The sequence below is a fragment of the Pangasianodon hypophthalmus genome, chromosome 5, assembly GCF_027358585.1.
Source record: "Pangasianodon hypophthalmus isolate fPanHyp1 chromosome 5, fPanHyp1.pri, whole genome shotgun sequence".
In the NCBI taxonomy this organism is placed as follows: Eukaryota; Metazoa; Chordata; class Actinopteri; order Siluriformes; family Pangasiidae; genus Pangasianodon; species Pangasianodon hypophthalmus.
The window spans coordinates 29,274,141-29,412,990 of NC_069714.1; the positions used below are offsets into that span (position 1 = coordinate 29,274,141).

A 138,850-nucleotide genomic window follows, 5' to 3' on the forward strand; every position below is an offset into this window, starting at 1 on the left:
CTTCGTATCAGGGTGACCCAGGCCTGCGGTGCAGCTCTGGCCCCCTGGAAAGACCCCCAATGGTTCAAACAGGGCATAACCATGGGCATTGTTCACAGGAGGAAGGTTGTCTCGATGGACGCTGCCAACACGGGTTGGGGAGCTCTGTGAGAGGGCAAACCGGCCTTCGGCTCATGGTCGGTCGCGGAAGGTCGGCTACACATCAACTGCCGCGAGATGACGGCAGCATGTCGAGCTCTTCAGACCTTTTTGCCTGACCTGAAGGGGCACCACGTGTTAGTCCGCTCGGACAGCATGACAGTGGTTGCTTATATAAATCGTCAAGGTGGGCTCTCCTCGAAATGCCTTTTCGATAAGGTAAAGCTCCTCTTGGAGTGGGCACATCTCAATCTGCGGTCGTTGAGGGCAGCACATGTCCCTGGTGTGCTGAACCAGGGAGCAGACATGCTATCTCAGAGCAACGTCCCCTCAGAGGAGTGGATGCTCCACCTGCAGACGGTCCAGAAAATTTGGGAGGTCTTTGGCAGGGCAGAGGTCGACCTCTTCGCCTCAAAAGACAACTCTCATTGCCCAATATATTTTTCAAAGAGCAAGGATGCGTTGGCCCACGATTGGCCCAATCTTCTCCTGTATGCTTTCCCCCCGATCGCTCTGATCCCTCAGGTAATCAGACGAATCAGGGACCACAAACACAACTTTGGTTCTCAGAGCTATCTCAGCTGCTTCCAGCGTGGCCCATTCCTCTGCGGCAGGACCTTCTCTCTCAGGCGAACAGGACAATTTGGCACCCCCAACCCGAGTTGTGGGCATTACATCTTTGGGCTCTCGACGGGAATCAGTAGACCTCCCTGAAAGTGTACAAAATACTATATCACAGGCTAGAGCCCCATCCACGAGACGCCTCTATGCCCTTAAATGGTTGGTCTTCTCTGCCTGGTGCACAACCCACAGCGAAGATTCTATTTCCTGCAACATATCAGTGATATTGTCTTTCCTACAAGGGCCATTCCCCTTCCACGCTCAAGGTCTATGTGGCAGCTATAGCAGCTTCTCATGCTCCTATAGCAGGACAGTCTTTGGGTCGGAACAACTTAGTTGTTTGTTTCCTGAGGGGTTCTAGGAGGCTTAATCCGCCCGGCCCCCTACCGCCCCGTGTGGGACCTACCCACAGTACTGATTGCCCTCAAGGGGTCCCCTTTCGAGCCACTACAGTCTTTAGACCTAAAAGCCTTATCGTTAAAGACCGCCCTGTTACTGGCGTTAACATCGGTCAAACGAGTAGGTGACTTACAGGCTCTCTCGGTGAGTCCTGCCTGCCTCGAGTTTGGGCCTAACGACTCCAAGGTTGTCCTGAAGCCGAGGCATGGTTATGTTCCTAAGGTGCTCTACACCCCGTTTAGAGCACAGGTTACCACTCTCTCAGCACTTCTTCCATCAGAAGAAGACCCGGAGTTGAGCCTCGTCTGCCCTGTCAGGGCACTGAGAATTTACATCGAGCGTTCCGCTCCATTCAGGCAGTCAGAACAACTCTTTGTGTGCTTTGCCGGCCGCACCAAAGGGTCTCCGGTCACAAAGCAGAGAATTTCTCGGTGGCTAGTTGATGCTATTGCGCTGGCATACTCCTCCCTGGGCCTCCATAGCCCCATAGGAGTTAGAGCCCACTCCACTCAGGGCGTAGCCTCGTCTTGGGCATGGTCTAGCTGGGTGTCCATGGCAGACATCTGTGCGGCATTATGACAGGCGTATTCCTAGTGCGTTCTTGGCCCTTTCTGGAAGGTACTGAGACGACATGGGATTAATTGGGAACGATTGTCCTAGGCTGGGCTGACCTCAGTGAGTTTAGCTCTCCTGTCTCCTGCGGGTCTCACCCGTCTTAACTGGTCCCTCTGAGTCTTATTGCTTAAGGCCGGTTCATACCTATCGTTCCATGTTCATGGCACAGCGTGATTGTATTGGTTCCCCATAGCATCTAGTGATGCAGTACGAGTGTAGTATTGAAAGGGAACATATTCAGTTACTAACGTAACCTCGGTTCCCTGAGATACAGTAACGAGTACTGCGTTGCAGGCCGTGCCATGACGTTACACTCTCAGAGTCATCGCTTCAGCACAATGCCCGCTTATATAGCCAGATGGCTCCTTCCATTCTGGTGGGCTTCCTTGCCTAGGCACGTGCAGTTCGCTTTATTGCACTGCATGAACCAATGGCCGTGCAGTTTCACTTCAGTCATCGGAGAAAAAGGAGTTTTCCCCATAGCGTCTAGCGACGCAGTACTCGTTCCCATATCTCAGGGAACCGAGGTTACGTTAGTAACCGAGTACGACATGAGATCTCAGTGACTCACTGCCAGTAATGTTGTCTGACAACATTGTGAACCGCGTGACCATGACTAAACACATTTCTGCTCTCTGTAAAAGGAAAAAATAAACAGCATGGCCTCACCTGTTGTGTAACATTATCGAGGTTGTCAATATTTAGTTCTGCTGCTGTGCTGGCCCACAAACTCGAGTTTCCTGAGTGAAATGAATGTAAGATTTGTGATAAGGATTAAATCATACCGAGAGTCAAATAACATACAGAGCATATTCAAACAGGATGTTGAATTTAAAAAACAAAACAAATAATCAAATAAATGATAAATAATAATAATATTTCCAAGAGGTTCAAAGTGAATTGTGGGTGTATTCTGTAAAATGACAGCGACCCAAAATATAAAAATTAACAATAAATAATTTGCAACGAACTTGATTCAAACGTCAAATTCATTTATCTGTTTGTTTTGTTTGTTTATTATTTAAATTTTATTTTATTTTCATTTCTATTTGTATAAAAACCCAAAAGCTTCTCAGAGGACATGAACGAGGTTAGAGGCCGTTATAAAGAAAAATGTTGAACATACAATTTATTAGAGAATTTATTTATCTATTTGAGGGTAGAATTTTTTTAACATATATGTTTTACTATCAAGATCTTAATATACCATTTCACCATTTTGATATTTGCGATAATAAATAAATAAATAAATACATCTGATTGAAACCTAATGTCTAAATTTTAATAATGTGGTTGTATTCTTCAACATGAGAACAAAAGGCAAAATCAACTAAATTATTTTGGAAGAAAAATGCAGTGTAAATACAGTATTTATCTATCTATTTGCTTGCTTATTTATTTATTTGTTTGTTTGTTTGTTTGTTTGTTACTACTTGGGACCATTTTGGTATTTGCGATAATAAAGGAACATCTGCAATGAAACCTAACACACTCCATTTTCACTGCACTATTCATATTGTCCTCTGCACTCTGCTGTATTTTATTATGAGTAACAGAACTGAGCATTTACAGGTTTATAGTGAAAGAACATGCCTTGCGTGAGGTTTAGAATATAGTTTGTGATGTTCAGTATCGAGGATATGTAGGTGTTGTCTGTGATGTTGGAAGGCAGAGAATTCTGGATTTCCTCTGTCATCGCCACAATGCTGAAACAGAAATATATTTCATTAAATTATAAAATTAAACATAAATTTAATTAAACTTAAATGTAGTAATGTTGCATTCACATCTTGCTAAATATATTGTACACAAATTCTGCTGTCATTATTAGAAAACGTTTTAAAACATTTTTCTAATTTTTGTCAAATAATAACACGTAACTTTAACCTTGCATCATAAGACTGACATAACCATGTCATAAACATGTCATTAAACATGTCATGAGCTTGTAATGACAGCTAATGCCCAGCGATATACTCTATGTCGAATAGATCACTGTCCAAATTAGCATAATGGTCATTTGGACAGTGATATATTTTATATATGTCATTGGACATAAGACTGACATAACCATGTTATAAAAAATGGCAAGGGTTTGTCATGACAGCTTATGTCCACTGATATACTATATGTCCAGGAAGACATATTAAATTAACACTAATTTTGACAATAGCTATCATGTTTCATGCCATGACAGCTTATAACACATTCATTGATTTATGACAAATATTATAATATGTACTTCATGACAACTGTCATAGCAATTAACAACATCTTATGTCACATGGTAAAATTTGTAAATGGTGCTGTAAATAACATGTATTATGGCAAATATTATGATTGTTCCTTCATGATGCTGTCAGAGACTTGTCATAAACATGTCATAAACATAGAATAGAGTTTATAGCCATCTATTCCAACCACAACTATCATGTATAATAAGAAACTATAAACAATGCACACTGCATAAGTCTCACTCGTGACAGCTACAATGGCAGTTGATTATTTCATAAGATGTTTTGAACATTCCAGGCGTTATAAAGGAGCTGTCATAAAGTCAGGCACAGAATAAGCTAACTAAAGCGCAATTAGTCATAATTACAATGTGACAGGCTGTCATGGCAACAAATAATATGGCAGTTAACACTGCAGTTACTAATAATAGTAACATGATTCTGTTATGTGAACAAACATTAATTAAAATAACAAATCATGACAGTTTATGTTTATGACCCAATTATTTTTATGACCCAATTATTTTTATGACCCAATTATGTCAGTCTTATGATTCAGGGTTCGGTAAAGTCTAACTGCTGGCTGTTCCAATGAAATGAAAGTCAATAACTTTTAGCAAGTTATGGGGTCAAAAGAAGGAAATGCCTCCATGACAGCATACTGTATGACAATTGCTATAATATGTTTATGACATGGTTATGTCAGTCTTATGATGCACAGTTCAAGTAAATTCTTACAACTAGCCATTACTTATGAAATGAAAGTCAACAACTTTTAGCAAATACCTGGGGTCTAACTAAGATATAGCCACCATTTGTAAGTCTTAAATCTTTAAACACTTTTCAGGTAAATGAAGTATCAGGAAATATTTCCTTGGTCAAAACATTTCATTAAAACTAAAATTAGCTTGTAATGTTTTTTCAAGCAGACTAATCAATTTACTTACATTTCATTCCACTGAGTAGGTCCACCTGGCTTTGAGATAGTGTTTATATATGATATGAGGCTCTGGATGCCAGGAGTCAACACTTCAGCAGAGTCTGGAGCAATGGCACTGATAAAGCTTTCTGTCTCGTGTGCAATTTCTATCATGAGCTGCTGAGCTTGAGCATAGGTGATATTAGGGGTCAGCAGCAGTTCAAGTGAGTTGTAGAGAAGTTCAACGATATCATCATCTGTGTATGTCGTATCAGTGTAATTGAACATATTCTCCAAGGTCACTCTTACAGAATCCATGATGGCTTCAGTGAAGTTTTTACTCTGGAGACCAGTGTCTGTTTGGCCTAGCTGCAAGGCGTAGTTCAGAGATTGTAAGATTTGCTCAGATTTGTTGATAAAGACCTGCTCCTCTGGAGAAAGCAGTGGAGCCAAGGCCTGAATCAGGTCTTCAAGGTCCATAGCTGGGGTGGTGAAATCAGTCATATTATTGTTCCACTGGAGTATTTTGCTAAAGGCAAGTGTCAGATGTGGGTTTGTGATCCAGTTTTTCGTCAAGTTGAGGTAGTTTTGGATCTCAGCCTCAATATCAGCAGGCAAACTTATGTTAGTTTGTAAACCCAAGGAATCATAAAAGGTCTGTTGAAGATCAAGGTTCATCTTTATCAACTCTAGTTGACCCTGCATTAGAAATACTATTACATTACTGATTTGATTCAGGTCTTTGCCATTTAAGTCCTGGATCTGATTAGACACCAGTGTTGAGAAATTTGATTGAGCAGCACTGATTGTGGCCATCATTTCTGTCATGTTGATGAATGGGTAAAGAATCTCTCTGAACATGCTGTCACTTGTGGCATTCTCCAGGTTATGTAGGTACCACAAGGTGATTTCTGCATACATTTTCTGAGCATAGGAGTGCTGTGTCATCAGTGTAGAATTGATCATGTAGTAAGGATAGTGGTATTCATCATCAAATACCATCTCTAAAAGTCCCTCCAGTGTCTCAAGCTCCATTTTAATCAAGGTCACATTTTCCACATTGAGATTTTCAAGGTTCAGTGTGATGCTTTCTAGAATTACTTCTAAGACTTCTTCTGTCACTCCAAGCGGATCGGACTCTAGGCTAGAAATGTTCTGAAACTCCATTGCTTCATCCAACACCATATTTAAAGTGGATGTAAGATTTGTCTGGAAGCCATGGAACATGGGTATGGCCTCGAGGAAACCAATTAGCCCCTCAATAATCTTCTCGGTGCATTCTGGCACTGTGGAGCCTGTATGTGATGTAGGGTCCTGAGAAAGAGCGTTCAGGCAATGTGAGATGTTAACAAAGTCCATGAGTTTTGAAAGTAGCAGAGAGATGGAAGAAGCTTCTGATAGTTGAGTGAAGTGTTCTAAATCAAAAATAGTGAGATTCAAGGCTTGGAGCTCTTCTTGAATGATGGTGATGCTGAGATTTGGTGAACCAGACAACTGTTCAAGGAGATGGAAGATCCCACTGACATTGTCCATTGTATATGCAGAAGATTCTGACATGTTCCATGGTAAGAGAAGGGAAATAATATGACCAGCAACAGAGAAAGTCATATTTCTGTCAACGGGCATCATGGTGAAATTGTCACCTTCTCCCACTGCCATCATTTCTTCAAGTAAAGATAGCATCTGGAAAATCTGTGACACTCCAGACAGACAGTCCTGACCACTATCTGCACACAATGCCAAATCTTCAAACAGAGCATGTGTCTGATTGAAAAAACATTCTAAATTGATCTGTTGCTCATGAGCCGAGAGTTCTCCAAGTTCACGCAAAATGGCATCCAACACTGCAAACTGTCCTTCACTGTGAAGCATCTGAATGGACTCTGGGCTCAACAGATGGAGGATGTTCATAATCACAGTTGAGTTGACTGTAGAGTTGGGTTGACTGTAGTTCAAGCCCCCTGACCAGAGATCCCCTAATTGTCCCAAGCCAAAGGCTTCCAAAGTGTCATTCAACATGGCAAGCAAGGTGTCTTCATCTAGCTCGTCAGTGTGTGAGATATTCAAGAGAAGCTGTAGGTTCTGGTTGACCAAATCAATGAGGCTCAATGAGAGGTTCTGTGGTGACCCACCAGCAAGAATATGTCCAGTGCTGTTGAGGAACTCCTGTAGATGATTCATGTAGGTGTGTGTCATGATGTCTTTCAGCAGGGACTCTGCTCCCTGGATAGGTCTAAATGCAAAAATATATTTTTTAAAAATGTCTTAATTTTGACACATCTGCGTGGCATATATACGTTACAAATTCCAATGTTGTTTAGTTATTACAACCGTAAATGTGATGATGATGCTGTTGCTGAAATACCAGAAGAAATGCTCAGAAATAAATGAAATACCAGTGCAGTATAGAAAGGCTTTAAAGTTCTCCTACCTCAGAATAGCAGCTGGATTCTCACTGATTTCGTGGAGTAGAGATCCAACCACTGGAATAAACCCCTCCCATGTAAATCCAATATTACAGACAGTATCATTTGGAGTAAAAGTGCCTGGGTAAAGGGGTAAAGGAATCATTTTTTTTTCAGCTAAATGCATAACTCACCAACCTGGCCTTAAGAAACTGAAAGCTCTTCTCACACCCTTTGGTTCACTAGATTTATCTATAAGTTTTTTTTTTCTGGTTTTTGAATAAACTGGCATTTTTATAAGATTAACAGAAGTTCATAGTGTACCTGTGTTGTGCTAAGTATACTATCAGGATGTCTCAAATACTTTGTTGTGTTACAATTCTTCTAGGTTTTGTAGCCAAGCTACAGTCAGTTCCCTCTTGTGCTTGGCATACACCACAAGGTTTTTAGCCCCAATTTTATCCCTGATCTGCCATTTCAAAATTAGGATGGGAGCTCAATCAGAACCCTATGTTCGCTAAAGAAAAATAGGTGGTGTTGGAGAGTTAAAGAGTCAACCTTAAGCTTTCCAATCTTGCTCTGGATCAGTCTCATGCCTCCCAAGATTTAAAAACATTTGATCTGTAGTGTGAGCTGCTCAACTAGGTTAGTCATTAAACTAAAGAGACAGTAACAAATTAAAAGTCTGTGCACAGTTGATGGCAGGGATGGAAGACAGGCTTGTAGAGCTCTGGTAAATGCATGAGTGCCTTTATAACAATCATGTAAAATTGACTATAACCAGTCTGGCAAAGAGAAGATTGTGGTTCTTGTCTGTGTACATGGAATATATACACAGTGTATATTAAAGTAATTAAAGTACACATCAAAGAACAGCAAGATGAAATATGTCTAGCTTCAGGCTTGTTTATGTAGGTAACGTGATCACAGGATTGTGTCACGATTTTTTTTTTGTGCTGTTGCATTGCCTTGCTGTGAGAAAACTTGTTATGTGCATGATACTCTGCTTTTGCCTTGATGTCTTTGCCGTCTGATCCAGGATAGCTGGACAGTATGGTGAATTTTCCTCACTACCACATCTGCAAAACCTGGAAATTAACTGCAGTGTGGAAACAGGTGTCTGTGAGCTGGGAAAATTACCAAACTGTGTCAGACTCCATCCAGCCAAACTGGGGGACATGATATTTATTTGGAGCTGCTGTCTGTTTTTAAAATATGTTAATATTTTATAAGAAGTGTTGTGTATGCTCAGCTTTGGTAAGACCAGCTACAAATAAGTAAAAAGGTGTGATGTTGAATAGTGGCTATACATACTGCTGAAATTGTTAGTGCCTTAAACTCTCAGGAGCCATCAGCTGGTCTAGATTTACATTCTGCTCTCTCAAATCTATAATACTTTTAGTTACTGAATAATGCTTTAGGATGAATCTTTGTAATTGAAGGGATTAAAAGTACAATGTGTGAGTTCGTTCCAAAGGATCACTCACAGTTTGGTGGTGCGGTGATATTAGGTTGGAAGGTCATGATCCAATATGCCAGCTGGAAGTACGGCTCCATGATTGACCACTGACTGCTGTTCTGAAGTACTGGCCCCACCATCGCAAACTCCTCCAAACCGCTGGAAGGCAAACAGCAGAATGGCATATAGTGCTGATAAATGACACATATTGCAACAAAATTGAAAGAGTCTTAACAGCAAAATTGTCCAGTACTTCACCACAGCGGTCTTTCTGACCTGTTTAGAAGAATCTCAGACCAGTCGACAGTTGAGTTGTGTGGGATTTGACTGAAAAATTTGTCTTGGATGAGCTCAACAACCTCCTTGAGGGAGTCACTGAACTGTAGTGCAGTGCTGTATAACCTGTGCCATTCAGTCAGGATCATAGCAGGTGTGACATTGTACACCAAAGTGCCTTCAAACACACTGGATATTTGATTCAGCTGCAAGTTAAATAAATAAGAAAAGTAAAACTCAGACAGCAGTAAATATACAGGCCAGATCATGCACATTACAATGAAACTAGTCTTCGAAAAAGGAATTTTGTGTTTATTCAGTTAATGGAAGATTTAATAATATAAACACAGGTTTAAAGAAGGTGTAAGGTTACAGAAATGATGTTCCTGAAATGTTCTGCAAGCATGATGTGATAATTCTTTGCATTTAAAATAGTCTTAGTTGTTTACACACCAATCCAACTAAACTAACATTGTGGAAACACAGGTGTGGAAAAAAATGATGGAAAAATGTTGTAAGCAAGGTTGTAGGAATGTTTATAAATGCTGTAAACCTAAAACCTCCAAGAAAACTTGACAGATTCAACATTGTAAGAACCTGAAGTTCCTAGATACATAAGTTCTAGGAATGAAGAGTTCACATAAAATCAAGATTAAATGTTCTAGGAACTTAAAATCCAAGAACCATGATGTTCAAAAATGTTCTGCTAGACTAGTCTTTCCCAAATCCTTCACTTAGAAGCCTCGGTAGTGAGTTCCACTTTTCCCCCACAATACAATCACTGAATCATTGTGCATGGTCAAAATTCAGCTCAGGAAACCTACCTTTTGTGGACGTTTTTGTGGGACAATTAAGTTAAAGTCTTGATGCTTTGCTACAGTTTAGAAAGTTAAGTTTAAATCCAAGCAATTTGCCACTTTAAGGCCTTTGAGTACAGCCCTAACCCTCAGCTGTACATCTCATTAGATAAAAGTGTCAGCCAAATGAAGAAACAAAAACAAAAGTTTGTATATTATTCACTGTATGTACCTTCTGCCCCACATCCAACCAGAGTGTCTTGTTATCCACTGCTGTTTCATTCTGAATGAGAGACACGATGGACACCTGGAGAGTCTCTGGATTGTGCAGCAGTGGTTGGACATAGGCTGCAAAACAGACAGTATAATCATACACACTATCTGAACATAGAAATGATATTTATTTTATTCTATGAAGGTTAAGTATTTAAGTACCCAGCTGTGTCTCCATTACTGCTGTGGCAAACTGCATGGTGGAATGAGTTCCCATCAAGAGGGTTTGAATGTAATCCCACATTGGTGTTCCACTCAGCATGCCCATCACTGTATTACCAATGCCTAGGAAACTATACAGAGACCAGAAATGTAGAAATGATGGAAATGAGTGTACATTTAAATTGTTTTTTCTGTTGTTACATTTATATTATGACTAAATGAAATGTAACTCAAGACAAACAACACCCTAAAACAAACAATTGAGCAATTATAGATCATGGTTAACACCCAAGGTTCTCAACACCAGTCCAGGGGGGTCCTTTGCAAGTTCTACATTTTCTGAGGACACTATATCTAACATGAGAACATCTAATATGTGATGCTAACACCTATGCAGAGAAAATGCCTACAGAAGCAACTGTGTCACCTAGAAGAGGATGGGTTTGTCTGGTTCCCTTTCAAACTTTCTTCCTCATGTTGTCTCAGGGAGTTTTCCCTTGCCACTGTTGCTTCTGGATTGTTCATTATGGATCTCAATCGACATTCAGATTCCTGTTAAGCTCTTTTATAACATTGTCTATTTTTAAACAAGCTATACAAATGAAACTGAACTGAACTCAATTATTCGTGGGGTCATTTAAAACCGAAGTGATGAAAATATCTTTAAAAAAAGACCTTCTAATTAGTCAACATTAAAGGAACCAATTGATGGGCACTTTGCTCCCATGATTCCATGGGTTTTTTTTTTTAACTTTGAACTGAAAAATGGTCACGGTAAGCACTTCATCCTGGTCAAGGTCTCCATAGATCCAGAACGTTGGGTGTGAGGCAGGAATACACCTTGTATGGGACGCCAGTCCATCGTAGGGCACCATGAGCACATTTTCACACCTAGAGGCAATTTTAGAGTCACCAATCCACCTACTGGCATGTTTTTGGGAGGTGGAAGGAAACTGGAGAACCCAGAGGAAACCCACATGGACACAGAGAGAACATGCAAAACTCCGCACAGACCAGAGATGCTGGAGATGTGAGGCAGCAATGCTACCCGCTATATCATCATGCCACCACATTAAACTGTAACTAATAGGAATAAAATATTAGCACGTACATTCTGTAACATAGGCTCCGTGTTACCTCAGGTGACGATTTATATGTGAAACTAGTAAATAGACAGGTAGAAGCATGAGAATGTTTCCCTCCACACTCTGTCTGGTTGCTATATAATTGTAATACTTGTTCTTGAATACAAAGCAGATAGGAATTGTGCAACAGTAGAACAGCCTACGCTTTGAAAAATCACTTTGAATCACTGTTACATTTGACCTGTAAAGGGTGTAGCCTTTGTAAGGATTAGTGCATAGTCATGATCGCATCAGCATAAAGCATAGCTTTATAAAAACAATGATGAGAAGGTGGATCAGGTCAAGAATCAGAGTCAAGAAGCTCTGATCTAAACGTAATAAATATAAAAATAAATATAATTTGGGAGCGTACAGCTGTTCCTGCAGTGTCTCTGGCTGGCTGTCTCTGTTCTCGGCGGCTGGATTTGGTCCCTCCAGGAAAAAGTTCCCAAACAATTTACCCAGAATGTTTTTAGCAAAGGCAAGATCTGCAGGAGAAGTTGTAGATCGACTCCAGGCCAACAGCACCTGTTAATAAACACATCACATCGCTAAGACAGATTTCAAATAAATTCAAAAAATTATCTTAACATGTGTGTGACCTGGCATTTCTGTTCAGCTATCAACTCTTAAACAGACAGTCCATGTACATCATATAATTGTACATTATAAAGCCATGCTTGAAGATTTACACCAGACTTCAAATGGCGAAACTCATGAGTTCACACTCTTTGAAGGAAAGCTATTTCGTACCTTCATAACACATTTATTAACATTGCATAAATCCTATATGAAGCTCTGCAGGAAGATCTATGACAGCCTATGTCTAGCACGTCATTAGGGATTTTATGTACTGTGTGACTTTGTCTTTATAAGAAATAGATATTATTAATTATCCTTATGAGCTTGATGTTCAAGATTCGTTACTGCAATTTTTTTGCAAGTTGAGAGTTTGTTTTTAGTAATAGTGCATCTATGAAGCTTCATTGAACTTCATTCAGATAACATATGGGCTTCTTAGTTAAGTAACATTGTAGAATGTGTTCATAGTGCTTCATAACCAGCATTATTAATGCGCATTCATGTAAAAGTTTAAAACGTGAACTTAATTCACCTGAAATTCTTAAACAAGTGAATTTGTAGAAAGTGTGCACAGTGCTTTAGAAGAGCATTATTCATGTCAATTCACCAGAAATTCTTAAAGAAGTAAATTTGTAGAAGAAGTGCATAGTGCTTTATAACAGCATTATTCAGCTGAAATTCCTGAATATTAGAAGTTGTATAAGGTGTGCATAGTGATTCATAATGACGTTATTAATGGAAATTCACCTGAAATTTTGAAACGATCTATAACATACTGTATGCGTATTCCTTTCACAACAACATTATTAATGAAAATTCACCTGAAATTCTTAAACGAGTGAATTTGTATAAGGTATGCATGGCGCTTCATAGCAGTGCTATTAATGCTAATTCTACTACATGAACACTCTAAATTCATATCACTGTTTTAACACAAACAGTTCCCAAATCCTTTTGATTTACTTTATATGATATTCATGCAACGCTTCTGGATGTGGCACAAAAGCTCTGTGCATGTATCCTTTCAAAGAAAGTGTCTTCTACACAGATTTCTAGATTTTAACCATTTCACCTTTAACAAACTGCACAGATCCATAAACATAAGCATCCATATAACCATACAGTTATTTATTTCAAGGTAAAACATCAGCCTGATACAGTAACAGTAACAATCTATAATATGATGAATAACATTAATGATTAAAAACGCACACGTCATCAGTGGCACGTTGCCTGAAGCTCAAATGCTCAACGTGTGAAAAACACTAACGCACCAGGGAACAGATGTAAATCAGGTGTAAATACAGAGGAATGTCACACTGTTCTCCCTGAGCTGAGAGAGTGTTAACTGCAGCTCTCCAGAGGATTATAAGACGTGTGGATGTGTTTTATTTCATATTAGCTCTGAAACTTGCTTACTTCTGTACACATTCAGGTCATGATTTACTAAAAATCCCAAACAAGAGAACCTGATCTGAAAAGATAACAAGTGTGTTTCTAACAAGCATTAAACAATATTCAAATATTTAAGTGTTTTGCTTTGTTTTGTTTTGTTTTGTAGAAGGACATTTCTGCAATTAAAGGGAAAAATACAAATAATTGCTATGTCTTAGCATCAAGAATGCTTCTCATGATTGCTTAGTCTCGCGAAAGAGTAAAAGTGCATCTCAAATTGATTTTTAGTATCTCAGAATAATAAGAACATTTCTCAAAATTATTATCGTGAAATAATGAAATGATCTTGAAATGATTACTCAGTGTCCGGAAATAATAAGACCATTTCTCAAATAAAAACTTAAAAATGATTTTTAGTTTCTAAACATAATGTCTGAAAGAATTACTACTTCATATCTCATAATAACAACATCTAAATATCTAAATTATTACTTACTATCTCAAAATAATACAAGCAAGTTTTGAAATTACTATTCCGTAATTACTATAACTGTATCTTACATAGTAATAAGAACGATTCTTGAAATGATTACTTGGTATTTTAAATAAAAAGAAATGTAGGATTGTGCGATGGAGGAGAACTAGCTATTTGGCAGATATGGACATAAATATAATTTTAAAATACTGATTCAAGAATTGAATTAGTTGCAATAAGTTGTTTAAGGTAGTTCATTTAAAAAGATGGGGGGAAAAAAGACAGATCCAGATGTACAATTTGATTGGATCTGAACCAGATTACACACTAAACTAGTGTTTTAGTAAGAATAATAATAACATTAATTAAATCGAAGAGGTAAAGGAGAGAAATCTTTCATCCTGGTGCGTAAACACACTCTCTGTCTTCTGTAGCCAGCCAATAGCTTGCTTAACAAAAATTGGAATCGAGTTTTAGAGTATGTACCTGCAGAGCAACTTTCTCTTGGTCTATCCGTCCGTACATCATGTCGACTTGCTGGCTGTCGCAGAAAGACCTGCTGGTACACACAAACTCAAAGAAGGTCTCTCTGTTGAACAATACAAGCACCTGAGGAAGACAAAATGGTCAGAAAGTAAGTACATTTTCAGTAGATGGTTAGGTGGGTTGCCAGATCTGTGGTTTTCCTACTGAATTAGGCTACTTCTGGGGTTTACGTGTAGGGCATTTTTTTATACATTAGATTAATAATATCTGTGTATTGCAAGCCAAATACAGAAGCTGGTATCTTTTTATGCAAAAAGTAAATATTTGGAAATAGTAATATCTATCTATCTATCTATCTAACTATCTATCTATCTATCTATCTATTTTTCTTTCAAAAAAAAAGCTGTATTTTTTACAGTAGCTTACTTTCACCTAGGTACTATAAACTGCTATAAAGATATTATTATAAAGATACAACAATTATAAAAATGTTACTGTAAAGTTAGTAAAAATAAAAGTACCATTGTCACTGTAAAGTTAAATTTGTACTACTTAAATTAAAAAAATATATTAGTTTATTAATAGTAAATGTCATTGCAATAAAGGTAATAAAATTGTACGATAAAGTTATAACTGTAAAGCTAATTGTACTATGATGTTATTACTGTAACATTGCAAAAACAATTGTATAAAATTGTTACCGTAAAGTTACTAAAGCAGTCACATAAAATGATTACTGTGAAGTTACTAAAATATTACTATAACATTATTACTGTAAAGTTACTAACACTGTACTATAACATTATTCCCGTAACCTTTCTAAAACCATAAATCTATAAAGCTATTCATGTAAAGTTATTACAACAGTACTATAATGTTTACTGTAAAGTTTAATACAGTAAGATACAGTGCATTTATAATAATAACTGAACTGATACTACTGTTAAGTAACAGTACTGTATATTTACAGATCTCCTGTAGTAAAGTTTGCAGTAAGTACAGTACAAGTACAATTTTTACAGTAGACATTTTTATAGAGTAAACATGTCACTGCAGTGTTACTGATATTTATCATGACAATTTGTTCTACCTTATCCAGAGGGATCTGGAGGCCTTGGATCAATGTGGCCATTTCAGAGCCATTTAGAGACACGTTGGACGGCACCAGTACATCAGCCAGGGAGATGTTAACATCTGTATGGGGTTGAAAAAGGAAACAAGCATGAATTTTATAATCTATTGCTACCTGTCAGAGCTGACTTTCTGAAAGAAAGTATGTAGAGATTGTTAACTATAAAGTTATCAAAGGTTAAAAGTTACTTAACCAGTACTACAAATTTTACTATAAAGTTAATAAAAAGGTAACATAAAGTTATTAGTGAAAAGGTACTAAAACGCTACTATAAGATTGTTACTGTAAAGTTTGTAAAAGGCTACTATAAAGTTATTAATATAGTTACTTAACCAGTATGAAGAAGTTATTATGGTAAAGTTACTAGAATTGTACTATAAAGTTATTACTGTAATGGTACTGACAGAGTACTATAAAGTTATTACTATTATTACTAAAACAGAACAATTACGAATTTCTATAAAGTTACTAATTAAAAGTAAAAAAAAGTTACTAATAAAACTAATAAAATTACTGTAAAGTTAGTAAAGTGCTACTATAAAGCTATTATTATTATAATTGTTGAAACAGTCATTTCAAGTTATTACTATTATTACTAAAATAGAACAATTAAGTTTTACTATAAAGTACTATAAAGTTAGTAAAACGCTACTGTAAATTTATCACTGTACTTATTAAAACTGTACTATAAAGTTATTGGTATAATTACTAAAACCTGTGAATACTGACTTTCTGAAAAAAAAAAATACATTAGGCTTTGTTTACTATGTCCATATCTCTTCTAACAAGCTTATATCACATATCACATTTTGGAGGAATGATGAGGGTTACTACGGAAACAAGATAAAGATTTTCAGACTTTAGACAAGAATGATTACACCCACAAGCTCATGTTACAGTTTTTAAAGCCACACAATAAATCAACACATCTCTCCAGCTTTTCTCTTTCCATTATATTTCCTTTTCACGCAATTACGAAGCCCCTGCAGGCTCTGCATTATTTTCTTTTATGGCAGTGGTCCAGTTTCAGCAAACAGAGACTATCTCACAGATGGAACAGCACGTACCTCTGCCCTCCCAGGTGTGGAGGTAGTTGAGGAGCTCAATGCCTTCATCGATGACGGGGTTCAGCATGTCCGTAGATGTATTAGCCTGCTGGAAGCTGCTCTGAATTGAGTTCAGGGCCCTACAGATAAGCAAGAGAGAAAACACAGTGATTTATTATGTCCAGAAGATGAATTTGATCCCTATTCCAACCTGATTTCTCAAGGAATTAGTACGAACAATTGTGGTTGGATTTAATTCAATTTCCTATAAATGAAGCCCTAAGGACATGTATGATCACACAAACAACACCCAAACAACCTTACCTTAACCTTTATAACTTTTCATACTTGTTACAAATTTTCAAATCTGAGACCATCCTGCACAGGAAAAAAATAACCACAGATAAATGCAATTTGCGGGAATTTTTGGATTTGGTCTCTCTTTTTCAAAACTCGCTCAGAATTATGATGCACATTGTTGTTTGTCTTTGACACCTTAATTACACACTCTTGTTGGTTTCACCATGTAGGTGATCACTTAGCGAATAAAAAAGCATCTTTTTCCAGACACAGTGTGTGTCCTAATCATCAGTCATGTTAATCTAACCCCTTAGAAACAAATAATATCTGCTCAGTGGTGCTTAAGTGGTGATCTGTTTCCATTCATGAGTGGGGTAGATGGGTGCCAATACTTTTTACAGGGAGAGAGATGGGCTACAGTAAGCAATTCTACACTGCATGGCAGGTGTAAATGAGTTACTCACTGCTTCATCCCCGTCAGTCTCTCAGCTATAGCCATGATCCTGTCCTGATCTGTGGATTTCAGGAAGATATCTGGCAACCCCAACAGGAAGTCCCACAGCGGCGATTGTGTCTGAAGCTTATCCATCGTTTCCACCGACATCTCAACTGTCTCAATGACTTTCACTGGATCTTGGAGCACCAACTGTGCTAGTAACTGCCAACACACACACACACACACACACACACACACATTTGTCTTTCCATCCTTGTAAGGACCTTCAATTGACATAATTATGAATACAATTAATTCATTCTGAGTCCACTCTAAAATCTAACACTGACTTTAACTTTAGTAACCAAAAGGAAATGTGTATTTCCTTCCTTAACATTTGGCCCCAACAAAACATAAGCAACTCTCAGCGCACAATATAAAAATTAAAATGTAATAATAATGTAGATTATAAAATAGCACTTGATCCAGCACATCCAAAATTGCTTAAAATATTGGATGTGCTGGATCAAGTTCTATTTTATAATCTGCTGTGTAGAAGCCATATTGTTAAATGAAACTATATATATATATATATATATATATATATATAAATGTGTGTATGTATAAATCTGAAAATTTAGAATGTTGAAATATTTAAAACAAACACAATAAACATTCAATATCTTGAATATTTAATATTCAAGATTCTGCACTATTTCCCTATTTAAATGTAAGCATATTGACCATGTTAACTGCTTTGTCAGGTCAAGGTCAGAAGTTCCTCATGTCTAATCTCTTCTATTGAAGCACGCGTTCAGAAAACACGCCAATGGATTTGATCTAAAATGGATCATAAGATTTTTCACAAACTAGTGGAGTCTATGTTAGCTCGAGTTTACGCTGTCATTGAAGCAAAAAGAGGACGTACCAAATATTAAGAAACTCTGAAATTCATGTAAAAATTTCAAAGATTCTACTTTTCACTAGCGCTCTCAGACTTTTGGACCTCACCCTATATGTATGTACTAGACTCCTATTACATTTATTTCGATGCTCGCCATCGTCCCATTTCTATATCATCATATTAGTCTATTTTTTCATGCTGTTATGTTATATTGTATTACATTTGACTGCAAACGTGAAAAAATGCTATTTCCTTTTTAGGTCCACGTTTTCTATAAACCAATTTTTCTGGTTTAAAGTTGCTATTGAAAACATTGAGATAACTTTTGAACTTGAATTGCTCACTCTGAATACAGCCCATGATCCACATATTTAATAAAATTCAAAGCGACTGACGTGTGAGAGTATTTTTTTCTGTATAAATGTTATGTGACCCCCTTTGCAAACTTTCATTGAATGTTAAATGTTGAAATACATTGTCTGCAACTACACTGAAGTCTATTGTCCATTCTATATGGTTTAAAGAGAAGATAAAACCACAGATTAGTTGGAGCTTTGAGTGAGTGGGAGTTTCGTTGACTGTTCCTGACTGTTCAAATGCAAACCACAATAAAGCAAATAAATGTACATTAGACAAGATGCTATGTTGGATAAGCTTCGAGTGGAACATAATGAATCATATTTTACTAATTTAATAAATTTACTATACTTAAAAAACCCTATTATTTTAATAGATTTGTACTTTACATTTGAATTTTAAATTAATGCATGTGCCCTTTCTCAGTTACTTTTCCATATAAAAAAAAACACATAGCAAAGATTGGGACACTTTTTTCTTGCCTTTTCTTGCATTTGAACATTATTTATTGATTATATTTGAATCATCCAATCAATCCTTAGCCAATTTATTCGGACAAGTGCCTTTGTTGAAAGAAAATGTGCCTATGAGTTTTATTTAGTTTTAGTCTTTATAAATAAGTTATAAAATGTTAGAAAATTATTATAATCTGAGGCTTTCAAGGATTGCTCTCAAGGACCAAATTTTTAATGGATAAAATTATGAGTGAACTTAAAGTGTGATAAAATGGGTGGGAATTGGCTGTGACTAAAATTAGGGAGAAAAGGTAAGATACAAAATAATAGAATGTACTGCATCAAGTGCTATTTTATACTGGAAGCCATATTGTTAAATTAAACCATTTGCACTGGTTACTGTGATAATTACACCTAGGACTATTCATGCCACAAGATATTGAAAATATATTTCAATGCTTCTTATTGTTTTAGTCTTTTTTTATATTTTTATATTTAAATTGTCTCTTGCTTTTATGTTACATAATATTATATTTGACAGCAAACAACAAAAAGTCTGTATTTTCTATCCCTGATTATTTTTCAGGCTTAAAGGTGAGTTTGTGTTTAAAGCGGAGGTCTAAGCGCTACTGAAATACCATGTCTCAGAGGCTTTTACGTAAGAAACAGCTGGAACTGCAACTGGATCATGTAGTACACACCTATAGAGGGAATTATTTCTAATCGCACTATCCGGTGTCACCCAGATGAGGCTGGGTTTCCTATTGAGTCTGGTTCCTCTCAAGGTTTCTTCCTCATGTAGTCTCAGGGAGTTTTTCCTCACCACTGTCACCTCTGGCTCACTCATTAGGGATTAGTTTATAAATTTATAAGTTTAGAATTTATATATTTCTCTAAAGCTGCTTTGTGATAATGGCCATTGTTAAAAGTGCTATACAAATATAAGTGAATTGAATTACATTTTTATTTTAGCTAAAAAAAGTTGGTCTAGATTAGCCATGACTGGAATTATTGTATATTTAAAACATAAATGGTAATATTTATACTTATATTTACAATATAAATATACTGCATTTATAGTGTATTATTCATTAAATACACCAGTGATTTCTAGCAAAATGGGAATATTTTAGAAATTTCTAAAATCTAATCTTTTTTACGTTCCTGTGCTTTATGTCAGCAGTTCGTAGATTACAGTGTATTTTTAGTTTGCTAGAGCGACTTCTTCCTTGGCCCAACTTTGAGGAAATTTATTGTTACTTAATTAAGAAATTTAAACTGAAATAAATAGCGAACTGCTGATGAAGAGTCCAGTGTGTGAGGATGTGTGTATTAGTGATGGAGGTCCACCTGGTTCAGCGTCGAGAGGGAAACTTCCAGTGCTGTATCATTGGACATGCAGAAATGCTCCAACGCTGAGGTGAGGTGATCATAGTCAGACAGCGCAGACATGGAGATATTGCAGAATATCGTTTTCAGAGTGTCTGTCGAGTCCAGGATGGAGCTCAAGACGTCCTGGAGGTGACACAGGAAGTGTTTGAGTGGTTATGTCATCAAAACTACAATCGAATAAACACACCCAGGTAAAACAATACAACATTTGAACAGACAAGAATGCGACTGTTCTTATCAGTTCGCTGAACAGCTTTCTTTGTTTCGTCCACTCTGTGTCCCGCTTTGTTCAGAAGCAGGTGTTTCATTATAAAGAGTTTTGTTGTGTTTCAGTTTCAGACCACAAAACAAGTCCCTGTATCATACACACTCACAGTTGCACAATGACATACTGGCTAGAGAAACCTGACAAAGCTATTTATAGGCTATTTAATGTACCACATAATGCCTACTGTACTATAAAGCTAAAATGAGAATTTAAGGTCAGTAAATTCAGTAAATGCGGTTTCTTTTATTGCTGCAAAATCTTTGATAATATATTATAAAAACATCGGTAAATACAGTAATTAAAGGAGAATTATGCAAGTCAGTTTTTCAAAATTTGGCAAGATTAGGTCCATAACAGTTAAATACCTGAAGCTGAATAAGATTTTAATAACTTTTTCACTCCTTGAATCCCGCCCATGTGCACAAAGCTCCGCCTCCAGAACCTACAGCGGTTTGACTATAATTATAAAACTATTAAACTATAATTCAGCATTAACAAGGACGGTCATGACATCACTTTCAAGCATCACTTTGTGTCTCTAAGACTGGGGTTGAAGTCTAAAAGAAGTTTAAAATGTCATTTATTAATAAATTAAAAATGAAATCATTACTACATGAGGAAAAGTTTTAATGTTTACACCTAAACATCTCTGACAGGTTTATATTAATGTACTTAATGTGCTCCACAGTAACAGCTAATAAAATGACTTGTATGTTAATCATCTAAACAAATAAAAAACATGTTATTTAAAAGGAAATATGGTTTTCTGTAAGGAGATGTTTATTTAACATTTATGGAAGGAGTCTCCAGTGTCAGTGCTTGTAACACACAGTAAGTTGGGATGGATGATGAATTCATTGTTTAACTTTTAAGAAATTTAAATAGTTGGTAAACTGCTGTGGTGTAAGAGGAATAAAACACTTCAGGACATGTTGTTATAGGAAAATAATCAACTTCAGGGAGGTAACAGTGACTCCGCTTCATTACAGTGCTCTGTCAGTTATTATTTTCCTATAACAGCATGACACAGGGTGATTTATTCCTTACTCAACCAATATATTTTATCATTCAATCCTTCAATTATTAGCAACATGAGTAACATTTACATTGACTTTTATTGTTAAAATGTAGCACTTCAAGTCTAATATTCAGTAATTACGAAATGATTATTCTGAGATGCTACTAGACGATGTTCGTCTCCTTGGATTCAGAAATTAGCCGTTTCTATGACAACCATATCAATTGCTAAATGCTCACTACATGGGCTATAACCAGGAAAAGCCATAATGGTGATAGAAACCCTACATAGTGCATTAAATGTCTGTTAGAATTTGAGTTTTAGCCACAGAAAAAAAGCATGACTCCAATAACTGTGGGTTTACATTTAGTTAAAAGAAATCAGAATAAAATCTCCTTTACTGTATATGACATTAATTTATACCATTCACAACTCTTTTTCTACATTTTGCCAAAAAGTTTAATAGGTGTGTGCTTCAATAGACTTAATTTTAAGAGTGAAAAAAATAATGAAATACCTTTATTGTACAATGACTATAAAGATATTCATATTTGTATTGATTAAAGTAACACATGGGGCCCACTGTGAGATTTATTACATTTCTGACAAAGAAATTCGCAATCACTGGAAGCTAGCAAATCAGAAGTTTTTTCACTAATGTAGACACAACCAATTTTTATGCTTGTACACTTTTTGCTCACTAACCTGGTCGGCCATTATGGTGCTGTTGATGGCATCCAAGATAGACCCGGTGAGGTTTGATGAGGCCTGAATGCTGGAATCTTCCAAATAAAAAGAGTTTACGTTAGTAGTGTGTAAAACAAAGAGCTGGAGTATAAAACTAGCGTAACCGCTACACAAGTGTGTACATCTACTTTAGTAAATTGCAGCTTTGCCTCAGGTAGGGGTTCATAAGCAATATTCTTTATTGATCTATTAGCAGGATATTGATCCTTCTTGTTATTTAAGTGTTTTTGTAAAAAGCTTTTTCTGATGTGTGAACTGGAAATCATGACTCATGTGGCCTGGCTGCACAAACAGGATTTACACCAGGCTGTAAAAACTCAGTCAGTCATAAATTTTTTGGTGTAAATTTAAGACTGTAACATCAACTGCTCATAAAGAGAATTATTCTGAGGCCAGCTGTAACTTTTACTGCTAACCGGGAGCAGGCGTAAGGTCAGAATCAGCACCATTTTCCAAAATATTCAAATGTTTGCTTTTGAATGTGTAAAATTTTAGGTAACTGACCTATTTTGCCCAATTCCACACAATTGATAACAACTGACTTAGCAGTTAGCTAAGCGTTTTAAGATACAAAGCTAAATTCTCTGAGCTGAAAGGCAAAACTACAGTCCTAATTAATTGAGGTCCTTAGCAGAATGTAATACAGAATGAGTTAAATTTAGCTCATTACTAGTTAATGATAATTTGCTGGTTCAATATAAGCTATGGTGGATCCATTCTATCATAATTACACTGTGACGAGAGAAGGATAGAAACCATGTACACCAAACAATTTAAAAAAAATCACTGTATTTTAGAAGAAGCATCCATGCAGGTTAAATGTGTTTTTCAAGGTAATAGAATTAGAAAGTTAATTTGGAAGGTAATTTTGCTTAGTTCTCATAGAGTACTATCATTTCAGGTGTTGATAATGTCTTAGCTATGACTTATTTAGCTGCTAAGACAACATGAGCTAAGACCTGTTGGCTTACAGACAAAACAGCATATATTTACCTAATCATCCATCATCATACTGCCATACACCTTGCATTTCTCCATGTTAGTAAATATGTACATACATTTTCAACTTGTAAAGTGTGCGCCTACTGGTATTACTTGTAAATAGTGCATTGTTACATACTTACTTCTGGCTAATTACTGCCTTAGGGCACCAAGTACTACAGCAGAGGTTACCTGATATCGCCATGGCTGTGATTCGGCTCTAAGCAAGGCAGCTACTGATGCCGTGTTTGCTTTACAGTATTAGATACATTTTTTTCTCAAAATCTACCGATGTGATGTTTGCACATCTGTAAATTTGTGCTGTTGAAACCGGCTTCACTTGTTCTTTTTCATCTTCATCTGACAAGCTTTCAAACTTTAAGTGAAAAGTTATATTCATGAAAAAATGTGTCATGTCCTTAAATCTACTCTAAGAACGGTTTCAAACTATCGATTTGAATTTTATGTGGCGAGCCCCGATTAGCAGAGTGATACAAACAGTGAAACGTCCCAGTACCATTATACCAAATATAAGCACCCATGGAATGCTGATCATCCAATCAGATTAGTGGACTAACTATTGTAAAAAGTTACTTACCACATGTTTATGTGTTATTACTAGCTACTTAGCATACTGTAAAATAAAGTGCTACCAGAAAAACAGGATAGTGCAGGTACACACTTAGCCATGTATCCCATTGCTGTAGGATCTGTGTCTGGTTGGATGTGTCTCTCTTCATGACAGTGTGGACCAAACCAAATTTCTCCAGGTCGGGTAAAGCGGGTAAACCATGAGGAAACAATGGAGAACTGAGGAGGAGAAAGAGTGTGTGTGTGTGTATGTGTGTGAGAGAGAGAGAGAGAAAGAGAGATAGAGACAGAGAGACAGAGAGATTGAGTTTGGATTAGCAGTACATGTTATCTAAACGACAAAAAAGCATATCATCCGTATAAATCAATTATATTCTGAATATAGCTGCAAGCAGTGATCACAGGGGTCCAAGCACTATTTCATGAATAGGCCCAAATTGGCAATTACTGCCACTCTGAATTACTTTCACCATGTTCATTTTTTTGTTTGATTGATTGTTTGTTTAGGAGGTTTGTTTAAGATCAGATACAACTTTCCTGAATTTTTCTAAAAATATAATACTTGTAAATGTACAATACCTGATTACAAAAAAATACATATTCACTACTAATACTATTCACACACAAATACTATTCAGTCTAAGATATTTTTCTTTTTACATCATTGCTAGTTTACTCAAAGCAAGAGATCATCTGCATCTTGTATGTTCTGACAGTCTCAGCAGAGGAAACATTTTTGTGTGTATTGCACTTGACAAATAGATCTCTTCTGCTTTTCTGAACACACAGTAATCAAACTTTGATCTTTTTTTTCAAGCTTCAGTGCACAAGAATGTATTGTATAAGGTGCAGCTAACAGGTTAGTTATTTAAGTAAAATGGCAGGCAGAGCAAAGGCCATGACTATCACCACCTAAAGAACAGTGATAAATGATAAAACCACTTTAAAACCCTCCAGACAATGGCACCGGCTTGTGGGAACATTTTGTCTGTTTTGTAAAATTTTAATGAAACCTGTTTTATCACATTACTTCCAGATTACTCGTGTAATCGAAGAGAATTTTGTTTTCTTCTGTATTACTGAGCTAAACTCATGAAAATCATACACATATGAATGCGTATTGTGGACATTACTACCCCCTTAAGATAAACAGAGCCACGGTGGAGAGAGTGGACAGTTTCCAATACCTTGGTGTTCACATCATGCAGGACTTGTCATGGTCCTGTCACATTAACACCCTGATGAAGAAGGCATCTTTACCACCTTAGATGATTAAGTGACTTTAAACTGCCCTCTAAGGTTCTAAGGAACTTTTACACCTGCACCATCGAGAGCATCCTCACGGCAGGCTCTCTAGAAGGTGGTGCTGAGTGATCAGCTGAGTGTACCAACCACACTGAGCTCCCGGACCTGCAGTCTATCTACAGCAAGAGGTGCTGGACCAAGGCCAGGAAGATAGCGAAGGACCTCAGCCATCTGAACAATGGGCTCTTCTCTCTGTTGTGGTCAGGGAAGCACTTCCGGTCCCTGAAGGCTAACACAGAGAGAATGAAGAAGAACCTCCTCTCCACAGGCCATTCGGGCCCTGAACCAGGACAACACATAGGACTAGAGCTTGGACTTGTTTGCACAACACCCACTACCTCAGCCTGATGCTGCACAGCATATATTGCACAGCATACATTGCACAAACAACTGTACATATCTGCACCATATTCAAAATAGTGTCGTACTGTTTCTGCCACCAATCTTTGTATCACTTACGACCTGTATAGAAGTAAATTCTGGTTTATGTACGTTCTATTTTTATGTCACGGACAGTCAAAAAAAGCACTACTGTGTATGGTTGTGTATGTGAGTAATAAAATTTGAATTCATGAATTTATGCATTTTTATGCATTTACATTAATATAGCGATCACAGGGGTCCAAGCACTACTGAGCAAAGAATTTGAATCACATCAAAATTACATAAAAAACCACAACTCAGCTTTAGGTTGGTAAACAGGAAGAAATCAAAACAATAGAATATGCTGGGTGCCTAAGGTTTCTAAAGGGTAACAGAGTTCATTCAACTTAAAATGAACACAAAGGCACAAGGGCGTGTCTCCTTGTCTTTTGTAGATAAGCCTCTGTCTTCATAGTTCTGGGTTTTTGACTGATAAAGGCAAGACAATGACACAAATAAGTTTAAAAAACACAAGAAACACTAGTTGTCATCAGATCATTCTCTTGACAAAGAGGTGGCATCAGAGTGACATTCCTTTACTTTGGCTCATAGTCTAAAATTGCAAATGTAACATTGGGTCAAACCATTGTCTTTCTTTTACACACGGTGTGAGAGCTAACTGAAACTTCTACCTCCTCCTGAATTACTGCCATCAGCTCAACAGAGGAGGATCACCACAGAGTTTCATGTAAACATACTATGCCATGCTGAATTTTAAGTTTTGGTTGTAAATGCACTCAAAAAAAAAAAAAACCTATGGAAAACCACCCGAGGCCAATATTAAATACATAAAAGTAAAGTGAGTGCTTGCATTTAAAGGCACTTAGTGTTTAGAGGACATTATTGTAAAAATTGTCTTATTCAAGAAAAATCTGGCTACTACATGCTGGTGATTTGCTTAATCATAAAGAACTGACTTAATTATGTATGTAACCCAAATACGAGCAAGATTCCCACTTAAGTATTGAAGTAAGTTTTGGACTTAAGTCACTGACTTTGAATACTATAATTGTAAACGTGCTGGTACAAAAGGCTGCATGGATGGCAATGCTGAACAGAAATAGATGTACGCTAGAATTTTATTTGCACTAGATAATTACACTGTAAATTGAATTAACTTATTTGTTGTTTAATTTGTTATATATTTTGTAAAGCAACTTTGTGTGTTAGAAAGGTGCTATATAAACCAAATAAATAAATAAATAAATAGGTTGGTTGTTGGTTGGATGTCTGGTTGGTTGCTTGCTTGGTTTGTTGGTTGGTTATTTGGTTGGTTGGTTTTTTTAGTTGGTTGATTGCATTGTTGCTTGGTTTGTTGGTTGGTTGATTAGCAGGTTGGTTTGTTGGTTGGTTGGTTGATTGGTTTGTTAGTTGGTTGGTTTGGTTGTTCGCTTGCTTGGATAGTTGGTTTGTTGATTGCTTGGTTGCTTGGTTTGTTGGTTGATTGATTGATTCAATTTATTTATACTCATAATAATAATAATATTACAATTTAATGTCAATTTATTTATACTCATTTTTCCAAAGCTTCATCATTTGCTCCTAACATAAACATGGTCAACAGGTTACAGGAGTAAAACCTCCTCTCCTGAGATGTACTTAGCTCATAATGCATAAACATACTTCTTTTTTTAGTTTTAATTTTTATCACAAATTAATTTCTGGTAGTTGTAGCCATTGTTATAGCCATTGAGGCTACTAGTCTCTAATTTATCTAATATAATATAATCCAGAATGAGCATATATCAATGTTTAGCATGTAGTATAAAACTTTATTTATTGTTGCCTTGAGGAATGAAAGGACAACCGTTGGATGATCTCATACCTGTGTGTGTTTAGATCCCTGCGCTGCCGTAGGCTCTTTGATTTGGAGTCCAGGAGGTAGGACGTGCTGGAGCAGGTGCTGTCAGTATTACACATGAGAGTCTGCAGGAAGGGGAAGAACCCTGCGCTCGGGAGGTTCCTCGGGGCCGCATAGCCTGAAAAAAGACGAGATGAAACATTTGCTAAGGCCAGCTAGTGTGCACTTGTAAATATTTCTGCATCATGCAGGCTCCAATGTCGTAAGATTTTACTATGTGTAGTGTGTTGTTGAGTTAGCCGTGATGCTGGTTGCTTAGCATGCTATGTTACACTGCAATCTGCTGTAATCTGAGCTCAGAAAAAATGAACTTCCAACACAGAAAAGTGCAACAGAGCAGTCATTCACCGGGAGTTCCTGACAAATAGACCTGACAACAAACTGGCAGAGTGCACAGATTTCCCTTTGCATCATTTTCTACTTGACAAAACTCGATTTTACTTGATAAGTAGCTTCTGCTAACTTTTGTAAGATTTTTATAAGTAAGATTTGTCACACAATTCCATTGATTTCATGTAACATGGAAAAAAGATGCATTATTCTTTGGGCACATGATGCTCTTGGTTGATGGGTGAAGAGACTAGCCACAGGAACAGGACCTTGCTCTGGTCCACCCTCAAAGGTGTATCACATGTAGTAGTAAATTTATGATGGTTTGATTTGATTGTTTTTCCTGTTGTACATGCAAGTTTATGAGGTTTCTTGCGTGCTCGACCCACATGGCGTACAAGTGTAACACAAGACTCGTTTTGTTTTCAGTGAAAATGTACAGTAATCTGCTGCTTTCTTTACTGACATACAAACATTTTTTCTTTAACATTAAATTTTGTAAAATGTTTTTGTACTGACTCCATTATGTAGAAGTCATAAAATAAAAATCTATGACAAAGTTTGTACAAAAAAAAAAGGGGGGGTGCCAAGATTTTTGCACCCTATTTTTAGATTTAGCACTGTATATATAATATATATATATATATATATATATATATATATATATGTATATATTCTCTGCTCTAATAAATCATTTCAATAACCCCATTTTCTGTGTGTCTTTCTGCACATAATCACATTTTTAACTAAAAAGTAAAGCCTGATTCTCAAACCCAGAGGAAACACCTGACATAGCATGTTTTGAGAAAAAAAATAGTTTGAATTTCCACTCTTGGAAATGTGGTTTATCAGGTTTATAAAGATATTTTTAGGTTTAATTTTCAATTTTAAGGTTTATATGAAAAAATGATACATAATTTGTTAGAGCAAGAAATAAACTTTTCGTGATGTGATTGTGAAGTGGGCGGAGCTTTGAAGTTGCTAACTTTCAGACTAATAGATCTCGTCTGAAATCTGAAAAAACGAAGTGATGTGACCAAACCTCTAGTGCAGCTGTAGTGTCACACCCTAAATACATATTTCCATGAGGAGAAGGTGCTGAAACCAAACAGGTTCTACTCAAAATGTACAAAATTTCCGTCTGCTGCTTTAACCATGCCACTCCTAAATTCCTCCAGTCCACCAAAAAAAAAAAAACCACGCCTTTATATATCCATTAATACTTTTTCCATTAGTAACCATGCAATTCTAAATATTTCCTCATACTGTACTTTCACACCCACGATGTGTACATTACATTCATATTACACACCTCATTGCTATTGAGATTGGATCTGTCTATCTGTCACAACCTACAAAGTACATCTTATCTGATCCACCGAGGCATAGAGGAGACAGGAACGGTGGGACCGTGACGCTGAAGGGTTCATTGAGTATTTCTGCATCATTCAGTAGGAATCGATTCATTTCTCTAGATATCAAATAAATCCCCAGTTTTCTTATCCTTCCTCTGGACATACAGTAGTCACCACTGTCACTGTCCTCTGTTTATGTGCATTAAAGTGCATTGGGAAATTCCAATTTCGGTATTCACGTTCACGTTACGCCACTGCACATTTGGATATTTGTCCAATCTAGGACTATGTAAAAAACTGGCTTGGGTCTGTTTTAAATTTTTTATTTTTTTTTTTAAGATGTTGTGTCACTTCCAGTATGTGCTTTATCCTGTCAGGGTCACAGTGGATCTGGAGCCTATCCCAGGAACACTGGGTGTGAGGCAGGAATACACCAGTCCATCACAGGGCACACACACATTCACACACTCGTAGGGGAAATTTACTGGAGTCAATCCACCAACTGGAGTGTTTTTTTGAGGTGGGAGGAAACCCACACGGAGAGAACACGTGAAACTCTGCACAGACAGTAATCTGAGCTCAGGATCAAACAGGAGATCCTGGATCTGTGAATGCAACCCAGTGCGCCAGCATGTCTCTCCTGAGAAAAAAAAAGCAGATCTGCTTCACATTAAGGCGGAAAATCAGACTTGTGTCACTTAAATTTGGTAATGTTAATGTAGCAAATAGCAATTTTTTTAAATAAAATTATAATCTGTATACTTGTTGATCCCCTTCCTGATAAAGAACCATCTTCTCTTAATGATCTTTAACCATATTCCCTGGATGTCGTGTATCTACGCAGACAAGAGCTGCACAAAAGGAAGAAAGAGACCACAGAAAGCACGCTGACTCCCAGCGGAGGCCAATCATGAGGCAACAACACTGTGTATAAGAATAATACCCCAGTGGAGTTTGGGTTTGAAGCGGGATCTTGTTGCAGCCAGCTTTTCAAGCAAAACACAACTGAGCTCCCGGCTTTTTCACGCCTCTTACTGTATCACTGTAAACAATACACGGAAAAAACACCACCACGACACCAGGCCAACTAGAGAAACCCACAAACCATCATAACATCAGCATTTTCTATTATTCCAGTTATCATATCCATGAAGGAGCATCACGATATTAGGTGTGGCTAAATTTGTTACCGCATATATGCAGATTAACAAGACACAGAACGTCTAAGGAAGGTTCTCATGATAGTGAAAGAGCCACAGCATCGCATTACACCTCAATCCACCTCCTATTGTGCTCGTTCAATGGAAAAAAAACCCCACAATGCTTTTATTAAGAGTGAGACAGGAAGAAGCCTGTCATGTACCATGATTTCTTTACACTCTTACAGAAATAAACGTTCTAAAAATAAAAGTGTCTAGTCATCTAAAACGTTCTTCTTGTGCTTTAACCCTCTAAGACACAGGTTTTCCTTATCAGAAAGAGTTCCAGGTAGAACACGTAACGATGCAAATAACCTGTGTGGTTAAAAATAAGCATTTGGTATATTCATATTAAAAAAATAAAGGTTAAATGTAAACAATACAACAATAGAGCTTCCTTATCAAACGAGTTCCAGGTAGAACCCTGTTAAGAAGTAAAGAACCCTGAACTATGTAAATAGCTCCTGCAGAACCATTTTATATCTGTAAATGAACTGGTGCCATCAGTTATAGCTCTTAATGTTCCTTTGACTTGTTTCTTATAGACCGGAAGCCTTATAGGTTCTATATAGAACCGTACAAACAAAAGTCTCCTTATGAGAACCCTTTAAAGAAGCAAAGAACCTACTGTGGCTAAAAAATATTGTACATTCTTAGAAGAAATAAAGGTTAAACCTAGAGCTCTTAAGGTTTCTTTGGCTTGTTCCTTACAGGGGGAACATTTACAGCTTTTATGTAGATAACAGAAAGGGTTCTTAAGGAAGCAAAGAACCCATAACTATACAAATAATCCTTATGGAAAACTTTTAAATGAGTGCACGTAAGCTCATTTACAGTACATTCTTAGAAAAAAATAAGCTCCATCTATTTATCCGTAGTGTTTTTCTTGTTTTTATCCTGTAAGGTTCTATGTAGAACCATACAACATGGGTTTCCTTAGAAAGGGTTCCATGTAGAACCCGTAACTATGCAAGTAACCCTTGAGGTTAAAAAAATGAATATTAAAAAAAATGTAGAGCTCTTTGTTAAAAGAGATTTCTTTGACTTGTCCCTCTTTGGACCGCCTTGTAGGTTCTATGTAGAACCGTTGTACAGAGAGTTTTCTTATCAGAAAGGCTTCAATTAGAACCTCTTAAAGAAGCAAAGAACTTTTAACTAATCCTTGTAGAGCCTTGTAGAGTGCACATGAACTGGTTCTCTAATCTGTAAGGTTCTATGTAGAACCATATAAGAGAAACAGTTCCAGGAGGAACCCATAACTTGGAACCATAACCCGTGGGGTTGAAAAAGACATTTTGTAGATTCTTAGGAAAAAAGATTTCAGTTTAATCCAGAGCTCTTAAGGTTGCTTTGACTTGTCCCTCTTTGGAAACTCTTACAGGTTCTATATAGGACCTTATAGCAGAGGAGTTCCTTATCAGAGAGGGTTCTAATAAACCTAAGAATCTGCAACTATGAAAATAAGCTTTGCGGTTAAAAACATTTCATACATTCTTAGAAATGGCAATATGTAAAGGCAAAATGTTGAGTTTTCCTGACGTGTCCTTTACAGGGGGGAACCCTGATGTAGAACCGTACAATGGAGGGTTTCTTTATCAGAGGAAGTTCCAAGTAGAAAAGAACCCTTAATTATGAAAGTTAAGCTTACTGAACCCTTTTCTAAGAGTGTACATGAACTGGTACTCTTCTAATTTATGTGCATTCTTTGGAAAACATTCATAGAGCCGTACAACAGAGGGTTTCCTGATCAGAAAGGGTTCCAGGTAGAACCCATAACTATGCATATAACCCTTTGGGTTGAAAAAAAGTCCATTCCTAAAAAAATATACTTACTTTCCCCTTACAGGCGGGAACCCTGATGTAGAACCGTACAACAGCAGGTTTCTTTATCAGGGAGAGTTCCAAGCAGAACCCATGTAAGAAGGAAAGAACCTGCAACTATGTATTCATGTGGTTAACAAACATTTTGTCCCTTTGGTGGAACCCTTACAGTTTCGATACAGAACCACACAACAGAGGGATTCCTTCCCAGAAAGAGTTCTAGCTGAGCACATTTAGGATGCAAAGAACCACTAAGTATGCTAAAAACCAGCTTTTTTATAGATTGCCTTTGCAAAGCTTTAATAAACTTTATTATAATGAAGATCTGTTGTTGGGTTCTACATAATGATTCTCTTTATTCTCCTTTTTTTTTCCTTTACACAATGTTCACAGTTAGATAAAAACAAACATTGTGGAACTCTCCGTGTCAACATTGCCACGACGGAAACTGTTGCAGGAACGTTGTAGGAATGTTTATAACAACAGAAGATAAAAACATTCTCAGAACATCCATTATTTAAAAAAAAAACTAAGAAATTGAAATAAAAAGGAAGCAAAATTTCAGAGAACTCTAATGTTCAGAAACGGTTCTCAGGAATGAGACTACACTGTTGCTACATCCGCAAATGACAGATCTAAGCTTGGGCACTAGCAGGATCTACACTCTTAGAGGGAAAAAAGGTTCTACCCCATCTTCTGGGGGAACCCGTAAATTTTCTACGTAGAACAGAAGGTTCTACGACAGAGGGTTTTTATTTCTAGAACTAGAAAACCAGAACTGTTAACTTTCAACAATCCTTGATGAACGTTTTTTGTAGACGTAGAAATTCTGAAATCTCTTAGAAAGAAAAGTTTCATTTAAAGCGTTCTTCAGTTCAGAGGAACCATTAAAGGTCCTACAACATTAGAGAACCCTACAACAGAACAGGAAAACCCTTTACAAAGCTAGAACCCATAACCATCCAAGTGTTTCATGATTTATTTCATAAAATGAGAGAGTTCTGAGTGAGTGTGTGTTTCCAAACCAGCGCAAATCCCATACTCATTCAGGAAGTGATGTCAGAGAGTGAAATGAAATGAAATGAGGTCTCGACTTACACGTGTCTTTGAGTATTGGAGGAAATTGCGAGCGAGTGATGGCTAAGATGATGAAGATCACTACAGGCCAGATGAGGAGAACCAGAGACCAGCCCTGAGAACCAAAAATCACACGTTTAATAAAACTCCATTTCTATATTTCAGACCAACAACCACTCATTTAAAATCCCAGCGTGGGGAAATACGCACCTGAGGAACTTCGTTACTTAAATACTATTTTGAAAGATTTGTACTTTACTCAAGCATTAATGTAATTGAGAATACTTTTACTTTTAATTATATTTCCAAAAAAAAAAAACCCTTGATTTTTCATCTCTTTCATGTCGACCGTCAAATTACTTCAAAGTGACGTTTTCTTTTTTCTAAGATTTTTTCAAAGTTTTGTTAATTAGTTTGTTAAATTAGTTAGCTAGTTAGTTTTTGTAAATGTTCTTGATAAATTAGATATATAGTTTTTAAATTAGCTTGTTAACTTATTTAGCTATTTAAGTTTTGCGAGTTTGCTTGTTGGCTTAGGTAGCTAGTTAAGTTTTGTAACTTAGCTTGTTAAATTAGGTAGTTAAGTTTGGTAATTTAGTTTGTCAACTTAGCTAGCTAGATAAGTTTTGTAAATTAGCTTGTTAAATTAAATACCTATTTAATTTTTTTTATTAGCTTGTTAAATTAGCTAGTTAGTTAAGTTTTATAGATTAGTTTGTTAAGTTATCTAGCTATTTATGTTTTGTAATTTATCTTTTTAACTTAGGTAGCTAGTTAAGTTTTGTAAGTTTGCTTGTTAACTTAGATAGCTAGTTAAGTTTTTTTAAGTTAGCTTGTTAATTAGGTAATTAGTTAAATTTTGTAAATTTTCTTGTTAAATTAGGTAGGTAGTTATGTTTTCTAAATTAGTTTGTTAAATTAGTTAGCTAGTTAAGTTTTGTAAATTAGCTTGTTAAATTCGGGATCGAGCATGATGAACTTGTGGCCAGCTTTTTCCATCAGTTAAAATATTTACTTTTTTATTTTGAATACTTGAGAGCGTCTAAATGTAGATACTCTTTGACTTTCACTCAAGTAGATTTTTGGCTCCGTATTTCTACTTTTTTACACTCGCACTTTTACTAAAGTACATTTTCCACTCCTGCTTGAAGCTCTGAAACTATAAACACAGTGTGTCTACTAAAATAAACTATAAACCACAAATATTTTGTTGAATTATAAAATACAAACTCTACTGAACTCACCGGCTGCCTGATGACCCCCAGGGCATTTTTCCAAAGAAGGAGTCGTAACTGCTGGAAGAATCCAGCCATCAGTGAGAGGAAAACTACTGACCCGGACGAGAGGTGGGATATCTTTAGAAACAGAGGAACACAAATTCATGTAATTCAGAGAGAAATAATATCATGCAAAATTATAACTACTCAAAATACTGAAAAAAAAATTCAAAATGAGGGTTGAAGGTAAAAATTATTCATGTTAAGTACCTCAAATTATAAGTAAAAAATTATTCAGGAAAACCAACAATCTGGAAATTGACAATTAAAAGCAAAATCATATTTTGAAAAAAAGAGGTGAATATTCGGAATCATAATCATAAATGTTCAATTGTTGAAAAAATAAATAAATAAAAAACAAAAAGTGAACAACTTTCAACCGCTGGTATCTTATTACCTGGTATCTCACATTTATCACAATAATAATAATAATAATAATAATAATAATAATAAAAATTGTATTTTGAAAATTAAAAATAAAAATAAATAAGTTTAATTAATGTTATTTTTATTAATATGGTTTTTGCCACTAATGGAAGGTTTAAAAGTTAAAACCCTTTCTTTTTTTTTATTTTTTATTATTATTATTTTTTTTTGTAAGAGTGAACATAATTTAGGAACAGCTTGAATAAATACCTTATCTACACTCGCCAAAATAAAGGTACCAAACTGTACTTTTCTCAAATCAAAAGGTGTTGATTAATTTTCTGTAACAGCAGCTCGGACAGAAGCTCCAGCTGTAACATAAATCACAGATTCATTAATATTATTAATGCGCTCTTTTATCGTTTCTATAGTAACAGCTCATTCACAGAGACTTGTACAGACGTTTATTTAACATTTATGGAAGTGAAGAGTCTCCAGTGTCAGTGCTTTGTAACAGTCAGGGGTGAAGCTGTAAGTTCAGGTTTTTCCGACATCTTCAGTCTTATGAACTTTAAGAGAGAGAAAAAAGAGGTTGGAGGGGGAACGACTGTTTATAGCTGCTATAACGTAAGTGAGAAGAGGAACTGTTCTTGTTTCACGGATGTTGCACAACATTAAATGTAACTATAAATGGATAAAAGGCATGACATGTTGTTCATTATTAAATTAAAAATGTAATTGTTGGCAAATTGTTGTGGTATAAGAGGAATAAAACACTTCAGGATGTGCTGTTATAGGAAAATAATCAACTTCGGAATGGTAACAGTAACTCCAGTCGTGGATTATTTTCCTATAAGAGCATGGCCCTTTGTGTGTTATTTCTTACTTGTCACCTTTAACTGGGAAGGTGCATGAAATGTACCTTTAATTAGCTTTTAGAATAATGTTTAACAGGTACATGTACTTTAAATAATGTATTTTAAATTAATTTTAAAGGTACAACATATTCACATTTCCAGGTGAAAGATACAACAAGGAAAACTACAGTTTGGTCCCTTTATTTCGGACAGTGTATAAATGATACTAATACAGGAAATTCTTACATTTCTTTCTTTAAAATGTCTTTATACATTTTTTTTCTAGTCATTTCACTAATTGTGGTAAAATTATCCAGTATATAGCGATTCATAAATTATGTGGCAATGTTAAAAGCGGACCAACCCGGTATTCTCTCCAGTGTCAACAATCAAATATCAAAGGTACAGCTTTGACTCATAATCTGTAATTTCATAAATTAGGGAGATCTGATTAGATTTGTGTATCCGTACCTCAGTTTCTTCAGGACTGCTTACGGGTTATCGGTTGTAGAAGCAGATGTGAGAAATCAGGTAAATCCTAGCAGAGCGTGGTCTCCATGTGAGCAGCAACCAAAACAGCAGCAGAAATGAAGAAAAGCAGACTAGACAGTAGTTCAGTGAAGAGGTTAATCCTGTAGAAGCTTGCGTTGCGGTGAAATCCGTTATAATGAATGAGTACAGATTTCCTTTCCTTTTCTACAGGTGCACACGGGGGGAATGAGCTTACCTGTGGACCTGTCGCTCTGCTCACACAGCCTGCCCAGCCAGTTCCTTTACTCGTCTGATCACCTGTGTGTGTTTGTGTGTGTGTGTGTGTGTGTGTGTGTGGAAGATTGAGTAAGAGAAATGACGCAAGTGTATGTTCAATGATCTGACAAAGTTGCGGTAACAATAATAATAATAACTAACTCTTTACTTGTATAAATATTATTTAATAAAGACTATAATATATATTAAATATTTTATACTTTATGCTTTGCTAATGTAATTTTAGTTATTATTAACGTAGTAACTAATAAGCAGTAGCATTTAATAATCATAATAATCATTTAATAAGCAATAAGTGCAGTAGTAGTATTAATGTTTTATATAAATTATAATATATATACATATATATATACATTATATAATTTGGTATTTTAATATGTAAGTAGTCATTATATCACTTGAATTTTTGTTGTTCATTAATATGTCACATTAAAGGTGAAGAAAGATCTGAAATGTTTTATCTGATTTCGTTTTTTACATCATAAAAGAAAAACTAAAATTTTAACAGGGGCGTGTAAACTTTTTTATATCCACTGTAGTAATAGCAGTATTTGACAGATCAGTGTTGAACCTCATGATCTTTTTTTCTGTTTTTTTTTCTTTAAAATTGATTTAAAATACTCAGGTTTTATATTCGTTTATGCTGAGGTCATCACATACTGTATTTTCATCACAATGTGCACATCATAACCGGGTATGAAGACAAATACAGTGCAGCAAACCCAACACAGCATGTTAACCTTCTTTTCAGTTATAATGAGTGGATGAATCCTGTTTTCATTCCCTCAGAAATCCAGAGATTTGCTTTAAATCATCCATTCAGAGATGTTGCTGCGAGGAAATCGGAAATAATTGCAAAGTCATCAGAACCTTACTTCTAAATAAAACACGACAGGGTGTGGAACGTCCACGAAACAAGTTAGCGCCTGTTCTCATTTACGTTCTAACAGCTACAGTATAAACACTTACCTCCTCACCAGCCTCTCTTTTCTCTCTCTCTCTCTCTCTCTCTCTCTATGAAACTTAGGCAAAAAACTCCTCGGTCCTGGAAAATGTCATAAAACTTAAAGTTACACCTTCGCCTCTGACACTGGAGACTCCTTCCATGTTAAATGTTAAACAAAAGTCCCTTCACTTTAAGAAAAGTTCGTATCGTATCATTTTACGGATTAAAGACTTTTTTCTTTTCAGGTAGTGTATGTGGAGTTTCCACTGAACATGTCTCTGTTTCTATAGAAACAATAAAGTATTAAATCAAACACATTAATAATAATAATAATAAACCTGTGATTTGCAGCTACACTACTGTCTGAGCTTCTGTTATAGAAAATGAATCTATCCAATCAGAATCCAGAATTCAGCAGCACTGTAGAGTGAAACATGAAGCATGTCTAACTTCGCTAGTAAATAAATAAGCTACTGTAAAATAAATAAATAAATAAATAAATAAAAATAAAAAAAAAACAATGTCAGTATGTAAGCAGGTTTGATCAAGACATAAGCATGTAACTGTAGTGTGTGTGTGTGTTTGTGTGTGTGTTTATATTTAGAAATACACAACACATTAAACACATATTCTTATACTGTAACAGATTTTATAACTTTTATAACTAACTCCTAACTTGTCCCCACTCAAAATAAATAAATAAATAAAATAATTTTAAAAAATAATCCGCACTTACACTGGCTCTTACACCTCTACTCTGTGCTCGTCTAGCACGCAATTAAAACCCTTGTATGGTAGCACTACTTGTATTGTTCTCTGCTTGATATATCGCTTTACTAAATGAATAAATATAAATATAAATGTAAATAACTGAGACCACTGAGTGAATGTGTTAGTTGTGCTTGCTTTGCTGTTACTGAGCACAGAGCTGGTGCTCGTACCCGAATCCCAGCCGTCTGTCTCACTCCTAATCACTGCTATTACCATGTGTACACTCAGTGTGGCCCTTAGCGGGTTATTTACAGCATCCAGGATTCAGGATCCAGTCCCTGTAGTGCCATGAGTCTCCTGAGACCTGCATTTCAGCTGTTGGTATTATCACTATGTGAGACGTACTGCTCGACTCTCTCTCTCTCTCTCTCTCTCTCTCTCTCTTGTGAGTTGTTTGTTTTTGTTTTTGTTTTTTTCCCTAAAATATTCCTACAAGCCCTTGCTCTATTTTTATAAACTGATTACTAAACTTCACCAATTCCCCTACGCATTATCACACATTCCTTACAGGCCTTGAGCTGAATTATGAAATTTAAAAAATTACATAAAGCTGCCATCTACCTCTTCCAGCACTCTTGGATTAATCCAGATGTTTTGGACTCCAAATGGACATTACGGATTTTCTGCAACCCCAAAGCCTTGACCACCATCCAGATTTCTAATATAGACCTAATGTTCTATACACTAACAACTCTTCTAACTACTATTTGTACATTTTACTGTATCAATAACATACATATGTGTAACGGAAGTGACTAAAAACCAAAAGCATATTCCTTGCACTGATTTGCCAGTCTAGTAGGAAGTGTTGTGGTGTGTTATAGGAAAATAATCCACCCCGGGGTGGTGTGATACGGTCCGGCGCTACGCAGCCGAGCCTGGTTTAAACTTGGTGCGTGATTACATATGAGTGTGTGTGTTCACACACTCGCTTGCGTATCTATGTACATCCAGAAGATTTAAAAGAGACATTCAGTAGATGACACATGAAAGCCAGAACATCCCTCTCTTTCAGGTTTACACGTCAAACTGTTTATCCTCAGCGATATTCAACACACTGACGAGCTCTGTCTCGCTTTAAAACTTTCCGCTGTCGTCATGATTGTTGTCATGAGCTGCGTCGCAAATCAAAAACCCTCACCTCACGTTCAAAAGTATTTACTAATCTAGAAAATCCAGAAGATGGTTAGTGTTAGTACTCAGTAACGGTCTAGAATAGTTCATAAGTATGTGATTTTATACACAATGCTAGTTTGTTTAGTGGAGGTAGATAGATGGGGAAATCTGTCCATTTTTTATTGCTGAACTACACTAGTGCAGCGTGACGTCAGCATGTGCTCCTGCTCCTGCACATAGTCAAAAAGACTAAAATAACACGTACGTTATTCATTTAAACGTGACTTGTCTGAATGTGACTCTCAGTACACTTCAAAATATTAGCACACAAAATCATCTTCAACATTTTTAATAACGATTTGTAAAATAAACAAATGAAACGAAAGAGAAGATTTATTTTGTGAAGCTTCTCTCACGACCCCATTTATAAAATCAAGCGACCTCCAAGTAGGGTCACGACCCCTAGTTCAGGAAACCTCGGACTAACCGCTTTTTATTCACTCTTCATTTAAAAGCATTTTTTTTATTCAGTAATGACAGTGAAGCTAATATTAAAGGTGTGTAGTTATGAGAAAGCATAACGTCACATAACTTACTAATTTTAATAATTATTTAAATGAATGTGTTAATTGCTCCTGGGAATTCCAGAGGTAAATTCCAGACGCAGGTGGATGTAGGCGTGAGATTAATCTTTATTAACAGACTCGTGGTTAGAACAGGCAGAAGTCAAAGGATTGGGCAAACAGAGTAAAACAGAGAAACTGGATCAAAAACACAGAGAAAACAAAACGATCAGAGCTACAATAGGAGAAGATTTAAAAAAAAAAAAAAAACTGGCATTAAATCAACTGAGTTGTTTGGATGTAAACAGGAAACAGGTGCGTTAGAGCTCAGGGGAGCGTGAGAGTTGTAAAGTCTTTTCATGAACGAGTGAAACTTTTTTTTAACAATGTGATGCTTTACATTTTTGCGTTGGTGCAAGACGCACAGGTTCATAGTGATCCATTTTTTTGAATATACATTTCATTTATTTTAAACAGTAAATGTTTCTTATGTACTGAATGTTAGTCGTGGTTGTGATTAAGATGTAGTAATTTAGCAGGTTTCAGCAAAAATGATGTTTTTGAATGAAATAGCAGACTACATTTACTGATTGAATGTTCTTGTTGTGTTTAATGGTGTACTCGTACTTATACAATGAAAGAATATTGGAGTGACATTTACTGAAGAAAAGCATTGTAACAATTTCCAAAAAAATTAATTTCCAAAAAATCAGTAACACTTTCTATGAAGCTCATGTTCATAATGCATTACATGGGATTTATAAGTATTAAATAGTCAGTCTTACGGTTCCATGAATGTATTTATAAAGATGCAGCATCATAAATACATTCTTGGATCCATAAGACTGACTAATTAATACTTATAAATCGGTGTATAATAAATTATGAACATGGGCATACATTTATTAATACATTTATACATTAATAAACAGTAATACTTGCTTATAAATAATTACACATGGGGCTATAAGTCATTATGAGCATGAGCTTCACAGAAGGTGTTACCAAAAAATCTTACTAAATTTAACTAAGTGTATTTTAAGTAAAGTTGACACGGCATCAAGGATTATTCTCATAAGAAATTTAAGCAAATTTTACTAGCAGTTTTCTTTTTTATAAGTAAATTTTACTCATACTTGGGTTAATCAAACTACTTCAATCTCAACACAGTAAAAAGTACACAATATCATTAGTACTTAACAACCAATAACACCTTTAATGGCTGCAGTAAAAAGCAGTGCGGCAATGCACTTATACTGTAAAGCCTTCATAAAGACTGAACTGGTAGAACCTCACATGACAACACACGCTCACACACACACACACACACACACACACACACCATACACCTGCCTGAGAAACCCAAAGAGGGTAAACCAGAATCAGAATCACTTTTATTGCCAAGTACAGTGGATTTACATGTACAAGGAATTTGTTTTGGTGCACTGGTGCTTAGTAATAACAGTAAACTACTTGAAATGAAAATAATATTAATAAGGTAAATGAATATAAAAATAAAAATATACAAATTTAGGAAAATAAAAATAGAGACATTAACTTACATTAGTGCAGGATGTGCAGAAGTGGGCGAGTGCAAATGCTCACAGTCTGAAGCAGGAAGGTGCAATATAGCAGTCTGAGTTGTGTGTGTTAATGTAACGCATATGAAAAAAAGCAAAGTGTGGTTTTTCCTTAATGTCCGTGGAGGCGGATAAGAGACCACGGTGGGTCCTGGGTATTGTTGATGAGGCCAAACCAAGAATACTCAACCTTTCCAAATATTTCATAACACAGTAGCTTTAGGCCTTAAAGCAAACACAAAATAAGAAATATTGAAAACAACCCATTTATAACACTCAGAATTAAATCCTTTTAAAGTTTTGTGAACTCATATGCAAATCGAGTTCAAAAACCACGCCCCCAATTTACTGTACTATCGGTTCAAGTAAACATTACTTCTTCTTTTCTCTAGTTTTGTGAGCACTTGCAAAATATAATTCAATTTAACCCAGTAAAGTAAGTAAACTGTACATATTTGGTTTTAGACGCATATTTACGTGAATTAATTTAATACGAAACTTAAAGCAATTAAGTAATTCAAATAATTTTTTTGTGTAAAAAATCACAAATTTGTTTTTGTCATATTTACTGAACCACTGAATCTTTTTTTTTTTTTTTTTTAATTTGTGACAATATTTGTAATAATGTGATGTTTACACCAGAAACTACAATTCCCAGAATACGGCGCGTCCTACAAACACGGCCGCCTAGGACTACAACATCCAATCACCACAGACTCTCTCACGTTCACCTGATTACTGATCACACACACACACACTCACACACACACACACACACACACACACCTGGACTAATTACAATCACAATTACACTAACAGTATGAAAGGAGTCACACTCCATGCACTCACTGTGATGTAGAGTACAGTGCAAAAGTCTTGGCACCCCCCCCCCCCCCCCCCCCCTTTTTTTTTTAGCACAAACTCTGTTATAGATGTTTATTTTCTGACTTCTACATTATTGATTCAGTACAAAAACATTTTAGATTCCAAACATTAGTTTTCCAGCACAAACTGAAATGTTACAGAAAAATGTTTGTATGTCAGTAAAGAAAGCAGCAGATTCCATAAGAGACACTTTGCAGATAAAAACATAATGAAGGCTGCTGGGTTTCGCTGCAGAAATAAGAAGCGAGTCGACAGTCAAAGTCTCCAGAAGAACTGTGGCTGCTTCTGCAAGATGCTCAGTAACACTTCCAGCTCATTTCCTTAGAAAACTGCACACACTGCACCTCAGATACTGCTTTTATTTTAAAGCGAAGGATCGTCACACCAAATATTGACTTTGTTTCATTTATTACTGTTTACTGCCCTTTATTGTATACAGTAATATTGTATTTACTTTATAGTACTTTATAATATTTTTTGGTAGGCATCTTTGCTCTACAGCATTTCTTTGCATGTGTCTAAGACTTCTGCACAGTACTGTATACACTCTGTGTCTTTTGTACCAGTCGATACCAAGCCTTCTCTCATTGATTGATTGTCTTTCTGTTTTTCTCGTTTGCTCTTGTTCCTGTTGTTTGTTCATCACCTGAATCTTGACTCTGCCCTGGATTACAGCACATCTCTGTTTCATTTGCTGCTTTTAATAAAACATTGAACACCTGCACTTGCATCCATACCTGCATTGTGATATAATACAAGACATTTAGGACATTAGCTCTAGAAAAAAAAAGCTGTATAGCTTTAATATGTGTCATATGATGTTATTTTGTAAATCTTACAGTATATTTATCAATGGAAGTCAGGATTCTGGTGTTCAATAAAGAGTTTGGAAGCAGCTAACCAGTTAACAACGTCCAGAGTTAATTAGAGATTTATAATGGCTGATTAAATTAAAATTGAAGTATGTGTCTTGTTCATTAGGCTGTTACTGTACATTGCTTTGAATGTTAAAGTTAGTTTAATGTTCTGGATCCTCAAGATGTAAGAAATTTCTTCAAATGTATGTACCAGATGTCCTTGAGATTGATTGTGATATTGCTAAACACCTTCTTTTCTTACGTTATGACTGAACTGTTTTACATATTGAACAGGTTTTTGTGTACTTGCGCAATACAGTGATGTAACATAAATTAAACTTTGTAACAACACTCCCCTGTTAATATACTGTATACTTTATCTTTAACTGCAGTTAAAAACAGTCAGACATGACACCCAGATAAAAAACCCTGTAATACTAACATTCACTATCTCTAAACTGTGTAATTTGAGTGTAATATGAGCGCAATGTTACACAAACACTTAATTTAATAGAGAATGGAAACACTGAGTCTTTTGTTCAGAGAAAAGTCCGGATCGTTCACGTTTAATATCCAGGAAGTAAACAGAGTTAATTACGTTTTAATGAAGTTAATATGAACTTTACAACATACTTCAGATAAACAGCATTTTCAGGAAGTATTTCATTTACGTCTATTTGTTCAAGTCACCTTCTGTTTAAATGCGATTCTTTCAGATAAAAAGATATGATCACACACACACACACACACACACACACACACACACACACAACATCAACAACATCATACTTATTAACAACAACTTTTCAACATTTTATCTTTAATAAAGCTCCACTGTTTGGTAACATCAATTCATCAACATAGTTATTCTTTACATTTCCATAATTATGAGGTGATTTTTTTTAGCTATCAATTAAAATTTCATAGTTATTAAAGAAAGTTTCCATAGTTATCAAGTCCATTTATATTTATATTTATTATATTTATCAAAGAAATGTTGTATAAGTATATTTATAAGTATCAATAATTATCATAGTTATCATGTACATTTCTACAGAGACCAAAGAAACAGAAGTAAATGTTCAGTTTTTTATTTAAATGTTTACGTCATTATCAAGTTTTCATAGTTTATAGTTCACACGAAGCATACGCAGCTTTTAACGTTATTCTTGAGGGGTTTGATTTTAACATCCTCACAGGACTGGAGTGTTCATGTAAACGTTTTATAAATCGTTTTTGTGTTTTCATGTGGAAATATTTTGTAAAATAAAATGCTGTCGAACATCAGACGTCCTCAACCAGCACGTAGTTTGTGTAAAAAAATGTGCCGTCATTTTTTTTTTTTCAATGTTTGAGGACAACGTGTCAGTGTTTTTCTCCATTCAACCCTGAAAAACATCCCAGAGTGCACTGTTTTTCCATAAACTCAATGTAGAGCTGATTATTTTTGATGTATTATCTTTCAATACACACACAATGTAATGACCCACATCACGCACTATTGAAAAAGTTTTTAATAAGTCAGCCAGTGGAATAAAGGCTGAGATGAAACGTAGCAATGAGTCTTTTATATGAGAGTAAAAAGGTGACATTTCCACCCACACGTAACTGTAAACTGATCCGAATCACGACTTGGCCAGGGAAAGCAAACACACCACCCACTTCAGCCTTTTCATCATGAACCTACTGCAAATTTAACAGCTTTTCGCTAAGCAAAAAAGAGAGAAAAAGGACTGTGACGTCAAGGAACATTGTTATCAAAGAATACACACGTTGTCTAAAAAGGTTGAGCAATTTTTTAGGTTTTTTTGGATAAAAATATTGTTTTTCTCAGTAAAGATAAAGAACATAGTCAGCCTGTGTTTATAGAAAAACAACGCTAAGTATCCGGGTGACTGACAGTCAATAATGGCAAACATGAAGAAAAATGAGTTTCTACACACCTACATACACACACACACACACACAGACACACTGTGGATGCCCTCAACATACTTCATGATGGAAAATTTTGTCACACACACACACACACACACACACACACACAATACATGTAGTGATGGGCCGAAGGAGTCACATTACTGATTCTATTCAAACAAACTGAATTGAACTATTTTGATTCGTTTAACTCACCATTCAGGGCGTACAGAAAACAAACACCACACAACACACACACACACAAAAACACACAACACACACACACACACACACACACACACACACGTGTAATAACAGGCCAAAGAAGACACATTATTAATAACTGAATTGAATCTTTTTAATTTGTTTGAATCACAGTTCAGGACAGAGTCCATAAATATTTTATTGGCTACCGAAGCATGTAAACAAACCACACACACACACACACACACACACACACACACACACACACACAAAATACATGTAGTGATTGGACAAATGAGTCACATTACTGATTCTATTCTTTCAAACAAACCGATTTGAACTTTCAGGTTTGAACTGAACAATCTGAGGATGCTAGGAAGTTAATAGTTAACTGTAGGCTAACTGTTATAATGTGTAACCGGAAACCACTAGTCAGGTTTGTTAGCAAGCTAGCAAACATTAGGCTAACTAGTATCGTGTGTAGTATAGCGTGTAGAGCAGTAGGCAGGTTCGCGAGCACTCCCAGATTGGTGATATGGTATGAAATTTGTAGGGAAAATAAAAAGCATGTGGTGCTGAGAAACAGAAATGCTTTCCCTGATCGTCACTGCTGTGAAAGCTAACAGACACACACGGCTGCATTCACACTGAATTGTTAGCATGTTCGTCAGAGATAGAGTGGATTTTAGGTGAAACGGATGTAATTTGTGTTATAATGTGATACACTCAGTGTGTGGTGTTAAGGCTAAAGTGCTAAAGCTTAAAATAAAAACAAACTGTACTGTCAAAAGGTTCGTGAACATTTCCTAATGGATGACGGAGTGTAACGTTACACACACCTTGTTCTCATTGGCTAATTTATACATGTGAAGATTTTCACCAATATGAATGAATTTATTCCTGTAGCAGATTCCTGATTAACTGTTCATAAGTATCCAAAACTGGTACGTCTGTTTATACGCACATTACACGTAATCCGATCCAAATGTCAACGTTAACGTTTCATCTGTGAGCCTGTGAGTCTGATCGGTGCATTCAGTCATTTTTAATTTTGTGTTTTTAAATTATTTCCATCTCAGTAAAACGTCATCCAGCAAGAAGACGAGTTTGTAACTGCAACAAACTCACGCAACATTTCATATCTGCATGACAAAACAACAAAAACCTACACATTATCCATCAGTACAGCAGATATACTCATCTTCTAATGTTAGTAATATTGAAAGTTATTGTTTAGGGATAACGGGATAAGAAATAAAGATTTATTCATCTTCTTTTAACTGAATTTTCTGCATCTTTGCAAACAGTAAACGTTCCTGAGGTCAATTTGTGACTTTGTATCTGCCGCAGAATGTTAATTTGACACCCACCGCATCTTACAATTATGTTAAATCAAATAAAAAAGCGTAACATGAATACAGACACACTCCGATTCCGAGAGCGAATGTAATCCGACACAAAGGTTTACGTGGCTTTTATTCTTCTGTTTAAAAGGTTATTAAAAGGATTGTCCATCTCATTCAATCAGGTTGAAATTTGATTCCATGTAGCCATTGAAATGAAAGATAGTGGTGTGTGTGTGTGTGTGTGTGTGTGATTGTGTTGTGTTTTATTTTTGGTTCCAGAAAAAGTCCTCATGAGCCTCACACATTGCACCACACTGCAGCTCACTAACGTACACTTCAGACATGAAGAGTTCAGATGCAATATCACACTTCACAAAAATACTGTACACATTTTATATTGCAATTTAAAAACACTGTAGTCATCGAGAAGCGACACTGAGGGGAAACTCGTTCTGATCGCTCCATCATGTGGGACAGTTCATAAATAAAGCGCAGCAGCATTTCAAGACTGATTAACACGTGAGAAGTAAAGAACAAGGCCACGGTTTTTTGGGTTCAGTCTGAGTATTATTATACAGGCGACTCCTGAATTACTGGCACGCATCAAGAGAATGGGTAAATATACATACTGTGTGTGTATATATATATATATATATATATATATATATATATATATATATATATATATATATATACACATACATATATATATATATATATATATATATATATATACAGTACTGTGCAAAAGTCTTCAGCACCCTATTTTTTAATTACAAACTTTGTTATAGATGTTTATTTTCTGACTTCTACATTATTGATTCAGTACAAAAACATTTTAGATTCCAAACATTAGTTTTCCAGCACAAAATGAAATGTTACAGAAAAATGTTTGTACGTCAGTAAAGAAAGCAGCAGATTCCATAAGAGACACTTTGCAGATAAAAACATAATGAAGGCTGCTGGGTTTCGCTGCAGAAATAAGAAGCGAGTCGACAGTCAAAGTCTCCAGAAGAACTGTGGCTGCTTCTGCAAGATGCTCAGTAACACTTCCAGCTCATTTCCTTAGAAAACTGCACACACTGAGAATACTATTTTTATTTTTTAAAGCAAAGAGTGGTCACATTAAATATTGACTTTGTTTCATTTATTACTGTTTACTGCTCTTTATAGTGTTTATTTTAATGTAGAAACATTTAATTTCATTATTTTTGAAGGCATCTTTGCTCTACAGCATTTCTTTACATGTGCCTAAGACTTTTGCACAGTACTGTATATATATATATATATATATATATATATATATATATATATATATTACACACAATAATTCAACTTCTCCACTCAGATATTACTTCAGTAACAATAGTAGATGTGGGAGTAAAAGAAATTAGGAGTAATACACAAAGTTTCCAGAGAAACAGGACATTTCCATGTGGATTTCCATGAACTTAATGTATGTTTGCAGTCATTATCTCTATCTATGACGCATTCAGAACCTCCTGGCAGAGGCAACCATGCTTTGGGATGAAATATACAGAGTGTATCTGTGTATTCGCTCTCAGAAACATATATAGCAAAATTAGTAACAAAATGATCATCCTTGTACACCAAAAAAAAAAACGTTTTAAAATTGCGCTCAGTCTCAGAAACTCAAATATCTCAAAAATCAAAAATCTTTCCATCGTGCATCGCTGTGTGAAGAAAATGAAAAAACACGAAATGGACAATCTGTCAAAATCTGATAGAAAATCTGTCAAAAAGTCTGATTTTTTTTTTTGCTCTCAAAAAGGAAGTGATATTTTATGTCTCTTGATGGCATCATGAATTCTGCTACTTTGATTTTTCAGCACAAAACAGCACCTGGTTGCCTCTGCCAGGAGGTTATGATTCGGCCATAGATGGATCTTGTAACAAGATAATAACTGCATCTAAATCAGCACAGAAATTGGAGCAACTGGGTGCCAATAATTTTTGAAAATACTGAAAAACAGGCACTAAAAAGTGAAAAAAAAAAAATCTTGTGTGTAAATAAAAGTATGCACTGTGCGCATGTGTGTGAGCTCGAAATATAACTCATTACAACGTGTTGTTAATTTGTGCTCATTTCTATGAAGGGTGCCAATAATTCCGGATATCATAAAACACTTTCTGGCTAAACACTGTACAGTAGAGAGCCACTGAACACTCAGCGTCTGTAGAGGCAGTCGTGCTTTCGCCTGTCTGTAATCGTGCTCCTGTAATGGCGCGGAGCTCAACGTGGCGCTGTAGAGGGTTTTATCAGCTCAGTAGATTATTTTCCAGTGTGTCGGCTGTTCACACTCTTTCTCCGCATCACCGCAGAAACGGTTGTAGGTGGTTTTAGGGTCAAAGCCCAGAATCTCCCTCTCCTCATGGATGCGGAAGGAGAAGGTTGAAACCGAGGTCCCGATGAAGTACCTGAGGAGCGAGAAAGAAAAGAAAGTTAACAATTAACACTCACTGACTCAGCAGGACACACTACACAATACACACTACACCTACACACTGCAAACAAAAAAACCTTGCATAACCGTTGCGTGAGCATTTTTTTGTGATATCAATCACAAATTGCTTGACGTGTCAGTTCCGGAAAGAAAAAAAAAAAAACATCATTCCAGAGGCACAGGTTTCACAAGCCACCAATTTATTAATCTTGTAAGAGAGTGTAAGGAATAAAACACTCCGTGTTGTGCTGTTTTAGGAAAATAATCAACAACCTGAGTGGTGCGATGAAGAGGAGTTACTGTTATCACACAGAAATGAATTATTTTCCAATAACGGCAATGTATTTTATTCGTTTTATACCACGATTACAATTTTGCATTTATTAAAGAATGATGTCATTTTTTATCCATTTATAGTTACATTTAACAACAATGAAACAAGTTCTCACTTATTTTATAGCAGCTATAAACAGTCGTTCCCTCACTCTTTTTTCTCTCTATTGAAGACAAAAAAAACCCACGCAGCTTGTCATGTGACTAAGAAACCACAAAGAAGCGTGAACTCCTCTGTCCTGAAGATGTCGGAAAACTTAAAGTTAAAGTTTAAAGTTAAAGAAAACTTAAAGCTTTAACTCTGACACTGGAGACTCCTTCCGGAAAATGTTAACTAAACGTGTCCTTACAGAAAACCTCACCGTATCAGTGATTACGCACGTGGATTATTTATCTGTTTATCTGTGAATCAGAAGTGAGAATTCATCAGCACTGTGGTATGAATGGACTGAAACACTTAGGGGTGTGCCGGCAGAGGAAAATAATCAGTGACAGGGTGGAGTGATGAGACCCGATCAGATCCTCAAAGTTCTTTTTACAGCTTTTTCATTTATTAAAGAATAACGACATACTTCTTATCCGTTTATGAACGTCTCTGAAACAAGTTCGTTTCTGTTCTCACTTACGTTATAGCAGCTACAAACAGTCGTTCCCTCATTTCTCTCTTTCGTGAAGTTAATAGTTAAAAAAAAAATAAAAATACGCAGCTTGTCATGGTACCGATCTCCTCTGACATCTAAACTTTCAGGTGATTTCAGGCTGTTTTTAAACAATTCTGCCCCTCTCCACTTTGACAGATGTTCACAGCTGGAACAATTTAATACTGTAAATTATGCTGAAGGTTATTGTGGTGTTGCTGCATCGAAAATCGGTGCAAGAAATTCAGGAAATCCGAGTGCTAAATGTCAGAGGTTGTGTTTGTCTATCTTTCACTAATCCTTGTCTTTATCTTTTTCAATGTCTTTGTCATGATTCATCCGCACTGAAAGTACGACACACAGAGACTCAAACACATCAGAGACCTGACTCTACCCATTCTAAAAAACATTCCATGAAATGAAACTGGTTTGTATAGATGTCTGGGTGTCTATAAAACTCACATCCTTCAGAGATCGCTGTCGATATACGAGCTTTAATGTTGCTAAACGTAAAAGCTCGTTAAACAACATTCATTGCTTGTCTAAATTATTTACAGTTATATTTATATATTTATATAATAAATACACTATATGGCCAAAAGTTTGTGGACACCTGACCATAACACTCATATGTGCTTGTTGAACATCTCGTTCCAGATTTATTCCCCCTGTGTTTGCTGTTATAATAAGCTCCACTCTTCTGGGAAGCTTTCCACTAGATGTTGGAGCGTGGCTGTGGGGATTTGTGTTCATTCAGCTACAAGAGCATTAGTGAGATCAGGCGCTGATGTTGGTGAGGAGGTCTGGGGTTCAGTCGGTGTTCCAGTTCATCCCAAAGGTGTTCAGTGGGGTTGAGGTCAGGGCTCTGTGCAGGACACTCGAGTTCTTCCACTCCAACCTTCACACACCATGTCTTCATGGAGCTCGCTTTGTGCACAGGGGCATTGTCATGCTGGAACAGGTTCGAGTCTCTTAGTTCCAGTGAAGGGAAATTGTAAAGTTTCAGCATACATAGACATTCTATACAATTGTGTGCTTCCAACTTTGTGGCAACAGTTTGGGGAAGAACCACATGTGGGTGTAACAAACAGTGGTGCACAAACTTTTGACCATAAAGTATATGTAATTTTAGTATTAATGTCTTAACATATTAACTCTCTCATCTTCATTTTGCTCTAAGAGTATACAAACTTTTGTACTCAACTACAGAATATACCAAAATATCAAAGGTGATACTTCGTATTGTAATATTTTATAAAATATCTTTGGCCTTACAAATGTCTGATCTTTGTAAATATGAAACCAAACAGGATTTTTGTTCCCGTCATTTTCTGTACACTGTAATTAAATCATTTTTTACCTTTTGCTTTTGTTCATGGAGAATATAAGGTGATTTATTATTGTAAGTCTGACTTATTATTTCTAGAAGGCTATAGAAGGCTGTGTTGAAAGTTTAGACTTTGTTTATTAAGCTTATTCTGCAGGTCTTATTCCAGATCATTCCTAAAGGCTTATAGGTGTGTTTTTTTTTCATGCCTGTAACTGAAACGCGTCCCACGCACCGAGCGACAAAGCAGCCTCACAGAAGAAAGGAATTTTTCTTCTCTAAAGCCTACAGTGGCTGTACAGAGGGACAGGTTTATTCAGTTCAGTCTGAAAAGACGTGACCTTTTCACTTACGCAATATAAAAACAAGCTTTAATAACAAGCTAACGAGTGTGGAGTTCTCACTGCTAACCGTCTGACTGCGACGTTACAGAAAAATCGACACGCAGCACCGCAAACCTCCGAGCTTTCTACCGATTTACGTTAACGCGCTGCGGGTTCTGTGTGAAATCCCAGGAATGTGCTGATCTGCGCCCACGGGGGTTACAGCCGAGGACGAGCAAAACAGCAAGAGAGAAAAAAGAATCAAGAGGGAGGAAAAAGCAGAAAGAAAAAGACAGGAAAAGAGCAAACAACAAAGCAAAATAATAAAGTTTAGAATTAAAGGGAAGAAAGAAAGAGAGAGGAATATATAAAGACAGACAGACAGAAAATGTGAAAGAGAAAAAGAGAGAGAAAATTAGCAGAAACAAAAAATAAATAAAAGATTGAAAAAGGACAGAGAGTTTTCAAGACAGGTAAAAAAGGAGATAGATAGATAGATAGATAGATAGATACTGAAAGAGAAAAAGGATAGAGTGCTTGGGTGAAAAGCAGAAAGAAAAGGGAAGAAGTAAAACTGCAAAAAAATAAATAGAAAGAAAGAAAGAAAGAAAGAAAGGAAGAAAGAAAAGAGAGAGATAGCAAGACAAAGAAAAAGGAGAGAGATAGAAAAGAATATGTAAGGATAGATAGACAGACAGAAGAAAGAAACAAAGAAAAAGAAAGAAAGAAAGAAAGAAAGAGAAAAGGAGAGCAGAAAGAAAGAAAGAGGTGTTAGACCGGGCGTGTGTGCAGATCCACTGGTCTATAATGGCGACTCCTCCGTCCTTCAGCAGCTCCAGCTCCTCTCGGCTCGGCTCGAACCGCAGCATCTCAGGCAGCAGCTTCTTCAGCTTGAGCAGCTCTGAAACACACACACACACACACACACACACACACACACACACACTGCTGTGAATAAGTATTCGCCCGCCTCGCGCTCCTCCACATTGAGTCAACACAAAAATCTACATTTTTTTATTTGCTTTTGTAGATCATAAAAAGTGAAAGAGAATAGTGAAATAAAACAGAGAAATAAAAAAAGGAAATATGACAAAGAATGAAGAGAAGGAGAAGGAGCAAAAAAAGAATAAAAAAGTAACAATGAGGAAAAGAAAGGATGAAAGAAACAAGAAAAAGAAAGTGAAGAGAAGGTGAGAAAAATACACTGAGGCGAAAAGAAAGCAAAGCAAAGAAATTAAATCAAGAAAATAAAACAAAAAGGGAATAAAAAGAATAAACAAGGAGAAAGAAACTGAGCAAGAGAATGTGAAAGAAATGCAATGAGCGGAAAAAAAAGAAAAGCTAGAAAAGGAAAAATTGAGAAAGACTGTGAGGGAAGTGGAAAGAAGAAGAAAAATGAAAACATAAAAGAGCAAAAAGGAAAGAAAGAGAGAAAGAAAGAAAGAAAGAACTGAGAATGAACAATCAATAAAATAAGAAAAGAAGAACATAAGCTGGACGTATAAAACTCTACAGCCCCCTGCTGGACGTATAAAACACTACAGCCCCCTGCTGGACGTATAAAACACTACAGCCCCCTGCTGGACGTATAAAACACCACTACAGCCCCCTGCTGGACGTATAAAACACCACTACAGCCCCCTGCTGGACGTATAAAACACCACTACAGCCCCCTGCTGGACGTATAAAACACCACTACAGCCCCCTGCTGGACATATAAAACACTACAGCCCCCTGCTGGACGTATAAAACACTACAGCCCCCTGCTGGACGTATAAAACACCACTACAGCCCCCTGCTGGACGTATAAAACGCTACAGCCCCCTGCTGGACGTATAAAACACCACTACAGCCCCCTGCTGGACGTATAAAACACCACCAGCCCCCTGCTGGACGTATAAAACACCACCAGCCCCCTGCTGGACATATAAAAAGCTACAGCCCCCTGCTGGACGTATAAAACGCTACAGCCCCCTGCTGGACGTATAAAACACTACAGCCCCCTGCTGGACGTATAAAACACCACTACAGCCCCCTGCTGGACGTATAAAACACCACTACAGCCCCCTGCTGGACGTATAAAACTCTACAGCTCCCTGTTGGATGTATAAAACTCTACAGCCCCCTGCTGGACGTATAAAACGCTACAGCCCCCCTGTTGAACGTATAAAACACCACTACAGCCCCCTGCTGGACGTGTAAAACGCTACAGCCCCCTGCTGGACGTATAAAACGCTACAGCCCCCCTGTTGAATGTATAAAACACCACCAGCCCCCTGCTGGACATATAAAACGCTACAGCCCCCCTGCTGGACGTATAAAACTCTACAGCCCCCTGCTGGACGTATAAAACGCTACAGCCCCCCTGCTGGACGTATAAAACACCACTACAGCCCCCTGCTGGACGTATAAAACACTACAGCCCCCTGCTGGACGTATAAAACACCACTACAGCCCCCCGCTGGACATATAAAACACCACTACAGCCCCCTGCTGGACGTATAAAACACCACCAGCCCCCTGCTGGACGTATAAAACACCACTACAGCCCCCCTGCTGGACGTATAAAACACCACTACAGCCCCCTGCTGGACGTATAAAACACCACTACAGCCCCCCGCTGGACGTATAAAACACCACCAGCCCCCTGCTGGACGTATAAAACACCACCAGCCCCCTGCTGGACATATAAAACACCACTACAGCCCCCCGCTGGATGTATAAAACACCACTACAGCCCCCCGCTGGATGTATAAAACACCACTACAGCCCCCTGCTGGACAGCGACTTTACCTTCATCATCAGCATCAGTAGCTATAAACACTTTCTCCAGCTTGTGTTTCTTCATGAGGCTGCGGATTTTCTTCACGGCCCCCTTCAGACTTGGTACGTCCTCACGATGACCCCAGATAAAGTCTTTCCTGCGCAGGTGCACGCCCAGGTATGGGCCTCCTTTAGCACTGCCCAACTTGGCCTGTCTCTCACATACACACACACACACACACACACACGTCATGGCTTTATTAAACCAGCTGCATTAGCTACAGAAATGTGGAAGTACTTTAGCGTGTAGAAATGCACAAGAAAAACCTTGTTATGAAAAATTGTAGGGTGTGTGCGCGCATGTGTGTGTGTATGTGTGTGTGTGTGTGTGTGTGAGTGTGTGTGTGTGTGATTCACCCTCATGCGTGTCCAGTCCTCGCTGTAGGGTGTGTGGTCCTGCTCATCAGTGGAATTGAGGTATTTTGCTCTAAATTGGTCCCCAAGAACACGCAGGTGTTTGGCGAACACCATACTGCGCCGAGTCTGAGGAACACACACACACACACACACATACACACACACACACAAACACATACACACACATACACACATACACACACACCTCAAAATGTGTTTTCATCCAGATCTTTTTGCAAAACCTACTCAGACTCATCCAGATCTCTGTATATTTGAAATGATGTAAAAGCTTTAATGTACTCACGTTCCAGTAATCTTTTCCTGCGTAATGATCATGGAGGACGGTTTCAGCTCTGTCTAACATCACTGAGCTGAACACACACACACACACACACACACACACACTTACAAATAAATCAATAACACCATCAAAAACAGTCGGAAAATACTGAAAAACAGATTATATACATATGACGTATGTCTATAGACCCCCTTCTGTGATGCACACACAACCTGGCTGCAAAAAGACCCGAGTATCCTAGCAACCTGACGCTACTTGGTTATAATCTGACTGAAGAATTTATTGGGAATTTTATTTTGGAATCAGATTGACGTACGTTAGCTAAAATGTTCTCCACGTATTATTATTATTATTATTATTATTATTATTATTATTATTATAGTGTAGAATATCACTAAAACACAGCGAGTGCTATACGGCTAAACTAACACTTTCCAATGCTGTAACTCTAGAAGATCGTTACGGCTAATTAGCGTCCTGTCAGCGGATAAATGATGCTAAGCGGCGGTCTAGCCTGACGTGATCGGACACACAGCACACACACACACATCTCACGGCAAGTCCGAGTGTTTATACGAGAGAAAAAACTGAAGGCTTACAAGTCTGTTGATGTTTGTTGTTTGAACATTCAAGGGAACAATTAAGACATAAATGTTTTTTACGATTACAGCCTCGAGGACGTCGTCATGGCACTGAAAGCTGATTTGCTGCCCAACCAGATGCCATAAACTCATTTGTTATATATCTAGCGCTAGCTAGCTAGCTTCATGATGTAGGTTTTAGGCGAGCTACGTAGGTTCGTTAAAGTAAATTAGGCATGTTAGCTAAGTAGTGAAGAAACCCTGTTAAATTCTTAATTAGTTCACTGATATGATCGTTAGCTACGTAGCTGAGATGAAGCGGACGCTGCGAAGACGGAGCTCCTCGGACCAGTTATCCCTGCTAACTGATTTGTGTTGCTAGTTTGTATAGTGTGCGGTAAAAATAAGGGATAAATTCATACAATTAATTTGGGTTTAATTTAATTTAAATGTATTTATTTCTGCTGCTTTGTGACAAGGTCCCTTGTTAAAAGTGCTATACAATTAAAATAAAATTGAATTGAATTAAATATGAACACTTTTCTGATTCTGACACACAACAGAACATTTTAGAAAACAAATCCTCACTCGCTGTTAAAAATCACTACAGTCTCCCGCTACGCTTCTGCAAACCAGGAAGTGATGCGTCTCCCTCAGAAGCCTAGACGCGAACTAGAAGCTGGCTTTGTGACGTGACTCACGTGGCCGTGACGTTCTCCAGGAGGTAAGGTGCTAGAACAGAGGCGTGTCCCTGAGCAGACAGACAGCTCACACTGAGAGCACGAGTCTCCTCATAACCCCAGAACCAGCCTCTAAAAGGAACCAGAGAGAACACACACACACACACACACACACACACACACACACATATATGCACACATACACACACACACACATATATGCACACACACACACACACACACACACACACAGAGACACACAGAGACACGCATAGAGACACACACACACATGCACACAGACATGCACACAGACATGCGCACACACACACACACACACACACACACACACACAGATACACACAGAGACACACACACACACGCACACACAGAGACACACAGATACACAAACACAGACATGCACACACACAGACATGCACACACAGACACAGAGACACACACACAGACACACACAGAATGGAGTTTGGTAGTTTGTTCTCAACCGTTTTATTTTTTTATTTTCATTTCATCACTTGTTTTTAATTTACAAACTGCATTTTATTATTTCTTTCTTATCTGATTCTTGTTTTTTACAAAGTTCATTTGTACATTTTCTGTTTTTATTTTATTATAGATTAAAATCTATTTTTTAAGATTTCTTCTGTTTTTATTTACTCTTATTATTATTGCTGGTGCTCATATTATCTCCCTACTCATGTTTTATTATTAAGGCTATTACTTTTATTTTTCATAATAATAATAATAATAATAATAATAATAACATCATGTTACCATTATAGTGCTATTACACTGAAGTTCCCCACACACACACGCACACACACACACACACACACACACACATCAGGAAATCATCACACACACACACACACACACGTGCAGTACCTGTAGTATCCTTGCTTGTCTTTATTGTACATGAGACGATCGATGCAGGGTCGCTCGTCCACCTTCTCCTCCCACGTTCCCTCTTTCCAGCCTTCTGCGTAGTTCTGCAGCACCAGCACCTGATCGATGAAGGGTCCGCCCGACTCTGGAGCCCCACACACACACACACACACACACACACACACACACACATGAACACAGCAGTAGTGATATCTGGGCTGTGAGCAGACGTCCGGAGCTGTTGGTCTTTACCTGCGATGAACTCTTCGTACTCGATGACAGGGATGTTGGCCTGCAGGCTGGAGATGCTGAAGAACTCCGCCCACGGGATCCGCACCTGGTGCACGTCGGGACTCTGCCAGTGGTACAGACGACCCCACGGGGGCAGAACCAGCACCCAGTCGCCCCGCTGCCTCAGCGTCTTCAGCAGGGACGCCATGCGGATGTACACATCCCTCCGCAGGTTAAAGCCCTCGGGAGGGTTCACGTCGTACAGCAGGTAGCTGCTCGTTACATCACAGGACACAAAAACAAACACTTTGATTAACGGTGTCCTACATTACCCACAATGCTGTGCTGGCAGATTTACATCATTTCTACCTATAGAGTGATGCAGCGGCGCTTTAGTCCTTTAGTCTGTCTAGATCTGTACACTCTGCTCAAACAGATCAGCTTCCAAAAGCTTCAACTTTCACGCCATCTCACAGATCGCTAACTGAGCCGAGTCGAGTCTCTGCTGTAACGCAGCTGCATTGCATTCTGGGAATCTGACTCCAGCGTTTGCACCAACGTCTCCGCTCCTTCTGCACTGGATTTCGAGTGAGAAAAGAAGCGCTTTCTCTGTTGCTTTTAGGAACTGTTATGTTCGAGGTTGCTGAAATGTTTCTTTCCTGTTAAACTCCATTGTAACTACAATAACAATAACAATGTCCCCCCAGTGACGTCAGAGAGGGACACAACTCTCAATAACTTCTCACAGGAATAATAAACTACAGCTCCAGCTAACAAATTAGCAGCAGACTCACTAAACTCATCACTAAATCTGGACAGAAACATGTTTACTGTGACACAGGGAGGAGTTTTACTTTAATATCTGTGTGTTTTACTTTAGTTTACATACCGCACGTCTCGCGCCGCCGCCGCCGCCGCTGATAAACCGGAACTTCCGGCTCGAAACGCGTCGCTTTCGGATCCGGAAACATCGAACCCAAGAATGCAAACAGCGGACAACACCAACACAACAACACAACAGTGAAAAGAAGCACAAAAACACGACGCCAGAGCGGATTTCTCCCTGCGGTCCGCCATTGCTTTAAGGCCACGCACTTCCGGGTAGACCGGAACGCGTCTGTGGTTGCCCGGCAACCGCCCTTTCACTTCCTGAAAGAGGGAAGGCGCGTCTGCTTGTTGCCTAGCAACCTCGCTGCTTCATTAACACACGTGGAAACACAGAAAAAACAAAATGTTTATTTTGATCTGAATAAAAGCTCTATGATTCATAAGCAATTTGAATTAAAGCACCAAAAGTATTGTATATAAATAATTAAATAAATAAATAAATAAATAAACTGAGAGCCTACAGGCAAATATATATAAGCTAACTTATTAATTTTTAAATTTAGCAAGCGATTGTGTACAATATATAATATATTTTATACACAGATATTGTCACATTTAAAGTTTAGTTGGTTATTTGGTGGGTTTTACTCTCATCTAATTTATTTATTTATTTTAAATAATCACATTATAAGCAAATTCAAGGGAAAAAAAAGTCAAATATGTTTAATTTAATTAAAGACAATATTTCTACTATACAAATACACTGAACTTTTCTTTTTCTTTTTATTGCATTGTTTTATTTTACAAACACAATTTTTATTTTATTATTTTTTTTATTTTAAATTATTCTTAGGATTTCCTCTGTTTTGATTTTAATCTCATTCTTATTTTTATTTTACAAACTGCATGTTTATCATTTTTTTCTGTTAATTATGCTATTTTTTTCTTTTAAACTATTTTTATTTTTTATGCATTCATAGGCATTTGTGTCTATATTCTTTTTTTAAACTTTATTTTTTGTGTTTTCATTTAAACTTGCTTTTATTTTACAGACACAATTTTAATGATTTTTTTTGTTTTGTTTTTATTTTAATCTGATTCTTGTTTTTATTTTTAGATGATGCATTTTCTTATGATTTCTTTTTTTTTTTTTTTTTTTCTTTTAGATTTCATGTTATTTGTATCATTTCTCCTGTTGTAATTCTTGGTGTAGTTTAAAAAAAATCTCCATTTGTATGAAATATGGCTAAATAAATAACTTAAGAACTTAATAGCTTAATAAACAAACAAACAAATAAATAAATAAACTATTTTTTGTTAAAAAGTCGAAAGCTCTTAAACGTAAAAAAAAACTCTCCTCTTGTCCTCTAGGTGTCGCTGTGGTACAACTTGCTTTCTTCTTCTACGGTGCCACCGCCTACTTGCTATTGGTTGAATCCCAAATACCTTCCTATTTCATAACAAGTGCACTTCGCTTGTTTCCCATTAGATTGTACACTCTATAGGGTGACTATCTAGGGAGTAAGGTTGTTATTTGGAATTTACCCGTTAGCAAAACTCGCTAAGTGAATAACACGGGATTAGCCATTGCTAGCTGTTGCTTAGCAGATAGCAGTAGCTACAGAGAAGGGCAGGAGAAGTTTTTAATCACATTTAGCGATGTTTTTAGCGGTTTTAAAACCTGTACTGGGGTAAGATGATTTATTAATTCATGCAGTAAAGGTGAAATGAGTTTTATTTTCATGTCCAGTGATTGCTAGAGGACTAGTGACGTTGTAAAGTATATAGTGAATAGTGCACGAGCTGTCTAACTTTATGTACATGTATATATACACTATAAAATAATACATTTTTAAACATTATTTAATATATTAAAGGTCCAGTGTGAGGTGTTTGACTTTAAAACTATCTCCTGTGTCAGTCTGATGCACTTTATCATAGTTAACCTTGGAGCTGTTTCCTCATTTCTGTGCTTAAATGTTAACAAGAGGGCTACTTTATTTCATTTATTCATGATTTTTTTTCTTTATTTTCTTTCCTTCCAGCCTGAGATCTGTTTACAGACTGCAGAGGATACGAGCACACATGGTAAGAGAGAACAACACCCCAGAAAAATCAGTTATATCCGAGGTTTTTAGGGGGAACTAAAAGTATTGGCACCCTCCATGACATTGGGTGCTGAATTTATGATATAAATTAAAATATTGTACGCAGTTATTCAAACTTTTTTCATACATACAGCTGGAGAAACTATTTATCTTTCTTGTAAGAAAAGTAATTCACTTAAGGACTGCTTCTGTAAATAGTATTATGTATATCTCTCTCTCTCTCTCACACATATATATATATATATATGAAATGTGGCTCTGTTAAAGAGATTTATAGTCATGTGATCAAATCTGAGGTCAGACAGGGCGTTAGTGCGACTGTTAATCCTCCGGGGCTGAGCCCAGATTCTTCTCCATCAAAAAAACCAACTTCTAAAAACCTGTTTTCATCCATTTATTTCTTGCACGTGAGGACTAACTGCTTAAAAAACTGCTAACTGCTTAAAAAATGTCTAAATTGGAGAAAGAAGGAAGAGTTTGGATTTGATTCACCATAAAATCTGCACAGGAATAATTCAGCCACTCGAACGTCTCAAACCAGCGTCATATCAGATACCGTCGTATCAGTTATTACTAGTCTTACATGATGGAAAATCCAACAAAACTCATAATACACTACTCAGAGTGACTGAGGAAACTTTAAACTTTAATCTGGTTGCAGAATCATCGCTGATGGACCTGCTTGACCTGAACCACAATTCCCACCTCAGTGGTGCAAGTCGTGGTAGAGAAAATATTAACTATAGAATAAAGACAGTGACTGAATTCTGTCTTTTAAAAATGATTTTATTTTATATTTGATGTGGAAACTTAGCTGTGAGTGTATAACATGATCAGACAAAAAGTCGGATTCATAATAAAACTTGCCTCAGGTGTGTTATCGCTGTTTGTAGGAATATCAGACGGATAAAATATCAAACTTTTCAGATCTCTAATACGAGACTAGGCTAGTCTGGTGTCACTAGCGAAGAAGAGGCACAGCTGAGCTCTCACTGTAGCTGTCCTTATGCTCTGCTCACGTAACTTGGAGCTCATATAGACATTTACACGCCTTGTTTTCCTGCTTCAGCGTGAGAAGATGTTTCAGTTTCAACTCCTTCACTGATAAAAAACCGACGTATGTCCATTTTTCCATTTTTCCGAGACGTGTCATCTAATAAGACACGAGTATTTCCACTTATTTTCCTGTAAACGTTGTCTGATTGGTCTCGCCTCCGTTCACTGAAGATAAAATACAACACTGCCGTCTTCTTTTACTGACGTTCAGTTACGTAGTGACGAAGTGGAGAATTATTCAGGGATAAAATAAAAATCATGCCCGGCCCAAGTTACGCCCCTGAGGTCAGATAATATAATACACCGTAAAGACATGTCTGTCTGTTTGATTTATACAGAGATTGTTATACTATCACTGGTCACTTATTCAGAATGTTCTGCATGTTCAATGTGCATTTCATTTTCATTTGTCCTACGTGATCGTTGATTAAAAAATGTGAATAGTAGCGATGTTTGAGGTGAAAATATCATTCGCTGCATACGTTGTTCTGTTTATGGATTCATATTTACGTATTTACATATTTTCCTGAAGGGCACCAATAATTCTGGAGTTGTCTCTAAAGATTGGGTTTGGTTTGGTTTGGTGTGTGTGTGTGTGTGTGTGTGTGTGTGTGTGTGTGTGTGTGAGATCAGATGAGCAGTACGGCGAGCTCTGAGGTTCTGTTGGAGAAAGTGGGGAATGCCGGCGTGATCACGCTGAACAGACCGAAAGCCCTGAACGCGCTCAACCTCTCCATGATCCGAGTGCTCACTCCCCAGCTGAAGGTACGACCCGATATCCATCACACGCACGAAATCCACATCACCACAAATTACAGCAAACGGGTCTAAAGGGATCTCAGGTGACTTTTATATATTTTTAATTTTACTTGGGCGATTGTAACATGGCAAAGCAATTTCCCCCTGGGATTAATAAAGTTCTTTGAATCTTGAATCTTGAATATCACTGACCATCTCTGTTATTACATATTACCAGGTTGTTGTTTTTTTTTTAATGCAACTCAGGAAATGTCCAGGAATGAAAGTCATTTAAATCCATTAAAGGTTCTTCAGTTTCATTTAAAGGTTCTGCGTCGAGGGTTCCTCAGTCAGAAAGCGTTGCGTATCAGAACCCTTATTCTGGAAGCTGAGAATCCTTAATTATGATTTGTAAAAGCCTTTATAAAAGAAAGAAGTATTTTGGAATTAATAATTATGACTGTGTATTAGTGATTTGTGCCTGTGACGGTGTTAACGATCTGTTTCACATGTAAAACATTAGATGCAGTTGCTCTCCTCGGATTGCGTAACGCGTTAATAAGAACCGGACGTTTCAGTTCCGCCTCGTTAGCTGGACGAAGCTTTCGAGCCGATGGAGCGCGCTAGTCTTTCACCGCGTCTTTATTTTGTTTTGTACAATTTTCAATACCTTCAGTTAAAAGTGAAAAAGGACGAACTTGGTTTCAGGAGTCTCTCTGAGTCGAGCGTCAGCTATAGGCTTGGATTCAGAAGCTTAAGTGAGCGTTTGTGAAGGATTAGAAGGAGCCACACTTACACTCATAACGGACGCAAATATCATAATTCATGATTCCTGAAGATATTTCTATGATAGATACACGATATAGGATTGATAACGAGGAAAAGTTGTAAAAATTCTGAATTTTTAAAGCTTCAGTACAAAATTTTAACATCAGCTTGTAATTGTTATTTTAAAAAAACAAAGAAAAAATTGTACATATATCAATATTTACAATATCTTGTGTGGCTTGTGTGATTTTTTTTTTTTTTTTTTTTTTGATTTTTTTTTTCCCTCCCCGCTTGTGATTTTACCATTTAAAAAAAATCGTGATAAACAATTTAATCATCCGGATGAAATTAGTAGCCTATTACTAGGTTAAAGAGTAGTCTAATGCACTGTAAACATTAATAAACAAACAGTTTTTTTTTTATATAATTCTTTACCAAATCAGTCAAACATCCCCATGGTATGACAAAAAAAACAAAAAAAAAACACATTTATTCACTTTCTAACCATCATCATCATTAATGTGTTAGATTTGACACGTCGTTGTTGGACTGTTTAATCTCTTTATATCAAAATTGTACATTTTTTTCCTCTTTTGGTGAAATTGTGTTAGTATATATAGTAAGATAGTTAGCTAGTAGCTAGTAAATGTAGTAAAATGATGTTAAATTCATACTTAAAAACAGAATTCGGACCTTGGGCTCAATAGCGCCCCCTTTTGCGCCAGTAGGTGCCAGATTTGCTCGGCACATGGCGAACGCCCTTCAAACAAATTTCACGCTTACATCCATTAACTCCGCCCAACAGGAAGGCGGCCATTTTGGATTTTGTGCATTTTTTAAGTACTCCGTCTAGGAGATTCATCAGATTGAAACCAGTTTTGTTCGGCACGATGTAAAGATCTCTACGATGCTAAATTGCGAAGAAATGTTCGCTCTCGTAAACGGTGTTGCCATGGCAAGCCACGCGATTAACGTTTCACGTCATGCGATCAGAAAGTATGATGTAATTCCACATCACGTCATCCAACGTGGTTGTAAAGTTCAGATGTATGTTCAGTGATGCGACGTCCGCATTCCAGCACTCGCTCGTCAGACGGGCGTCGCTGCAACCCTTGGTGCTTGGGCCCGTCAGTCGCTGCTTGCAGCTGTATTTATGAACTGTGTCTTTGTTTGTTTTTGTGCAGAAATGGGAGAACGATTCAGAGACAGGTCTTGTACTCATTAAAGGTGCTGGAGGTAAAGCTTTCTGCGCTGGAGGAGACATCAGAGGTATAAAAAAATAAAACTTTACCCTGTTATAGGTTTAAATCTTTATCAGCCTCATTAGCTGCCATAACATGACTTCAACTTCCTGTTACGTGTCTGAGATCCAAATGTGTGTGTGTTCGTTTCTTTGTAGCTGTTACAGAAGCGGGTAAAGCGGGAGATTCGTTAGCACAGGACTTCTTCCGTGAAGAGTACATTTTAAACAACGCTATAGGTAAATTTTAGCATTTATCTGGTCACACGTTTCTGATAACTGACGTGGAATATTAATTATTTAATCCCATTTCTGTTTTTTTAGGGACTTACAGGAAGCCATATGTGGCTCTCATTGATGGAATTACGATGGGAGGAGTAAGTACTCGTCTGATTATTATTTTTTTGTCTTTATTTTATATTGTAGTAAAATGATTAGCGATCATGGAGGACAATAACCGCATGTTCCTTTTCTTCGGTGTGTATAACGCTTAAATTTTTACTTTGTTTAATCAGTACAAAGCATGATTAGCAGAACAGCTTGGCGATATGATGATAAAATGTTGATACCGTGATAATTTGTGTCACAGTACGCTTTAAAAAAATAAATACAATTGAAAGAAGTCGATTTAATGATTAAAAAAATTGTATCTTTAAAACTGCAGCACGTTAAAGGTTTTACAGATGTTTAATTTTTTTTCAGTTGCAGTGCTAAATATAGTTTTAATTTTTTATCAATAGACAAATGAAACATTGTCGGTATGTAAATCATCAAACTTTTTTTTGTTTTTGTTTGTTTTTGGTGACGTGTGTGTCGTAGAAATGCCTTTGAGAACTGTAATATAACATTCTTTGTCATATTTTCTCACTTTTAATTAGCAGTTTTCCCTTTTACAAGTGTTAGCGTGAATTATTATTTTACAGTTGTTCTTAGAAATATTTCTTACAATTATTAAATAATATTTTTTTTATTAGTTACCTTTGTTTGAGCTACAGTGTGCATGTTTGTACTCATTATTTCTTATTTAATTAATGTTATTAATTTTAATTTTAAATTTAATTTGTGGTTTTTATTAGTATATATACGTTATTAGTTCCTACACTTATCTCGTACACTATAATAAAAAAAAAAAAAAAAAAGCTCCATATAGGAAACACATCTAGAAGCTTCTTTTCTCTGAGTGTGTTTAATTGAATTAATTTTTTTAATTTTAATTATATGTCCTAAAATGAATGTACCCCATTATCAGAATTTACTATTTGTGCATTTTTTGCTTATTTCTAAATATAATGCTGTAGTTTTTTGTGAAACCAAGTAGATCGTAGTGGCGATGAGCCCGTTTAGATGGTTACTAGTGATTTTATAAGTAAGTTTTTCTCAACCCCTGATTAATATTCTCATATTTCAAAGACACAGTGCCTTGTGTAAGTTTGCACCAACTTGAACTTGTCCACATTTCGTAGTGTTAGAGCCTGAACTAAAATGGAATTAATTAGGATTTGTACGATTTAATTTACACAGTACGTCTAGCAATACTTCGTAGAACCACATTTGGCTGCGCTTGTAGCTGCAAGTCTTCAGAGATGTGTCTCTCTCAGCTTTGCACATCTGGATCCTGATATTTTTGCAGATACTTCTTGGGGACAATGCTCAAGCGCTGTCAGATTTCACGGAGACTCTTGTTGGTGAACAGGTGTTTTTTGTTTTTGTTTTTTTCACTAAATTTTTCTACAGGCTCTCAATCAGATTGAGTTCTTGATTTTGAACTACACCTGTGTAGCTTTAGCAAATACGCTTAGAGTTGTTGAGAAGGTGAAGCTCCGCCCCAGACTAAAGCCTCCTGCAGACTGGAACAGGCTTTCTTCCAGAAATGCTCTGTGTTTAGCGTCATCCATAAGATTCCCAGTCCCTGCTGATGAAACGCATCCCCACAACATGATGCTGCCGCCACCGTGCTTCACAGTGGGGATGGTGTTCTCAGGGAGATTCTCAGAGAATCTTTTTCTACACGTGTCCCAGGCTGTGGTTGTCCTGTGAACACCTTTTTTTTTTTTTTTTCCATCTGAGTGATGGATCTCCTTCAGTTCCTTTAAAGTTACGCTTGTCCTCTTGGTTGCTTCTCTGACTAATCCCCGCTTTACCCGGTCACGGACTTTTGGTGGATGTCCTTCTCAAGTCCAGGTGTCGTATTCTTTCCATGTTTTAATGATGGATTTAATGTTGCTCTGCAGGATGTGACCAAACATTGATTGATGCGTTCCCAGAACTTCATCCCAGACTTGCTTTGATAGCTCCCTGGTCTTCGTGATGCTGTATGCTTAGGTAACAACCTCGGGGTTCTTCCAGGAACAGGTGTATTTATATCAAGATCACGTCACACTTTAATTGCACACAGTTTGAATCCATTAAACTAATTATGTGACTTTCGATGGCGGCTGGCTGCACCATTGCTAATGTTTGGGTTTCACAGCGAGGGAGAGGGAATACTTATGCAAATATAACTTTTGTTTTTTTTATTTGTAAATAATTTAAACTATACTGACTCTCCCCCACCTACCCACACACCTACCTTACTGTAATTATGGGATAGTTTTTGTAGATTCTTGACTTGAACTTAAAACTTATGCAAGGCAATGCATTAGAGATACTTGATTTTTTTTTTCTGTAGTATTTTTTTCCATAAATCTTAGTTAAACCTTGATGTTGTTATTCAAATCAATCTTGTAATATCTCTCTTATTAATTTGTTGATAACAATTTATCTTAATTTTATCCTTTTATTATAGTCTTTCTATTAGATTAAAAGGTTTTGCGTTCTTGTCATATACTTAATGTTACTTTAATTGCTTAATTTTAGACTTGTACTATCGAGATACTCCAGTAGGTGGCAGCAATGAGTTTTTATCAGCAAAAACACCTCAGCATGTTATGAATTAGACCTCTAGTGGGCTATGATTGGTCAGAATACAGGATGACATCAGCAGAACATGTTGCTGCCTGTTTTTCTTTTTTTTTTTTTTTTTTTTCTTTAAGCCTTCATCCTCCTTGTGGGGAATTTGAATTGAAACACCATCACGCAATCTCACCATTTTCTCACTCAGTTCACAACAGGATACACACTCAACGTGTCAATAAGTGCAAGCCTCATAAGAACAGATAAATCTGCACCTCTGATCACAGTAGTATCACACGGATTGGCTTATTAGAGGCACTTATCTGGTTACATCCTCACTAATGCTGGAACAGGCGCTGAGGACAAACTGGAAAAAGTAGGTGATGCTCGCTGTCTCATCTCAGAGTCCCCTGCTGCTGCTCACAGGTGCATGACTCAGAGAAAAAAAAGCTCACATGCCCAGCAGGGACAAAACCTAATAACAGTGCCATACAAGCAAATACGGTACACGGACACGACAGGGTCGCTGAGTTCACACAGAGCTTAAATGTCATTGTAATCCTTGTTTTTTTTTTTGTGTGTGTGTCTGGTCATATTAAAGGAATACTTGCTGTACCACACAGACAGATTATTACCATCAGCAAGAATTTCAGTGGGGAAAAATGGTTTCCTCGAAAATGATTTATGATAGAAGTTGAAGAGGAATTGTTGAATAATGTCAACGATGTATAACGCGTGTGCCTATAGAACCTACAACAAAGCTGCAAACGTTACTCTCAAACAATAAACTGACAGGAGAGAAAGCCTTTAGCAGCGGATTTTCAACTTGCGAGTTTCTTTATTCTTTAGGGAAAGTGGTGGTTCGGTTAACAGCTGATCTTATACAGCTAGCTAGTTAGTTATTTGTCAGTGATCACAGACGTTATGTTGTTTGACGATTAGAAAAATCTTCTCGCTGTAACAAACCGTAAAAAGACATGACCACAGCTGTACTCTCATATTCAACTGGCCCACATTTCCAAGATTGGTGGATGCAAGGGGTTAAAGATTATCTTAAAGAACCTGCGCTGAAACCAAAAAATCAGAGGAGATGGATGCGAAATTAACTGCTACCGGATGCGAATCTCTTTTGCGCACCATGTTTCTATTCACATTCAATATGACTGCTGCTCTTTTACCAAAAGAGCTGTCTTATTGAGTTTTATCCAACTTTCCAACAGTGAAGCAATTCAGTAAAAATAAAGACACTTCCATGTTTAGGTTGAGCTGTGCTAACTACGCTGGTAACATAATCATACATTCTTCCCTCTGAAAACGTAATCTCGTCTCTGATAGGACAGATGATCAGTGTAGCATAGTGGCGTCAGCATAGCAGTGGAAGATAATACCATGTTTGTGAATGATTGTACGCAGTTGCTGTGTATATATAGGAAAAAACAGCAGCCCTAGGACAGAACCTTGAGGAATACCGCATTATACTTTGATAGCACATTTACAAAAGTTCTGAGCCAGGTAAACAACCAAGTAAATAAAGAAAGAAAGAAGGGAAGAAAGGAACCAGAGAGAATACCAGAGAATATTGTGATCTGTGGTGTCGAAATTTGCACTGAGATGGTTGGAGATCGATAATACTCCATACTGTTATTAGGCTTTAATTTGACTGAAATGTTTAATATTTGTATTTCCTGTGCTAGTAGGAGTTCGACTACTCAGCTTCAACCTTTAAGATCTTGCTGATGAATAGTAGGTTTGAAATTGGCCTAAAATTTGATGCACCAGGTAGCAATTACGATGAAAAAATGTTGGTTTGTTACTCCTGAACTTTAGAAGTTATCATCCTGTCATCATCATGCTTGTACAAATTTTTCAGATGATGCTCATTATTAAACGGCCTTATTACCTTGCATTTCTGTACTCCATTGATCAGATATGTAGAGCAGATAGGAATAAAGCCTAGCCAGAAAAGAATAATAAATAGCATTAAGATGATGGACAACAGACTTGCGTGAATTTCCTGAGTGACTTCTTCTAACATTCACTCACGGAAGAACATCGGGAATGGAAGAAGCACTAAATCACTCCGTAAGGGCGTTGGATCTGGCAGCAGACGATCACAACATCAGCATGGAGGCTCGAGGGGAATCTTAGAGCATGACTTTGATCCATCTTATTCGTGCGTGAAAGGAGGTCATGACTGCTCCATCGCTTCACTCCTCCTGTGCGTGAGCGCGTCTGCATATTTCCTGCATTGCTAACATGCTTTTCTGGAGCGACGGTTAAGGAAAAAGCAAAACTGCGCTACATGTGGAGACTGAATGGACCAAGAGTTATGATCTGAGATTGGAAACACCTTTTAATCCGAAACTTTTGACAGTAGAGCGTGAATTTGATGTAACGTCTTGTCTTATTAGAGATGGATGATGTTCTCAGAGTGTACTTCCAGAGGACATCCTAGGGATTTGATCACATCCATCTGACTGTCAGAATGCTTTGATGGCTAAAATAATCACAGCAATGGAAGAACAGATGTCAGCTCGAGTTCACTTGATGGTTTAGCACTTGAGAAGTTGGCAATGCTGTTGCTGGCACGGGCGGTGGAGTTTTTAGACATTGCATGTGAGACGATGTATTTATGAAGCAGGTGTCTGTATTAAATTTTCATATCACTCAAAGATGCAATAGAACAGCAAAAACACGTCTATCGCATTAGGGAAAAGATTAATTGAAGAGGAAACTAGTCAGGACTTGAGAAAACTGAATGAACATGATTTGTTTTATTAGCTTTTTGCTGAAATAAAAGCGCAACTACTGTACATTTTAGAGCTGATGAGGTTGTGTTACATTAGCTAAAGTCTTAAATGTTGTTCTACCAGGCTAATAGTGCACTATAGAGGTACAACAGCATTATACAAGATGTCTCCATACATAGGGGACTGTGACTGTAGTGCCGTCGTCAGCGGATGTTCGTGGACGTCCACTTTTCGGTTGGTCGTCAACACTTCCAGTCTTTTCGAATTTGTTAAAAAGTTTGTCGTATGTCATGTGCTCGTCGTGTTTCCTGTTAAAGTCCATCGCAATCTTGCGTCAGCCATGAGAATGATTTCAATACGTTCTTCTTTTGCGTTCTTAAAGGCTATCTGAAGGCTATTTATGGAGACGTTTGGGACGCCCTAAAGTATTACACCCTATGCAGTGAGCACATATAGCAAGTAAGAAGTCATTTGGGATTCGGCCTCACTGTGTAAACGATTCCTGATTTCCTTTGTGGATCTCAGGTCACTTAAATGTAAAAATGGAGCTAAATATCAGCAGAAGGAAACTGAACCACGTGTAAATAAATAATGATGAATCTAAAACATTAATGCTAATGATTCAATAAAGTATGAAGGGAATTAAGGAGCATAGCACTACTGCTTATTAAAGAGCAACAGAACAAATTTTGTAAGGGGAAAAAAAGGAGCAAAAACATGATCTTACTTGGCATTATGTGTTGTTGTTTTTGTCAGAACAGCTCTTTACAGGTTGGTTTACCGGCTGAAACTGAGAAAACTGTGGCAAGTTTAAAATCTTGCTTCTGTACTGTGATTGTAAAATAATTACTGAGGCAAGTGATTCAGAAATTTGTTTGAATACATAAATTCTTGCAAGTCTGTTTTTTCTATTTTGCTTTCATATTTGTCTGTAGGTTTACAGAAAACGTACACTTTACAGAACCCAGAAGTAGCATTCTTCAGCACTGAGTGCCAGATAATACTCCTTCAAACATATTGTACACAAATAACCCAGAGTTTGTCGAGGGTGCAAACACAATGCCAGGGAATTAAAGGACCCGAGCATTCTGTGTGTTGAATATTTGAGCGGTGAAAATGTCCAAAACACACATCTTTATCTTCTCCTGGCAGTTCAAGACTCGGCATTTCTTTGGTTGACCTCTGACCCCAAATGATTAATTCAAGACGTGTAGTGGCCGAAGACTCGGATGGCATTCAACCATGGAAGCAGGAGAACAGATAAAAGGAAGCTGGAGATACTCTTATATTCAAATGCATTCAAATATTAAACCCTTAAAGTAGTTTTTGAATGCAGTTTGACAGGTTATTTTATCAGATATATAGTTATATAGTACTGTTCTCATTTTATCAATTTAAAAAAAAAAAGCCATTTTTGCATTTGATGGGGGAAAAAAAAGGAAGAATCACGACGCCCTGAGGAAACAGGATTTTTTATTTATTTATTTATTTATGTGCACTGTTTGGTTTGCCTTCACACTGTACGTACTTACAAACGAACCAAAAAGCAGAAAAGAGGTTATCTGAGAGATATGTGAAAGGCTGAAAACGCCCTCATAAAACTCTTTCTTTCATTGTTCAGATATACGGTGATGGGGAAATGTAAAGAACCTTTACCAAGTGTCTGTAGAAATCACAAAAATCACCTGAGCACAGAGAACACAGGGCCATATAAAATGGTGCTAGAACGATTGAATTAAGTAATTATATAAATGACTAGCTTAAACAGTTCTGTATATCGCATCCAGCATACAGCTCTTTCAATCCAATGTTGCGACTCAAAAACACACGACATGCTCGATTCACGCTTTCCCACTGCAGTGGAACGTCGCTAGAGTTCGCTCAGATGGTCTGGGAGTGTGATTGCTGTGTTCGTACCTGCCGAAAGAACCGCACAGAGCAGGAGAACACACCATGGTTTGATTCAAACTCACTAAGCACTGCATATCTTAAAGCAGCTTTTATTTATTTATTGCGTAGGAGTTCACTTAATGGATTTAGGCATGTTTATAAATTGCTGTTACTTGTGATATAAAGATCTGACTGAACACCAGTCCAGGGTGGAAGGTTAAGTGCCCTGCCGTTTACACACTAGCCGCTAAAAAGGGGTAAAGTGGAGAAGATGAAAACAGCGTTAGCTCTGAAAGGTGGCTGGTGACTCATCTAAGCCGCGGAACGAAGGTTAAGACGAAGCGGAGCTTTGTTCCTTTTCCTGTTCACGTATCGCAGTTACAAAACAAAAAGGATGTTGATGAGAATCAGAGCTCTACGCTTCTCATGCACACCTGACATCACGGCTGTATACACTGCTATTATTGACCTTTTTACACAAGCCCCGTCTCCGTGACAGCGTTCTCACATCTGCAGACAGCTCCCAGATGTGATGTTCTTAAAATAAAATTCACTTTCCACATCAATCTCGTTGATAAGAATCTGTTGCTCTGCTCGGTGGTATTTTCCGTCGGAGATGAAGATGAAGCTGTCCTAGAGGACCCTAGAGTTTTTATTTTGTTTTTGATTTTTTTTTTTTCTTTATAACTCGCCGCCAAATATCTCTGAGAATCAGTAAGAGTTTCCGACGTTCCAAGAATAATGTGCTGGCAGAGCATGAGCGCTTTTCGTCTAACTGGCCTATGTGAATACAAATGTTACTGAGTTGAGATTGTTTATAATGCCACATGCTGAAGAGGTCCACAAGACCTTTAAATTCACCTCACGAAGGGTTTCATAATTAATTCATGGAAAGTTAGTGATGATTTTTTTTGAAGACTGTATTCAAGGTCCACTTGTTTTGGAAATCCTTGAAAAATCTTGGAAAATTAATCAATTTTTCAGACATGCAAATGTTTTATATTATTTTATTATATTATTAGTAAAGTAGACCTTGTATTTTTGGGTTGTTAATTAAAATAAATCAATAAAAAATACATGAGAAACTGAAGGACTAAGGCTACTAGGCTTGTTCTTTATAAAGATAGCGAGTTGATTTTGAATTAATTAGCGACATTATTTAGCTTGGATCGAGTGGAGATTGGCTTTTGTTTCAGCTGTAACCACGTTTTAGTTTTCATTGCATCAAAATCCCTCGTTGTCAATAACCGAGAACGGCTGATCCTCAAGAACATCATACAGGATAAGTCTGTTATTTTTATTCATCTAGCATCAACATTTTTTCTCCCCTACCCCCCATTTGCTCCTAGCGATGATCTTCTGAGTTTTATGAGGTTTTATCTCTTGTACTGTAGGAAAATGCTGTAGTTTCTCCTCTTGATATTTTCACAGCACAGTGTCCATTGTGCATTCTGAAATTGCTTCGATTGCCGTCATTAATCATGAAATACCGCTGTCATTTTGTGAAGTCTGTTTATAAACATCTCATAGTCTCACCTGGTGTCGGATGCTGGTGTAAGACCGCTTTATACAAGTAAACGAGCATGATATTGAACCAATCCTTAGTGTTAAATCATTAAACATCGTAATAAAACTCATTCATAAAAATTAACAAGAGCAGTTTAATGGGGATGCAAACTTTTGAGCTGGTTAATAAAAGGGAATATCAGAGTTGCACTTGGCAGCTGTAATATTTAGGCTGTATTTTGTATCAGGGATTCAAAATGAACATGGAATTCGGTTTTGTAACAAAGGAGGCGCATAGTTTCGCACGCAACTCTACCGTATTGGGGACGTTGCTGTAATCCTGGTTTAAGAGATTACTAATTTGCCGATTTGGTCTTTTTTCCTCCCACGTATTTTATTTTTAATGGCGCATCCCATATCCGCTAACGCCTCTGTCACTCAGTATTCATCAGATTTCCCACTCGACCTCAGGCGAGAGCAGGACCTGTCGTTTCATAGCGGCTGGTCACTCATCGTCCCTCTCTGACGTGCCATATTCAGGCAGCAGTGTTTACGCATTTCACTCGATTCCAATGGATTGGATTTTATCCTACTTCTCAGGAAATGTCCGTCTGCGTCTGGTCGTTGGGGTGCAGATGATACCGTAATGTCTCTGAGAATCCAGTAAAACAGCAAACGCAGAACTGCAGCTGCCTGTCAAACACCAGGTTTGAATAACACCACAAAAAAAAGGCTGTGACAAACTTCAAATGTAGCTATAAATGGATAAAAATTACAACATTGTTCTTTAATGAATGAAAAAAATGGTGTTGCAGAATGCTGTGGTATAAGAGCAATAAAACACTTCAGGACACACTGTTACTGGAAAATAATGGACGACAGGGTGGTGTGGTGTAGCAGCGTTACTGTTTCCACGCCACAGTTGATTAGTTTACTGTAACAGCACATCGCAGAGTGGTTTATTCCTTCTTAAAGCTCTGAGAGGGTCGAGACTGGAACTGCTTGCTGTGTGATGCCTCTTAAATGCACTCGGTACCTCTGCAGGATCACTTCTACTGGATTACTTCTACAGGAACACCACCGCATCTACTTAATTATTTCGACAGGATTTTTTTTACAAGATCTACTGAATTACGTCTTCATGAATTCCACAGAATCTACTGAATTATTTCCAGGTGATTTCTACAGAATCTACTAAATTATTTCCACAGGATCTGATTTTTTTTCTGTGTGATTGCTACAAGATCTATCGAATTATTCCTGCAGGATCTACAGAATTATTTCTACAGCATTTCGACAGGATTTAAATAATTATTTCTACTGGATTTCTGCAAGATCTACATTACTGTATTATTTCTACAGGATCTACAGAATAATTTCCGCAGGATTTCTACAGGATCTACTGAATTTTTCTACTGAAAAAGACCTTCAGGATTATTTTTACTGTGTTTCTAGAGGATGTACTGAATTATTTGTGCAAGCTTGCTACAAGATCTACTGAATTAATTCTACAGGATCGCTACAAGATCTACTGAATTTTCTCTAAAGGATCACTGTAGGATCTACAGAATTATTTATACGGGATTGCTACAAGATCTACTGAATTATTTGTACAGGATCGCTGTTGGATCTATTATTTCTACAGTATTGTTACAGGATCTGAATTATTTCTACAGGATCACTGTGGAATCTACTGAATTATTTCTGTAGTATCGCTACAAGAACTATAGTATTTTTTCTTAAGGACCACTACAAGAACTATGGCATTATTTCTACATTATCGCTACAAGATCTACTGAATTATTTCTACAGGATCACTACAAGATCTACTGAATTATTTCTACAGGATCGCTGCAAGATCTACTGAATTAATTCTATGGGATTGCTACAAGACCTGCTGAATTGTCTCTCAATGATCACTGTGGGATCTACAGGATTATTTATACAGGATTGCTATAAGATCTACTGAATTATTTATACAGGATCACTGTGGGATCTACTGAATTATTTATACAGGATCACTGTGGGATCTACTGAATTATTTCTACAGGATTACTACAAGTTCTTCTGAATTATTTGTACAGGATCACTGTGGGATCTACTGAATTATTTCTGTAGTATCTCTACAAGAGCTATAGTATTATTTCTAAAGGATCACTACAAGAACTATGGCATTTTTTTCTACAAGATCACTACAAGATCTACTGAATTATTTCTACATTATCGCTACAGGATCTGCTGATTTATTTCTACAGGATCACTACAAGATGTACTGAATTAATTCTACAGGATTGCTGAAAGATCTACTGAATTAATTCTACGGGATTGCTACAAGATCTGCTGAATTGTCTCTAAATGATCACTGTGGGATCTACAGGATTATTTATACAGGATTGCTGCAAGATCTATTGAATTAATTCTACAGTATCGCTACAAGAACTATAGAATTATTTCTAAAGGATCACTACAAGATCTACGGCATTATTTCTCCATTATCGTTACAAGATCTACTGAATTATTTCTACAGGATCAGAACAAGATCTACTGAATTATTTTTGCAGTAACGCTACAAAATCTACTGAATTATTTCTACAGGATCGCTACATGATCTACTGAATTATTTCTACAGGATCAGAACAAAATCTACTGAATTATTTCTACAGGATCGCTACACGATCTACTGAATTATTTCTACAGTATCGCTACAAAATCTACTGAATTATTTCTTCAGGGTTTTATAAGAGATTGCTGTATTTGGTACGAGACAGCAGATCATTGTTGTTCAGCAGTCTGCAGTTTTGAGGAATCTGTGTTTTGCTTCCACGAGACACATCATTACTTCATTACTGCGTTTACAGGAAGAGGACTGGTGTCCTAACTCCCTCTCGTACACAGAGCAGCCCATTAGTCCTGCACTTTAATGAGGTGACCCGCTGGGACCGGCTGCTTCTTCAGCCACTGAGTTAAACCGAACGCATGCGCGGGACCGTGTTTGCATGTTTATTCAGTAGTGAACAGAAGTTGCGGTGGTGGTTGCATGCAGCTTGGCCAGGTAGAACTTCTGTCTTAATGATGCCACAGAGCGCTGACGGTACAGGTGTGGCTTTTATCCGTCATCTCACATCTTCAAAGCCCACAATTCCTGGCTTAACACAGTGAAAAATCACAACCCTGGTGTATCTCTGCTGCAGGAGGTTTCTATTTTGGGCTGTTTTATTTATTGCTGTAGCTAAGAGGCTGCTAACAAGACACCCTGACCTTTCTGTCACACATAAAACAGGCCAGTCAGGAGTCTGCTGTAACCCTACACAAACACCTACATACGTCTTCTAACCAAACCCACAGCCTGGCGTTCAGAGTCACGGCTGAAGCTGTACTGAGGCTGTCACAAACACCTCATGACCAGTTCGTCCAACATGGTGTCCACATGCTAGCTTGAGAAGGGGGCGTTAATTCCTTAGCAAGACAAGCTGCTTTGCTCCGCTCCGAGTATCTCTTAACACCTCGTTAAAATTCCCACGTCTTCCAAAGCTCTACTAATCCCTGTATACTTCTTCTAAAATATATATCTTCCTGCCGTCTGTAAGCATTTAAAAACTGCCGGCATCGGAGGTTTTGTGTAGAGCTTGTCCAAAAGTGCAAAATAAAATTAAAAGAGAAGAAGATAAATAAATATGCGATTTATTAATAATTTGTCTTTTCATTTAGGTCAATGAAAAAAAATCTAGAGAAAACTTGAAACTTAAGATGGAATGAAGGCATTTAACAACAATTAATTAATAATAATAATTATAAATAAATAAGTTTGTCTGTAAGTATGTAAATAATAGATAAATAATCATTTAAGGAAATAAGTAAGTAATTAAAGAAAATGTGTAAGTAGGAAATAACTACATAGGTGAGTAAATAAGTAAAAAAAAAAAGTTAAAAATAATTTTAAATAAATGATACGAGAAACAATAGAAAAAATATCATTGTCTCCATTCGCTTGGATGTGTGGGGTTTTATTTTATTATTTTATTATTTTATTTTTGTTGTGCGTCAATGAGCATGTTTGCATATGTTATTTTAATTTATCAATTGATAATAAATAAATAAATTAATTAAATATAATCAAAATCAGAATCAGTTTTATTGCCAAGTACCGTGGGTTTACATGTACAGGGAATTTGTCTTGGTGTATTGGTGCTTAGTAATAACAATAAAATACAAGCAATAAAAATAATATTAATAAGGTAAACAAATATAAAAATAAAAATATAAAAAATTTAGGAAAATGAAAAGAGACTTCTTGTTGTTGTAGCTGCTTTTTTCCCCATTATCCTTCTTAATGCCAGTTTTGCCCTGAGACTAAACCAACATCATCATCATCATCATCATCATGATGTAACATTCAGACAGACATTTTCATTGATTTGGATTTTAATATTTGGATTTTGATTTGGCTTTCAGTCCTGCGCTGTGGCTCCGGTTGTTCTCTCTGTCTCTGTCTGCTCGCTCTGTGTCAGCTCCAGACTCTCTTATTGATTTTCTCTCTCTCTCTCTCTCTCTCTGTCTCTCTCAAGTACTTCATGTCTTAAGAGAATTTCAAGTAAAATAATAGTAATAATAATCTTTCTCTCTCTCTCTCTCTCTCTCTCTCTCTCTCTCTGAAGTACTTCTCTTAAGAGAATTTCAAATAAAATAATAATAATCTCTTTTTATCTCAAGTACTTCTTTTAATACTTTACAACTACTTTTAAGTAAAGTAAAAATAATCTCTCTCTCTCTCTCTCTCTCTCTCTCTCAAGTACTTGTCTTAAGAGAATTTCAAATAAAAATAAAATAATCATCATCAACTACTTTTAAGTAAAATAAAAATAATCTCTCTCTCTCTCTGTCCCTCTCCCTCATTCTCTCTCTCTCTCTCTTTCTCTCAAGTACTTGTCTTGAGAGAATTTGAAGTAAAATAATAATTCTCTCTCTGTCTCTTTCTCTCTCTCTCTCTCTCTCTCTCTCAAGTACTTGTCTTAAGAGAATTTCAAATAAAATAATAATAATCTCTCTCTTTCTATCTCTAATTTAAGTACTTTACAACTACTTCAATCAAAATAATCAACTAAATCAAAATAATCTCTCTCTCTCTCTCTCTCTCTCTCTCTCTCTCTCTCTCTCTCTCTGCAGGGTGTTGGGCTCTCGGTCCACGGGCGCTTTCGTGTGGCCACGGAGAAGACGCTGTTCGCGATGCCAGAGACGGCCATCGGTAAGAGCCACGCTGCTCAGCGTCTGCTTTCCTTCCTGTAAGACCCCGAGGCATTAATAATGCATTCATACAGACAGTGTACACATTTCACTTACAGCAGCGTGTGTGTTGGCTATTAAAAAACACACACACACACTAGACTTTAGGGATGCTAGTACACTCACACTCCGGCTGTTAAAGAACATTGTCCTGCCGTGATGTTGACATGGAAACAAGAAACATCTTCACAACCATGAGACCTCCATTAAACTTACCTTTTTTTTCCCCCCAAACACTGTTCTTTTTCTTCTTCCTGCTAATCTTCTGCCTGTCATTTTCTTGTGCACTGACCTTGAGTATTACAAAGGTAATATTATTATTATTATTATTATTATTATTGTTATTATTATTGTTATTATGTTCCCCTTATACTGTCACGATCACGGCAGTCGAGAATTTGTTACTGTAAATATGAATGCTTAAAAAACCCAAACATTTAAAATAATTGATTAAATAATATATTAAAATATATTAAATCATTTATTTTCCATGATTGTTATTTAGTTTTTTTAAATTTTACTGAAGTCTTTTAAGACAAGACGGACTTGGTACATGGCGTTGTTTCTTTTTCTTGTTCTTCTTCTTTTTTTTTTTGTATCAAAGTAATAGTTTTAGAGGTCACATTTTGAGTGTGTGTGTCTCTTTGGCTAGTGTTTCTCTCTCTCTCTCTCTCTCGCTCTCGCTCTTGCTCTCTCTCTCTCTCTCTTGCTCTCTCTCTAGCACTCTCTCTCTCTCTCTCTCTCTCTCTCTCTCTCGCTCTCTCTCTCTCTCTCTCACACACGCGCTCTCTCTCTCTCTCTCTCTCTCTCGCTCTTGCTCTCTCTCTCTCTCTCTCTCTCTCTCTTGCTCTCTCTCTAGCACTCTCTCTCTCTCTCTCTCTCTCTCTCTCTCGCTCTCTCTAGCACTCTCTCTCGCTCTCTCTCTTGCTCTCTCTCGCTCTCTCTCGCTCTCTCTCTCTCACACGCGCTCTCTCTCTCTCTCTCTCTCGCTCTCTCTCTCTCTCTCCATGAGACACATAATGGCTTTTCTGGATGCAGATCAGACTTCAGCTTTATCTCTGTCCCAAAAATCTGTCTGCTGTGGGTTTTTTGTTATTGTCGTTCTCGTTGTTGATGTTTTTTGTCTGAGTGCTAAAACCTTCAAATTTCGCTCATATCTGAACAAAAGAAGAAAGCTGTTGAAACTGTACATGAATGCAGAATTCGTACACATTAAAATGTGCAAATGATGCAATAACTCATTATATATGCGCATATTTGCGTATCACGTGCCGATTTTACAGCAGATGGGTGTAACTCAGAATGATTTATTTATTTTTTTAAACGCCTGATGGTCAGGCATCAGAATAATGTTTCATTTAATTATTTTTTTAAAAAACACAACAAGTTTTTTGGAAATAATGTCACAAAGTCAAAACCTACCCAGCATGTTTAGTTATAAACCATTGTGCCATTGTGATAAAAGTGAAATATTTATCTTCAGTTATGTGCTTGCATTCTGCTCATTGCTCCAGTCAGATTCTCTATCGTGTGTGTGTGTGTGTGTGTGTGTGTGTGTGTGTTAGGAAAAAAAAAAACCTCTTTGAAAGCTCTTGAAATAAGCTGATGAATATGTAAGGCTGTAAACTCATGCTGGAGCGCTTGTCCATGGTTAGATGTTTAGTCAGAGAGAGAAAGAGTCTGCCTTCCTGAAAGCTCAGAGCGAATTTTATTATAGTCATTTGTGCGGCTTTAGAAAAATACAGACCTGGTGCACGTGATCCGTCCATTTCAGGTGGGAAAAATCCACGCTGAATGCTAATAACAATGCTAATATCAACACCATCCACAATCAGCACCGCCAAGATGTTGATCGCTAGCTAGACGAGGCGATTGGTAACTAAATACAACTTCTCATTAATGTATGAAAAGTAGCTCTTGATTTTTTTAGTAGCTCTTTGGATTATAGGAGCTAAATCTGACCTTATATCTGAGATCATTAGATTTTTCTCTTCTACTAAATGCTAACTAGCAATAACGTTGTCCCCCCCTTTAACTTCTCATGAGGATAACGAAAATACAACCCCAACCAAAAAATCTGCACCAGCATCGCTTATTTTAATATAAACATATTTAAAGTGTTTCAGCTTCTTCAGCATCTCTGAGCTCAGGGATGTGGAAGACGGCACATAGCGCTGTCCTTGAGTGTGACACAGCATTAACAGCGGTTCAGAAAGATGTATTGGCTGGATTCGTGTGTTTCTGAGAAGCATGCGCTAACCATCACCCTCCTGGATGGTGGATGTTGTAGGTTGAGAGGAGAGAGCTAGTGAGTGGGATTTGGGAGAAGGTTAAAAAGTGACGTATAGTACTTTTACCATGTACTATGTCGTACGGTGTAGAATTTATGAGGACCCATTTATCTTGCAGTGGTAGCTCAGTGGTTAAGACGTTGGACTACTGATCAGAAGGTCATGAGTTCAATCCCCAGCACCGCCAAGCTACCACTGCTGGGCCCTTGAGCAAGGCCCTTAACCCTCAACTGCTCAGATGTATAAAAAATGAGATTAAATGTAAGTCGCTCTGGATAAGGGTGTCTGCCAAATGCCATAAATGTAAATGTAAAAATCTTACAGTGCAGCTGGAGGTAAAAATTTGCATTGGACACTTTTAAAATGTCTAAGTGCTTATGTTCCTCTGAAGTTGTGGGATTATATGTAACAAGGGCTGAGATTCGTATAGGATTCCCTCTACGTGAAGCTGATATTTTGCACTTCAGACATCGATTCATTTCATTGTGCTGAACTACAAAACTAAAATAATAGCTACTGAATCCGTGTCTCCGGTACACATGATACGATCCAGCTTCCCACCCAAGATTTGGCTCTCAGCCTGAAGTGAAGACAAGCTCTTTTAGGCCACATTCACGAGAACTTTTTGGTATTTGTCCAAAAAAAAAAAAAAAAAAAAAAAACAATTCATAAGCTTTGTTTGTTTGCTTTGAGTTTCTGGTTTGTCTTCCAGTAAACAGACATGAGTTCCTGAAACATGGCTAAAATCTTCTCCTATTGTTACGGTCCATCAAAAGTTCAACTTTGGTGAACTTTCTTAACGGATGACGGAGCTAATTTTTTATGCTCGTGCAAACCAAGCTCCTTACGATCGCATTTCCATCGAATACCAAAAAGTCCTTGTAAACGAGGCCTTCGTGCCGCCTCTCGATTGTGTACCTTCAGTGGCTGTGCTTTCATTCTTCACTCTGTTCACATCATGTTCCCATTCACACACACACACACACACACACACACACACACACAACGCCCTCCTCACTGATGGTGCTGTTTATCTCTCAGGCTAGCTTTATGTGGAAAATGTCCAGGGGTGCTGCTTTGCTGTCAGCACACTCTGGAAGCGTAGCACGCTAAATACGGATCATAGGTAGCACCACACTCCTTCTGACCATGGAAGGAATGCATGCCTTCCACTCCACAGCAAATAAAACTGACCTCCAAAGAGTGCACGAGGCCTTGCTCTCACCCCTCGCGTGTTTTCATTCCATGACTCGTTAACTGGTGTCAGTTACAGAGAACACTCGCTATTCGCTTCTTCCAGCTGCTTGGCCTCTGGAGCTGCGCTCAGCAGACACGCTTCAGTATGGCGCTTTATTTATTTCTGTGTGGCGTGAAACAGTGTTCTGTGTTTAATAAAGACTTTCGAGATGTTTTTACTCACGTTCGCGAGATTCATAAAGGATGTCACGAGCAACAAGTTCGGTATTCGCTCTGATCTATTTTTGCTTTTGGCACGGCAGAATATGCTAATTACTTAAAGAAAACCATTTACACTTGCATTAAGTATTGTGAGTCAGTCATTTATCTCTGCACTTTCGTGCTCCTGTTCTACTGTGCAGATGTCTGTGCTGATTGTCAACCTTGATATGAAGATGCATTACCATGATCTACAGTACTGTGCAAAAGTCTTAGGCGCATGTAAAGAAATGCTGTAGAGCAAAGATGCCTTCAAAAATAATGAAATTTAATGTTTCTGCATTAAAAAAAATACTATAAAGAGCAGTAAACAGTAATAAATGAAAGAAAGTCAATATTTGGTGTGACGATCCTTCGCTTTAAAAAAAAAAAAACAGTATCTGAGGTACAGTGTGTGCAGTTTTCTAAGGAAATGAGCTGGAAGTGTTACTGAGCATCTTGCAGAAGCAGCCACAGTTCTTCTGGAGACTTTGACTGTCGACTCGCTTCTTATTTCTGCAGCGAAACCCAGCAGCCTTCATTCTGTTTTTATCTGCAAAGTGTCTCTTATGGAATCTGCTGCTTTCTTTACTGACATACAAACATTTTTCTGTAACATTTCATTTTGTGCTGGAAAACTAATTAATTTAGGAAACAGGAAAATATTAATTTTTTTTACTGACTCGATAATGTAGAAGTCTATAACAAAGTTTGTACAAAAAAAAAAAAAAGGGTACCGAAGACCTCTGCACAGTACTGTATGATCAAATAAGGTTCAGTAATCCAATGAGATTTACACTCATACGCTGAGTGTCTCAAGGGACTTGACTGTCAAGATTTGGGAATTGACTCAGGATTTAACTCGGGATGTGACTGGAAAGACTTGGAACATTGGATTTGTCTGTTATGGCTTGGAGGGCAGCATTGTGGCACAGTGGGTGGCAGCACAGCTTTACCTCACCTTATCTCACCACTTGTCTGTCAAAAAGTACTTGGTACTTTGGGCTTGCCTGTTAGGATTTGGGACTTGACTCAGGATCTGTCTATCGGAAATTGAAATTTGACTCAGAACCTGACTTTCAAGACTCTGGACTTGTCGCTTATGGTTTGTGACTCAAATCTAGATTTATCCATCATGACTTCCATCATGGATTTGACTCTGGAGTTGTCTGTGAAACCTTGCGAACTGACTCGGGACTTGTCTGTCATGATTTGGGACTTGAATTGCGACTATCGTGACTGAGGATTTGACTCAGGATTTGTCTGTCAAAATATAGAAATGTCTGTTATGGCTTGTGACTCGACTCTAGATTTGATTTTACATTTACTTGTGTGTAAAAACTTGACTGGAGTCTTTTCTGTCATGACTATGGCTTGTGACTCGACTCAGGACTTGGCATTTTTGTGTCAAGTCTTGGGATTTGACTCGAGACTTGTTTGTCCAGACCTCGTACTTTCTTAAAAAACGTTATTTATTGCTGTGTACCATGTTGTCTGTGAGCTACAGGATGTTTTATTTCTCCTGACTGTAATGCATTTGTGATGTGTGAAACAAGGCCACTGACTTTAAGTAACTCAGAGAGCTTAAAAGGCTACAAATGCCCTCCTCTAATATTCATATCCCTCAAGGTTTGTCATGAGCTGGCAGTAAATTCATTCAAATACTAAAGAGGAGGAAATGCAAAGCTTTTATAATCGCTGAAATTGCATTTATATAATAAAACCCCAAAGAATGCATGGTCGTTTTGCACAAATAGACCAATTTGTCAAATTACTGTTATGTTATTGTGAAGAGTTGACTGAGCCGTAATCAAACATATGTTCCTCAGAAAGCACGGAGTTGTTTCCGATGTTTTTCAGCTCTATTTCCATTTTTACAGTAAAGCCTAGCCTGCTCGTACACACTCTCTCTCGCTCTCTCTCTCGCTCTCTGTGTCCCTCTTTTTTCCTCTTTCTCTCAGTGAATTCCTCTGTAACCTTGATGTGGTGGAAACCATGTTCAATAAGATGAATGAGCTGCGATTCAGCCAGGCTGAGTTTTGATAAAAAGCCTCGCCGTGTTCTTGCGTGAGCTGAGCAATGAGCGTCCTTGGTGCATAGGAAGTGCGCAAAAGCTCCCCGAGGAACCCGAGTGGCACGAAGCCCTGCTCCTGTTCAACACGCTCCATTATCACATCCTTGCGTGTGTATCTGGACCACTGATGCCATTAAGAGCAAGCACATGTGTGTGAAGTGTGTGTATAGCACTAATCCTGTTTGATTATAGTCATGCTAACTGTCCTGCTCAGCTCTCATTCCTGGTACTCATCACTTTTCCTTACTGACCACTGCACCAGGATCTACCGGATCTACTGGATCTACCGGATCCTGCCACCATCCTCTATTCATATCCATCTGCACTGCCACTTTACTACCATTCATTTTTCTGTTTTCACACTGTTCACAGTGTTTGCACTACACTGCCACTTTAATTCCACTCAAATCCGCTGCTTGTGTCTAGGGTGTTTACATCCACTGCATTTCCACACTCTCACACTCGCACTGTGTTCGTTTCTTTGTTAATTTGTTTCATTAAGAATGTTAAATTACTTTTAGTATACTTCTAACTCTCTGTGCTGCTGTAATAGAGCAATTTCCCTCTGGGATGAATAAAGTGATGTGTATGGAGATATATACACACACACACACACACACACACACACTATATGGCCAAAAGTTTGTTTACACCTGACCATCACACACACATGTGATTCTTCCCCAGACTCTTGCCACAATGTTGGAAGCACACAGTTGTATAGAATGTCTCTGTATGCTGTAGCATTACAATTTCCCTTCACTGGAACTAAGAGACCCAAACCTGTTCCAGCATGACAATGCCCCTGTGCACAAAGCGAGCTCCATGAAGACATGGTGTGTGAAGGTTGGAGTGGAAGATCTCGAGTGTCCTGCACAGAGCCCTGACCTCAACCCCACTGAACACCTTTGGGATGAACTGGAACACCGACTGAACCCCAGACCTCCTCGACATCCCAACATCAGCGCCTGATCTCACTAATGCTCTTGTAGCTGAATGAACACAAATCCCCACAGCCACGCTCCAACATCTAGTGGAAAGCTTCCCAGAAGAGTGGAGCTTATTATAACAGCAAAGTGGGAATAAATCTGGAATGAGATGTTCAACAAGCACATATGAGTGTGATGGTCAGGGGTGCACTAACTTTTGGGGCCATATAGTGTATTTATATATACATAGAGAGAGAGAGAGAGAGAGAGAGAGTAGTATAGTGTACTTTAAATGTAGTATAAAGTCATGTGACTACCTTTCTGTGAAATTCACTTGTGGATGCAGTTTCCACAGAATTACATTATACTGTTTAGTTTTTCTACAGAGTGTTTCCAGTGACCCAGAACATAGAGCTGTAAAACTTCAACAAAAAGTACTACTTCAGAGTCCGGTCTCGAGACGTTTTCTGTTTTGTACTTGGACTTGTCTCAGTCTTGGTCATTGAGCTCTGTAAATATGGTCTTGGTCCATTAGAAAAGAGTTTGAAGAAAATAATATTTGTTGTCGTTTCTTTTCATGCACGACGCTTGACAAGAAGTAATTCCTTCTTTTAGAAAACAGTAATCATTGGCGCAATACACAGATGAAGCACACTAGTTGAAGTAAAGGCTCGAGACTCTGTGCTGCTTTCATTTGGCCTCGCCCCCCTTAAGACTCGGTCTTGAATTCATCTCGGCTAGTCCTGGAGCCTAATTTTGAAACAATAAATTGCAATGTCAATACAATTCTAGCATAGCTAGCTGATTTGTTTTTGCTCTGTAGTATCAAGCAGTCACAGCCAAGTTACAAATAAAAATAAAAAATGTATCAGCAGCTAAACAACTGTGGAAGTTCTTCATCTATACAGCAGTTTTCATTTTGAGTTCAAAACCTTAAAAAAAGAGGAGTGACATATAAACGATTAGAAGGTTAAAAATTAAGAATATAAAGAATGGTAAATGATAAATGTACAATCATTCAATTAATAAACTGTAATTCTATAACAATACTGTGTACCATGAAAAAACTATTTAACACAAGACCCAAGAAAGACCAAATGAAGTATTATTTTTAATCTGAATTTAAAAACAGTTATTGAGCCAACTCGGATTTTACTCCATAAAATCAGTCACTTGATGGATATCACAGTGAGGAGTGCAGCTTCTGGGAATTGCTTCAAGAACCTTAAAGCTGAATGCTAAAGAGAATCCAGTGGTTTCGAAGCTGTTTGTGAAGCATTCATGTACAAAATATTGGGCAAAAATACAATACTGGGTTTAAAAAAAAAAGGCCAAGCTTAAAATGGCAAATGTGAAGCTTTTAATGGTCTTAATAACAAATCATTAGTGAGAAAATGAACGAGAATGAAACACTGCACTCCTGAGAGCTCCTGTGCCTCCATTCGCTGGTTTCCTTTTGCTGAACTGTTTGGGGGAAAAAGCTAGAAACAGGGAAATTCACTTCTCTATAGTCTTCTTGTACACAAAGGTAAAATCATCATAATGATTAAAATGTTTGATGTAAAATTCAAACTAACACATGTCTGGGTGTACAAAATGTTCCAAAAATATCTTCTGGATGTTTTTTTTTCTTAAAAGATTAGTGATTATTTGGTCTGATGCAGCTCATCGAGGACCACGAGGCTTAAACATTTAAAGAAATCAAAGGGACAAGCTCTCGCATACTAACTTTAATTACTAAACTGTTTAATTCTTGCTCATTTCCGGACCAATGATTTGTTATTAAGACCTTTAAAAGCTTCATATTTTGCCAATTTGGGCTTGGCCCATTTTTTTTTTTTTTTTGCCCAAGAGTGTATACTTGGAATTTATTCTTCTTGTTCACACACCATGTGCTACATACTGAATTTGGGAAGAGTTTAGTATGAGTAGCAGGTATATTATGTGTTTTGTTTTTTTTATTTCTATTTATTTATTTATTTTTGGGACACAGACGGCGTTAATCTGACGTAATCAGATTGTACACGCGTGCCATGTGTTCAGAGAAACAGAATCAGGGTCACAGACTGTGTCGTGTCTCGACTTGGATTTGTGGATCTACATCTTTAAAATTTTTCCCTAGTGTAAACATAAGGCAGGATTTTTAACAGATATTTTTATTGACTTTAATAGTGAAACGTTTGGGTTTTATTTACATTAATTGGACACCAAAAATGTATTAATATTTGCTTTAATATTTAAAGGTCAATAAATAATGGTCATGTGTCTTTATATTAATAATAATTAACGGCTGTATGCAGTTCCATCCTCAAGAGAAGTGTTTTCTCCTCCAAGATATTTTTTAAATCATTTTCTTGAGGAGCTTTAATTATTAATTATTTTCCTAGATATATTTTTACTATTGTTTTGAATCACATTTTATAGTTTTCTCCGGGTATTTTCTCAGCCCAAAACATGCATTTCAGTATGCGCTGGACTTAATAATGCTCCTCACTCGAGCTGAAAACACTCAAGAAGAACGGACTTAAGTTCAAGGTCAGATTTGTGTGTAACTGAGACACGCCTCTGGGTTTTTTTTTGTTTTTTTAACCGAGACGTTTGTAACTTGTTTGTCAGACTCTACAGAGCATTTTCAGTATCAGCTCATCATTACACCCTAAAGCCAGCTCTGAATAAGACGATGAGGCTGATGTCTCTGTCCCAGATCCTCCTCCCTGACCATCTGGGGGACAGAATTAGGATAATCTTAAATGATCCAGAAAGGGAGAATAGACTCTAAAGGTCTGTTTAGCTTTATGAAAAAAAACTAACAGAACTATTTAGATTCTTGGGGAAAAAAAAAATAATAAAACAAGTGTACAGTAAAAAAACATGTTGAGAACTGCACTAACTGAGTCAGTATCATGTGTATCAGTGTCTTTATGGTTGCCAGGTCTTCTCTTTCAGAACAAGCACTTACATTTGAGCCACAAAAAAGGATTAAAAAATTGCGTACAAAAATGAGAAGAAGTAAAAGATTCCATTAAACATCTAATAGTAGCTACATTAGTTTACAGAAGATTTTAATAATATAATGAAGCACACGGCCTGATTTTGCTGAAGACAGTTAACACTGTGTAAGTTTGTGTTAGAGTAGTTACTAATTTTTATTTTATTTTATTTTTTTTAAGTAACAGATGTTCAAACAGATTTAAGGGATTAGGACTGAACAATATGATGATATAATATCAATTCTATATAGATATTGTGCATATTGTGTATCTCCCTCTATTTATTTTTTAAATACATTTAATTACAATCTGACCAGAAGCAGATAATTTAATATTAAATATTAATATTTGTATTTACTTTTTGAAATTGTAAAAATGTTAAAATTGTTATGGGTTTATTTTTTTATGTGATCTTTTTTTTTTAAATAAGTAAAAATGATTTTTAAAATATTATGATTAATATGATTTTTGTGGACATTATATAAATAATTCAGTGAATCAATAATTCAATTCATAATTTTTTTTTTTTTTTTTGTAGCACTTTTATGGCTGGCAGTTGTGAGCGAACACACACACACACACACACATATATGTATATATATATATATATATATATATATATATATATATATATATATATATATATATATATATATTTATAGGAATCTTTATAGGAATCTTTTACTTCTTCTCATTTGTACTTTGTAACTTTTTTTTAAATTGTGTGCTGCATTGTATTGCAGTTGCAATCTGCAATTTTTCATCTTCTGATTTTTATTTTTATTTATTTGTGTGTGTGTGTGTGTGGCTCAAATGGAAGTGCTTGTTTTAAAGAAAAAGACCTGGCAACCGCAAAGGCATGAACACATGAACTTTCCCTGATCTGAATCTGAACCTAGGTTGAAGACTCTGAATGTGACCCTTTCTTTTCATTTCTCAGTTTGATTTTACGCACTGTCAATTTTTTTTTTGTTTTATTCTGCTAACAGAGCTTAAATAAACCCGTTTATCTCCGCTGTAGTGGACTGTGTGGTGCAGGTGATGGTAAAGACATGCTGAAATGCCGGAGGGTGCCGTATTGTGAGATATCCGACACCTCCTTAATGGTAGACAGCATGAGGTAATGAAATGGCCAGAATGTGAGTCAGGCACCACTCTGTTTCATCTGCAGCTCATCTTACTCTGAAATCTCTTCGTTAATGTGTCCCGATGCTTAATCCTCCGCCCGATTCCTTCTAAAAATCAGTGGCTGCGAGTCATGGTGTCCACCAGGGATGGGAAAATAATCGATTTTTAGATGGATCAAGATTCATTCTTAAACGATTCTGCATCTGTGCATAAAACCTACTAATCAGACGCTGATGCAGGCTTCTGTGTTAATTTTCTTAATTTAAAAAACAGTAAAATATCTCTGACGAACAATAAACAGTCCTTCCTCCAGATGTAGCACTACACTGTGTTTGTCTAAAAGCAATAAAATTCTGAATTATACTCATTTATTTACCTCAATTTTACCTTGAGATCCATGTACACATCCACCTCCATCAACATATCGTTCACACAGTCAGGAAGAATAAATGACTTCCTGTTTACTGTTAATGCGCACTACGTAGGATAGAACCTTATGGTGTTAAAGACCCTACCTAGGGCACTAGATTCTCCGTTTAACATTCATCCACTGAAGAACGTGACTCCGATAATGTTTGGTCAAAATTGCGTGAGGTGTCGTATCATTTTTTTGAATGCTTTTTTTTTTTTTTTTAGCAAATTTAATTTGTATACTCAAAATATTAAAATATTTATTACACAATATATGTATTTATTCCTACAAAAAGCGAGTCATTTAGTCCAATGGTTTCTGAACAGCGTATTATTTTTTTAAATCAATTTTAATAGAGAAAGAAAATGTGTAATCTTGTATTTTAATGTGTATCTGAATATATAATAAAATACAGAAATATTATTATTTTTATTTGTAAATTTGTTCAGACAGCTCTGAATGGTTTATCTTGTTAAGGATCCAAGCAAAATCAAGTCATGATTCGATATAGTGCAACTTGGTCAATTAAAAAAAAATAAAAATACATGACCCCCATCAGCCAATCAGATTTCAGCAAATATTTTACATAGTTAACATTAAGCTATCATCATGCAACATAGTTTTAAGTGTATAGTATGTTTTTCTCCGGGCTCTTTGCGTTCTATGTAACTATACAGCTATATGCAAAGGTGTTTGGATCCCGCAGATCGCCACATGATGCTATATTTCCGTTATGATAGATGAAAATTTTCACGTTATAGTTTAAAAACATATAAATGCATGAAGAAGTATCGAAACTAAACCTAACTAAATCTTGACGTCCCTGATGGGACCAAATGTGGCCAAAGGATAGTTGTGTCTGATTTTGGACCTGGTTTTTTGTGCTACTTCCAGAGTATTTATGAGACATTTATAGTCTGCTGTTGCTGTTCAGCATTATGTACTCGCATATCTAGGTTTTTAGATCAAACACAATCCCCAACCTCAAGCACGCCGTTGGGATTAAAGAGTAATTGTGGGGCAAATCCAGTGAGTGACCAGCGCATGTACAACATAATCTGCATTTTATGAAATTGCATTTGCAGCCTGGAATTAGGTCAGACAGATTAATCCTCATGTTGTGGTAGGTAGGAGGAGTGTCACAGTCTGTCGTCTGTCCTGGCTTTAATACCACACGAGGACATTTCTTTAAGTTGCCTTCTATAAGGATACATGAGGGAAATGGAACAAATGGCATTTTGTCGGCTTTAAAAAAGAACGTCCCTGACTCAGATCTTTCTCCTATCACTTCCCAGAATAATGTCCTATTCTTGAAAATGCCAGGAAATTGGAAACATGCTCTCATATCACAGATGTAGCTTTTTATTAGGTAATAGGAACTCTTTATGTCCTTGCAATTATCTCAGAAGCTACAATTATAAAATGCTGTACAACTAGCATATGTCGTGTTCCCTTATTTAACGCTATCGATTTGCCTCTCACCAAAAGTACAAGAAGCACTTTAAAGAGAGACAAATGGAAGAGGAAATGAATCCTAATTTCTACACTGGGAGGGATTTGAGAGCGTTCTCTGCTCTAGGCGTTGGCCGTCTGGATTCAGTCCAGAGCTGGAGGACGAGCGAGATTCTGGCGCTCTGTTTACCGTGAGAATAAACACCCGGCGGATGGGAACCCCCTCAGAGCTTTGTCTGCATTACGTTTAGATAAATATTAATAATGGGATCAGTTGGTTTATAGTACTGAGGAAGCTTCAAGCAGGGTGATGGGCTTGCGATTTTTATTTCTCTTCAGCACTTTAGGAATTGAGGAATGTTGTAATGGCAGATCCTGGACTAGCCCCAGTTCGTCGTGGTCTATCCAGGGTAAAGATGTTATATGAAACAAAATAGAGTCTCTCCAAAGACAAGTCAGCAAACTCTTATTAAATGGTTAAACAAGCAATTATTATGGATTCAGCCATCTAAAGAATAATTAGTACAAATAAATCCATAGTATGTACTGAACTTGAGACGATTGACGATGGTATCAGGAATCGCCAACAGATTCCATTTATTGTAATTGTTATAAAATTGGATTATTTAAATGGCAGTTTTAAGGGCTTCTTCCGATATTAATGCAGCTTAATATCTGTTCAGTGAAGCCTTCTGTGGTAACCATGGTAACAACAATGCTAATCGCAGCTAATGCTTGGCCCGTAAGGACTTCACCGTTAAACCCAAAGACTGCATAACAAAGATAGAAAACCGAATTAGGGGGCCAAGCACCAAAGCACCATAGGCACCCTATTGTAATAGTATGTTTTATTATTATTATTATTATTATTATTATTATTATTATTATTTTAGTTTTCTCTGATTCTTTTGGTCATGCCCAGCTCAGTTTCCACCATTTTGATTTTTTTTTTTTTTTCTTAAAGTGTTTTGTTTTTTTTGTTTTTTCTCTCCCCCACTGCTTCTCCTACAGATTTTATCCAATGATCACGAAGTATCACAGCATCATGAGACCAATCCAAACAGAGCTTCTGGGATTTTTGATATGCAGAATAGTTTGTCCATTAACACACAAAGGAAGTTGATGTCGGCAGATAAGAAGTGAGGGCGTATCTCGGAATCAGCTTGATATATTGCCATCAAATTTAGCTTTATCACTCGATGGTCCTAATGGCTTCTGGTTTAACTCCATCACTAAGTGGTGGGGGCAGAAAGTGTTTGGCCCCTTAATCGCTGCTTGCAGTTATATTTTATAACATCAGCTATGGTTTTTGTTTGTTTGGGTTTTTTTTTAATAAATAATGATGTGACCGTAAATAAAACCTTTGCCTCCCAACATCTTGAGAGTGTGATTGGACATTATATTTAACATTAAGTATGTAATAGCTACAGTATTAGAAATTAACAGGCTCCCCCTCCATCTCTGTGCTCACTCTCTGGTTGGTTGTTACAGGATTATTCCCTGATGTCGGTGGAGGCTACTTCCTGCCGAGGCTCCAGGGAAAGCTAGGTCTCTTCCTCGCCCTGACGGGGTTTCGGCTCAAGGGTCGAGACGTGCAGAGGTCAGGAGTCGCCACGCACTTCGTCCAGTCAGAGAAGGTACGACTTGTTCAGAGTTAGTACTGAAAACAGACGCTCGGGCCGATGTGTTTCAGACATTACAGCAAAATCGTGTCACTTTACACCACTTAAACATCATGATACAAAATGTTGACTTTTTCGCCAAGTGCTAGCATCAGCCTTTTAACTCTTGGTTAATTTCCTAGAGGGCAGATGAGGACAGGAAGTAGGCAGAGTTACTGAGTCAACATTTTCTCTAGCCAATCAGCAGGAAGTGGGCGGCGCTGCAGACGGCAGCTGAGTCCTGGCACAGAAACGCAGTCCATGTACCCAGGGTGCCAGTGTTACTGCTGACGCTCTGGCACCACCACAGAGAGACAGAGTGGTGTGTAGGACAACGCCTACGTCCAGGCCAAGGACAGGCAGCTAGCGGGAGACACAAAGTACAGAGCAAGATAAAAATATCAACTCAGGGTTCATCGTTTTTTGTTTTTTTTTCCTTCTTTCATGTTCAGTACTGCTACGTTTACAAAATAACAGTAAGAAAGTTAGGAAATGATGTACTTCTCCACTCCTCACCTCTGTCATCATTTATAAACCACATCCTGCTGTTTATGATATAACTGCTCCATATAAACACTGGGGTTGTCCTCATAACATCGCTGTAATCATACATCATGTCGAGTGGTGCAGCTAAAAATGATCTCAGTATCAGTATGTTTCTCTTCCCCCATTTGTTTTGGCACTTTTTTTTTTTTGTCAATTTTGTTGGTTGCTATTTCACATTAAAGGTGAAATAAGATCTGAAATGATTTATCTTGTTTATGTTTCATATTTTACATCACAAATACCTGCAATTTTAACAGCAGTGTGTAAACTTTTTAGATCCATTGTATATAATATAATGTTCCCATAATTTCACAAGGGCTGTGTTTATTGACCGATTTTATTTATTTTTATTTTTTGGTATTTTTTGGTTCCCTGTTAACTAATAAGAAACCCAAACTAAGCTTAACATTTATAATTTCCTTTAAAAGGACACAAAGACACAAGACACACATTTGTGTTTACTTTGACTTTATGCCAAATTTATCCCGGTGAACTTTTGACCAGTCTCTTACTTTGTAACAGTTGTAAAATGTAAGCTTATACACTCAGCTCGTTGATGAGAACTACAAACATTTCTGCAGATTTCGTCATTTGATTACGTTTTATTATTTATGCTTTTAGTATGGAGCCGTACTGTTCTCTATCTTACGTGAGGGTTTTGTGTTAAAGTTCAGGGTTTTTGTTTTGTTTTTTTCGCTCTACCGGCTAGGTTTTTCTTGTTAGCAATCTTAGCATCTATGTAAACCACATTCAGGATCAACAAGATGTAGTCCAGTTTATACTCGATGCATGACTTTGCATGCGCCTGCAGGAGCAGAGGAAATGCAAGCGGGATTGTTCACATACTCGCTTGTACATCTGCAAGATTAAAAGCGGCGTCCACTGTGAGTGGCACGATAGAGCCAAAACATCCCTGTCCATCTCTTTGAAACTGTTTCTGCTGTTGTTGTGAGTGTTGTCATGAGCTGCATCTGAAATCAGAAACTCTGACCCTACATTCAAAAGTATTTACTAATCTAGAAAATCCACAACAGAGCTTTCTGTAGGTTTAAATTCTCCATTAGAGGTTTTTAAAATTCAAACACTAACCATAATGCAATGCTCTGGAATAGTAATTAAGTATGCGATTGGAGACACAATGCTAGTTTGTTTTGTCAGTTGTGGACCTAGTGCTATACTAACCCCCAGTATTTACGATGGTATCGCACCATGCAGATGCGTACATTAATTTCTGAGGTCGTGACACTCCAAATATGTGCAGCAGCCATCTTGCGTACGTGAATGTGTAGTTAAAAGCAAGTATAATCCAGGTTTTAAAGTTTCTTCATAAATGATTATGGGTGTTTGAGGGTTAAATACATTAAAATGTCTTAAATACATTTTGGTTTTAGATAGGTAGATAGATAGGTAGGTAGATGGGTAGGTAGATAGGTAGGTAGATAGGTAGGTAGATTGGTAGATGGGTAGATAGGTAGATGGGTGGGTAGATAGATAGATAGATAGATAGATGGGTAGGTAGGTAGGTAGGTAGGTGGATAGATAGGTAGATGGGTAGGTAGGTAGGTAGGTGGATAGAGAGGTAGATGGGTAGGTAGGTAGATGGGTGGGTGGGTAGTTAGGTAGATAGGTAGGTAGGTGGGTGGGTAGTTAGATAGTTAGATAGATAGATAGATAGATAGGTAGATAGGTAGATACAGTTGAAACCAGATATTTACATACACTTCAGAAAAAAACACAAAAACTTTTTTTTCTTTACTGTCAAACATTAAATCAGAGTACACTTTTTCTGTTTTAGATCAATAAATATTAACATATTTTTTGCATTTGTTAAATGTCAGATTCGAGCAAGGGAGTATTTTTATTTATTTTTTTTTATCACTTTCATCAAAGTCAAGTATACATACACTTCCTTAGTATTTGGTAGAATTGCCCCCAAACGTTTTGGGTATCCTTCCACAAGCTTTCTACAATAGTTTGCTGGAATTTTGGCCCACTCCTCTTGACAGAACTGGTGTAACTGGGTCAGGTTTGTAGGCCTTTTTGCTCGCACTCGCCTTTTCAGTGCCGCCCACAAATTTTCTATGGGATTGAGATCAGGGCTTTGTGATGGCCACTCCGATACCTTGACTTTGTTGTCCTTAAGCCACTTTGTAACTAATTTGGAGGTATGCTTGGGGTCATTGTCTATTTGGAAGACCCATTTGCGCCCAAGCTTTAACTTCCTGGCTGATGTCTTCAGATGTTGCTTCAATATATCCACATCATTTTCTTTTCTCGTGATGCCATCTATTTTGTGAAGTGCACCAGTCCCTTCTGCAGCAAAGCAGCCCCACAACATTATACTCCCACCCCCATACTTCACAGTTGGGAAGTAGTGTGTAGTAGTGTTCTGAGGCTTCAAAGCTTCGCCCTTTTTCCTCCAAATATACCGTTTATCATTATGGCCGAAGAGTTCAATTTTTGTTTCGTCAGACCACAGGAAATGTCTCTAGAAATTAAGATTTTTGTCCCCAAGTGCAGTTGCAAACTGTAGTCTGACTTTTTTATGGTGGTTTTGAAGTAATGGATTTCTCCTCCCAGAGTAACCTTTCAGCTCATGGTGGTACAGGACTCGTTTTACTGTGGATAATGACACTGTCTTACCAGTTTCAGCCAGCATCTTCACAAGGTCTTTTGCTGTTGTCCTGGGGTTGATTCGCACATTTCGCACCAAAAAACGTTCCTCTCTGGGACTCAGAATCCATCTCCTTCCTGAGCGGTATGATGGTTGTACATTCCCATGTTTTTTATACTTGCGTATTATTGTCTGAACGGATGAATGTGGGACCTTCAGGAATCTGGAAATTGCACCTAAGGATGAGACACACTTGTGGAGGTCCACAATTCTTTTCTTGGTTGATTTCTCTTGATTTTCCCATGATGTCAAAGAAAGAGGCTCTGTGTTTGAGGTGTGCCTTTATAATGCATCCACAGGTGTGCCACCAATTAACTCAAATGGATTCAGTTAACCTATCACAAGCTTCTTAAGCTCAGAATGGAATCATCTGAAGTTTTCTTTTTGTTTAAAGACACAATAAACTTAGTGTATGTATACTTCTGACTTTGATGAAAGTGATAAAAAAAATAAATAAAAATACTCTTAATGGTGCATAAAAATAAAAAAGGAGTAAGGGATAACATAAATATAAAAGGATAAAAATATTAACATAAATGATCAGATCTGTTCAGTTAAGATAGTAAAGTAGCTGAGGTATTGCAATTAACATATTGCACATTTGAACAGTGTGATCATATCACCAACTCATATAATCATGTGGTATCGTAACGGCTTATATTCAGTTCCAATGTGACACGTCACACTTTCTTTTCCTACAGCAGAAGCACAACAGGTGCTCGAGAGCAGGCTCAGGCTCAGGCAGCACCACAACCCTTTTAAATCTCTTGTACATATGTGGCCTTTATCTGCCAGTCCGCCATGGTGTTATATAAGCAGTCAGCTGTCATATTCGGTTTTATTTGAGCCTCATGTATCAGACTTTTAGTCATGTTCTGTGTAAATTTCAATCAGATTTACAGAAGCATTGCTGATTTACATTTAGCCATGCCCACAAAACTCCATAAAAGGCTAAAAGCTTACCGAGAATTACAGAGAAAACGACAACACGGCGACTAAACTATGAAAGTGCGGTGTGCGCTAAATCTTCCAGTAATGCAGCTCAGCCACTGCAGCGCGGTAGCTACCACACACACACATTAACGCTTCCTCCTTTTCTACCGCACTGTTACTTTTGCCTTAGTTGAATGGCTAGTGTTTTATGTCGTAATTTCTATAATCGTTTTGGATTGATCATTAATATGAAATGAAAGCGTTTTGCAGAATGTTTATTACATTTGTGTGTGTAATAGAAATTAATAACCTTGAGAGTGCAGTCCATATATAAAATAATAAAATGTGTGTGATAGATGAGGCCCACTGTGTCCGGACAGGAAGCATTAAATTCCTGTGTGTCCTAAAGACCTACCTCTTCCTGAAGCACTTAGTGTAAATTAGCACTTTAAATAAATAAATAAATAAATAAAATTGTGTTGTCTGTGAGTTTTTGTTACTATGTTAACCTCCCCAACAGAAGTTTTTAGACTGATGGTATTCTTAGTCCTTGACCTAGTGAACCAGTAGCAGGATATATTTATTGATGGAGATTAATGTGAATGTCTCCTCGCAGATCTCGGCTCTGGAGAAGGATCTGGTGGGTCTGAAGTCTCCTTCGGTCGGCGACGTGGCTGCAGTCCTCGACTCTTATCAGGAGCAGGTGAGTGATGGAGGCTTGTTTTGTTTGCTTCCCAAACAGATCACACACACACTCGCAGCTTCTCCACCCGAGTGTTTTAGGCGTGTTTGTGTACACGTGCTGCGTTCACTGTGTCCTCGGTACATATCGGTGGTGTTAGTGAGGTTTTAATAACTAACACGGTCTGGCTTATCCGATGTTTATCGTACTGCAGTCTGGTTTATTGGCTCAGTCAGGCAGGGTTTATGATGTTTAGCACCCCACATTTCTCTCTTTGTGTGTGTGTGTGCGTGTGTGTGTGGCGGAGCTGGAATCTCATAACAGCTCTGATGTCATGCGCCTTTCCTGCAATGCCTGTCAGGGGAAAACACACATTAGCATTCAGACACTCCACATTGTTCTGCCCACACACACACACACACACACTTACAGAGTAACACTCTGAATCTTCCTGAAATACAACATGCCACACTTTTAACGCATATTTTTAACATAATTTAGCATATTTCTGAGCGTATTTGACACTTTTGAGGAGTGTCATCTCTTTGCATGCCTGTATATATGTATCTGTTAGAATCTAAATACAGTAGTGAAGATTTTCTGTGTTGTTAATCTGGAGCACTTGTAGGGAAAAGAGCTCACCACCTGTCGCATTCTCAGATGGATGGAAATTAATCACCGCACCAGTCTGTTATTAGATAATATTACGTTTTATGGCAGTAGACATGATGTAAATACACAAAGCAAAACTGTATTCAGTAACTGTGTGTATTTAGATAATCTATAACAGCTTATATACATCCTCATTATAAAACACTGTGTCATGCTGTTGTAGGAAAATAAGCACAGCCATGCAGAGTTACTAAAACTCAGAAAACGTAAATTAAGGCAGAAAGACGGTTTATATAAAGCTGATCACTTGACAAGGAAATGTTTTGTTCATATTTGCAGCGTTTTTCTACCACAGTATCAATTTATTACAGTTACTACAGGAATTACTGTGGTGTTAAGGTCAAAATGTTGATATTGTAACATCCTGAAGCATTGTAACGTTGTAGTGTTTTGTTTGTCTCTTATACAAATCGTGTTGTTTAGAAAGTAAAAGGGCAGAATCGTTTTCCTCATTAGTTTAAACATTGTCTCGTGTACCCAGAGCACACTGGATGCCGAGAAGCCATTTGTCCTGCAGCAACACACTAAAGCCATTGACAGGTAAAGTTACACCATCTCTCTCTCTCTCTCTCTCTCTCTCTCTCTCTCGCTCTGTGTGTCTCTGTCTCTCTCTCTCTCTGTGTCTCTGTCTCTCTCTCTCTCTCTCTCTCTCTCTCTCTCTGTCGCTGTCTCTCTCTCTCTCTCTCTCTCTGTGTGTGTGTCTCTCTCTCTCTCTGTGTGTCTCTGTCTCTCTCTCTCTCTGTCTCTCTCTCTCTGTGTCTCTGTCTCTCTGTCTCTGTCTCTCTGTCTCTCTCTCTCTCTCTCTCTCTCTCTCTCTCTGTGTCTCTGTCTCTCTCTCTCTCTCTCTCTCTCTCTCTCTGTCTCTTCTCTTCTCTAAAAATAGAACAAAACCACAGATTACTTTTAAATAAATGTAAAAATAATCCATGTTTATAAGCGGAAACTGGGAAAGATGAAACTCTCAGCTCTGTGATGTGGAAATGTTCTGGAAACGTTAACAACAGTTAGTGAATTGAATAAATGTTTATGAATAGGTCTTTCTCAGGAATTCTCTCAGGTTCCTCATGCTAGCTCACTGGCTAAGAAAATCTGTGAAGATGCATTCGTACATATATATATATTTGAATGAAAACAACTTCCTTTTTCCTGCTTACTTTTAAAAACAGAATCAAAAACACACCCGCTTTTCCACGCATGATTTTTAAAGACACACCCACATTTCCATTTATGGTCTTAAAGACACACCCACTTACTCACTCTTATTTCCATATATGGACTCAAAACATGCCCACTTTTCCATGTATAATCTTAAAGACATGCCCACACTCTTATGTATAGTTTTAAAGACTTATTTTGTATGTTCTTGAAGACACTCCTGCTTTCTGATGTATGGTCTTAAAGACACACCCACTTAGCATCACTCTTACCTTGATATATGGACTCAGAGACACACCCACATTCCCAAATATGGTCTTAAACATGCACACACATTTCCATGTATGGTCTTAGATGCCCACTTATAGTCAAATATTCCATATTTGAACCCATATTTGAACTCAGAGACACACCCATTTTCCCATGTATGATCTTAAAGACACACCCACTTAGCGTCACTCTTACCTCGATTTATGGACTCAGAGACACACCCACATTCCCAAATATGGTCTTAAACATGCGCACACAATTATAGCCATTCCATATGTGAACTCACCCATTTTCCCTTGTATGGTCTTAAAGACACACCCACTTAGAGTCACTTTTATTTCCATATATGGATTCAGACACACAGCAGCATTCACATGTCTGGGCTTAAAGAAACACCCACTTATAGTCACTCTTATTTCTATATATGGATTTAGAGACACACCCTCTTTCAATGTATCATCCAGTCAGAGTTACTCTTATTTCCATATATGGACTTTCATCTCTAGTTTCTAGTTTGCTTGTATAAAGGACACACACACACACACACACACACACAAGTTCAACCCAGGACACACAATGAGAATTGTTTCAGTATAAAGTACAGTGCCACTCCTGATAAAAGGAGCAAAATTATCAGCAGTAATCAGATGATAGATTGCTGTTAGGGTGATAAAATGAATCCTGGAGGTTTGACCGAACAAAATATTAACTAATGTTCAAACAAACTCCATGTTTACCTGTTTCACTCAGGCCTTAATTACATCTGAGTGTGTTATAATGCATTATGCAGGTGACTTACGTTTGCAGACCACACCAGCTCAACTCGCGTGTTTTATAGACGTGTTGTTCTTCATGCTGTGTGTACGAGAACGTCGACCTGCTGTTGTTGTCCTTAGTGCTTCGTCTCCATTACAGGCTGTTTGAAGGCAGCAGTGTGGAGGAGATCCTGGAGAAGCTGCAGAAGGATCAGTCTGCGTTTGCACAGAAGCAGGTGGAGGTGCGTTTTATGGACACACACCTAACTCTCACCTAACACACACCTAATTCTCACCTAACTAATATATAAGAAAGTGTTTAACGGAACATGTACAAGCTGACCAAGAAGAAATGGATCAGTGTTTAACACAGTGGGCACTTAACACCACAACAACACAACAGCAACACTGTTGCATGTACATACAATCAAAAAAACGATGGAATGGCAATATTAAATACACAAATATGACACTATTGAACATCCCTTTCCAAAACCATTATATGGTTCCTCCTTTGCTGTTATAATAAGCTCCACTCTTCTGGGAAGCTTTCCACTAGATGTTGGAGCGTGGCTGTGGGGATTTGTGTTCATTCAGCTACAAGAGCATTAGTGAGATCAGGCGCTGATGTTGGTGAGGAGGTCTGGGGTGCAGTCGGTGTTCCAGTTCATCCCAAAGGTGTTCAGTGGGGTTGAGGTCAGGGCTCTGTGCAGGACACTCGAGTTCTTCCACTCCACCCTTCATACACCATGTCTTCATGGAGCTCGCTTTGTGCACAGGGGCATTGTCATGCTGGAACAAGTTTGAGTCTCTTAGATCCAGTGAAGGGAAATTGTAATACTACAGCATACAGAGACATTCTATACAGTTGTGTGTTTCATATTTTGTGGGAACAGTTTGGGGAAGAACCACATGTGGGTATGATGGTCAGAGGTGCACAGTCTTTTGGCCAGATAGTGTACAAGAATATACAAAGCACATACACAAGAGCTTTAAAAAAAAATGGTCCAATAAACCATACAGTGCAATGAACATACAGTAAATGAGACAACATATTGCACTGAGCTAAAGTAAGGGACCAAGTGTCAGTGGAAACAGTATGTAAAGTGACTCATTGACACTGGGGAATGGAAAGTACTTGAGTGTGACTCACTTCTTTGTGAATAAGGAGGAAGGCTAATGGAAATTAGCATGACACATCATGCTGACTTTGATAAGGAACTTGTTTATATGAGTATATGAAGGATGCAACTGATAATATCTAGAGCAGTGGTTCTCAGAGTAGTAGCACAGTGAGAGGAAAGCGCTGTCCGCCCTCTTGTGCATACATGAGCTCACAGACGCCTGTGATTGGCTAGTGTCGCTGTGATTGAAAGGAGAGAGCGAGTAGGCCCCTCCCACCCAGAGAGCACGGCCAGTTTTGCTCTCTTGACTCTCTAACATCAGTTTTAATAAAGTTTGCTCTGTTTTCAGGAATTAAAATAGATAAATAGACAAAATATTATTATACACGTTTAAATAATGAGATGGATATTTGAAAAGTTGGAATTTATTTTACAGTTAAATAAATCCCTGGCTGCAAAAAGTTTGAGACCCATGATCTAGAGAACGTGCTCTTCACGTTCAGGTTCAGTTTATTTATTTATTTATTTTTTGATCACTGTGTTGTGGTGATGTAGACTTTGTCGAAGATGTCCCCGACGTCACTGAAGCTCACCTTCAGACAGCTGCAGGCCGGAGCCAGTCTGAGTCTGCAGGAAGTGCTGGTGATGGAGTACAGACTCAGCCAGGCCTGTATGGTACGTCACAGCTTCTACTGCAGCCACATTTTCTTTTGCCTTTATGCTATTTGCGACCTATAATGAGATGATTTTCTTGTAATAACTAGATGTTTTTTTTGCATAACGAGATCGTTTTGTCATAATAACAAGATGTTTACAAGACACGTTTCTCGTATTAATGAGGTATTTACTAATAATGAGATGTTCTCTAATAATAACATGCTTTTCTCATAACAAGATGTTTTTCACATAAGATATTGACTAATAACCAGATGTTTTTCTCGTAATAACCAGATGTTTTTCCTCATAATAACCAGATGTTTTTCTCGCAATAACAGATGTTTTCCTCATAATAACCAGATGTTTTTCTCGCAATAACAGATGTTTTCCTCATAATAACCAGATGCTTTTCTCGCAATAACCAGATGCTTTTCTCGCAATAACCAGATGCTTTTCTCGCAATAACCAGATGCTTTTCTCGCAATAACCAGATGCTTTTCTCGCAATAACAAGAATTAGCAATTTCAAACGTTAAAACTGGGTCATTTTGTTGTCATCCTGCTAATTAACCGTTTAAAACCGTTCCCTTTTTAGTCATTTATTATTTGTAGAAAAGTTTTCATTTGTTGTTTTGTGCTCATTTTGCAGAGAGGTCACGACTTCTACGAAGGTGTGAGAGCTGGTAAGATTTTTTTTTTTTTTTTTTTTTTTGGATATTTAAAGAGACACATTTTATTTTATTTCAATATTTTATTTTATGATTGTTTCATCCTGGACACTTTTTTTTTTCCTCTGGTCTGTTTGCAGTGTTAATTGATAAAGATCAGAGTCCGAAGTGGAAACCGGCGACGCTAGCTGAAGTCTCGGAGCAGTGTGTGGAGGAAAGCTTCGCTTCTCTGGGAGAAAAAGATCTCAAACTGTGAACACTGCAAGAAGAAAGAATCATCTATAGTGCCGTAGTTTAGCCAGGAACCCGAGCAGACATACTTTACGTTCGTTCTTTCTGTTTGAGAATAGAAAACGCTGAGACGTGCAATAAACATCAATTACACAGAAATAAGGAATAACCAGGGGAAAAAAATGCACCATCTGATCTGCTGACTCGTTGCTTAAACAAGAACATGGTGCTTCCTTTAAGATTCAACATTCAGTTATTAGGCTGTAACTTTCTCTTCATCCCGTCTACTTGAAATCCCCTGTTCGACTTCTCCACACCACACTGTGCTTTATATCCTCCTCGCAAATCAGCCGTGGCCGCTTCAGCTCCTTTATAAAAAAAAATAATAATAAATCTGCAGTATGAAGCGGCTCGACAAAAAAAAGATTTATTTATTTCATTTATTAACTGACAGTTGTGACCAAATGCATATGAATCATCCTGTGTGCATAAGAACTCAAATCAGTAAACAACATAATAATACATTCATGATGTTTCATTTGGTTTTGTTTTCATTTGTTTTGCAGCTTGCACTTAACTCAATTTGGAAGTAAAAGGTTCTGTTTTTGTTTTTTTCAAAAGCAAGCCATCTAATAAGTGTAGAACCAAATAAATCATGTTTTTAAATATCTGAGAAATTACTACAATTAATGGTTTATCCAGGATCATTTATCCAGGATTTATGAATGTGCATAGATTTGTAAATTGGGACCGCCCCCCTGTCCATCTGCCTCCCAAATAGCCTAATATGACTAACATTAGCTAGCTTAGCTAACCTGCTAGCTAACTGCGACTAAGCTAGCCCATGTTAGGTGGAGATTGTCCCGAGTCAGTGTTTTCATTTTGCATCATCATTTTCTGTGATTTTATTATTTAACAGCAGCCAAACCTGTTAAAATATGATGTCACCATAACAACTACAATTTTGTTCAAATTTGATTCAAGGACTCAAGGATTGAAGAAATTCTTAGTTTGCTTGTTGTCACGGATACTGCTGTAGAAAATAAAGGATAAATTATAACAAATAAAGACCAGTGTTTAAAAATCGTGCAATACAGCATGCAGCACTAACATTGGCTAAGTTAGTGTAAGGCGTGGTTTATACTTGACACGTGACTTTGCGTGCTCATGCAGAAGCAGTGGCATCGCGAGCAGCGTTGTTCACACACTCCGTACTTTATGTACATCTGAAGGATTAAATCTCCGTCCACTACATTGCGCATCAGCACTCAAACATCTCCGTCAGTCATGTTTCAGAGTCGAACTGTAAAAATGTTTAACGACTTTTCTTCTGTTTCTCTTAAAACATTCTGCTGTCATCGTGATTATTGTCATGATCCGCGTCTCAAATCGAAAACTCTGACTTTACATTCCAACGTATCTACCGATCTGGAAAATCCAAGACTGGTACACAAAACACAAAAAAGATGTTTGAAAACGACGGGAAAGGTTTTTAAAATTCAAACACTCACCGTAATAGGAAGCCGGGTTAGTGTTTGTACTGAATAACTGTCTAGATTAGGACGTAAGTCGGTTGCGGAGATCGTGTCACATGTACTATACTGCGTATCTGTATTACGTATCTGAACACGTGCATTACAGACTACAGGATGAGCAGAAGCCATGTTGTATATGCGTAGTTAAAAGTTAAAAGTATAATCCAGGATTGACGTACAAGCTTTCAGGCACCATATTGTCATCCTTTCATCAGGGACTTGATTGGTCCCAAGCCATGAAGTTTTTTTTTTTTGTTACATCACAAACTGAACTCATTCATAGCTCCGCCCCTGAACCAGTTCTATACACAACCAAGGAGAAAGTCTCTGTTTTAAATAAAACATTAATTTCCCCCCAACTTGGACTGTAAATCCTCAGTTTCCAGAAAGCCGGTTAATGAATTGGTCCCTAGAGTAGGTGAGAGATTTTCTCTGGCAGACGACAGAGCTGCTAATCTAATGACTGAAGTGCTGGCACGATTAGCCGCTTCCCAACAGCCAATGCAGAACCAGTACTCGAGGAGGAGCAGAAACAAAAACGCTGTTTATAAACACAGTATGATTTTTCAGAACTTCCTGAGTTTTAGCTCTGTTTCAACATTACGTCTAGACTCAGCCCCAGAAGCTTAAGAATCTTGAAGGATGGATGAAATCCAGTGGGAAAACTTTCAGCCAGAGTAATACTGTGTATTTTTCGGTCCAAGTTGTAGTCACTGGATTGAAGAAAGTTCACAGCGTGTCTTTAACAGTAAACAGTTATTCTGCGTTCAGCTTAACTCAGAAGTTTCGACCTCCATGTGGAAAGGAAAAACAAGGACGCCTCCATGTTCGTGTTTTGTTAGCAGCAATTTAGCCAGCTAACTGTGATGAGTGATGTATATTTACCTCCTCAAAACAGCGTTCGGTCTAGTCAGTGTTAAAGACTTGACAAGCAAATAAGTCTGTATGTCGATCGAGCCAAAGCAGATGCTTGTACAAACGTACAGTACGACTCATTTAAAAGTAAAGAGATGTTGAGAAAAAAGTAAAAGAGGTGCAGCCATGTTGATATGACGTCACATGTTCATCTCAGGGTTGAAAAGACCTTCCTGACTTTCCGAGGTGAGAGGACGTTCCTTCCCAGTCTGTGTTTGGACATTCAGAGTTACGAGCTTTAGTCGAACGCAGCATTAGTGGTGATTAAAGAAGATTCCTTTTCATTCATTCATATATCCTCAGTAGGAGCTTTATCCTGGTCAGTAGGAGCTTTATCCTGGTCAGTAGGAGCTTTATCCTGGTCAGTAGGTGCTTTATCCTGGTCAGTAGGAGCTTTATCCTGGTCAGTAGGCGCTTTATCCTGGTCAGTAGGCGCTTTATCCTGGACAGTAGGAGCTTTATCCTGGTCAGTAGGTGCTTTATCCTGGTCAGTAGGAGCTTTATCCTGGTCAGTAAGCGCTTTATCCTGGTCAGTAGGAGCTTTATCCTGGTCAGTAGGAGCTTTATCCTGGTCAGTAGGAGCTTTATCCTGGTCAGTAGGTGCTTTATCCTGGTCAGTAGGAGCTTTATCCTGGTCAGTAGGCGCTTTATCCTGGACAGTAGGAGCTTTATCCTGGTCAGTAAGCGCTTTATCCTGGTCAGTAGGAGCTTTATCCTGGTCAGTAGGCGCTTTATCCTGGTCAGTAGGCGCTTTATCCTGGTCAGGGTCACGGTGGATCCGGAGCCTATCCTAAGAACACTGTGTGTGTGGCGGGAATACACCCTGGATGGGTCGCCAGTGTTTCACAAGGCACCGCACACACACTCGTTCACACCTAGGGGCTGTTTAGCATCACCTGTTTACATATTAGTGTGCTTTTGGGAGGTGGGAGGAAACCAGAGAACCTGGAGAAAACCCACACAAGGGGAACGTGTGAAATTCTGCACAGCCATTAACCCAAGCTGTGAGGCACCACCTCACCACAGCATGGTCAGTCAGATGGCCTCCTCATGTACAAGTCAGCGGTTCTTGCCTACAAGAACTGACAAAAAGTACCAGACCAATAGCTAGAACCCTGGCTTGCCACTGGTTAAACCTTTTTCAGGTTTTTTTTTTGTTGTTGTTGTTGTTGTTGTTTACAGCTAGAGATACACTAATTCCATTTTTTTTTTGTTTCCATATAATAAAAGCACTAAAGTATACTAGATCTTGATCCTATACTCAGACTGTTTCCAGTAAGATTAAACTGCAGAAGCTGTTTAAAATGTGTTGCTGTAGAAACCTCCACTTTAGCCTTATCCTCTTATGGTGCAAATTATTCTCCTGTCAGTCAGCATCACTTCAATGTGAAAAAATATCTTAGCAAGTGAAAATATCTTGAAATATGGAAGAAATTTTCTAAAATGTCTTATTGTAAGGTTATCATTCAAACATACTTTTCACTTCTTTCTTGAAATAAATGCTTAAAATGAGAAAGATTACCTGCCAAGACGTGAAACAAGAAGTGAAATGTCTAGTAATAGGTTTAATAATCATATATTTGTTTTTCTTTCATCATGTAAATAGGAAATACTAGACACATATTGTGTATAGTATATTCATATTGACTACATTCAAGATATTTTCACTTGCTGTCATCAAGCTGTCATTTTTTTTGCAGTGTAACATTCAAAAAAAAAAAAGGATTGGATTGAAAAACTGTTAAATCCGATCTGATACTGATCCTGTGTTTCAGGTCGATATCAGAACAGCGCATTTTTATTTATAGCTGAACCACCCTGACATAAGCAGAACATTTATTTAATTTAATTTAATTTAATCAAATGTAACCACAAATCTATCATTAGAGGATCATCATCACATAATCTGACGTCATCACTCCGTCTGTTAAAGAATTCAGAAAAATTCAGAATAATGAAAAATTAATAATCAGCTGAAGAAATAAGGCAGGTCTCGGAAGGCATTGATTCAGTTTATTGGCATCACTTTCACTTTCTTTCATTTTTCTTTGCATCTTATTTACAGAGATCAGTCACCACTAAACAATTTCATTTTTTTCTTTTTTTAATTTTTGATACCATAAACCTCCTAACAGTGCTTCAGCTTCAGAGTGACATCGTGGCAAAAGCAAGTGTATGGCTAACTGTGTATCATGTGCCTGGATCAGTACAGGAGACAAACAGAAGTAGGTGGGAAAAATATAATAAAAAAGCTTTTTTTTTTTTTTTTCCTAAATAACCAATATGACCTTGTATAACACACAGGTGCCCTTGTACAAAAATAACCTCGCATTGTTCAGCTAATCAGGTCTATAGGTGTTAATAGAAGAGCTGCTGACTCGGTTAAAATGGTGTTAAGGATGCGAGTGGAGCTGGAGATTATCCAGGATCAGAGCATCTAATCACTGCTTTTACTGTGAAGTGTGAAATGGATTTCAAAGATCTCAGTACAAACAAGCTAACGCTTCATCGCCACGGTTATTCCATTAGCTGGAGATGTCACACCTTATCAATATTTAAATATCTCCAGAATTCTGTGGCAACACTTGAGGTTCATGTAGACGGCTGGATTTAAAGGGACGTTGGTTAAGTTGTTTGGTTAGACAGTAGTAGAGCTCAGACCAGTGGTCTAAATGCCCATGTAACAGGGCAGATTGTGTTTCTGTTACCTCTCATTAAGGTCACACATCGTCAGCAGTTTAGTAAAGGTACGTACACATACAGTGACTCGCAGCACCAAAATGACCAGAGATTCATTTTCAGTCAGAGTTGGAGACTTCTAGTGCCATTTCGGTGACTAGATGTGGGCGTGTCCAGTGACACGACAAAGTTGCGAAAGGTTTAACTTTATGCTAATTTGTAGTGATCTGGTACAGCGACTACCAATGGGAGTGAAGACAGTAGTGCGCACATGATCCACGCAGCCTCCCGTTCTCACTAGCTATTTATTTCTTGCGCGTTTGCCGCAGATAGACGGCCGCAATGGCAAAGAGCACACACTGCTTCTCCTTCATCTCGTATAATATGATGCACATATATATATATATATATATATATATATATATATATATATATATATATATATATATATATATATATATATATATATATATATATATAATGTGTGTGTGTGTGTACACTGGTGAATTTTTTATACAAATGCTCTCCCTCCAGAATGTTTAATTTGAGCGGCAAGAAAACTAATCTGTTGTCGAAAGTGGAATGCTAGTTGTACAACCCACTCATAAACGTTACTATGGCAACCAGTAATAGGCACGCCAACTTGCGACTTCATAGTACAGCGACTGGCGACTCGCAGCGACAAAAACGCTGTGTGTGTACGTACCTTTAGTATATCTATGGGCTAGTCTGGCAGTCAAAATCGTCCAGTAGCTATTTTAAAATTCCTCTCTGATATGAAGATGGTATATAATTGAGCTGCAGTAATCCAAGCATGACTGGAAAAGAGATTTCTCTCATACAGACTTGCCTTCTTTTCTCCTAATTATCTCATGGCATATTGGTACAGAACAGATCCTGTACCTGATGGCTTTTTTTCTTCAGTGTTTCATTCTGCTGTAACAACTTAGCAATCTAAGCAGCAGTGTATCCCTCAATGAAGTATTTGCTCTCACAGTCCATGGGTGCGTTTCCACCACAGAAACTCTGGGACTTTCTCAGGAAGCTGATTTTATGAGGTGTTTAGATTACCTTGAAATGGGCAGGTAAACACAAAATCATGAGAACGCTAAAGCCAAGCATAAACTAGCGTATTACTGGGGCTAAGAATTTGGCTACGGCATTTATATGAGTAATGTAAAGTCTGTGTCAGAGGAAATGTCAGAGGGAATGAGACAAAACTTTCAGAAACACGAACATTTCTCTCAGATGTGTTGGTAAATTGTTAGCATTAAAATAACACTGTAATTGTACTTAGCATCAACTGCAAAATAAACGTTCTGGGTTTCAAGCTTCCGTATCACACCATGTGAGTTACTTTTCTCCGGAACAGGAAGTTTTGGGTCGGAGATTTTCATACTAATTGCTGATGAGTCAAATGCAAGCTTCAAAGAATGACAAGACGAAAATCTGCTTCCTGCTAACAAGCAATTACGCAGGTGATGAGGCTGAAACCTCATGGAACTGTATTCCACTCATCCCAAAAATAAACCTGTGATCAATTTCTCCATGCTCATGCTCTGTGTTTCACTTTTAAATGCTGAAATGTCTGCATGCTAACCATCACACACTGTGATTTGAGTGTTCACGCAGACCTGCTAACTTTGCAATAAAAATGCTAAGCAGGAACTCGTCCAGGAACTTGATGGAACCTTTTAATTCCTCACGAGGTTGTGGAGCGTTCATGGAAATGCACCTACTGATAGCTACTTGTGAAATGTAGTTTTTTTGGGGTTTTTTTTCCCCTCATCTGTCTGCACTAAAACATTTATACCCATTTCCGGAGTGGACCAATTTCAGTGGACAGATTTTATATCTGGGATATTACTGTAGCTTTTGTAGTTGCGCAGCAGTCAAGTAAGTTCAACAAGTACAAAAAAAGACCTGCTGACTTTCACAAAATTTGGTATGAAGCCATGCACTTCATGAAGCGCATCAAAAGAAAACGGCAGCAGCACTGCTTAGACGCTCGTCTGAAATCCACCATGGTGTAGGATGATATAAAGCATCCTAGTGGCAATGACGAAACATAAATAAAACATGCTAATGGACAGAAAAATATCCTCAAGCTCACTTGTTCATGCGAACCCATTTTCTGCACAAGCTGATACTCTGATCACGCTGATTAATGACATAAGCAGAATGTTTATTTAATTTAATTTAATTTAATTTAACCGGAAGTCTATCATTACAGGATGTTCTTCACATAATCTGACGTCATCACACCGTCTGTTAAAGAATTCAGCCAAGATTTTATTGGGACCTCATACAGTTTAGCGGCTTTAGTGTGGAAAACCCGCAAACTTCCCACAGCAATACAAACATGAGGGACGTTTGTTGAGCCAAGCAAACGCAGGGATCATGGTCTAGGCTTATTTATAGTATCTCTGGGATCAATGCCATTTTGGTCTCTGGACATTGCTCTTGACTTGCCCTGTACAAATTCAGGCTATGGATATGACACATCTCAGTGATTTAAGGAAAAAAAAAAAAGAACCTGCCGAGGCGTACTGATGCTTTGATAGCACTTCTTCTGTAGGTTTGTGCTTTTACAGACAGAAAAGCCTCAATGCTGCCACAGTGCTACTTCCCACACAAACATTTTACACTTACAAAAGGTATCCAAACACCAAATTTCTTCTGCATTCACATCATGCAGCAAGTTTGCAAACATCACTGGCCTTCATCAGGCTGATCTGCGCTCCTGGACCTCGGTAAAGCACGTGCGATGTGGTGGCCTTCATGGCACGTCACACTCAATGTACGGGATGTCACTGTAGCGGCTGTCCACCTCGGCCCACTGCTGCATGGCCCGAGCCACGATCTCCTCCGAGAGTCTCTGTGCGTAGTCCAGAACGACCGGGTCGACCCGCGACGTGTCCTGGTCCGGGCCCGCTTCCGAATACACCAGGACAGCCTTCTCCCCTTGCTTGTTCCCGGGCCTGCTGTCCACCCTCTCCACTGTGCTGGAGTTCTGAGTGGGCTTGTTGCACTTGGATTTGACGCATCCCATGATCCACAAAATGGAGCATTGGTTTGAAAGAGTGGAGAGAGGAAAATCAGGAGGATGCTGGTGTATGGTGAAGTTCAGCTAGTGACCAGATGATAAAGCACAGCTCACTCATGGACGATTTCTGATCTCCCTGCCAGAGGAAGATGAAAAGCATCAGTGATTTATGTTGCTGATCTTTACTTGGCTAGATAAATACAACATTCTGACAGTGGCTCTAGTTGAAGGTGGTTATTTATTACAGTGTATTGACGGTTCTGGCCTTTTTTGTGTCCAGTGTTTGTTCGAGCACAGAGAGAACGAGGTTATCCTGACTACAGGACGTACTACACTGACACTCTTTCGTTTTCTAAAAAAAAAGGTTTAACTGGTTAATTATTCATCACTATCGGCAAATACAATGACTTCTTTAATATGTTATTGTTTCTATAGTAACAGCTCATTCACAGCGACCTGTATGCCACATGCCCTACATACATAAAACAGTGTGTAAACATTGATATCGTGACATCTTCTGTAAGGAAACTTTAATTTATGGAAGGAGACTCCAGTGTAACCGTCAGAGGTAAAGATGTAACTTTAAGTTTTCCGACTTTAATCTTTAGAACAGAGGAGTTTACGCTTTGTGGTTTTTTCGGTACCAAGACAAGCTGCGTTTTTTTGTTTTTTTTTTTTAACTTCAAGAGAGAGAAAAAAGAGAAGCCAGTGAGAGAACGAGTGTTTATAGCTGCTATAGTGGAAGTGAGAACAGGAACGAACTTGTCTCATAGATGTTCCACAACATTAAATGTAACTGTAAACTGATTTTAAAAAAAGCATGTGTCATTCATTACTAAATAAAACAACTTCAGGATGATAACAGTAACCCACTCCACCACTCCACCAATCCTTAAAGCTAACAGCCATTAATCGACTGTACAGTTAAATAAGCACTTTGCTGGAAAGTATTTCTGACATCACAGGAGTGTATCTGAGAGCGCTCTTACAGGTGAACCACTGTCATTTATGTCTCATTTCCATCGCCGGTTGTCATGGAGCCCAGCGCAGGTAAACACAGCATACCGACATAATCTTTTCATTCAGAGAGTATTATTATTATTATTATTATTATTATTATAAGAGTACATTAATATCAATTAGCCATTGTAAGTTGTTTTCATTTACATTTTTTACCTTTCTGTACATGTCAATTTTGTACATCAGTCCTATATATTTTTTAATTACTATTTGTAATTATAATTATTATTCATGAGTGAAATGAAGAAAGGGGGATTTTTTTAAAAAAAAAAAGCATTTTAAACAAAGGGCAGTCTATAACTAATTATTAGTATTTGTGGTAGTAGTATTAGTAGCAGTATTAGTATTATTATTAGTAGTAGTAATATTAGTAGTAGTATTAGTAGCAGTATTAGTATTATTATTAGTAGCAGTAATATTAGTAGTAGTATTAGTAGCAGAATTAGTATTAGTATTATTATTATTAGTAGTAATAGTAGTAGGCGCAGTATTAGTAGTATTAGTAGTAGTAGTAGCAGTAGTAGTAGCAGAATTAGTATTATTATTAGTAGTAGCAGTATTATTAGTAGTAGTATTAGTAGTAGTAGAAGTATTATTAGTAGTAGTAGTAGCAATATTAGTAGTAGTAGTATTATTAGTAGTAGTATTAGTAGTAGTAGAAGTATTATTATTAGTAGTAGTAGTAGTAGCAGTATTAGTAGCTTTATTATTAGTAGTAGTAGTAGTAGTAGTACTATCAGTAGTAGTAGTAGTAGTAGAAGTATTAGTAGTAGTACTAGCAGTATTAGTAGTAGTAGTAGTACTAGCAGTATTAGTAGTAGTAGTAGAAGTATTATTATTAGTAGTAGTAGTAGTAGAAGTATTAGTAGTATTAGTATTATTATTAGTAGTAGTAGTATTAGTAGTACTAGCAGTAGTAGTAGTAGAAGTATTAGTAGTATTATTATTAGTAGTAGTAGTAGTAGTAGCAGTATTATTATTAGTAGTAGTAGTAGTAGTAGAAGTATTAGTAGTATTATTATTAGTAGTAGTAGAAGTATTAGTATTATTGGTAGTAGTAGTAGTAGTAGCAGTATTATTAGTAGTAGAAGTATTAGTAGTAGTAGTATTAGTAGTAGTAGTATTAGTAGTAGTAGAAGTATTATTATTATTAGTAGTAGTAGTAGCAGTATTAGTAGCTTTATTATTATTATTAGTAGTAGTAGTAGTAGCAGTATTAGCAGTGTTAGTATTATTAGTAATAGTAGTAGCAGTATTGGTAGTTTTATTAGTAGTAGTAGTAGTAGTACTATCAGTAGTAGTAGTAGTAGTAGAAGTATTAGTAGTAGTAGTAGAAGTATTAGTAGTAGTACTAGCAGTATTAGTAGTAGTAGTAGTACTAGCAGTATTAGTAGTAGTAGTAGAAGTATTATTATTAGTAGTAGTACTAGCAGTATTAGTAGTAGTAGTAGAAGTATTATTATTAGTAGTAGTAGTAGTAGAAGTATTAGTAGTATTAGTATTATTATTAGTAGTAGTAGTATTAGTAGTACTAGCAGTATTAGTAGTAGTAGTAGAAGTATTAGTAGTATTATTATTATTAGTAGTAGTAGTAGTAGTAGCAGTATTAGTAGTAGTAGAAGTATTATTATTAGTAGTAGTAGTAGTAGTAGAAGTATTAGTAGTATTATTATTAGTAGTAGTAGAAGTATTAGTATTATTGGTAGTAGTAGTAGTAGTAGTAGTAGTAGAAGTATTAGTAGTATTATTATTAGTAGTAGTAGAAGTATTATTGGTAGTAGTAGTAGTATTGTGGGTCAAGAAAACACCACCCCAGTCATAGTCACCAGCACAAGGCCATGTTTTGTTCCTGTGCCATGTGACCAGCCTGATCCCTGATACACACTAACACAGGAACGTCAGAAAACTGAACAGCGCACAGGGACTTTGACCCCCATCACACACACACACACCCGCACACCTCACAGAAAGGTAACAGGTAGAAAGAGGTGAACATTGCAGCTCTACACATGTTCATTAATCATTACTGTGAGGTGTGTCAGAAAGTATGGTGCTGTTCATGAGTCAGAGTTCACATGCACACGAGTGTAACGTGTGAGAGAGAGAGCATCAAGGTCAAAACTAAACTAAACTAATGATGATAATAATAATAATAATAATAATAATAATAATAATAATAATAATAATAATAAAACATTAGCACCATACAATAGCACCATACAGTCCTGGTGATGGAGAAAATCTGGTGTACAGTGTGAATGGGTGAAGTGTGAATGAGTGAAGTGTGGATGGGTGAAGTGTGAAACTGGTGTACAGTGTGAATGGGTGAAGTGTGGATGAGTGATGCATGAATGAGTGAGGTGTAAATGAGTGATATGTGAATGAGTGAAGTGTGAATCTGGTGTACATTGTGAATGAGTGATGCATGAATGAGTGATGTGTAAATGGGTTATGTGTAAATGAGTGATATGTGAATGAGTGAAGTGTGAATCCGGTGTACAGTGTGAATGAGTGAATCTGGTGTACATTGTGAATGAGTGATGCATGAATGAATGATGGGTGATGTGTGACTGAGTGAAGTGTGAATGGGTGAAGCGTGAATGGATGAAGTGGGAAAGAGTGATATGTGAAAGAGATATATGTGACTGAATGATATGTGATTGCGTGATATGTGAATGAGTGATATGTGAATGAGTGATATGTGAATGAGTGATGCATGAATGAGTGATGTGTGAATCTGGTGTACAGTGTGAATGAGTGATGCATGAATGGGTGAAGTGTGACTGAGTGATATGTGAATGAGTGATGTGTGAATGAGTGATATGTGAATGAGTGATGTGTGAATGAGTGATATGTGAATGAGTGATGTGTGAATGAAGCACCTACCCCTTCATCATGCTGGAAAAGAAAGCAGATTACAGATGCACAGAAATCTTCTTGTCTCGTCTCAGTTTCTTTTCTCTCTCAGTCCACATGTGAAGATGTGAAGAAGAATGAGGAAAAGTAGCACACAGCTCAGCTCTGATCTCAGACTTATCAGAGTCTCCAAAGTTCATCCCTGGATCCCAGCCGCATTATTACCAAAACAAAAAGCCCAAAATGTCACTAAAATGTCGCCCTTCCTGCAGTCACTCTGTCACTGAACACATCTGCATGGGTTCTGTTAACCCTGTCTGCATCTGGTTTGGCTCTAAGTGCTCTTCTCTCCGGCTGCTCGGGAATCTTTATCCTCAGCCAGCATTACCGAGGCGCAGTGTAAAAGTAGGTTATTGCAGATTTCATGGGCATTTCATGGTTAAAGTTATGACCTTTTATTTTTTGTTGATGTCGCCATCTGGCGGCCAGATCGGGTACTTAACCCTTAAAGTGGCCCTGAAATCAAAACTGGTGTTTCTTTTGTATCTCTCCCTTATTGTTTGTAATGAACACTAATACGAAAGTACATCTTAAAAATAGTTTTACTGATGAAGATATTCATCACTTTCAGGAAAACAATAAAAAAAAATTCAATGACTCATATTTGTACTTGGGATGGGGGGCTTAGTGGTTAGCACATTTGCATGATTAGCACCTCCAGAGTTGGGGGTTCGAATCCCGCCTCCACCCTGTGTGTGTGTGTGTGTGTGTGTGTGTTTGCTCCAGGGTTTCCTCTGGGTACTTCAGTTTCCTCCCCCAGTCCAAAGACATGCATTATAGGCTGATTGGCCTTTCTAAATTGTCTGGTGTGTGTGAGATTGTGCCCTTTGATGGTGTCCAGACTGTCCCCCGCCTTGTCCCCCGAGTCCTCGGGATGGGCTCCAGGCTCTCAGCCACCATGTGTAGGATAAGCGGCACAGAAAATGGATGGATCTTTGTACTAATCTTGTGTTCATCCAAATAAATACTCTCTAGAAAATATATGTACTGCCCCCAGTGTCTTGCTCTACAGTAGCAAGCATGGTTCGTTGATGTGTTTCTGGCTTGGCTGAGAAAAACATGGCTGGTATTTTCCAACTTGAGGCTGTGCAATGCCCGGACACTACCTCAGACTGATGGAGAACGCTGTTCTGTCTTTAAACACCGTCAGAGCTTCTCCATCATTAAGAGTCAGTAATATCATTTTTGTCTACCACTCATACACATCGGATGTCTCTCTGTGATGACCATGTGGCTCTCCATCACCAGAGATGAGACCTCATCTCATGTTTGGCAAAACTACAAAAACACACAGCATCTTGTTGTCTGTGATATCATCATGGTTTAATGTGGACAAGCATGGGTGAAAGCAGCGGTGAGAAATTCTCTGCTGTTCTTCATATTTAGTTAGTTCACTAAGACACACTATATGACCAAATGTTTGTGGACACCTGACCATCACACTCATATGGGCATGGTGAACATCCACTCTTCTGGGAAGCTTTCCACTAGATGTTGGAGCGTGGCTGTGGGGATTTGTGTTCATTCAGCTACAAGAGCATTAGTGAGGTCAGGCGCTGATGTTGGGATGTCGAGGAGGTCTGGGGTTCAGTCGGTGTTCCAGTTCATCCCAAAGGTGTTCAGTGGGGTTGAGGTCAGGGCTCTGTGCAGGACACTCGAGTTCTTCCACTCCAACCTTCACACACCATGTCTTCATGGAGCTCGCTTTGTGCACAGGGGCATTGTCATGCTGGAACAGGTTTGTGCCTCTTAGTTCCAGTGAAGGGAAATTGTAAAGCTACAGCATACAGAGACACTCTATACAGTTGTGTGCTTCAGAATTTGTGACCACAGTTTGGGGAAGAACCACATGTGGGTGTGATGGTCAGGGGTGCACATACTTTTGGCCATAAAGTGTACTGTCAGGTTTGTTTATATTCAGTGTGCGTGTAGCATATTTTGAATGCTATTGGCTAACATGTCATCGCTTCCTGTTTCAAAAGGAAATACGTCAACATATGAAACCAAATCATGACTCTCAAGTCATTTCATGGGGACTTTATACAGACAAAGTTAAAATGTTATAAAAATTAATTTAATGATGTTTTTTAGTTCAAGTGGGATATCAAAAGTAAAAGTCGCACGCTGTGGAGACTACATCTGGAGAACAAATTGTCAAAAAAAAAGTTTCTTTTGATAAGTAGTTCTTTTGAATTGAAGTAAATTTCTGATTTTCCAAAGTGTTTCACGCACAAAAATGCCAGTGCAGTTCATCTAAACTGTACATCACACAACCATGAATAGCTTACTCTGAATAATAATAATAATAATAATAACAATAATAATAACAATAATAATAATAAACAGCTGTTTAAAATGTCATTTCATTTTTAGAGTTAATTTCAGTCATTGAAATTAAACATTGTTCATTAAGGTTTGTTTATTAATTTATTTATCTGTCTATCTATTAGGGCCACATCTATCTATCTATCTATCTATCTATCTGTCTATCTATCTGTCTGTCTGTCTGTCTGTCTGTCAATCACACACCTGATTCTGCCAATCAGCCCGTGTGTGTGTGTGTGTGTGTGTGTGTGTGGATAGGACAGCAGTTCTCCAAGACCTTTGGTTTATAGAAACAGATAAAGCGGCCTACAAAGAAACTGAGATAAAGTAAAATGTTATTTGTATGCAGTAGCTTTGTTTAGCTCATGGAGAGAAATGCTGTAAATTACTGTAAAATAACAAAAAAAATACTCAACACACTCTTACTTTAATGTTTTGATGGCTTTTTTGTCCTTTTCCCTTTAGCACAGTTTCTCGCAAAACTCAGCTTTGAGAACAGAGTGGATTTGATCGGTGGAATCGAAGCCCTGCTGCTAAATTAATCAATAAGGAAACAGACTGAAGGCAGTATATGGTGTGTTTACAGGTAACATGTGAATTCATTCTTTTGACATAAGAAGGTATTGTATACTGATGAGGTGAAAGTCAGGAGAACTCTGTTGCTAGGCAACTGGAAACATGGACAAAACTAGTTAATGACTGAGGATGAATTTGAAGGCTAATATGTAGCCCTCAAGTCTTTTTACAGACAACATAAAAGCAGAATCACAGTGAAAACAAGACCTTCACAGTATTGATATTTCTCTCAGAAGTGTTTGTACATGAGTTTTATATTTAGCACTGGCTGCAACCCCATGACCCCATCGAAACACACCATTATCTTTTAATGAAACTGGTTTTGTTACTCTTTTATGGAGAGTGTATGATGCAGGAAATGAGTTTAATTCATAAATAGACTTAGAAAAAAAGGTTCATGGGATAATTAAGGGTTATTTGCTCTGTTGTGGTGTTTACAGGATGTTGAGTATGAGCAGGTTGGGACTAAGAGGACTGGAACAAGCACAGGGCAGTCTTTATGATTACAGCAGCAGCTCTTGGGAAAAGGTGAGGAAAAGGTGAGATTAACCACTGAGGCAAGGATGAGACTTGATCATAAACTGTTGGGGAATGTGGGGCCATCTACAGGGTTCTAACCCTCTCAATACTGTAGAAAACAAATTGTTTTGTCTGTAAACGTTATTTAACCAGGATAAAAAAAAAAACTCTTTGTGATAAAACCTCTTTTACAAGAGTGACCTGGCCAAGAAGGCAGCAAAAACACAACAACAATTAAACATAAGCATTCACACATTTACAATTTATTTTGATTTCATTTAATTTGAATGTATTTATTTCTGTAAAGATGATGTCCATTGTTAAAAGCTCTATACAAATAAAATTGAATTGAATTGAATTGAATTAAAGACACAACACATTAAGACCCCCCCCAAGAGGGGGAAAATAAGTGAGAATGAATATATAAATCGAACAAAATAGAAAAAAAATACATAGTAATATACACTCAGATATCACAGAAGCAACTTCCAATATAGCTATACTCAAAGATATTTACAAGTGCCATAAATTCAGGCAGCACAGTAAGTTTTAAGTGTTCCTGTAAGTTGTTCCACATTGTTGAGACATTAAAATTCAAACTTTTGGGAATGGAAATACCAATCAATGATAAGAAGTAAACTCAAAACGAATCTATTTTTTTCTGTTGCTATAAGCAACAAGAACAGACATAGCAGACGTTTCATCGTCTCTTTATTTATGCAACAGAAAGCATCAGATAACAAGTTTATAGCAAGAACAGAACAGATGATAGTGAACTGTATTTGCTTTTATAATCAATTATAATTAGATTTGTGGTTTGTGGTTCAGCAGAATATTTATGAGCCCATTGTGTCATGCTATGCAATTTTAGGAAAATCTTTCTGACTTGAAATTCATATTAAATTCATACGTTCTTCTGCAAGTAGCTTGCAGTGACCTTTTTCTACCAGAGAGGGTGAAATCCCAAAATCTTCCATCCTGACAAAAAACATTACATTACTTATTTCTCTCTGGAAGAAAAACTCTACTGCAAACTACATGCAGAAGAACATTTCATGATGTAGCTCCTCCACTGTGCTCATTAATCCTTATGAATGTATGTGAGTTCATGCATTCAGGGCGTTTTTCACACTTGGTCTCAATACTCAAGTCCATACTCAGGCCTGATTCTGGGTTCAGCTGAAGTAAACCTCACTCCTCTGTTTTCAGATCGGTTCTCTGGACTGCCCCAGGGCTCGAAAACAGCATTCACGCTTTACTAATCATACGAAATGGCCCCAAGTCTGGAAAAACCCACAAGTGTGAATACGACCTTAGAGAGAATTCAAGGCTGTGTCCTAAACTGCATAATGCACATTAAGTACAATACCACAACAGTATTGACACCAGTGGTGTATTGACATACTATTTGGTATGGTAGTATGCAGTGTTATAAGAATAAATTATTATATCGCATCATAATTGTGGGGTGTGATAACATTTGATGTACCTAAGCTGACATAGAGAATACCACATTTATACAAATATCCCGCCCATTCCGTCCCCACATCCCTGTCACAGCGCAGACTTACAGAGAATTATAATTCCAGGATTGTTAGGGAGGCTTGTAGGACCTCTGGAACATCAGATTATAGTGTTTTTTCCTTCCTACATCAGTAATCATGTAATCATGCTGTAGCTTTAATTTCTCTCTAACATCAGTGAAAGTCAGTCCCAGACTGTATGTGTGGCTCAACAGACAAGTAGGCTAACTAGCTAGCTCCAGACATGCCAACCGGAACCAGAACAACACAATGGCAGTCGATTGGTGTTGGTTTGGTGTTGGTTTATAACTTTCTGCTGACATCCTGCTGGGAATATTGACGTTGAATTTAAGTGGTTTTCACACTAGGCACGTTTGCTGCGGTCTGAATCTGAGTGTGTTTGTTCCCGTGTCCCACACAACGTTGGTCTGGTTTCAAACTCTTGATTCTGTCGAAAGCTGGTGCATTTGCGTTCATCTTATCTCATCATAAACACGCATGGAAACACAACACAACACAACTCACCATATATATATATATATATATATATATATATATTTTTTTTATTATTATTATCCTGGGGCTATTATGCACACCAGACTTGAAGTTCAGACGTGAACATCAACGGAGCTGCCTGTTTTATGCAACTGATCTCTTATTTTTATCTTATTCAACTGGTCTCTTATTAATCTGTTGCTGATGAAGCTTTTTTTTATTTTGAAACGGCATTGCTCACTGGTTCGGTTGAACCCAGACTCCTTCAGTTTTGTGCTTATCAATGCAAAACCATCTGCATTCTTGTGAATGTTGTTTCACTGCTCCTGTAGGTTTTCTTCTCCCCGTATCTGAATAAGGCACCTCACCTCTTCTGTGTCCCACAGCGACGTTCCCCTGACACTCATGGTACACGTGTTTTGTGGAAACTACTCGGCTAAAACACGTGCGCAGGTTACTTTAGTTCCTGAACAAGTGCAGACCCGAGTACGAGTTACGTTCACATTCATGGGAATCGCTGCACAGTTCCAGTGCAACCGAACTCAGATCACCTCCTACAGGTAGTCTCGGGTTCGGTACCACGGTGCACTTCCCGGTCCGCATGACAGCTTTCACATTAGCAAGTTCAGCTCTGTTTCAGACTAAACTGCCAGTGTGAAAGCCTCCTAAGAGAACAAAGCAGAACATTTCTTTCAGTTTCTTCCCAGAAAAAAAGCAGTCGATATTTTACATTGACTTACTTATAAAAACCAAAGGTGCACTTTATTTTTCTGTCTCTTCTCTGCAAGATGGGACATCACGACATCTCAAAAATGTGATGTTGGAAAAGTTAACTCTTTTTAGATGGCTAAATAAGATTTATATAAAGTGCTAACACAGTGGTAAACTTACTTTTTTCCATTTAAGAGACTTTCTTATTGGGCTAGCGTTATGAGCTTAACAGTTCAATCAGTGGCTTACGTACTAAGCTAGATAGTTAACTTAGCTATTGATAGTAATGAACAAAATCTTAGACATTATGGTATTCTTGGGTATTTTTAGCCAGCTGACTAGCTAAGTGAGATAAAGTTAGTGGGATGGTGGCAGGACATAGGGGTGCGTCCAAACTGCACATTCAAGTAAATTCACAGATCACAAGTCCATTTTTAGGCCAATTTCTTGAGCAAACAATATATTATTCTACATACATTATCTTTATGGATTTACAATGATATGTTCAAGGGTACAGCCATTAAATGTATGACCTGCCTGATCCATCCTGATGCTCTACTTCTGGTTGGAGTCACTTGGAAATCAGTCGCTGCTGAAGATGGACCACATGGACTGCCTGAAGATACATGAGATTACTGAGGATGGACCACATGGACTGCCTGAAGATACATGAGATTACTGAGGATGGACCACATGGACTGCCTGAAGATACATGAGATTACTGAGGATGGACCACATGGACTGCCTGAAGATACATGAGATTACTGAGGATGGACCACATGGACTGCCTGAAGATACATGAGATTACTGAGGATGGATCACATGGACTGCCTGAAGATACATGAGATTACTGAGGATGGTTCCACTTAGAAACCATGAAGATGGCTTTGGACTACAATTCCCACGAACAGTTTTGCACTCAAGTCTCCATCAGTGAACAGCTGATAACGTCAACAAAGTAGACTTCATATGAACACTATAATGAATTTCCTGGTTACACAACTGCACTATTTGTCCATGTAGTACACAGTTATAGAGGAAATTATTTATAATCGCACTATCCGGTGTCACCCAGATGAGGATGAGTTCCCTTCGGAGTCTGGTTCCTCTCAAGGTTTCTTCCTCGTGATGTCTCAGGGAGTTTTTCCTCACTCACCACCATCGCCTCTGGCTCACTCATTAGAGATAAAGTTATAAATTTAAAATTTATATCTTGAATTTATATATTTCTGTAAAGCTGCTTTGTGACAATGTCCATTGTTAAAAGTGCTCTACAAATAAAACTGAATTGAAATAAAAATTGCATGAGGTAATTTATGCACATGGTACAAATGGCCTGAATTCCAGATATGAACAGTAGATGGCAGTCTGTCTTTAATTTTATATATATAAAAAAAATTAGTTGGACCAGTAATTACAAAACTGTCCCAAGTAAGCATTTTACTTATTAAGTACAGAAATGTTTTCTCAGGATTTAAAATAATAAAACATATATTATTTGCATGCCAACTTGCCATCCTTTATATTTGCTGCTGTAAATGAAGTCTTGTTGCAGTAAACAGAGGAACATGTGTTCATGTTAGCATGAACTTCACCAATATTCCCTCTGTAGCTGCTTGATATCGTCCTCTTTGAACACAGAAAGTTTTCATTTCCAGATATAGGTTTTTTTTTTTGTTTGTTTGTTTGTTTTGCTTTCATACTTTTATTTCATGCTGGAGAGGTTTCATGTGCTTGAAAACTACACTAAAAAAAAATTAATCCAGAAAAAATGTGTTAATCTACAATTTGCAAAATGCAGTGAAAGGTTATTCTACTACTGTATTGTTTACAGAATAATAAATGAGTGTTATTACAAATATGCAGTAACGCGGGTTCAGTTTGAAGGTTGGGATGTGAGATCTTTCTCAGTCTCTTGCACGTTTCTTCTCGTTCTCTCTTTCCATCCCTCTGTCTCACCATCTCTCTCCCGACCTCTTCACATCTCTACCTCTCTTGATATTTCTCCACTTGTCTCTTTCTCTCTAGCTGTTTCTTTCCAGATCATTACCATCATTATCATTATTCCAGATCATTATCATTATCCATACCCAGAAATCCAAAGTGACACTGCACCAAGATCTGAAAGAAGAAGTGTTAACCAGTGAGTGATGCCCAGTTAATAAAACAGCAACGATGAGTTTATAATCTTTGTATAATGACTTAAAAACTAATGTCACAGTCACACTGTTAACCCACAATCCCTTCTGATGTTGTTCTACACATTTACCAGTGGTCTTAACAAAGGAACACCTTAAATACCTTACACCTTGTTGTGCAAAATATTTACTGCACAAGTGTTTGATTTTGCTGGTAGTTGGAAAAACTGGATTTCTGTGTGTGTGTGTGTGTGTGTGTGTGTGTGTGTGTGTGTGTGTGGTAATGCACAATGCCAAGAGCAGGATATATTGTGTGTTTGGATTAAACATGCTCTTTAATAAAAGGCTGTAATTATGAAACACTGCAGTGCACTTGTGTGGGTCTATCTCTTTAAGGTTTCAGGGCTGGAAAGAAAAAAAAACTGAAGTCCACCTCTGATTTATTGTTGCTCCGAGCAGCCAATCATAGATTTCGACGCCAGAGCCTAAATAAGAGCGGCGGAATAATTTGTCGGTATAAAAAGGCTTTTGGGCGAATGGAAGCATGACATCTCGCGCTACCTGGCCGGTGTGCATGGCGCACGGTGTTACTGTTCCTGCTGCAACACAGAAAACACAACAGCGCAAAAATTCCTCACTGCTACCTGACCTGGGTGATCATGCATTTAGCGCAGGTTTTGATTTCGCTGGGGTTCGTGGTGGCTTTCGGCCCGATGGCGCGCACTGACACCGGAGCACCGGAGCACCAGCAGCAGCAGCAGCACCACCAGCAGCAGCAGCAGCAGCCCACCGCGGTGACGGAGGAGCGCGAGGCGCAGTGCTCAGCGACCAGCGCGTGCGCGTTCCGCCAGCACAGCAAGCAGCTCCGTCTGCAGGCCATCAAGTCCCAGATCCTGAGCAAACTGCGCCTCAAGCACGCTCCCAACGTCAGCCGAGATGTGGTCAAGCAGCTGCTCCCCAAAGCGCCCCCGGTGCAGCAGCTGCTCGACCTGTACGACGTGCTCGGGGACGACGGCAAGCCGGGAACCGCGCTCCCGGACGAGGAGGAGGACGACGAGGAGCACGCCACCACCGAGACCATCATGAGCATGGCCGCCGAGCGTAAGTGCTCGCGCTCACTTCATTTATTACTGCTTATAACTTTTTTTTTTTTTAATGCCTTTTTTATGCATAGGAACAGCTCTGGACCGCAACGGGGGCGCGCGTGTGCGCGTGCGCGCACCCTTACAGAAAAGTGCCATGAAGTTTACACACGTGGTTTTTAGTAGACATTTCACATGTGTAGGGTTTTTTGTTGTTGTTGTTGTTGTTGTTGCTGTTCCCACATAATCACATGTGGAAAACATGATCACATGTGAAATGTCTGTGAACCATAGTGTGAGTTCTCAGTGTGAGATCTGTGCATTTCCAATTTTGTCAGAAAAGTCACAATCCACCATTATCCAGTTTATTATACTTATAAATAAAGTCAGCTGGAATGTAATGACTTTTTTAAAAGTGCATTCTATGAGTGCAAAGTTCAAAATAAAAAAAAAAAAACTCTGTGGCTCTAATAAATTACCAATATATTAATGTATGTATTTAAATAATGTGGATATTTTTTATGACAGAGTCCATGATTTAACAATATATATATATATATATATATATATATATATATATATATATATATATATATATATATGTATTATTATTATTATTACAATCCATACCTGCTAACATCTATTTTTATAATCACTTGGCCCTTTAGACTTTCGCACTCTGCACATTTGCAGTTATATATGTGCCTTGTACATTTTCCTCCTAAGCTTTACTTTTATACATGATCAAATTGTGTATTTTATTAAGTTTAATATTATATCATTAAGTTGATTCTGTCTTGTAATCTCAACACAGCTGATAATTTTAGAAATTCCATGTTTTCCATAAACATATCACAAGTTTACAATTTATCTACAACAAAAAGACATCCAGGAAGAAAGAAGTCAAAGTTTTGGCATGACCTTTTTGGTTTTCAGATGGGATTTGGAGACGGCGGTTTGTGCCATCTGGCAGAGTTATGACAGAAATGTCACGGAGAATAAAACTGACAGGATCCAAAAAAAATAAAAAATCAAGCTGTTCAGATAACAAAAGAGGTTGGAGGAAGTTATAAAGACAGTTATACAGGTGGACTTACAAGTTATTAGGGAATATTTAATTCACATATATATACTCTCATATATTCAGAGAGAGAGATGCAAACTTTTGAACTTTTTACTATTAATAGTTTAACATACACTCTTTGACCATGTTTGTTACTTGTGATGATGGAACAACAGACTCGAACTCTTGTCATCTTTATCCTTAGTGTATGCACACTATTGATTTCAACTGTATCTGTTGTGTTGTGAACTGTTCCATGTTAATGTATATATCTGTATATCTTTTTAACCTGTAATCTGTATCAGTTTCCAATCAATTCAAAACGAATGACTCGAAACAGCACTACCCGCTTACTATTATTCAATTATTTGTTATAAAGTATTGTGAGAAAGTGAGGAATGTACATTTTAAACTAACAGATCCAGGAGTTTAAGGGGTTAATTCAACGCTGGGGGTTTCTGCTCTGTATACAGTACTGTGTGTTTTCACACACTGATCCCACAACACATCAGTTCATGTACCTTCTTCATTAAATAAGCCAAATTAAATTACTAGTACACCTAACCCTGTTACATTTCCAGCTTATTTCTCGGGTAAATGGTGAATACTCATTTAGGAGAATGAGGAAGGCGAGTCTGAATGCATGGGTTTACTGTAACGTAACACAGCATCTGCATGGATTTATTTTTCCAGTGTTGAATTCACACCCACCTCCACAGATACACTAAAATGAACTCTGTAGGTGTTAACACAGAGTAGATTTAACACCTACGGATTTGGCTGTGGTGTGAGATATAATTTCAGACCTTACACATTAGAGGCAAAGCCATGTTGTCTGCTATGCAGGTATTTCTCAGATACATTTTAAATAAATAATCTAGTTCTGTTTTCTATTAGATGAATCATTTTCTTCCTCTCTCTCTTTCAGCCAACCCTGACGTTCAAGTAGACCAAAAACCGAAGTGCTGTTTCTTCTCCTTCAGCCCAAAGATCCAAGCGAGCCGCATTGTAAGGGCACAGCTCTGGGTGCACTTGCGCCCAGCAGATGAGGCAACAACGGTGTTCTTGCAGATATCGCGACTCATGCCCATCAAAGATGGAAGAAGGCATGTAAGAATACGTTCGCTGAAGATCGATGTGGATGCAGGAGTCAAGTCGTGGCAGAGCATCGATGTGAAGCAGGTGCTCGCGGTGTGGCTGAGGCAGCCGGAAACCAACTGGGGTATCGAGATCAACGCATTCGACTCCAAAAGCAATGATCTCGCTATCACGTCTGCAGAGCCTGGAGAAGAGGGACTGGTGAGTGGCTTATCGATGTGTACTTGAAGTTTAACTGAATGTACATCAGAAAAACCCAGTCCAGTCAAGGAAACACTGTGCAAATGTCCAAAGCCATGGAAAGAATCTAATATGGCTGTCGTCAAAGTCTTTTATGTTCTTGGTGTGCCGTTACACTCATTGCTGATTAAAGTGGGCTATTTAAAGTTAGCAAAAGGTAGTTAATACTAATAAAATCTCCTAGACAACTTGAAGAAGAAAAAGAAATCTTCTAGGTTTAGGTAAGTCTAGACAGAATGAATTGTTCTTTATTATCTCACAGAGTCATGCCTTTGTTTTTCCAATCCCAGCTCCCATTCTTGGAGGTCAAAATTTCTGAAGTTCCTAAGCGAGCCAGGAGAGAATCAGGACTAGACTGCGATGAGAATTCCTCCGAGTCCCGCTGCTGCCGCTATCCCCTTACAGTGGACTTTGAAGACTTCGGCTGGGATTGGATTATTGCCCCGAAACGCTACAAGGCCAACTACTGCTCGGGCGAGTGTGACTATGTGCACTTGCAGAAGTACCCGCACACACACTTGGTGAACAAGGCCAACCCACGTGGCACTGCCGGCCCCTGCTGCACGCCCACCAAGATGTCTCCCATCAACATGCTCTACTTCAATGGAAAAGAGCAGATCATCTACGGCAAGATCCCCTCCATGGTGGTGGATCGCTGTGGCTGCTCGTGATTGATGTGCCCATGCAAGGACTCGATCCGTTCCATTTCCAAACGTTTCCCTTTGGACTTCTTTACGACACCTTTCAAACATTATCCATGCTAACACTGTGCAATATGCAATAGAACCAGAATAGCAGCAAGCAAGGAGCCATCCACAGAGCACCGCTTACTCTCACTGACTTCTTATTCGTTTACTCTAAATCTGCATCTTGGGGTCAGAGGTCACATGGACGTACTGAAGGAATGTAATGCCGGTTCGACTTGGACAAATGGATGACAAATATGTTTTATACATTGCTCGTAGTACAAAAAAAAAACACACATATTATACAAACATGCTCAACAATATCCATTTAGTTCTGTTCTCACTCCAAACAGCTGTCTAACAATCACCAAGGTTGTTTAAGTAAAGTATCCAAGAGCAACAGAGAGGGACTCAAGGACACTTTTGAAAAAAAAAAAAAGCTTGAAAACCTGTCTAAAGATTTTAGGCAACCTGAAGCAAGTCTTCATTTTACAATAAACACAACAAACCAGTTAATTGTATCTCATTTCACTACTCAACTGCTTGAACCTGCCCTATACACTTGAACTATTATTATATAAATAAGCATTACTGGACAGAAGGACTTGAACCAGAGGCACTTTGAATGCAGTCTACATGTTGAAATGTGTAAAAGACAGAGTTTTTTTTTGTCAGTAAGTATGTGTGAATGTTAATACCACATCACTTACTCTCTGTCTTCAAACCACAGTTTGCACTATGGCAGACCAATAGAAAGAATTGGTTGCTGAAAATAAAAAAAAAATGTTGTAAAAACTGATTTTGATATGATATGTTTGCTAATTGCATTGTATACATGCCATTTTTTCCTTTAACAGTCACCTTTTTTAACCTCTGTTATAGTTCCATGTATAAGACAACACATTAGCAAAAAAAAGTGTACAATATCAAATCTATGTAGATGTTCATACAAATAAAGGTGCTTGCTTTATGTTTAGCTGTATTATTTCAAAAAAAAAGTTTATATCGGATGCTTAGCTCATGCTGTGTTGCAAAAGGTAAAATTAGAATGTGCCTGGGAGTGAAGGTCACGTGACATTTAGTTACACATTGCACACAGATTCATATGTGAGACTTCTAAGAGCTTAAGAGTAAGAGATAGAGAGTTCAGGCTGTGATGTCAACCTTGGCATGGGTGAAGACTGAAGGAGCTTTTGGCATGGGAAAAAAAGAAATTCATGCTGTACAACTTCACAGCTGTACTCGGACTCAATACTGATTCGGTGGGTGTCTTTGAGAAGTTGCATGCTTGGGCTGAACGATGCTTTGGTCTTTCTGAATAGGAAAAAAAAAAAAACTTGTTTTTTAGTCTTAGTTCTCACGCAAACCCATGCTTTTATAGCTTGTTATTGGACTGAGACTTTCTGTTATGTAAGTCCAATTTAACAACAAAAAAATTGCAGTCAGGCCTTTATAGCCCTGGAGTCAGAGAAAAAGGCCCAGTGCGTGAATGTTTTGACAGCGGGGCTAATTGGAGCAGGTCCTCACTTCCGACCAGAAGAGGGCGAACCGAGCACTGCTGAGATCCGCTTCCTTTCCTGCTGTGAGCTGGACGCCTGCCGATGGCAACCAGGTGGGACGTGCACAGAAGTGAACAGAGGGTTGTGAGAGATTAAAGGTCCTGGAGCAATAACACTGCACTCAACATTTTCTGCTGACATAATACATTCGGATACCACCGTTGTGTCTTTGTTAAGCCTTGTTCTGTTTATGCATAAGCATGAAAGGTTTGGGATTCATTCAAAGTTTTAAGTATTTATTCATGTTTGTTTCCTCCTGATTTATTTGCAGATAATTCTCAGTTACAGAAGTCTCCTTTCAATTAGCCGACAATGACGCTGGTTTTACATCCTCTAGTTTACCTCCCACCAGCCATTTTGTGGACCATTCGCCATCAGTAAAAACTCTTTATTCAAACCCTAGTTTGAGCTTTTCTTTCTACACTCTTTCAGTTCTCTGATTGTGTCTCTCTTTGTATTTCGGTCTGCCTTTTGTTTTTTGGTCACCTTGTGAATCATAATAGCTGATTTCTACAGCATATTTCCAATCGTGCTTCATTTTCACCTGAGAATGTGACACAAGAACTTCCATGTATATTTGCAGTTTTGTCTGACCACTGAGTCTTATGCTCTTTTCTGAAGGTGACACTCTTGAAATTAGCCTTGCCATCCAAAGTGCCCACTGACTCTGACTTGATATGAATAACTACAACATAATGAATCATAGTTGAGTATGTGATTCAGGATGAGGCATGATTTGCTTCTGTCACTCCAACATACAGGTTAAATCGATCAAAGGAAGTCAATCCAAAATTCCAAAAACAAAAGCTTGATACATCACGTTGTGGACTGAGCAGTCACTTCTCTGTTAAATCTGTAATTAAACCTAAATCCTGGTACTGTGTGCCATCAGAACTGGAAGGTCTTTTTGCAGAGTATACTACTGTAAAGATTGCCCTTCAATCATTGTGCTGCTGTAATCGTATTTTGGGGAGATAGTCGCTCCAACAACACTGTCTGTCTCTTTCATGTACAGCACTGACTTCAGAGTCGAGAAAGCTGAGAAATCCACTCTCATCACCCACCTCGTGCCGCTCTGTTTCCACAATCCCCTGTGGAGGATTTTCATAGAAAAGAGATGAATAATCTCCATAGAGACTATGGGCTTTGGGCTACTGATCAGAAGATCGTGACTTCAAATCCCAGCACTGCCAAGCTGCCACTGTTGCTCCCCTGGAACTGAGAGAGGTAAGGGATTTTGCTTAAAGCTGGTCCCCAACTTCCTAACAAGCTGAGATTTGCATAAAAAAAAAAATCATGCTATTGTACTGTGTACTGTGATAATACAGGCTTTCTTCTTCTACTAAAAATTGAATAGGAGGCCGAACAAAATGGTGCAATGTTAATATATTAGCTAGGTGCTACTTTTGGAGGGAGACATCTTGTTAAAAGCTTACTATTCCTTGCTTGTTACTGGAGAAGTTCAAGATCCAAGCATCAAATGTTTTTTTCTTGAACTTTTCCAGTGATTTATATTCCTGTTATCAAACCCCTCTTCATCAAACCCCTCATGTCACCGTCGGCTGGCCAGTTTGATGTAATTAAGAGTTATAAACCAAGTCTGCTATAAACCAAGTAATAAGCAAGGAATAGGACATTTTACATTTTACAAGCAATAGGATTTTACTTGTTTACATGTGCATGAGACTCATTAGTCGAGACTCATGATCAAAACAAGAGGGTTAGGGTTAATTATCATAAATCAGCCCTAACCCTATCATAACTCAAGTCCAGAATCAGCATGATTGATTTGTTTTTCTTTTGCTTCTTCCTCATTCCCTCTTGTGACAGTTAAAAACAAGTGAACGCCATAAACAAGAACAGCAACGATTTGGCTGAGTGTTGTTACATCTGTCGTATGGAAGGAGAGGCGTCTGAGTTTCGGCAGTGCTGAAAGCTGCCAGCACATTCCGAGGCTCACAGGTGAGGAAGTGAGTGTGAGAAAATGGGAAGGTGGAACGAGTCTTCTGGGCCCAGGATGGACTGCTGGGAAACATGTAGCTGAAGATCCAGGATATCCATATCCAATATCCATCACGATATCCAGAATGGGAAAATAGCATTAAGAAGAGTTAGAGGGAAAGATGAGTGCTCACTTACTCCGACAGATGGAGAAGCATTTGCTTTAATGAGTTAAAGGCATGACACATCCAATTCAGTGCAATAAGACTACAGTAGTATAAGAGTTTTATTTTTATTTTGTGGTTGTCAAGTTTCAGTATCGACTGTTAAACACCACTTTCATAAGCATTGCAATGCAAAATGCTTTTTTCTTGAAAGCATCTCACAAAATGCACATCAAGTATCATTAGAACTACAACTGGTATCAAGTGTTTGTGACAAAAGGGGGCTGCGTACAGGAAAAAGTACCTGATACCCCACTGCAGAACATGGCAGTGGTTTATTAATGCTTTGGGGCTGTTCTGTGGCTAGTGTTCAGATACTCTGGTGAAGATTGATGGTACACTATATGGCCAAAAGTTTGTGGACACCTGACCATCATGCCTATATGTGCTTGATCATCCAGATTTATTCCCCTTTGCTGTTATAATAAGCTCCACTCTTCTGGGAAGCTTTCCACTAGATGTTGGAGCGTGGCTGTGGGGATTTGTGATCATTCAGCTACAAGAGCATTAGTGAGATCAGGCGCTGATGTTGGTGAGGAAGTCTGGGGTGCAGTCGGTGTTCCAGTTCATCCCAAAGGTGTTCAGTGGGGTTGAGGTCAGGGCTCTGTGCAGGACACTCGAGTTCTTCCACTCCAACCTTCACACACCATGTCTTCATGGAGCTCGCTTTGTGCACAGGGGCATTGGCATGCTGGAACAGGTTCGAGTCTCTTAGTCCCAGTGAAGGGAAATTGTAAAGCTACAGCATACAGAGACGTTCTATACAATTGTGTGTTTCAAACGTTCTGGCAACAGTTTGGGGAAGAACCACATGTGGGTGGTCAGGTGTCCACAAACCTTTGGCCATATAGTGTAGATAGTAGTCTGAACTAGGGGTGTAACTATCTGATGATTTGGATTGAAGTAATGATTTAAAAGGTAACGACTGAAAGGAATCAGTGCAACAATAATAAATTAAAAAAGGACAGACAGCTGGTGTGTAAAAAAATCATTTTTAAACTGATGTGGAAATAAATTAATAGGTTAGCAAGGTGATTTGCCTGTAACTCTAATACTTTAAATAGTCCTTCTCTATGTCGTTATCATTCGTAAATTAAAGGTAGGCCTACCCCAGATTCTGAACAAAGTCACATATTGATTAGAAGCTACTAAACTCAATTGTATCATATCTTAGCAGATTCAGTGGTGTCAAATACTGAATCGCTGCCTTAAGAAGCCTGAGGTGTACACCCTTAGTAGACGGAATAGATAGATAGTCCCCATTTGCAATCTGATCATAGTGTACACCCTTGTAAACCACTATAGGATACAAAAATAATAATAATCTTTAATAATAATCTACTGCCATGGCTCCACTTGCCCTCGGGTCCCTCTTCTGCTGCACCTGTGATTAATCTTCTCCTGTTCTTCTGGATGAAGAAGAATCTTCTGGATGGTCCCACATGTATCCACCTTTGCTTCAGTCTTTCGTCTCACCTGGATGCTGTAGATTTGTATTTAAGAGCTGCAACTGTAAACATAAAGATTGTCCTGTGCTCATCCCAAAACTCTGTTAATACTGAACATCCTTTCAACAGCCTCAGTAATGTTTGTCTTTACTCTGCTACACCTGTATAGTGTAATGATTTATAATTCCACTATCCAGCATCACCCAGAAGAGAATGGGATCCCTTTGGAGTCTGGTTCCTCTCAAGGTTTGTTCTTCGTGTTGACTCAGGAAGTTTTTCCTCGCCACTGTCAGCTCTGGTGTGCTCATGAGGGAGTTACATCAGGTGCTTTGTGACAATGTCTACAAAAATAGATTGGGTGATGTGCCAAATTTACTTCCAGATCAAAATAGAAATGGTTAAAATAAATCACAAAATCAATGTTTTGCAATTACCTGGGATCTGAATTAAAGAGGACATCCACATGGACGAGTCTAAGAATATAAAAATACCAGTGTTTTGTGACCTTAAAATCTCACTTATTGTATGTCATTCTTTTATTGTTTTTTTAAATGTTATATATGATTTAAATTACGTAAAGAATAAATACATTTTTGCTCATTTTCTTGAATTCTGGAGGGCACTGTATCATACGATTTGCAATGTAGTAATCACCTCACTAACCGAGAGAGACATGATTTAAGACGCAGCTGAACTTCTCCAGTAGTGAGTTCCAGTCTGATCCAAAGTAAGCAATGAAACGCAATAAAAAGCTGTGCGCCTCAGGTCACAGGACGCAGAGACAAGGCTGCTGATGGCTGGCTGTCAGTGCTCCTGATGGATTTAGTCAGTGCATCCACACAGCTTGTTTTTTCACTTAGCAAGAAACTGTGCTTCCCTCCCTCTCCCACTGTCCCAACAACATATTGACCCTTGTGAGACCTCTTGATGAATTGCACCGTAAAGCTTCCGGATGTTTGTGAATGGGGACGAAGAGGTGTCCTGGTTTAGTGATATGCACCTCGAGATTGCATTAAGGGTTGGAATGAGTCATTCAGAAAAATTTTTGTCCATAAGCTCAAGTTCATTTACAAGGCTCGTTAATGACCGAAGTGGAAAAAAAGGTCCAGGGCAATAAACCACAAGCGTCCCACTGGGCCAGTGACTGACAGTGATGGAGGATAGATGCGTCTCCGAGGAGACAGAGAGATGCCTGGATCATTTGGAAAAAACAGCAAGTTGTCCCCACCTTTGTCATTACTACGCCTGTCAGACAGCAGGATGCGCATGAGTCTTGTCATATGGTGAATCAGTTTTGTTGCATTATTGGAAATTATAATGAGAACTCAAGGCAATTATACTTTTTTAAAGGACATCCACCCAAATGACTTCTGGAAATTTTATTAAATCTTGCACGTGGTTTTCAGATGATAGTTGAAAATCAGTTGAAAACCACTGAATGAGTGTTAAACATGTTAAGATTTTAAGATATTGAGTTCCACTTTACTTAAAGGACTTTGGGGTCTTTATTATTAACCTGCAATCTTCAAGATTTATTTTCTAATTACATTCTGAATTGAATTTTTGTTTACCCTACTGTTATTGACGTTTCTATTTTCACATAGGTTAACTGTTTCCTACCACTTCCTGCTGATAGCTGTGGGATTTAGCCCTTGCTTCATCTCAACCTAAAGAGCGATGCAGCAGAGCTTTAGTCTTTTAGTCTGTCCAGCTCTCTCACTTCATCCTTACACTCTGCTCAACAGGATCGGCTTCCAAAGCTTCAACTTTCATGCTAACACCGCCATCAACGCCATCACAATTCCTTTGCTTTTGTTATAAACTGAAGACATTTGGGTTTGAGATCAAAAGACACCATAGATCAGAATTTCAGCTTTCATTTCCTGATAGTTACATCTAGATGCGTTAAACAACTTAGAACATACTACCTTTGGTGGCAGACCAGCCTATTTTTAGGTGAGCAAAAGTAGTGGATCAGATAGTCTTAAAGTAAATGAAAGTAAATAACACTTAACACTAGGTTGCATATCCCTTGCTTGCAATAACTGCATCAAACCGGCGACCCACTGACATCACCAAACTGTTGCATTCTTCTTTTGTGATGTTTTTCCAGGCTTGTACCACAGCTTCTCTCAGTTATTGTTTGTTTTGGGGGGTTTCTCCCTTCAGGCTCCTCACTGTAAGAAATTACAAGTTGGTTAAACTTGAAGATAACCTTTGTTTTAACTCAAAGTCAAGACAATGACTCAAAGTCAAGACAATGGATTACATTAAGTTTCATTTTTGAAAACTTATATACTTGAATTCAATATTCAAAACTCGTCATATGACAATGGCAATTGGAGTTAAAGAGAAGAAATAAGTTCACATAACTTAATGAGGCTACATATTTTACAGTGCTCTTCAGGAGGTGAAATGCTGCTCAACTGGATTAAGTTCTTGTGATTGACTTGGCCAGTCTAAAACGTTCCACTTTTTTCCCCTGATGAAGCCATTTGTTGTGTTGGCAGTGTATTTTGAGTCATCGTCTCGCTGCATGATGAAGATCCTCCCAATTAGAATGTTTCTGTAGACTTCTGAATTCATTCTGCTGCTACCATCATGAGTTCCATCATCAATAAAGATTAATGAGCCCGTTCCAGAAGCAGCCATGCAAGCCCAAGCCATAACACTACCTCCACCATGCTTGACCAATGGGGCTTGTTTGTTCCACAAAAACTCGGGAACCAAGATTAACTTCTTCCAAAATTATGTAGACAGTGTGTAGAAGAATCTGTTTAGAAGAGTGTAGAAGAATCTGGCCTTTCAATTCTTACTGCTGATGAGTGGTTTGCATCTTGTGTTATGGTCTCTAGGTTTCTGCTCTTGAAGTCTTCTTCGAACAGTGGATTGTGATACTTACACCCCACCCTGTGGAGGTTGTTGGTGATGTCACTGACTGTTGTTTTTGGGGTTTTTCTTCACAGCTCTCACAATGTTTCTGTCATCAGTTGTTATTGTTGTTTTCCTTGGCCAACCCGTTTGATGTCTAGTTGTTTGTACATCAGTGGTTTCTTCCTTTTTCAGGACATTCCAAATTGTTGTATTGTCTATACTCAATGCTTTTGCAATGGCTCTGATCAATTTTCCCTCTTTTCTCAGCTTCGAAATGACTTGCTTTTCTCCCATAGGCAGCTCTCTGGTCTTCATGTTGGTTTACCCTTTTTAACAACAAGTGCGGTTTTCACAGTTGAAACCCAGGGCTCAAACCAATTGTAGACATTCGTAGCTATTAATTGTTTAAACAATTTAACAGCATAGCAAACAACTACTAACTTGTAACTAGAATAAAGAAAATACACAACCAACCAACCATTTTGCATTTAAAACGTTATTTTTGTAGGCAGACAATACCAAGGTCTTAGGTCTCTTTATGCAAGCCCACCTCTTTATGCGAATCCGGATCGGGCTGATTGACGGCGTGAGCAGAAAATAGTAATTATCTATCGTTAGACAATTAATCTGACATGGAGAACATGTTATTACACAGTCTGTTATACAATTCAGACAATACTTCATTGAAATCATTTCATGCACTGTAATAATCTTAAAAAAATGCAACACTGAATTGGCTCCCAAGTGGTGCAACAGAAACGTGTTCATACTATCATCCAGAGACCATGAGTTCAAATCCTTACGATGCCACAGGCATCTGTGTCCAGGAGTCCAAGACAGTAAAACTAGTGGTGCTCTTCCTGTAGAAAGGGTGTGATCTCTGTCCTTTCAATCACAGCGACAAAAGCCAATCATTGGTGTTTGTGAGCTCATGCATGGGTGGTGCTTTCGTCTTCGTGACGCAGCATGAGCAGCAGTTTAAAAAGATGCATTGGCTTACTTCATGTGTCTCAGAGCAAGCACATGACATCCTTCACTGTCCCGGGTTGGTAGCTGTCATATGATACGGAAGACCTAACTGATGAGTGGAAATTGGCCAAGATAAATTAGAGAGAAAATTTTTTATAATAAATAAATAAATAAATAAAACACTGAAGTCACAGTCTAAAAATTGGCTTTAGGTGTTATCTACCTGTGGTATGGCCATTACAATGTATCACAGTTATGTATTTTTTTTTTCTTGTCTTACAGTAAATAAAATTTTATTTTACTATGTATAAGACTTTATCATGAGCACTGCACTTAAATGACTTAATTAAAGTCCTCAGTGTTTTCAGTGCTCAACCTGATACCTGGATTTGACTCGTTTCACGATGACGTTACAGCTGAAGTCACATGGTTCTCTTGTCCAAAAACAGGCAGGACTGATTCTGATGCCTTACCTATGAGTTACATCTAAAGATGGTCGTCTGAGTTTAAGGAGTCCAAGTTAATCAAGAAATAGATCCTTTGGGGGTACCGTTATTCAGCAGAATAAGTTTACACTCGTACCAAACTGGGCCCACTGGGGCTATCATCTTCAGAGGTTCAGCTTACACAGCTGAACACGGTTGGTGCACAAGTAGTCCTCAGACCACATGCAGTACTTAACGCCATTTAAACTGTACACAGTCATATTTTAAAATAGTCCAATCCAATATTTTGTTTAGATCAAACAATGTGGCCTTTGCGCAAAACGTAATTAGGGAGTAAACATAAGTTAACACTGAAGTTATATATCATTGTTAATTCATTTTAGCATACATAAGGAAGGGTAAAACTTTTCTTCAAGGATAGAAATCAAGTGATCTAGTTTAACCTAGTCTCCTAGTTTTACTGATGAATGTAGTTTTAAATCACTTTTCCTTCCCAAAGTAATAATACAAAGTACTAATTTGTGTGCACGCTAGCCTCTCAGGGTAAAGCGTCCCATCTACAGTAGCTGTATGGACACCTGTGTAAAGTGTTACAGTAGCTCGTAACCTCTGTCCCCCGGGTGTAGAAGAGCTGTCCTGAGAATCTGGTAGCCTCCCCGACTACAGCACACACTTTGCTGCGTGCCAGATTTTCCTGCAGGCTCACTTCACCTCAGCCAGCTGCTCGGGCCTTTATTAATAAACGCCACCTGACAGTCACATACTGTCCTCGAACGTATGACATGGTTCAGAGATTTGCACTTTGACTACATTGTTAACTTGGGCAAAGCTGTGACATAGTGCTAATTTCCTGAATCAGGGAGCATGCTTTTTAAACAGTGACTTTTATTCAACCTGGGGTTTCACATCACTTCAATATTGTAGACTATATGTCTGCTGAATATGTGTGATATGGCACTAAACACTAAACATGTGTCTGATCCTGGAAAATAATTGCAAATTTTCACAGGTTTTCACCCAATATGGAGTTTAGATCTGTATACAGAATTTGCAATTTGGTGCATAATTATTGAACATACACTGCATTGCAACACATTTTGTGGTGTTACAACCTACAATTGAAATTGGGATTATATGTCATGAATTATATATAGTCTGCAAAATTATTTAGAAATAAAAAATGTACAAGATGTAACTGCATAAGTATGCTGTGAAACATCTAAATTAGTTCCGAAGTCACATATTTAGTTGAATGGAGT

At 37.8% G+C, this 138,850-nt stretch overlaps 4 protein-coding genes across 5 annotated transcripts in view; 2 read left to right on the forward strand and 2 right to left on the reverse strand.

The window, feature by feature from the left end:
* abca12 (ATP-binding cassette, sub-family A (ABC1), member 12) overlaps nt 1-36,645 on the reverse strand; it is a 125,125-nt gene extending 88,480 nt beyond the window's left edge. The window contains exons 1-21 of one of the 2 annotated variants that reach the window (XM_053234053.1): nt 36,330-36,645; nt 35,272-35,372; nt 34,603-34,713; nt 33,380-33,473; nt 27,541-27,694; nt 24,079-24,206; nt 22,374-22,450; nt 20,341-20,505; nt 17,303-17,496; nt 16,560-16,678; nt 15,451-15,554; nt 14,361-14,483; nt 11,796-11,950; nt 10,299-10,429; nt 10,096-10,211; nt 9,067-9,272; nt 8,819-8,949; nt 7,358-7,472; nt 4,955-7,159; nt 3,367-3,479; nt 2,443-2,513 (exon numbers count right to left, since the gene is read on the reverse strand). In XM_053234053.1, the coding sequence (XP_053090028.1) occupies nt 2,443-2,513; nt 3,367-3,479; nt 4,955-7,159; nt 7,358-7,472; nt 8,819-8,949; nt 9,067-9,272; nt 10,096-10,211; nt 10,299-10,429; nt 11,796-11,950; nt 14,361-14,483; nt 15,451-15,554; nt 16,560-16,678; nt 17,303-17,496; nt 20,341-20,505; nt 22,374-22,450; nt 24,079-24,206; nt 27,541-27,694; nt 33,380-33,473; nt 34,603-34,671 (4,470 nt within the window). In that variant the 5' untranslated portion in view covers nt 34,672-34,713; nt 35,272-35,372; nt 36,330-36,645. The remainder of the gene's footprint in view (nt 1-2,442; nt 2,514-3,366; nt 3,480-4,954; nt 7,160-7,357; nt 7,473-8,818; nt 8,950-9,066; nt 9,273-10,095; nt 10,212-10,298; nt 10,430-11,795; nt 11,951-14,360; nt 14,484-15,450; nt 15,555-16,559; nt 16,679-17,302; nt 17,497-20,340; nt 20,506-22,373; nt 22,451-24,078; nt 24,207-27,540; nt 27,695-33,379; nt 33,474-34,602; nt 34,714-35,271; nt 35,373-36,329) is intronic. The other variant, XM_034304457.2, reaches the window with a different exon arrangement.
* Nucleotides 36,646-45,778: 9,133 nt separating this feature from the next.
* On the reverse strand, nt 45,779-58,880 carry pofut2 (protein O-fucosyltransferase 2). Its single transcript, XM_034304332.2, has 9 exons — nt 58,660-58,880; nt 57,792-58,042; nt 57,540-57,684; nt 56,661-56,771; nt 55,382-55,448; nt 55,078-55,203; nt 54,691-54,871; nt 52,675-52,798; nt 45,779-49,250 (listed from the first exon to the last, which is right to left on the reverse strand). Exons 1-9 carry the CDS (start codon nt 58,845-58,847, stop codon nt 49,097-49,099), a joined length of 1,347 nt encoding a protein of 448 aa, XP_034160223.2. The 5' UTR covers nt 58,848-58,880; the 3' UTR covers nt 45,779-49,096.
* A 1,252-nt stretch (nt 58,881-60,132) lies between these two features.
* On the forward strand, nt 60,133-104,091 carry hibch (3-hydroxyisobutyryl-CoA hydrolase). Its single transcript, XM_026912610.3, has 14 exons — nt 60,133-60,289; nt 60,644-60,686; nt 62,396-62,527; nt 64,453-64,537; nt 64,668-64,748; nt 64,833-64,885; nt 78,710-78,788; nt 93,028-93,173; nt 97,967-98,053; nt 99,186-99,244; nt 101,045-101,126; nt 102,564-102,683; nt 103,314-103,347; nt 103,473-104,091. Exons 1-14 carry the CDS (start codon nt 60,258-60,260, stop codon nt 103,586-103,588), a joined length of 1,149 nt encoding a protein of 382 aa, XP_026768411.3. The 5' UTR covers nt 60,133-60,257; the 3' UTR covers nt 103,589-104,091.
* A 20,334-nt stretch (nt 104,092-124,425) lies between these two features.
* mstnb (myostatin b) lies at nt 124,426-129,108 on the forward strand. Its single transcript, XM_026946963.3, has 3 exons — nt 124,426-125,062; nt 127,035-127,405; nt 127,735-129,108. Exons 1-3 carry the CDS (start codon nt 124,621-124,623, stop codon nt 128,113-128,115), a joined length of 1,194 nt encoding a protein of 397 aa, XP_026802764.3. The 5' UTR covers nt 124,426-124,620; the 3' UTR covers nt 128,116-129,108.
* Nucleotides 129,109-138,850: the final 9,742 nt, after the last annotated feature.

Excerpts from the sequence above, each read along its gene's own strand:
- pofut2 (XM_034304332.2), bottom strand. The coding sequence starts at position 58,847 with ATGGCGGACCGCAGGGAGAAATCCGCTCTGGCGTCGTGTTTTTGTGCT. Across the intron at positions 57,685-57,791 it reads GTACGAAGAGTTCATCGCAG|AGTCGGGCGGACCCTTCATC; the intron begins GTAAAGACCAAC and ends GTGGGGCTCCAG. Across the intron at positions 55,449-56,660 it reads CTGGAGAACGTCACGGCCAC|CTCAGTGATGTTAGACAGAG; the intron begins GTGAGTCACGTC and ends GTGTGTGTTCAG.
- mstnb (XM_026946963.3), top strand. The coding sequence starts at position 124,621 with ATGCATTTAGCGCAGGTTTTGATTTCGCTGGGGTTCGTGGTGGCTTTC. Across the intron at positions 125,063-127,034 it reads CATGAGCATGGCCGCCGAGC|CCAACCCTGACGTTCAAGTA; the intron begins GTAAGTGCTCGC and ends TCTCTCTTTCAG. Across the intron at positions 127,406-127,734 it reads AGCCTGGAGAAGAGGGACTG|CTCCCATTCTTGGAGGTCAA; the intron begins GTGAGTGGCTTA and ends TTCCAATCCCAG.
- hibch (XM_026912610.3), top strand. The coding sequence starts at position 60,258 with ATGTTTTTAGCGGTTTTAAAACCTGTACTGGG. Across the intron at positions 101,127-102,563 it reads TTGCACAGAAGCAGGTGGAG|ACTTTGTCGAAGATGTCCCC; the intron begins GTGCGTTTTATG and ends GTGGTGATGTAG. Across the intron at positions 103,348-103,472 it reads CTACGAAGGTGTGAGAGCTG|TGTTAATTGATAAAGATCAG; the intron begins GTAAGATTTTTT and ends GTCTGTTTGCAG.